Source organism: Vipera berus (genome assembly GCF_964194415.1).
Source record: "Vipera berus genome assembly, chromosome: 10".
Lineage (NCBI taxonomy): Eukaryota > Metazoa > Chordata > Lepidosauria > Squamata > Viperidae > Vipera > Vipera berus.
In genome coordinates, this window is record NC_138213.1 from 16,378,696 (window position 1) to 16,498,547 (window position 119,852).

General features: G+C 43.6%; 3 protein-coding genes across 4 annotated transcripts; 1 reads left to right on the forward strand and 2 right to left on the reverse strand.

The window, feature by feature from the left end:
* Positions 1-11,411: 11,411 nt before the first annotated feature.
* Positions 11,412-48,063, reverse strand: PRMT7 (protein arginine methyltransferase 7). 2 transcript variants are annotated; one of them, XM_081336035.1, is made up of 18 exons: positions 48,008-48,063; positions 45,694-45,867; positions 44,311-44,347; positions 43,615-43,764; positions 37,376-37,484; positions 33,402-33,514; positions 32,360-32,601; positions 31,604-31,784; positions 30,312-30,439; positions 29,487-29,625; positions 27,559-27,642; positions 26,584-26,631; positions 24,539-24,628; positions 24,109-24,270; positions 23,125-23,199; positions 18,757-18,917; positions 13,839-13,935; positions 11,412-11,646 (listed from the first exon to the last, which is right to left on the reverse strand). In XM_081336035.1, exons 2-18 carry the CDS (start codon positions 45,855-45,857, stop codon positions 11,485-11,487), a joined length of 2,142 nt encoding a protein of 713 aa, XP_081192161.1. In that variant the 5' UTR covers positions 45,858-45,867; positions 48,008-48,063; the 3' UTR covers positions 11,412-11,484. The 2 variants fall into 2 exon arrangements, with proteins under 2 accessions (XP_081192161.1, XP_081192162.1); XM_081336036.1 differs by lacking the exon at positions 48,008-48,063 and adding an exon at positions 45,979-46,013.
* A 1,094-nt stretch (positions 48,064-49,157) lies between these two features.
* Positions 49,158-56,819, forward strand: SLC7A6OS (solute carrier family 7 member 6 opposite strand). The gene is made up of 5 exons (XM_081336038.1): positions 49,158-49,412; positions 51,575-51,928; positions 54,245-54,445; positions 55,455-55,569; positions 56,179-56,819. Exons 1-5 carry the CDS (start codon positions 49,224-49,226, stop codon positions 56,307-56,309), a joined length of 990 nt encoding a protein of 329 aa, XP_081192164.1. The 5' UTR covers positions 49,158-49,223; the 3' UTR covers positions 56,310-56,819.
* A 3,166-nt stretch (positions 56,820-59,985) lies between these two features.
* Positions 59,986-101,553, reverse strand: SLC7A6 (solute carrier family 7 member 6). Its single transcript, XM_081335713.1, has 10 exons — positions 101,379-101,553; positions 87,439-88,009; positions 81,507-81,632; positions 76,574-76,718; positions 75,107-75,230; positions 67,733-67,836; positions 66,486-66,582; positions 63,737-63,886; positions 62,252-62,435; positions 59,986-61,154 (listed from the first exon to the last, which is right to left on the reverse strand). Exons 2-10 carry the CDS (start codon positions 87,965-87,967, stop codon positions 61,063-61,065), a joined length of 1,551 nt encoding a protein of 516 aa, XP_081191839.1. The 5' UTR covers positions 87,968-88,009; positions 101,379-101,553; the 3' UTR covers positions 59,986-61,062.
* Positions 101,554-119,852: the final 18,299 nt, after the last annotated feature.

Below are 119,852 nucleotides of genomic sequence, written 5' to 3' on the forward strand. Positions count from 1 at the left end.
CAACTTATGACCACAATCGAGGCCAAATTTTCTGTTGCTAAGTAAGACGGTTGTTAAGTGAGTTTTGTCCCATTTTATGACCTTTCTTGCCACAGTTGCTAAGTGAATCACTGCAGTTGTTAAGTTAGTAACCCGGTTGTTAAAACAAATATAGCTTATCCATTAATTTTGCTTGTCGGAAGGTTGCAAAAGGTGATTTACATAACCCTGGGACACTGCAGCCGTCATAAATATGAGTCAGTTACCAAGCGTCTGAATTTTGCTTATGTGATCAGTCAGCAATCTAAGATAGGTCCTTCACTAACCCAATTGTCAGTTTCAACTACTAGGCAAAGTTTATCCAAAGCCTATAGTCTTTCCATAAGTATAGGTATGTCTAACCTAACAAAAGGGAGACATGATAGCAGTCTTCTAATACGTGAGGGGCTGCCAGAAAGAAGAGGGGGTCAACCTATTCTCCACAGCACCTGAGGGCAGGAGAAGAAACAATGGATGGAAACTAACTGAGGAGAGAAGCAACCTAGAACTGAGGAGAAACTTCCTGACAGTGGGGACAATTAAGCAGAGGAACAACTTGTGGATGCTCCATCACAGGAGGCTTTGAAGAAGAGACTGGACAGCCATTTGTCTGAAATGGCATAGGGTCTCCTGCTTGAGCAGAGGGTTGGATTAGAAGACCTCTAAGGTCCCTTCCAACTCTGTAGTGGAACGAGTTGCCTTCAGAAGTTGTGGGTGCTCCAACACTGGAGCTTATTAAGACATTGCACAGCCATTTGTCTGGATATTAAGCAATATTTTCATTTGTCTCATAGACCAATATAGAATAGAATAGACTAGAATAGACTAGACTAGACTAGACTAGACTAGACTAGAATAGAATAGAATAGAATAGAATAGAATAGAATAGAATAGAATAGAATAGAATAGAATAGAATAGAATAGAATAGAATAGAATAGAATAGAATAGAATAGAATAGAATAGAATAGAATAGAGCAGAGCTGGAAGGGACCTTGGAGGTCTTCTAGTCCAGCCCCCTGGTCAAGTAGGAGAACCTATACCATCTCAGACAAGTGAATGTCTAGCCTCTTCTTAAAAATCTCCAGTGAAGGGTTGCCCACGATTTCTGGAGGCAACTTCTGTTCCACTGGTTAATTGTCCTCACTGTCAGGAAGTTTCTCCTTAATTCCAGGTTGCTTCTCTCTTTGATCAGTTTCCAACCATTGTTTCTCGTCCTTCCCTCTGCTGCTTTGGTGAATAACGTGAAACCTCTCTTCTTTGTGGCAGCCCCTCAAATACTGGAATACATAGCTATGATAGTTTTTAAAAACCAAAAAGCTTACTCCCACTTCAAATCTATAATACATCAGCTTGAGAAGGCCATCCTAGATTTACAAGCTGGTATTTCAAGGAGAAATGTTCTGACTGTGAGAATAATTAATCGGTGGAACGGCTTGCTTCTGCCGGTTGTGGGTGCTCCCTCACTGGAGGTTTTTAAGAAAAGATATGACTGGAATAGTATAGGGAAGGGGTAGGCAACCTTGGCTCTTTTATGACTCATGGACTTCAACTCCCAGAATGCCTGAGCCAGAATGGGTGGTTCAGGAATTCTGGGAGTTGAAGTCCATGAGTCATAAAAGAGCCAAGGTTGCCTACCCCTGGTATAGGGCCTCCTTCTTGAGCAGGGGGTTGGACTAGAAGACCTCCAAGATCCCTTCCAACCCTATCATTCTATATTCTCGATAGGCCAACATGGTTAGCTCAGGAATTCTGGGACGTGAAGTCCACAGGTGTAAGGTTGTCATAGTTGCCCACTCCTGCTCTTCAGGCCAGCACTGATGACTCAAAGGTTCAGGTCAATGAAATAACAGGCAGAGGAATGATTTAATGACCCTCTTTTTGAGATGCATCCCATTGAGGTGGATTTATCTAACTTATGCTGGCATGAATTTAGGATCAATCGCACAGCCAGCGTCAGAAGTCCACCGGGACCTTCTAAGACAGGTACTTCACCCCTCTTTTGAGGCTAATTGTTGCAGCAAAATCTCATCAAGATGACATTTCTTTCTTTATAGATGAAAGTCTGGCTGCTCTGAGGTTTAGAGACCAATCCTTGAACAAGTTAGTATAGATTCAGAAGAGCTACAAGCGACCGAGACAGCTGAGATTAATTGAATCTCCCGCAAGCTGGCAGGCAGACCATTTTGATCAATAGGAGAACGGCCACCCAAACCAACGACCCTATTTGCAATTCTCTCCCTATTCCTGTATTTTTCACAGGCTGCGGATACAAAGGCCTGGAATTAGGTTGACCCTCAACCCCAATTTTTTTTAAAATGAGGAAGAAATCAATACAACTCTGGCTAATTGAACCAAGAATTTTTTTAAAAAAAAAATCTACTCTACTTTTAATGAGCTGACACAGGGCACCAGTCTCTTAAAAGTTTCTTTCAGTTATATTTACAATTACGGTTCTTGCGTAATTGTAAATGCTGGGCAGGAAATATTACTGTGCATTCCTGATGGGGTGCAAGCAGGGACACACATATAAAATCACAAAGCTGGGATGGAAGCCCTTTTAAAACGGATTGCATGCACGAATCGAATTCAGTTCCATCTTTTATTATGGTCACAGACCAGAATAAAAATTTAAACATTCAACTAAAACAGAGAGGGGAACAATTAATAATAGTGTCTGGTAAGGAATGTTGGAATTCCTTAGAGAAATGGGGCATCATCCTTTTTGTATGTTCCGATGAAGTTGTCTGCTATACACAAAAGTCAAGGCTCTAGTTTGAACCACATCAGTGACACACACACACAGAGAGAGAGAGAGAGAGAGAGAGAGAGAGAGAGAGAGAGAGAGAGAGAGAGAGAGAGAGAGAGAGAGAGAGAGAGAGAGAGAGAGAGAGAGAGAGAGAGATGCTATTGAGTATACACTATAGATTGGCTCCAAATGAGTGCCCAGGGCGATATTAAAAGGGAGCAGGAAGAGGGTGTATGCTGTAATTAGAAAGAAATAGAACTTTTTTATGTTTATTTTTAATCCTATTTATATCCCGCCCTTCTCCGAAGACTCAGGGAGGCTTACAATTTAAAGCACAAATCAATGTGCTTAGCAATAGCCTTCATTCTATGTATATGCCTGCTTATTAGGCCGTTCGCCCCCGCCCAAGTGGCATTATTACAAAATCAGCTTATTGCCCCCAACAATCTGGCTCCTCATTTTACCTACCTCGGAAGGATGGAAGGCTGAGTCAACCTTGAGCCTGGTGGGACTCGAACCTGCACTAATTGCAGGCAGCTGGTGTTACTTAAGGAGGCATTACCCCACTGCTCCACCAAGGCTCTTGAAATGGAATGAGCTAAATAATTCGTCCGAGAACTTCAATTCTTCCCAAAATAAATCAACAGTAAGAGAAACAAGGGAACTGGCAAACAGATGCAACAAAGAAGAATTTTATATATTGGCCATTATCTCGTTTGAGTTCCCTGTTGAATCTCTGCAAAACCCTGAGCTGCCAGAATATCACAGCCTTTAGATCAGAGATCCCCAACCCCCCGGTCCGTGGACTGGTACCGAGCCGTGGCATGCCAGCAACCGGTCCACACAAACAAGCAAAGCCTCATCCACGGGATGCAGGCAGCACACAAAACCACGCACCCTCCAGTCCGCAGAGAAACCTCTCTCCTGGTGCCCAAAAGGTTGGAGACCTCTGCTTTAGATTAAAGCCACCAATCTGGATCGGAATGGGACCATTCGCTGCAGCCAACTTACCATGGTCAACTCAACGTGGCCAACTCACTACAGGACAACCTGCTGTGGGACAATTCAAAATTCAATGTAATCATTTAAAATCATTAAAAAATTATTTTAATTTTGGTTATTCGCATTTCATTTTGTCCCTCCTTGGGCATCCTTCCTTTAATGATTCTATTCAACTATTTCTTCCGATATTAGTGTAGCTCTTGTCCCGCACTGAGTTGGCCATGGTGAATTGTCCCATGGGGAGTTGGCCATGGAGAGTTGGCCATGCTGAGTTGACCATGGCGAGTTGGCTGAAACAAGTTGTCCCTTTCCGATCCAGATTGGTGGCTTGAATTGGTGGCTTTAATATGTGATATTCAGCTCAGGGTTTAGCAGAGATTCAACAGGGAACTCATAGGAGATATGGCTAATATACTAAATTCTTCTTTGTTGCATCTGTTTGCCAGTCCCCTCGTTTGGATTGCCAAATGGACTGTGAAGTTCTGCAAACCTTAATGATGTGATTTTGAACACATTGATATGCTTTTTATCCACATTTTCATATTGCTTTCTTCTCAGACGGTGTACAGATTTAGCATTCTTGTACTATAACAAATGCATCTGTTGAAACAAATCAAAGAACAGACAAAAAGAAGCCAAATTCAAAAGTTAAAGCAACAAACGCTGTGCAGGAAACAAGAGAGAACGATTGTCAAGGGTCACACAACTGAAAACCAAAGGAGGAAAAAAGTATTAAAAATATTTAAAAAACATAACACCTACCTGTGTATTGTTTCAGAAAGGGCTCTGCAGAACAGGAGATGCCGAGAAGATCCTGCGATTAAAGTCTACCATCTTTACAGATCTTAGGAATGAGCCAACAAGTAGCCTCTCAAGATGAACATAATATTTGGGCAGTTTCACTAAACTTAGGTGGTCCTTAAAATAAGATGGCTGGTTGGGGAATTCTGGGACTTGAAGTCCATATATCTTAAAAGTGGCCAAGGTTGAGAAACACTGGTTTAAAGTTTCAAAGGTCAGAATGAAAATGTTGAAATGGATAAGGAAAGAAACCAGTATCCAAGCCACCCAGTGAAGACTCAAGCAACCTTCATTCATTAGTAGAATGTCCTAATGCAGGGGATCTTCAAACTTGGCCCTTTTATGATTTGTGGACTTCAACTCCCAGAATTCCTCAGCCAGCATGTCTGGCTGAGGAATTCTGGGAGTTGAAGTCCACAAGTCATAAAAAGGCTAAGTTTGAAGACCCCTGTCTTAATGGTTTTAGAAGAGAAGGTCATGTAGAGCGTATTACTACTTTGGATGAAATAGAGTAGGATCATGCAAAGCTTCATTTACTATCTTTGGGCTAGGACAAGGGTAGGCAACCTTGGCTCTTTTATGACTCGTGGACTTCAACTCCCAGAATTCCTGAGCCAGCCATGCTGAGGGGAAAGGGAGAGGTTTCCATACTGAGCCATGCTGGCTCAGGAATTCTGGGAGTTGACGTCCACGAGTCATAAAAGAGCCAAGGTTGCCTACCCCTGGCCTAGGCCACTTTATGACTCGTGGACTTCAACTCCCAGAATTCCTGAGCCAGCCATGCTGAGGGGAAAGGGAGAGGTTTCCATACTGAGCCATGCTGGCTCAGGAATTCTGGGAGTTGAAGTCCACGAGTCATAAAAGAGCCAAGGTTGCCTACCCCTGTCCTAGGCCACTTTATGACTCGTGGACTTCAACTCCCAGAATTCCTGAGCCAGCCATGCTGAGGGGAAAGGGAGAGGTTTCCATACTGAGCCATGCTGGCTCAGGAATTCTGGGAGTTGAAGTCCACAAGTCATACAAGAGCCAAGGTTGCGTAGCCCTGGTCTAGGAGGTTAAGTAAGTTCTGTTGTTTGTTGATGTGCTTTCTTCTGACGGATTTTCTGCTTTAATGTTGGGTCTCATAGGTTGCATGTTATGGTTTTCGCTTTAATCACTGTAATGCCACCAAGAACCACTTTTGTGAGAAAGGCAGCCATTATCAATTAGAACAGATAATTTAAATAAATGGTGATTGAACCTGAATCAGATCTCCAGTAGAATTTGAGGATTTTCAAATTAACCATTTAAACCATACAGGCTTTGAGAATCTGAGCTGCAAATTCAGACTTGGAACTGAGCCATGAATTTTTATTTGATATTGATCGATGCATACACATCCTAGTGTAGGTAGCCGGCCACTCACGACCACAGTTGAGCCCCAAATGTCTGTTGTTAAGTGAGACGTCTCTCGCTGTTTCAAAACAATGGGAAAAGACAACGGCGCAATTCTGAACAGTTCTGTTCCATTCTACCTAGTGCTCGTGACTCATGGGAACATTGGCCTGGAAACTGCTTAGCAAGGCAGCACGAGAAGCTTACCAATTTCTTGGAAACACATTTTATTTCAAAGTATTGGTTTTGATGTATGGAGCCCGACATGCAATCTTAGCTATCTTTGCTCTGTATTATCCTAAGGAGTTGGACACGGTGTACTCTTTAAAGTGAGTTTCGAATTGTAGCCTTCCGAAGTCTCATCCCATTTGTTTTGTCAGTCAGGAACAAGCTGTTTTTAAACAGTCACTCCTGTAGGCTAAAAAGGGACGCGGTGGCTCAGTGGGTTGGGACGCTGAGCTTGTCGATCAGAAGGTCGGCAGTTTGGCGGGTCGAATCCCGAGTGCCGCGTAACAGAGTGAGTGCATGTTACTCGTCCCAGCTTCTGCCAACCTAGCAGTTCGAAAGCACGTAAAAATGCAAGTAGAAAAATAGGGACCACCACGGTGGGAAGGTAACAGCGTTCCGTGCGCCTTTGGCGTCTAGTCATGCCGGCCACATGACCACGGAGACGTCCTCGGACAAGCGCTGGCTCTTCGGCTTTGAAACGGAGATGAGCACCGGCCCCTAGAGTCGGAAACGACTAGCACGCGTGTGCGGGGGAACCTTTACCTTTTTACTGTACGCTAAACCCGAATTACAGAATAACAGAGTTGGAAGGGACCTTGGAGGTCTTCTAGTCCAACCCCCCCCTTGCTCTAGCAGGAGATCCTATTGCCATTTCAGACAAATGACTCTCCAATCTCTTCTTAAAAACCTCCAGTGATGGAAGCCCCCATAATTTCTGTAGACAAGCCTGATTGATTGTTCTCACTCTCAGGGAATTTCTCCTTGTTTCTCGGTTGGTTCTCTCCTTGATTAGTTTCCATTCCTTCTTGTCCTGCCTTCAGGTGCTTTGCCCCCCCACCTTTCTTTGTGGCAGCCCCTTAGACATTAGAACACTGCTATCATGTCACACACACACCCGGTCCTTCTTTTAATTAAGCTAGACATACCCTCATGTGCTTTGGAGAATAGGTCAATCCCCTCTTCCCGGCGACGGCCCCTCAAGAATTGGAAGACTGCTACCGTATCTCTAGTTCAGGAAGACGTTACTCAGGAATAGATGGGCTTCTTAAATGAAAAAGAAGACCACCATTTCTACGAGGGTCACCTTTTTGAAGGTTTCCATTTGGTCTTCTGCTTCCCAGGACTCCGGGCTACACCTGAACCCCAGTTGTTGAAAAAACATACTCTAAGTCAGGGGTCCTCAGCCGTGGCAACTTTAAGACTTGTGGACTTCAACTCCCAGAATTCCTCAGCCAGCTTTGCTGGCTGAGGAATTCTGGGAGTTGAAGTCCACAAGTCTTAAAAGTTGCCAAGTTTGAGGTCCCCTGCTCTAAGTGGAAGGGTAGCAGATCTACTGTTTCAAAACTTGATAGTGCCAATGTTAGCCCTGGAGGGAAGAATAATTACCACAGGAGTCACAGGTAAGTCTTTGACTTACAACCGTTCGAAATTACGACGGCACTGAAAAAAATGACTTATGATCCTTTTTTACCCTTATGACTGTGGCGGCATTGGTCAAGTAATTTACATTCAGATGCTTGACAACCGTCTCACATTTATGACGATTGAAGTGTCCCGGGGTCACGTGATCCCCTTTTGCGACCTTCTGACAACCAAAGTCAACGGGGAAGCCAGACTCACGCACACAACCGTGTTCCTAATTTAACACCTGCAGTGATTCCCTTAACCACTGAGGCAAGGAAGGTCACAAGGCGGGGCAAGATTCACCTAACCGACGTCTCACTTAGCAACAAAAAATCGGGGTTCAATTATGGTTGCATGTTGAGGACTACCCCTCTCTGGTCACTGTCCAAACCTATCCCCAAACTCCTAAGGATCTGACCTGCTGGGAAGACTATTCCCCCAAACAGTCTGGAAGTAAAGACAGGACCAGCTGTCTAGTTTTGAGGCACTGAAGATTTCCACCTCCTCCTTCGGACGGAGACTAAAAACGTGATGCCTTCAAGATGTACCTAGGTGATTATGTGGAATTTTCATTTTGCGCTTGATTTTGTCAGGTCATTTCACCAGGCGTCTCTGCTAGGGAATAACTGGCTTCCATCTCCCTCCAATGAATGTTCCCCAGCTGCAAGAATACTAGCTTGCCAGCAGCAAATCCAGTCTCCCTCAAACAATGGCCCAAAGTGTTTCATTCAGTGAAAGCTCAAGCAGAAATGCGCTGGGGATTTTGACACTTGCAGTGGGAATATATTGAACTGACCAAGGCGTTAGCACCGTCTCTTTTGGAAGCAATGATCAACGCGGGCAGCTGCACTTTGCAAAAGTCTGCCTGTTCAGCCTTCATCAATTGGCAAGCTATTTTTTTTTTGTTTCAAGATGGGACCTGCAACGAGTAAAATGTCTAAGAATCATTGAAGAATTGTTCGGCTTTCCTCAGCTGTAGGCGTTGGAAACATGTAATCCTCGACTTAGAAGTTTTCTTTCGTGACCAGTTACAGCAGCACTGGAAAAAGTGACTTAGGACCACATTTCACACTTAGGACCATGCTCACGGCATCCCCAGGGTCACATGCACAAAATTCGGACCCTTGGCAACCGACTCATCTTTATGACGGTCACAGTGTCATGTGAATCCCCTTTTGCAACCTTCTGGCAAGCTAAGTCAATGGGGAAGCCAGATTCACTTAACAACTGTGTCACTAATTTAAACAACTAAAGCGATTCGCTTAACGACTGTGGCAAGGAAGGACCGAAAATGGGGCTAAATTCACTTAGCAAACACCTCACTTAGCAGCGGAAAGTTTGAGCTCAATTGTGGTCGTAAGCCAAGGACTACCTGCATGCTTAAACCAATGACCACTTCCTAAAGGAAACTGTTACTTCTGCAAAATCTGCTGAGCCTGTTAATTCTGCAATGCACATTGAGGGGTGCAGAAAGATGTTCCAAAAGTGCATTCATTATTGGCACACAGGGCAAAACCATGGGCTTACTGCTAAGTTTGTAAGCCGCCCTGAGTCTTCGGAGAAGGGCGGGATATAAATGGAATTAAAATAAAAAAAATAAATAAAAAATTATTCTATGCAGCAAGTTGCCCCAAACTGGACATTCCCCTTTCTTTTATTCCCTTTGGATCATCAGCCATCGCAGTATTGCTCAAATGCCAAGGAAATAAAACACTTCAATACCCCCTTGTGGATTTTTGAGCTCGACACTCGGGGTCTTTTAGCCGCTGTCGTGCATGGTTCCAGTCCCGGCTGAGTTGGCACTACAGACGTCTCAGATGCTTGGGAGAAGCAGAAAGAAGGGAACGATTTTGGGAAAATAACCTGTCGTCCTATATCGCCTCTTTCCGCAACATGCAGCTCCAAGGAAGCTTTGCGTACCTTGGTTTCCTTCCTGCATTTCAACTACCCCAACAGCTGTCTGCTTGCAGTGAGTCTTCTTCTCCTTGTTACATTCGTACGTCGCGACTGAACATGCTAGGGATTGAGCTTAAGGCTCTGCGAACGCAAAGGCAGAATGTTGGCAGGATGCCATAGTTGTCATCTGCTTTGTCAACCAATCCTAGACGGAAAGAAGTTTCTCCCTTTATATGTATCATGGAGAGGCAAACCTTTTTAGTATCGGAAGCACCCTGGAATATTGGCAGCAGGTGATGGTTGCTATCACAAAAAGGGTCCCGAGTCTGGGAGGACTTGGAATGGAACAGATATGAACCTGAGTATTTGACCAGTTGGATTTTTTTCTTTTCTATTTTTTGCTAGCTACTCTCGCTGGACCAGGTTTCATCCCCTTCGGGTTTCGAAGAGTTACTCCTGTCCGATGGGCTGAAAAGACCCACGGAAAGATAAGAGCCCTCAACCCCTTTATGTAATTTCTTTCTGCTAAGCTGGAAAATTAAAAAGGTCACTGCGCTGGTGGTGCGGTGATTGGAATGCAGCAGTGCAGGCTAAGTCTGCCCACAGTCTGGAGTTCGATCCTGGTGGGCCCAAGATTGACTCAGCCTCCCATCCTTCTGAAAGCAGTTGAGGATCCAGATTGTGTGTGTGTGTGTGTGTGTGTGTGTGTGTGTGTGTGTGTCGGGGGGGGGGAGACAATATGCTGACGTTGCCCCCAAGACATTGTGCTGACAGCCCAGAGCACTGTAAAGCCCTATGGAATGGTATATAAATCTAAGTGCTATTGCCAATAAACAAAGATGATGAACAATATCCCAACTTTGCCTTCTGATAAATGGGTTTTTTGTGCTGAGAGGCAACCTTCCACTCCAGCTTTCCACTCCTGGCTACCAAAGGGGGGGGGGGGCTTCTGAAGAGTTTTCTCCCTCAGGAGCTACATGGAGTGGGGAGCAGAGAATAAACCTTCTTTGCAAGACCCTGCCTTGGGAGACCCACTCAACCCCAACCTTCCTTGTGTTCTGCAAGCAACAAAATGGCATGATTCCAGCAGGACTTTGGCTCTGGTTGATGGATGCTGAGTGACCATCACAGGAATTTTGAAATAGCTCCATGAGCTATTTGCATTTCGCCACCCGGCATCTGTCAAGCTTGGGGCAAATTTAAATTTTGTTAAATCCTTGTCTTCTCCAGGTTGTGCTTCAAATGTGTTGGATTTTTCCCCCCACATCAATCCAGCAGTCTGGACTATGTCTATCTTTTCTCTCTGGCCCTGAAAGTGCGTAGCTTAGCTGTCCTGCTCTCTCACACACTGACACGCAACAGAGCCCAGTCAGATAATTTGAAAGAAGATTGGTTGTCCCGAAGGTGGGCTTCCCAAAAGCGAATGGGCTTTCTTGGCGTTTTTTCTTTGAAAACATTTTGCTTCTCATCCAAGAAGCTTCTTCAGTTCTCTTCTTGGATGAGAAGCAAAACTCTGTCAAAGAAAAGAAAAAAAAAACCCAAAGAAGTCCACTTTGGAAAAGCACCTTTGAGACAATCGTGATCTGGATTATTGAGAATCTCCATAGACCAGGGGTAGGCAACCTCAGCTCTTTTATGACTCATGGACTTCAACTCCCAGAATTCCTGAGTCAGCTTCTGGGAGTTGAAGTCCATGAGTCATAGAAGAGCCGAGGTTGCCTACCCCTGCCATAGACAAATACGACCGACGTGTCATATACCTTAAATCAAATCACTGCCCTTTAACTGTGGATTTAATCCAACCGGCGTGGCTGATGGGCAAGGGAGTTGGGAAGTTGCAATCCAAAGCTCTGAAGGGGATCGAGTCACCTAACTCAACCGTTTTTAAGATCAATAACACCCCTGGAGCCCACCCTTTCAAAAATGCAGACTTATTACAACTGTCTGTGGATGTATTTATTGATCAAGCTAAAAAGGGAAAGAAATGTTTTTGACATCACAACAAGAGGCTCTGTTAAATTAAGGGCTTAAAGTCCATGTTAACCTCTCCTGTCGCTGGATTGAAACTTACAGCATATGCAACCGCTGAGGGACCACTGGCAGGAGAACTTGGTTCAAGAGCTGAACTGAAGAAATAGACAGCCTGCTTGCAGTGAGGAGTCCACTGACAATAGTCCTACGTAGAAAACAACCAGGGACAATCAGATGGGAAAATAAGTGAAGGCGTTTTAACATCCTTAGCTACCATTTTCCTTCTGTAGGTCAACATGTCTTGCTTGGACAAACGAGATGAGTAGTTATTTCGTTTGAATTCTAAGCATTCACGAATGAAAGCAAATACACGAGTCTCAGGATAAGGTTGCAGGATCCAATCTGGGTTGGTCATCAGGACTAGTGGGTTTAGTCTTCCAAGCTTTCTGTCTCGTGCTAGAATCCATCCTTAGGGAACTTGGCTCTTTATCAGAAAGTCTAGACCAGGGGTACGCCACCTTGGCTCTTTTATGACTCGTGGACTTCAACTCCCAGAATTCCTGAGCCAGCTTGGAAACCTCTCCCTTTTCCCTCAGCATGGCTGGCTCAGGAATTCTGGGAGTTGAAGTCCACGAGTCATAAAAGAGCCAAGGTTGCTTTAGCCCTGGTATAGACAATTTCCCTGAGGACGGGCTCCAGCATATGAAGCTCAGAATATTAAACTCCTGGTCCCGGTGACCGATCCCAGTGGATCCTCTAACCATTCAGAACATTTTACCTTGGATCCGCAGCACTGTCCTTAGAAATTCTAAAGTGGGATTCTCCATTATGTGATTATCTACAAGACTTCTAAGGATGCCATTCTCAATTATGAAACAGCCAAGCCAGCACATGCTTATTAACCAGGAGAAATGTATGTCTGAGGACCCGGGACCGAATCCCAACTTACCGTGTTTCCCAGAAAATAAGACCAGGTCTCATTTATTTATTTTTGTGGCCTCCAAGAGGCACCAAGTCTTATTTCCAGGGTGTGGAATTAAAATAAAAATAAATAAAATAAAAACTCTGGCATCGACAGCCCCGCCCAGCTGACTCACTTCTTCTGCAGGCAAAAGAGCAGCTTCATTCTGCAGCTAAGAGTGGAGATCCAGCCTGCATTTTGCAGTCAAAGGCCTTTCTGGAAGGCCTGTGCAGCTAAGAACTGAGCTGTGGATTCAATCCATAGCTCGGTTCTCGGCTGCAGGGGCCTTCCGGAAAGGCCTGTGACTGTGAAAGGCAAGCCTGGGGATGCCGCAGAAGAAGTGGGCCAGCGAGGAGAACCCTGGCTGCAAGGTAAGTGGGCGCAGGGTGTGTGGAGCGCGCGCGCACACACACACACACACGCTTGATTTTCTAGGTGTGTGCCTCACCCCAAAAGTAGGGCTTATGTTAGGCCCACCCGCAAAAAATTCAGCTAGGGCTTATTTCCGGGGTCTTACTTTTGAGAAAACAGGGTACGCAAAAATGTTGCCATTTCTCTACCTCTAGCATGGATTTGGCTTGTTGGAAGCCAGCTGGGAAGAGGAGTAAACGGCAGGCCCCGAGATGCTGCAATTGTTGTAACTACACGCCCAGTTGCCAAGTGCCCAAATTTTGATCATGTGACTGCGGGGGGGATGCTGCATTGGCCACAAACATTGAGGAGCAGTCATAAGTCAAGTTTGTTCAGTGCTATCATGAAAGATCACTGAACGAATAGTTGTCGGTTGAAGATGTGGCCGATTGACTTGGGACTGCAACGACTTCCAACCAAAATCCCAGCTTCAATTGTGTTTGTAATTAAAAAGTCTCCTCGTATTGTCATTTTTTGTCTACTATAGTGTTAAGAATTTTTTGCTTTCCCCTTTTTTCGCATTATATTTTAAATGCCATGATTCTACGGCAACTTACTGTGTTATATGCATAGTATGATGGTTCACTTTAAACCCCAAAACTGCTTGTGAGGCCTCCAAGCAAGTCAATCTAAGTGAGCACCTTCAACTTTACACTCAATCAACTCCAATCTACAACTGTAGTAAATCCTCTTGTAGTTTGCAGCTAAATCTCTGTTGTAGGTTCTTGGCGAGCCTGCCCACCCTAACCACACTGCGTAATACGCTCTGTAGGACCTTCCCATCGCATGCATTCCACTTAATTGGAACGGCAGATTCACCACCATTCATTATTAAATCTTTCTCCTGCGTTATTTTCAGCAACCGCTTACAACTGAATTCCTTCCAAATATGCTCAAAATTAGGCATTGGAACTGAGTAGAATTGATGGGTCTTTTTTTTTTTTGCCTACAGTGCAATTCAATACGACAGCTGTCCCACCTCGCCAACTCCTTGTGCAGCAGAGCTGAAACAGAACATAACCAACCTTTTCATTTGAATCCTGCACAAGTCCTGTGCTAATGGAAATGTTAGGTGCCAGATGGTATTCCATCCACAGAACAGCTCCGTGACTCTTTGCACACCTGCAATATATATATATCCTTAAATATAGATTTCCTGCAAACCCTGAAGAATACCGATAGAACAACACATGCATTATGTAGTGTGCAAAACTCCTTTTGAAATACGAACAGTATTTTCCTTTATCAGAAGTCTACGTAAAAGGGCAGGAAAGAGTCTGCTTCAAAGGTAAGCACATGCTGAAATAACCCTTTAAAATGACTTTTGGTTTACCTTCCCAGTACGTTAAATACCAAGTCTTAAGATCTAGCACTGTAGGCAGCACTCTGCCAGAAAAACAAAATGTCTAGTTTTCAGAGTTGAAGAAAAAGTTCCAGAGAAATCTTGATAAAGGGGGAAAAAAAGAATTTAAAATAATCAGGTTGCAAAAACAGCATGGAAAGGAACAAGGCGAGGAAATTCAACTGAAGGTTATACAGATAATTAACGTTGGAAAGTTCTGTTCCCTAGGATGGATAGTAATATAGTTCTCAAAACAATGCTCTTTCTGCTTAACACGTCAGGACATTCAGATCTACATAATAGCTCTTGGGAAGAGCTGTCTTCCTGTATTGCTGGAAGATAACAGTTCAGGACCAAAGAACAGAAAATAATCTATTAGTCAGCCACAGAAACTAATAATTTTTTTTCTTCTTTGTTACTTTTCTTAAAAATAGCAAAGGTACCAGAGCTTTCATTGTGTTCCTTTGATGTTTTCAGAATGTATATTAGAAGAGAGAGAGAGAGAGAGAGAGAGGGACAGAAATCAAACTACTGTATTCCATCAAAATTTGAATTCACAATGCCTTCAGGAGATGCTACCAAGAAGATTGATTGCAAGTCCATGCTCTCCTTGATTAAAAGCAGGTTTTCTACCAGTTCTCGGAACACAACGTTTTCAAGACATCTTGTGTGTGTGTGTGTGTGTGTGTGTATCCATCTCGGTCTTCGAAGATTTTATACTTTAAATATATATATACACATATATACATATATACATACATACATACATACGTGTGTGTGTGTGTGTGTGTAGGTCTTGGCGTATTTGGGTCTTTTCCTGTGTAGGATTGAGGGTGTCTTGGCGATGTTTCGATGAGGTCCCACTCGTCATCTTCAGGCTGGTGTCTTCAGCTTCGTGCTTGAGCGAAACCGAAGACATCAGCCTGAAGATGACGAGTGGGATCTCGTCGAAACGTCGCCAAGACACCCTCAATCCTACACGGGAAAAGACCCAAATACGCCAAGACCTACATACCTATACCCGTGAAAATCTACGAAAACAAATACACACACACACATACACACACACACACACACACACACACACAGACAGACAGACACACATTTTACATTGCAGACTCTTCAGGAGCAAAAACTATCAAATTCTCAGACTTAGCAAAGTGATACTTGTCCGTAGCAGGGCCCCCACTGCATCCTAAAATAGTGTCTAAAGGCCTGAAAGATATTACAATCGTACTACAATGTGATGATTTATTTTATTTTTTTAAAAAAGCATGGATACCATCCAGGGCCTGAAAAGTTCAAGGATCACTATTAGGATGCAAAATAACTAGGAATAAGGCATTTCAGCAGGCTAGGAGTCAAGGAATCTGAGGATGAGATCCAAGGGGGGGGGGGGGAAAACCAGGATCTTTGCACTGGCAATGTTCAAATTATAAGTTTGCTACTTGGCACATTCCCTCCCAAAAGATGAGGACTGGAATAATGTTCAAAAGGAAGTGGTAGTTCCTCCTTCTTCCTTTTGGTTTTGGGAAAGAAATCAAAACCCTGCTGGGCACTTTCCCAAAGGTGTTCCCCCCCCCAAGAGACAACTGGACTTTGAATTTCCTTGAAGACGTTTCACTTCTCATCCAAGAAGCTTCTTCAGTTTTGACTGAACAGTTCATTGAGTCAGAACTGAAGAAGCTTCTTGGATGAGGAGCAAAATGTCTTCAAGGAAAAACAAAGAAACTCCAGCTGCCTCTTGAAAAAAGGTGCTCTTCCAAAAAAAAGGCAATGGACTTTCTTTCTTGGTTTTTTTTATTTTATTTTAATCCCATTTATATCCTGCCCTTCTCCAAAGACTCAGGGCGGCTTACAATCTAAAGCACAAACCAATGTGCTTAGCAATAGCCTTCATTCTATGTATATGCCTGCTTATTAGGGCTTTCACACACACACACACACACACACCCCAAGCGGCATTATTACAAAGTCAGCTTAATTGCCCCCAACAATCTGGGTCCTCATTTTACCTACCTGGGAAGGATGGAAGGCTGAGTCAACCTTGAGCCTGGTGGGATGCGAACCTGCACTAATTGCAGGCAGCTGGTGTTACTTAAGGAGGCATTAGCCCACTGCTCCACCAAGGTTTTTCCTTTGAAAACATTTTTGCTTCTCATCCAGTAAGCTTCTTCAGTTCTCTTCTTGGATGAGAAGCAAAACTCTTTCAAAGAAAAAAAACAAAACCAAGGAGGTCCACTTGCCTTTTGGAAAAAAGCACCTTTGGGACAACCATGACCTGGATGACTGAGAATCTCCACAGACATCTGCACCCCTTCTACTTCGCATTAAATGCTTGGTTATTTCCAGATAAAGTGCTTTTGATTCACCAAAAGGGAATTTCTTCATTTGATTTTCAGAAAAAAGAGTCTCAAAAAGGAATCTCAGACGCCCAACTTTTTGCCACGGTGAACTACAGGATAATTTTCCTCAAAAAATTACATTTGGTGTTTAAATAAGGATCACTCTGCAGACAAACATTGATTTTTACGGCACATTCCAACATTTTACTGCTGGCACGGCAATGACACCATAATTGGGTGCAACGATAACCCCACAGACTCTGTCTATGTTCAGAAAGAAATGTTCAGCCAGGCAACAGATGGCTGTGTTTGGAAAGGAGAAATAAACATCATTATAAATCAAATCATTCATATGGTACCAGATAATTTATACATTATTCATTCAGAACAATATGTTACTTCGTAGGTGAGAGATTGTTTTAATTAGGCTATGACACTGCAAAACTAGCCTATTTTTTAAAAGGAAGAGTTCCTTTAAAGGTTCAAAGTCTCTTTTATTTCAGTGCCCAAACACTGTGTCCTCTGCCTAGTAGATACTTAGCAGGATACAGAATGAGATGATTCAAGGTAGTTTTTCAATTTACCACCACAACTGAGCCCCAAATTTCTGTTATTAAGTGAGAGAATCGTTAAGTGAGTTCTGCCCCATTTTACGACCTTTCTTACCACGGTTGTTAAGTGAACCACTGCAGTTGTTAAGTTAGTAACCTGGTTGTTAAGTGAATCTGGCTTCCCCATTGACTTTGCCTGTCAGGAGGTCGCAAAAAGGGGATCACATGACCCTGGGACACTGCACAACCGTCATAAATACGAGTCGGTTGCCAAGTGCCTGAATTCGAGTCACGTGAACCCTGGGGATGCTGCGACGGGCATTAAGTGTGACCAAGGGTCATAGGTCACTTTTTCCCCAGCGCTGTTGTTAACTTCAGTCTCTAAATGAGCTGTTGTTAAGACGAGGATTGCTTGTAGCTCAAATGTACACAAAAATCTGGTTTGAGACCAAGAGCAAGCAAGGAAAGGGTGCAATCTTTTTAAAGAAATTGTTAAGACACCCTGAGCATATTAAAACTAAAGTACCTAGCAGAAGGAAGGAGGAACTACGACACACACACACCCCTTTGAAGATTATTCGAGGACCAGATTGCTGCCACTGAAATGGTCTCCCTCACATGTCCTTTACTCGAGGTTCAGCGAGGACATCTAGCGGGGCCTCTGATGAGGTTTTACTAAGCATGGAAGGAAACCATATTTAGGTTACGCTGCCCCAAACAAGGCAGTTCTCTGAGGTGTGCTGGGAAAGTCTGAAACATCCCACGAGAATCCTTGGATTGATGATATCAAAACTCATTGAGACGACAAGCTAGTTATCCTTGCCTACCCTTTCCTAGCATCTTCTAACCTGGTTAGTCCCAAGGCAGGTTTTCATTCCAAATCGCTCCGAGAGGACCAAACGGGACAGATGCTGATTTGTTGTTGTTTTCTTACAGTTAGCGTGTTATTTTATCAATATCGCTTCATATTCGGTATCACTACAAAAACCCCTAGTAGCCCTCAACCTTAAAAGAATCCCATCTCAATCAAGACTTGATGCACTGGAGGCTAAACTGTACAATGAATGGTCAAAGGAACTAGGTATGTCTAGAGCCCATTGAAGTGACGGATTAGGGGTGACATGATAGCTGTCTTCCAGGATTTGAGGGGCTGTCGCAGAGAAGAGGGGGGGGTCAACCTATTCTCCAAAGCACCTGAGGGCAGGACGAGAAGTATCGGGTGGAAGATTATTAAAGAGACCCAACCCAGAATTAAGGAGAAACTTCCTGACAGCGAGAACAATTAACCAGCGGAACAGCTTGCCTCCAGAGGCGGTGGGCACTCCATCAGCGGAGGTTTTTAAGAACAGAATGGGCAACCATTGGTCTGGAATAGTATACGGTTGAGCAGTGGGGTGGACTAGAAGATCTCCCAGGTCAGTTATTCTATGTTATGTTCAAGGTTACTATACTCAATGGCAGATGCAAGCGACGAACTGCTAATAAAAGACAAACCTATAGCTTGGAATACGGTTTCCCAACCTGTGAATGTCCCAGCTGGCTTAACTTTAACTCCCAGAATTCTCAGCAAAGGCCACCCTGAGTGAGAAACTCTAGGAGTTGAAGTCCACGTCAGTGGAAGTCATCCCGCCTTGGAAACAGTGTTTTGGAGCGTCCTGTAAAACGTTCAATATTGCAGTTTAGTTCCCCCCCCTAGAATACTGACCGTGACAGGTTTATGATGCCTTCTTTCACAAGAGGATGTTCTGGTACAGCTTGCTGGAAGTCAAACGTCAGAACTGTCAGGGGATCAGAGGTGGATCTGCATGGGTATTCCCAGAGTGGATGGGGCTCGGCTTCCCTCGATTCTCGGAAGTCTAAGGAGTTCTAAAGGACGCGTCAAGAAAAATTGGGTCAGCGCTGCAGAGTTTAGGAAGAAGCACTTCTCCGAAATTCCAAAGCATTGAAGGAGTAGACAATTAAGTGGTTTCTAATATGAACAATTAACAATGCAAGACTGTGAAACTTTTTTTCATAAAACAGGAAGAGTAATGAAACTAGTTTTAATGCAGGAGCATTTTTTGGGGGGTTCAGATTCTAAATTTATGGATATGTTACTGTAAATCCCAATTCGCTCTTAAGGAGCCACTAAGGTAGGGGGTCTTCAAAGTTGGCCCTTTTTTGACTTGTGGACTTCAACTCCCAGAATTCCTCAGCCAGACACACTGGCTGAAGAATTCTGGGAGTTGAAGTCCACAAAAGTCATAAAAGGGCCGAGTTTGAACACCCCTGCACTAAGGGAACCATTCCAGATACTTTTAGATCCAGTTTGGACAATATGAGACTTCAGATGACCTGCACCGCCACTGTTGAAGATTTGGCTAGTTTGCAACCATTTTGAGATGACAGCACATAAAACAACAGATACATACTACTTAAAAGGTAGGCCTAGCAATAAAAAATGGTCCTTCCCAACCTATAAAAATATCTGCAAAATATCAGCTCTATTCAAAAGCATAAAGAGTCCTCTCTACTTTGTCTTTATTTAAGACCACAGTGTTATCCAGTGACTTATAAGTTTAGTTTCCATCTCTCCTGCATCAGCCCTGAGCCAGGATCAGGATTTCTTAACTGTGGCAACTTCAAGACCCGTGGATTTCAACTCCCAGAATCCCCCAACCCCAGCCACGCTGGGTTGAGGAACCCAGTACTAGAGTCTCTTCCTGGATTGGTGTAAAAAAGCTAAGCAGTTTTTACTGGTTACTACATGGATAGGAGACCAGTAAGAGATCCCACAGCTCTAGGCTACACAGGAAAGTCAAACAACATGCCAGAAAATGGATATGGCAAAGACGTTTTTCACTATTGCCAAAAAAAAGTGCACTGGCACGCTCATGAAGTCAGGGGCATTTGACCTTAATTCAAATGAGACTCGTCTTTTTACTACGGTTGTTTCCTAATGATTGGCAGTCGAACTACCTGCTCTTCCTTTAAAGCCAGGAGGACAAAAATATCACGGCTGCATCAGAACTCTGGGACTCATGTGGTTTGTTTCGTTTTGGTTGAAGGCAACTTCAACAAAACGTACAACCCACTTTTGACCTAAAGTGCAACCCAGTGAACTCGTGGCATATGCACAGAGGGATTCACCAGAACACAGCAAGAATTTGTCTTAATTAATTGATTGGGGTGGGGCGGGGGGGGCCCTCCATGTTTGTGCCCTTTTCACAGCAGATTTTGCTACAGGCTCCCAGCTGCTAATGTGACTCATTAAACCCATCATCCCAGACATTTCTAAGTAGTACTTTCCAATAACTACACATTTTTGCAATTAAGTTAATTGGGCCCTATGCTCTCCAACAATGAGGGCTGAGAACTTACAAACCCCTTATTATCACAAAAAGGAGGTGGCACAAAGGTCTTTGTGGGAGTGCACGGTATTTTAAGTAACATCGCTGAACCTTCGTTTCTCAGCTTAATTTTGGCTGTAGCAAAAGATTCTGCTCGGGATCGTTATACAATTGCCCCACTGAAAAGTTTCGTAAATTTTTTTTAATAGATTAGTACTATTTTTAAAGGCACAGAAGTGTCAGTGTTCTTATTAGTAGACTTTTTAGACTAATAATTTATTAGACTAGACATTATTAGATTTGTGTGTGTGTGTGTTTAACTATAGGCCAAAGCCAGATCTGATACTGATGGGGTCCTTGGTACTCTCTGACACTGACGGATTTCTTACAGACATTTCATTACCATACTAGGTAATATCATCTGACATCTCACAAGATATGAACATATAAACCAACTAAGCCATCTCCCCCTCCTGATGTGTTGGGATTACTCAACTTTGCTCCCAGTTGGCCCTGTAGTTTGAAAGTTGTGTGAATGGGATGGCCTGGTTCACCTAATATCTGCAGTGATTCATGTTAACAACCTGTGCCCCAAAAGTCGTAAGATTGGGCACAACTCATTTCACAACTGCTTTACTTAGCAATCCTAAGTCACAATTATGGCCGTAAGTTGAGGAATATCTGTATATACATACTACCCTTTTGCAACAGCTGACCAACAGCCAAGGCAAGATGCTCTACTGTCAGAGCATGCACAGTCTTATTGCGTGAGACAACCCAGGAGTAAATACAGTAAACAGTGGTCTATATTAAATGGTGGTTTATCTTACACTGTCTACAATATACACCAGGAACAAAATACCTACACGTGCTAATACAGCAAGATCCAACACACAGCAGTTACAGCAGGAAACAGGAGAGAGAGAACACAGCAGCAGAGCCATCCTTTTATACAAAGGCTCTTAAAGGGATATAGACCCTGCTAAGTCATTCCCAACATTACATCATACATCCTACATTACACAAGCTGGTTAGCTTCTAAAACCTATAAGGAACGTTTGCTGGAGCTGGGTATGTCTACTCTAATGATGAGAAGGACGAAGGGTGACATGACAGCAGTGTTCCAATATCTCAGGGGCTGCCCCAAAGGAGTCAAGCTATTCTCCAAAGCACCTGAAGGCAGGACAAGAAGCGATGGATGGAAACTAATCAAGGAGAGAAGCAACCTAGAACTAAGGAGAAATTTCCTGACAATTAGAACAATTAACCAGTGGAACAACCTGCCTCCGGAAGCTGTGAATGCTCCAGCGCTGTATATTGGTATTATGTCATAAACTGCTGGACAGCCATTTGTCTGAAATGGTATAGGGTTTCGTGCCTGAGAAGGGGGTTGGACTAGATGACCTCCAAGGTCCCTTCCAACTTATTTTATTATTGTTGTTACCATTATTAATCATTACCTTGACAGAGACCTTCCCAAACCTGGTACTTCTATGTTAGTCCAACCTCTTAAGCCCACATCACCCAAGTCCTCAGTATGAATTTTCTCTTTCAATTAATAGCCACCCTACGAACAGCATCAGTCACAACGGGGAAGCCAGATTCACGTAATCTTGTTCCTAACTTAAAAACCGCAGTGATTCACTTAACAACTGTGGCAAGAAAGGTTGTAAAAACAGGGCAAAATGCACCTAAAAAATGTCTCGCTTAGCCAAGGAAACGTTCAGCTCAGCTGTGGCGTTAAGTCAATGCGCATGTAACATCTTTTGGGCATAATCTATGCATCACCTACTTCTATGGATAGATTATGCCCAAAAGATGTTACAGGGGCATTGACATGTCCACAGTTGGGGTCAAAATTTCTGTTGTTAAGCGAGACATTTGTTAAGTGAAATTTGCCCCATTTTATGACCTCTCTTGCCACAATTGTTAAGGGAATTGCACGGTTATTAAGTGAATCTGGCTTGACCCCCTTGACTCTTTGCTTTTCAGAAGGTTGCAACGGGGGGGGGGGAATCACAGGACCCTGAAACTATCATAAATATGAATCAGTTGCCAAGCATCCAAATTTGTGCTGCTGTAACTTTGAGCGGTCAGTACTGAAGAAATGACAGATGTGGAAAAACTTTTATCTGACAAGATAGAAGTGGTTTAGGATTGACTTGGGAGAAAAATGTCTCACTGGATATGCCAGAGAAAATGGGAAATACAAACGACAAACCATGAAAGCATAATAATTCTTTCTTGCTGGATTTTTTAAAATAGGCTTGTTAAAGGCCTAAAGAAGAGAATGGGACCAAGAAGAGAGGAAGATAAATCAAATTCGATGACAATCCTTGAATGAACTAAAAGATTAAAATGGTTAAAAAGTGAAAAGAAATGATATTAAGTTGGTTTATCTGATGACTTTTTTTGCAAGATTTATGGACACACTGCTACTATACTTGTTTATACTTGTTAGGATGAAGATTGGAAGTCATTTTACACATTTCTCTTTCTATAATGATTTCTTATTTTTCTAATTTTTTTTCCTTTTTCCTTGCACTTTTTAATCTCTTCTCTTTTTAAAGTTTATATTAGATTTCATTATTACAATTGAAATTCTTCCTAAAAGTTTTGTATCGTGGATTTTATTTTAAAAAAACATGTACTCAATGCTTCATGCACATTCTAGGTACTACCATGTAAAAGACTAATCTCACCACATGATGATTCATTGGACTTTTCTCCAGGTGACAACTCACCTTTATCATGTCATCCATAAGGCGCATATCAAAACTTTCACAGGTACCACACGGGCTTCGGATTCGCCACAAATCCTAGTGGAGGAAGAAACAAGTAGCCTTTCTCAGCAGTGTAAATTCTAGTAAAATACAGGAATTGGCTCACAGTGTTAGAAGGGTCAAATCACGTACTAGAAACTTTATATTTGGCAGAAGTTCTTGGCCATAGTGTGGTTAGTTATACAGCTGAGGAGAAGAACAGGTTTGCATAAATACACTCAAAGATCTCTACAATTACACGGTGCGTGCAAATAGAGTGAAAAAGACTCTGATGAAATGAAAAGTGGAAACTTCTGGTAAGCTGGAGACGGAAGGAAGGAAGGAAGGAAGGAAGGAAGGAAGGAAGGAAGGAAGGAAGGAAGGAAGGAAGAAAGAAAGAAAGAAAGAAAGAAAGAAAGAAAGGGAGAGAGAGAGAGAGAGAGAACATCATTTGGACAAAATACAAAAGTGAAGTGTATGAAATAATGCAGATCTGGCCTGCATTATTGGGGAAGGGATGACTCAACTGTTAAGGGAGGAGTTTCAAAAAAAATATATCATTCATCCCTCCTTAGCCACAGAAAAGTTGGAGTCAATTGTAGTCATAAGTCAAGAACTACCTGTAACTTCATAGAGAGAGAGAAACAGAGACAAAGAGACAGAAAGACAGAGACACAGAGAAACAGAGACACAGAGAGACAGAAAGAGAGAGACAGCAACAGAGAGAGACAAAGAGAGAGAGAGAGAGAGACAGAGACAGAGAGACAGAGAGAGAGAGAGAGAATGTTCATAGATATTAATTTGACCAACAACCCACTGCTTTCCCACCGTACAGGATAAGCAAGGAGCTCAGCAAAATGTTCAGCTGGACTTATATAATGCATTCCTCCGAGAAAAGAAGTGTGAAACTCAAACGTATTTATGACTGGAAACAAACAAAAAACAACAACCCCAACTCATCCTTACCTTGAATTCCACAGTCATCAGGTGGAGAGAAGCTGATTGGGGAAGGATAGTCACATCACTTGAAAGATGGCTTTCCAAAGCTGTCCGAGCGAACCAGAAATATAAATTATGCCACGGCAGCAGGCTCGTGGAGAAGAAAGGCTCGCCGATTAAGAGGGAGATCTTTTAAGGGAAAGGGAAACGAAAGGACATGAAAAACTGAGCCAGCCCTGTGTGCTCAGAAAGACGCAGAGAAACTCAATTTTCATCATCAACACCAGGGGTCTTCAAACTTGGCCCTTGGATGACTGGTGGACTTCAACTCCCAGAATTCCTCAGCCAGGCACGCGCCAGTCATCAAAGGGCCAAGTTTGAAGACCCCTGCTTTAGGTGGAGAGAAAGCACGTCAGCAGCACCTCCATTCCCCAACAGAACTGCTCAGAGGTCTTACCTTTCTGCCTTCAAAATCGGAGGGCATTAAGAATTCAGGGTGCTTTCCTAGAATTGTAATTTTATCTTCCAAACGGTTGGCCGTAAAAATCTTTACGGGAAGGAGAAGAAACGAGAAAGAAAAACTGTTAATGCTCCTGTGAATAATTTTTCTTTTTTTTAAAAAAAAATGGTTGGGTCAGGAAAAGAAAAGCATCCCCAATACTATTGACATTTATCAAATTTTGATCCTGCCCATCTCACTCTCAGATGCTGTTATTTTTTTTTTATAAAACATACACGTCAAGGTAATGATTTAGATTAGAAGCTAACCAGCTTGTATAATGTGTGAGATGGATGCAGTGTTTGGAATGACTCAGCAAGGGACTGTATCCCTTTAAGAGCCCGAGTATAAAAGGGAAGGCCTTGCTGGAGTTCTCTCTCTCTCTTGTCCATTTCCTGCCGTAATTGCTGTGTACTGGAGTTTGCTGACTGACCACGTGTATGTATTTTGTTTCTAGTGTGTATTTATAGATAGTGTGTGATAAACCACCATTTAATACAGACCACTGTTTACTGTATTTACTCCTGGGTTACCTCAGTGCAATAAGACTGTGCATGCTGTGACAATATAGGAGAATTAAACATCCTTCGCTCTTGCAAATAAGCAGGAGCAACAATGATTCCCAGGGAAGTGGGAGACTCTGTTGCCTGGAATGCAATTTCCAATGAAAATTGTTGCCATTTTCAAGTGAGGCCCGGTGATTTTATTCTGAGAATATCACAGGTAGTCCTCGACTCATACAGCCATTTCTTTAGCAATTATTTGAAGTTACCCCAAAGGGGCATTTTCATGAAGCAACTGGAATTTCTTTTTTTTCCCCTCTGAAGACGTTTTGCTTCTCATCCAAGAAGCTTTTTCAGCTCTGACTGGATGGTGGGGAATGGAAAGATTTATACTCCTTGCGGACAGCTGGTCATTTGCCTTCTTTTAGAGAGTCGTTGAGGCCACTTGGGGTTTATCTGTGTTTTCAGGGTCACCTGAGTGGTGCAAACGGGTGTCCTGCTGAAAGGACTGCGTTGTAGACTGGAGATAGAGGATGTCGTATCCCTCCCCCTCTGTTGATTGAGGGCTGTTCAATTTTGAAACAGATGGCTTCTTTGACCCCTCTTTCAAATCAGTGGTCCTCTCTGTCCAAAATGTGGACTTTAAATCCTTCCCTTCTCCACCATCCAGTCAGAGCTGAAGAAGCTTCTTGGATGAGAAGCGAAATATCTTCAAAGAAAAACAAGGAAGTCCAGTTGCCTCCTGAAAAAGCACCTTCGGGACAACAATGACCTGGAGGGCTGAGAATCTATCTCCATACACATTTGAAGTTATGAAGGCACCGGAAAAGCAACTCACAATCGGTTCGCAAATGTACAGCCGCCATAGCACTAAAATCACACGATGAAAATCCAGGAGCACTGCGATGTCCTGGGGGTCAAGTGGTCACCCTTTGTGACCTCCCTAACTGGCTTCTGACAGGCAAAGTCAACAAGGGAAGGCAGATTCGCAACAGTGCGATCCGTTTGGCTGCTGCAGAGATTTGCTTAACAATTATGTCCAAAAAGGCAGTAAAACCAGGTGTAACTCACTGAAGAACAGCTTTGCCTGGCCATGGAAATTCCGGTCTCAGCCGAGATCAAAAGTCAAGGACTCCCTGTGTTGACTGTTTTTGGATCGGAGTAGTAAGAACAGCAAGACCTTAAGTCCAGCACGTAAGGTAAGTGTAGGCTGTTAATGTTTCGTGACCAAGCCATGGTGGGAAAATGAGTCAATGGGAGTTCACCCAGGACAGGGGTGGGCCACCTTGGCTCTTTTAATGACTCGTGGACTTCAACTCCCAGAATTCCTGAGCCAGCATGCCTGGCTCAGGAATTAGGGGAGTTGAAGTCCACGAATCATAAAAGAGCCAAGGTTGCCTACCCCTGACCCGGGAGGAAACACTATGCTGAAGACACAGTGACTTTGAGAAACGTCGCTCTATCTTTGCAAAATATTGACCAAAAAACCTTATTACTTACTCTTTGCATGAGTGAGCGAGAAAGCGAAGAACACTCCAGCGTAAACACCTAAAAGGAGAAGATTGTTAGGCTGGTTTCTTTATTCCAAACCAGTTCAGAAGACCTGGGATGGGATTACAGCAGTGTGTTTGCCCAGCGTGCCGGCTGGGAAATTTGGGGAGTTGCCGTCCACACGTCTTTAAAATTGCCAAGTTTGAAAAACACAGGGCGACATCGAACAGAACAGAACCCATTTATTCCCTTCGACCATCACGGTGGAGCCATTCTGATATTCCAGCTGGCTGTGGATATGACAGGATCCCGAAGTGTTGTCAGGTTGGGAACCAACCCCGACACAAAGTCATGGCTCTCCAGAGAACCTCTTTCAGAACGTTCTGAGTCTTCCGTCTAGCAAATGGCTGCTTGTGGGCTGGGACACGTTTTCCAAGATTGCCGTGTCCGCTGAGAAACCTCACAAAGAAACAGCAGCTGTGAGCTCAGCCTGTTTAGGCACAAGGGGTTGATTAATTAAACCAATAAATTTGTGTCCCTGCGTTCAAACCGAGGATGTGCTGAAAGGGGGCTCTCTGGATAGCTGTGACTTTGCGTCATGGTTGGCACACACACATATGTAAACAATACGAAAGTATGTGTGTGTGTGTGTGTGTGTGTCTATATACATATATGTATGTGTGTGTATTCCTCAACTTACCACAGTTCATTTAGAGACTGTTTGTGAAGTTGCGACCCTGAAAAAAAAACTGACTTAGGACCGTTGCAACATCCCCATGATCAAAATTCAGACGCTTGGCAACCGACTCACACGATCATTTGGGGGGGGGGGGCTGCAAAGGTCGTAAATGTGCAAAATGGACATAAGTCACTGTTTTCAGTGCCGTTGTAACTTCAGTCACTAAATGAACTGTTGTAAGTCGAGGACTGCCTGTATGCTAGAATGATCCTGTAGAAAAAAAATCAAAATCAAAAGCTTTGTACCTTTTGTGTTCCGAGGTCATGAGCCAAGACCGGGAGAAGGCTACCGTCACTGATGCTCAGGCAGACGCTGTTCGGCTTAACAACCTTCCGAGAAAAACAGGATCATCTCAGTGGCGTCACGATCCAACACAAGGAAAAGGGTTTGTAAGGCTATAGGTGTCTCTTAGGCTGAAACTCTGATCAATCAAGCAGCACTTAGGATGTTTCAAGGAAACAAAGAGATGCACAATTTACAGTAAGCAGGCAAGAGAAATCCATACACGGCATCTTGGGAGCCGTTTTCAGAATTATTTTTTTCTTTTGGCTTGAGGATTTGACCCATTGGCTTTTTGCAAGAACAAGATTGATTTAACAATATGCCCGTGATTAACAATATGCCCGTGATGTGATATTTATGCGTTTGGAGTTTATCTATATGAGTTAAAGTGCGATAGTTTTAATAGTCTAGGATTGTTTGCATAAGGTAGATTATGATTGTTTGTATTTTTATACCCTGTATTCAGTTCTGGGAAGTCGGGGAGGGGGGAGGGGAAAGGGAGGGAGGGGCTGGGGAGGGTTGGGGAGTGGGAAGGGGGTGGGAGGGGAGGGGGTTGGGAGGGGTTTTGTTTTGATAAAATGTATTGTAAAACTTTTCAATTAAAAAAAAAAACAATATGCCCGTTCATTCAAAGAACTGGGCCTCCCAAGTAAACAAAGCAGGTAGATTTCTTGGAAGTATAGAGTCAGCTTGGCATCAAGCTAGAAACTGGGAGACGGTGAGTTCTAGTCCTGCCTTAGGCACAAAGCCAACTGGGTGACCTTGCACCAGTCCTTCTCTCTAGGACAGGGATAGGCAACCTCGGCTCTTTTATGACTCATGGACTTCAACTCCCAGAATTCCTGAGTCAGACTCAGGAATTCTGGGACATGAACTCCATGAGTCATAAAAGAGCCGAGGTTGCCTACCCCTGCTCTAGGAAGCTGGCAATGGTAAACCACTTCCAAAATCTTGTCCAGAAAATTTCAAGGACTCCTTCAAGCAGTTGCCAGAGTCAACCCCAATTCAAAGGGACAAAGACTAAAAGATTTCTAAAAAAAACCCATCTAGTTTTCTTCTATTTCTTGGGGAATCCTACCACGATACCCTAACAAGGAAAAATGTATCCAGTAAGCCCTTATATCATTGAACATGTTTTTGTTCAATTGATGCTTGACAAATTAGGATCATTTTTCCCCGATTATACTTTCAAACCTTTGCCTCCGCTTCTGATATGTCATACAAGAAACATTTTGTCATAAAAATATGAGATCTGCTATTTTTTTTATACTTGTGTGAATAATAGCTTATGGTCCTAGCAAGGTAATATGCAAAATCACAATAAATATGATTGAGTAGCAGGACTATGAAGCTGCATTAATGAGTTACCATATTTCAGAAGTAATGCAGCCTCAGAAATATCTGAGGAAGCTTTATTTAAATCTCAGAGGTTAAGGAGTACAGATCTAAAGAGAAGGCAAATCTGCTTACAATTCCTTAGGAAAAGATGTTCCACAGAATTAATGTTAAAGAATTTAATCAGAGAATTTAACCTAGCTCTGGCAGCATTACTGTTTGGGTTCAGACTAAACTCAATCATCGTATTTTAAATGTCTGTTAAATAAGGTTGGTGGTTTGCAAAATTCCAATTCTCGCGATAAGCTTGATTTCTTAATTTTTATTTTACTGCACATCAAAGGCTTTAGCATCCGTCGTTATCAGCCCAGGAGCCTGAAGTCTGGAATCTTAACGCAGTTGAAAGATGCCAGCTTGGGAAACGCTTTGCAAGATAGATTACTGGCACTGTTCGCAAAGGGAGACTAAACAGTTACCCAGGGATAATTTCCTTAGTGAACAGAGCAACACGGGCATCAAGGCAAGAGGGGATCACCGGTGATTCTGTAAATCTTACTTTCTTCAGAGCCTGAAAATAGCAAGACGTGCGATCCCAGTCATTGAGTTCGCCAAACCGTGGCCGTGTCCATAACAGGTGGGCCTGACACACACACACTGGCCTCTTGGGGTGCTCAGAAGTCTTCGGTTCTTCATTTCTAAAACCGCAGGATTGAATATTATCAGCAAAATGGCCCCTAAATCACCAATCGGCTCTCACTTGAGCCAAAATGATGGAACCTTAAAGGGATGTTTATGGGATGCTGAGAATTTCTGGACCGTTGTCCAATGTTCCCTAACAATCCCCCAGCTTTCAGAGTTCAAGAAAGTAGCAATAGTAATAGCACTTAGACTTATATACCGCTTCACAGTGTTTTATAGCCCAGAGTCAGCATATTCGCCCCCAACAATCTGGGTCCTCATTTCACCGACCTCAGAAGGATGAAAGGCTGAGTCAACCTTGAGCCGGTCAGGAATGAACTCCAGGCAGTGGGCAGAATTAGCCCACAATACTGCATTCTAACCATTGTGCATCATGGACGGACGGATGGATGAAGGGCAATAGCAACAGCACTTAGACTTATATATCATAGCGCATTATAGCTCTAAGTGGTTCACAGAGTCAGAATATTTGCCCCCAACAATCTGACTCCTCATTTTACCGACCTTGGAAAGATGGAATGCTGAGTCAACCTTGAGCCTATCAGGATCGAACTGCTGGCAGCTGGCAGTCAGCAGAATTAGCCAGCAGTACTGCATGGCTCTGCAATGTGTGTTAGCCTTCCCAGCCTCACACACTTAATTTGATCGACCGCTCCTCTTCCCGTTTCCCATCTTGAGTTACCTGCTTTTCTGAAGCTTATACCACACAGAGTAATCATCGTGAAAAGCCGTCAAGTCCACGCTCTGGCCTTGGGACAAAGGTTCCTCGTTTGGAAGGAAATAGACACACTGCATCCAATGGTCTCTCCACTGAAAACAAGGGCATAAAAGAGCAATTTGAAAAGCGGAGCAAATTAATTGCTAATTATTTCAAGCAATGTCGCAGAAGGCTTTTGCTGGGGGATTGAGCAAAAAAAAAAACCAACAACCCCAAAACCATGGACTCCAGCAGCAGGCACCAAGATTATCTTTCAATAACCTGTCGCTGGCAAGGCCACTGCTTAGCGTCCATTTTCCAGTTGCCGTTCTCCATTTGCTACAGAGGTGTCATTGTGGCAGGCACCACCCATAAGCACACAGTGTGTGTGTTAGAAGAGATATAAGGCCCTGGGAAATGTTTGTTTCTTGTCCCTGGGTGAAGAGACAGGTTTTGCAGGGCGTTTGGAAACACCAGCCTCATTCCAGAGCTCAGGTGCTGCTACAGAGGTGCGTTCCCAGGACCCTGATAATGGCATTGTTTAACTGCAGCAATCCAGAGCATGCCAGCCTTGGCCAGGCAGATACTATGGGAGACAGGTGATCCTGTAAGGAACTGGGCCCTAAGTCACGTAGGGGTTCATAGACGGCAACCAGCCCTTGGAATTGTGCCCAGAAGCAAACTGGCAAGCAGCGCAAAGCAGAGCTGCCAGGTGGCCATACTGAGGCATGCCCATCACTGTCCACCTGACTGAATTCTGCACCAGTTGAAGCTTCTGGGTGTTTTTCCAAGGCAGCTCCACGTAGAGGGCAATAGACAAGCTGCGAGAGGACCAGGGCATGAATTACCTTTTGAAGGCCTCCCATTCCAGAAAACTGGCACATCAGGTAAAGCCGTGCAAAGGTCTTCCTAACCATAGCTGCCAGTTGCTCATCAAGCAGGAGCTGGGAGATCCCCAAAGTGCAACCTCATCTAAGGTCAAAGATAGAGTATCTCCAGATCCGGGCAGTTCAAACAGGCAGAGCCGCTCGGTGTTGGTAGGACTGAGTCAAGAGTTGCTCGTTCCCCATCCAAATCCGCCCAACCTCCAGGCACTGGGACAGACGCTCAACGGCCTCACCTGGTCGGTCCAGAGTCGAAGGACGTAACTGGGTTCCATCAGCATGCTGATAATGCTGTCGACCCAAACTGGCAGATGACCCCACTCACTGGTTTCACGTATCGTATCTTTATACCATGAAATTCTTGGGAAGACAACGAAGTGTTGCAAAGCTTACCGGGATCTCTTCCAAAGTGCTTCGTACCCAATAGGGGGCCAAGGAGCATTTTATGGAGCCGGCAGGGTCCATGTCAATCTCCCACCAGGAAAGGACCACTTGGGCTTTGCCAGACTTGAGGGGTTCCAGCTTCACGGTGTAGGAGGCAGAAGTGCTGCTGACCGGTTTACTGAAATCTATACTGTGGGAAACAGTGAACTTGAAATCAGCTCCTTTTAAATGGCGGCTTTTCACCTGGGCGATCAAAGGTTCAGCGGCATTTGTTCATTACGCTAGCAGAGGCACAGAATCAACTGGCAAGATATTCAAGAGGTTGCACATCCCCTATTTGCAACAGTTCATTTAGTAACTGCTCAAAGTTACAACAGCACTTATGACCCTTTGTCACGCCTGCGACCCTTGCGGCATCCCCCGCGGTCATGTGATTTACATCTGGATGCTTCACAACTGGTCCACGTTTATGACGGTCGCAGTGCCCTGAGATCGCGTGATCTCTTTTTGCAACCTGCTGACAAGCCAAGTCAACGGGGAAGCCAAGAGTCACTTAAACAACCGCGTTATTAGTTTAACAACTGCAGCGGATTCACTTAACGAACATGGCAAGGAAAAGTCGTTAAAATGGGGGAAATCTCGCTTAATGAATTTCTCAGGGAGCAACGTAAACTTTGGGTTCAATCGCGGTCGTAACCCGAGGACTACCTGTATAAGGAAAAATACACACGTCCCTAAAAACAGCCCCCACAGGGCAGCACTCACCTGAACATAGTGACGACTTCACTGAGTGGCATGAAGTCCCGCAAGGGCACCTGATTCAGCTGGATGTCACAGACCGATGGTGCACCGGGGCAAACGTCCATTTCTGGTGGGAAGACAATGGTCTTCCGGCCACTTTCCGCTTGGATATGAATGGGAGACAGCTTGTTCCACGACCACATGCGCTTCGACTCCACCAACTGGGCGTAGACTGTGGCTCTGTGGGGCACTGCCTCACATCCCTCCTTTAAGGATGAATAGGGAAGAAATCAAACGCGGTTCATACGCTTTGAGAGAAAAGGTAACAGTGACACAAATGGCAACCCTAACAATAACAGCTAGGCAGAAAACTTACTTTCAGGGATTTGAGAATCAGGTGTAGGACAACTCGCCGCGGCTACCTTGCCGCAACCATCTTGCCAGGGCCATCTTGCCATGGCCAACTCGCCGCAGGACAATCCATATGGGATAACTCAAGGTGATAAATGTTATCCGCCACCGTTTCTTCTACATTATTTCCATTTTTGTCAGTGGAAATAATGTCAAAAGAAACAGGGGTCGGTAATATTGATTGCACTGAGTTATCCCGTGTGAAATTGTCCCGGGGCGAGACGGCCGCGCTGGACTGGGCACGGCAAGATGGCCACAGGTTGTCCCCCTTCCATTCCAAAGCTTCTACCATCTCAAACATTCCTCACAGACCTCTTGGGAATTGTTAAGTACCTTGACCCCATGAAACATTTGCTGAGTTCCCAGAAAATGTCTCCGGGTATCTTTTCTATATATTCATCGTAGTCCTGTGCTGGTCTGTAAAAGCGTGAGCATTTTCTCAAAAGCTCATTAAATTTAAGGCACAGAACACATTAATGAGACAGGCCAAATATCAGTTTTGTCATTTTTGAGAATTAGAAGTGAATGGACAAAACAGATCAGCTAGGAATTGGGAAATGAAAATTTCATCGTGAGAAATGTGGAGGTTGACTGTCTTTCTACCCACCACAGAACACAGGTGAATTTATCTTCTCTGGTCTGGTTCATTCCTTACCTGTACAAGATGCTCGTGAGCGTGCTCGTAAGATGGCAAGGCCCCTTCCCCAATTAGTTCAGTGTCAAACAGCTCTGTTATCAGGATGTTTGCACGAGATTCCATGTCTCCATCTGGAAAACATAATACAAAACCGACATTCAACAAGGGACTCTGGAATTTTGCTTGGAAGGTTCCCAAATAAACTTGTTTTTAGGCTTTTCTACTAAATTTTGTTTGATCTCAAGGCATACAGGTAGTCCTCGACTTACAGTCTATTAGCAACCAGTCAAGAGTTACAACAGACCCTGAAAATGGGACTTTTTAAGTACAAGATTTGAATTTTTTAAATCTGTCTCTCCCTCCGCCCCATACTCACGTGACCACATTTTGGGCACTCGGAACCTAGCCCACATTTACAACTGTTGGTAGCGCTCCACAGTCATGCAATTGCAATTTTACTTCTAGTTTCTGGCAAAAATCACCCCAGAGCAAACCATGTGCTTGCTTAATGACCACAGCAAATAAGGTTGCAAAATCTGGCACAGTTAATGCTGACCCGTTTTATGACTGACACGACTTACAACGGAAATTGTGGGCTCAATTATGGTCATTTAAGTTGAGGACGCATAGTGCGTATAGTCAAGGCTATGGTCTTCCCAGTTGCAATGTATGGCTGTGAAAGTTGTAACATAAGAAAGGCTGAGCGCCAAAGAATTGAAGCGTTTGAACTATGGTGCTGGAGAAGACTCCTGCGAGTCCCTTGGACTGCAAGGTCATCAAACCGGTCAGTCCTGGAGGAGATCAACCCTGACTGCTCTTTAGAAGGCCAGATCCTGAAGCTGAAACTCAAATACTTTGGCCACCTGACGAGAAGGAAGAACTCACTGGAGAAGAGCCTAAGGCTGGGAAAGGTGGAGGACAAGAGAAGAAGGGGACGACAGAATGAGGTGGCTGGATGGAGTCACTGAAGCAGTAGGCGTGAGCTTAAAGGGACTCCAGAAATGGTAGAGGACAGGAGGGCCTGGAGGAATGTTGTCCATGGGGTCGCAATGGGTCGGACACAGTCAGACACGACTTCGCAACTAACAACAATAAGTTGAGGACTATATATACAGGCAGCATATTCTTTTTTAAGGGCACAGTGGCTACAATTCAGTACTCTAGGCTAATTCTGCTGACTGCCAGCAGTTCAATTCTCACCAGTTCAAAGTTGACTCAGCCTTCCCTCTTTCCAAGAATGGACCTGGATTGTTGGGGGGGGGGCAATATGCTGACTCTATAAATTGCTTAGAGAAGGCTGTGAAGCACTGTGTGGCAGTATATAAGCCCATGTTCTATTGCTAAGTGCTATATTAAGAGATATAGCCAACAGTCCCCTGACACTGAATAATAAGAAATAGAGTTAGAAGATGCAATAAGAACTATTTTATATTTCATAAAACTGTCTCCTATTTCTTTCCCGTTCCCCTCCTCTAGCAGACCATTTAACCGTGGCCAGTAGCTCCTGTGAAGTTCAGAGGGAAGAACAAATGGCTGCAGGAAATTGGGTAAGTCCAGCCTAGCGAAAAGAAAGATTAGGGGTGACATGATAGCAGTGTTCCAATATTTGAGGGGCTGCCACAAAGACGAGGGGGGGGAGGTGTGTCGAACTATTTTCCAAAGCCTCAAAAGGCAAGAGGAGAAACAATGGATGGAAGCTAAACAAGGAGAGAAGCAACCTAGAACTAAGCAGACATTTCCTAACGGTGAGAGCAATCAACCAATGAAAGGGCTTGCCTTCATCCGTTGTGGGTGCTCCATCACCGGAGGATTTCAAAAAGCCATTTGTCTGGAATGGTTTAAGCCAGTCTCCTGCTCAAGCAGGGGATTGAGGAAGATGTCCTCCAAGATCCCTTCCAACTCTTGTTATTCTATGGCTAAGCCACAAGGCTCTCGCGGTGTTCTCATTGCATAAACGACACACCACAAAGACTCAACGTTGGATTTGGGAGAAGGAAAAAATCTAGTCCTTCCAGCATATTTTTTTTATTCCATTTATATCCTGCCCTTCTCCGAAGACTCAGGGCGGCTTACAAGCTTAGCAGTAGCCTTCATTCTATGTATATGTCTGCTTATTAGGGCTTTCCCCCCCCCCAGCGGCATTATTACAAAGTCAGCTTAATTGCCCCCAACAATCTGGGTCCTCATTTTACCTACCTCGGAAGGATGGAAGGCTGAGTCAACCTTGAGCCTGGTGGGACTCGAACCTGCACTAATTGCAGGCACCTGGTGTTACTTAAGGAGGCATTTAGCCCACTGCTCCACCAAGGCTCTTTTATTGCACAGTCTCTCCAAAGAGTAAGCAGAGGTTGAACCTGAACAAGGTATTAAACTGTCATGGGGTTAACTTGGATTTTGCTTAGCCACACTGACTGAATCTAGCCAATTTTGGCACCTTCAAGAAATCATAATTTATTTATTTATTTTAATTCCATTTATATCCCGCCCTTCTCCGAAGACTCATAATGAAACAAGCCACGCTATATGAGCCTAGCCTAAATGTTACAACACAGAGCAAGCGTAACATAAGCATGGCGGCAATTCTCCTGGTTGGTATAGAGGGGCCGTAGCATAATTTTATCCAATGAGCCTATTTGCTTTTCACAGAATTTGCAATTTTACCAGTCGTTGTCTTCCTGCTCCCGGTTGTTATCAGGCCAGCTCAGGGGAGAAGAACAGACTGGTGGAGGGAAATGATATACCTATTCCCCAAAATATGCTAGGTTATATTTCAAAACGGAAAATGTTGTTCTGATTATATCACTAAATGCCAGTTTTCAGCATGCCTTAAGAGAATACTCGTGCAGAGCTAAAAAAAAAAAAAAAGCAGCTAAATTTTTTTGCGAAGGAGCAAGAACTGCGAAGCAGACCTGTGAATATTCTATCCACCCGTATAAAAATTCCATATTCCAAGTAAACCGTTTTTTTCCTGCTATACTAAAATTGCTATTGGACGGGATGCTTGAAAACTTCTGCACCGAAGCTTTTTCAAAATACACAAACCGAGACACACACAAAATGCACACAGGTTTTGGAGCACACAGCAGTGAAAAAAACTGCAACTTAAATTTGTTGAGAAGCTCCCTAAGCAGAAAATGCTTTCCTTGGAAAAAGGCTATGAAATGCTAAATTAAAATCCTATAGCTTCCTCTTCTTAATCTCCTTCGGGCAAATCTAAAAACTTTCCTTCACAGCTATCAGACTGGCAAGCTAAAATGCAGGTTCAACATAACGTTGCGCATTTTTGCAGCAGAAGGCCCAGGAGAAAAAAAAGATGCAATTCTAGCAATTAGCAACTGGCAATCAGAGAGAGAAAAATAAAATACTTCTTAGGTATGGCATTCCATTGAGGTGCACAGTGCCAACACAGCAATCTTATTAGTGCTAGGATGATATACATATATTTTCTCTCTGGACGTTTCATTTAAGTAGTCCTCTAATTTAATTGCCTTTTTAAAAAAATGTTTTCTTGGATTGTAGTTTGTCTTTTTATAATTACATTCTGCTTTGTACACATCCTCTCTTTTTAGAAAGAGAACAAGTAGTCCTTCGCTTACAACTGTCGATTTAGTGACCATTCAAAGTTACAACAGAAAAAAAAGTGACTTAGGACCATTTTTCACTCTTATGACCCTTGCAGCATCCCCATGGTGACATGATCAAACTTCAGATGCTTGACAACTGATTCGTACATATGACGGTCGCAGTGTCCAGGGGTCAAGTGATCCCCTTTTGCGACCTTCTGACAAGCAAGCCAATGGGGAAGCCAGACTCACTTAACTGCAGTGGAGAGAAAGGTGGTAAAATGGGTGCAAAAACTCACTTATCAACTGCCTTGCTTAGCAATGAAAATGTTGGGCTCCGTTGTGGTTGTGAGTGGAGGAATATCAATATACAAAAAAAAATATGCTGCTCTCTGTAAAATCAAGGCATGGAGTCCCCAGTAGCCTTACCTGATCCCACGGTGACTTCGGTAGAATGCTTGTTAATTATCTTTATTTTGTCCCCAAAGCCGTTCTTTTCCACTATCTTCATAGCTGTATTGGCCATCGGTTTAAAGACCTGCAATACAATAATCCTTGGTATTTTATACAATGTATTAACACGGTTCAAGACACTATTGGTTTAAATCTGTCAAGGCCGCCCACTCCAATACTCTGGGCATCCCTAATGCATTTCAATATGCCATTTATATGACCTGATTAATTTTTAAAAGCTTTCCAGTGTAGAGCTGTCATTTGGAGTTGAATGTCTGTGAATAAAAAAGTTTTGAGACAATGGTGGGATTTTTGCCGCTTGTCCTCCTGTGAATTTTAAAAGTCCATCACTCTAATGCAAGGCTCTCCAAACTTGGCCACTTTAAGACCAGCAGAGCAGAACTGGCGAGGGATTTCTGGGAGTTGAAGTCCACAAGCCTTAAAGTCGCCAAGTTTGGAGACCCCTGCTCTAATGCACTTGTTTTTTTTTTATTTCTAGCTTCTGAGCTTCGTTTCAGCCTTCTTCATTCCTGGCTCAGACTAAAAACTCCCAGATTTTCCCCAGACCACTAAAGACCAAGCTAGATGAGGATTGGAGAGCTGTGTAGAGGTCCAATGTATCAGGAGGGCATCCAGTTGGAAAAGGCTGAGTTGGATGAACAGGAAGTGGCTGATCTGGCCCCAAAACCAAGATGTCTTACAGCATTTTTACTTATTCTTGTGGAATGGAAAGAGGAAGGAGATCCTGGGGAAACTCCATTTGAATGGTTGATCCTAAAGAAATTCTGTAATCTTTTATATTCCTTATTACAGAGAAACCTTCATTGAGCAGAACAGTATCTAGGCGGGTTTCTGGTTTTAAGAACATCTTAAAAAATGACAATAAAGATTATCTTATTTATTATTTATTATTTATTTATTTATTTAATTTATATACCGCCCTTCTCTCAAGAGACTCAGGGCGGTTAACAGGGCAATACGTAAAAGACAGATACAAAAGTTAAAATTATTAAAACATGATTAAACAATGCCCATAGTACAAATTTAAAATTAAAGTCATAATAACAAACCCACCCCATCCCATCAGGCCAGGCCCGCTTCCTTAAAGAGATGGGTTTTAAGGTCGCGCCGGAAGGAGCGGAGGTCGGGCGCCATCCGGAGCTCTACCGGAAGATGGTTCCATAAGTCCGGTGCACCCACAGAGAACGCTCTCCCCCTGGGGGCCACCAGTCGGCATTCTTTGACCGGCGGCACCCTGAGGAGGCCCTCTCTGTGGGAGCGTACTGGGCGGAGGGAAGTTGACGCCGGCTGCAGGTGCTCCCCAAGGTATTCTGGACCCATGCCATGGAGGGCTTTGTAGGTCATTACCAACACCTTGAACCTCACCCGGAAGACAACTGGCAACCAATGCAGCTCGCGGAGCAAAGGTGTAACACGGGAGTATCGGGAGACCCCCGACACAACTCTCGCGGCTGCATTCTGTGCCAGCTGGAGCCTCCGAGTGGTCTTCAAGGGTAGCCCCATGTAGAGAGCGTTGCAGTAATCAAGACGAGAGGTCACGAGCGCATGAGTGACCGTGCGCAAGGCATCCCGGTCTAGATAGGGCCGCAACTGGCGCACCAGGCGAACCTGGGCGAACGCCCCCCTAGTTACAGCTACAATATGGTCTTCTAAAGAGAGCTGTGAATCTAGGAGGACTCCCAAGTTGCGAGCCCTATCTACAGGAGGTAATGACTCACCCCCCATAATGAGGGGTGGGATATCCTGAATATCCCGGGATGCCGGTACGCACAGCCACTCCGTCTTGTCGGGGTTGAGACGAAGCCTGTTCCTCCCCATCCAGACCCGGACCGCCTCCAGGCACCGGGACATCACGTCGAGGGCATCACTGGGGTGGTTTGGGGTCGAAATGAAAAGTTGGGTATCATCAGCATACTGATGATACCCAACTCCAAAACCACGAATGATCTCACCCAGCGGTTTCATGTAGATGTTGAACAGAAGGGGCGAGAGGACCGACCCCTGAGGGACTCCACAAGCGAGAGGCCTCGCGGTCGACCTCTGCCCCCCCGTCAACACCGACTGCGAACGTCCCAGGAGATAAGAGGAGAACCACTGAAGAACCGTGCCTCCCACTCCCAATCCCCTGAGACGCCGCAGCAAGATACCATGGTCGATGGTATCGAAAGCCGCTGAGAGGTCTAATAGGACTAGAACAGAGGAGTATCCTCTGTCCCGAGCCCTCCAGAGATCATTCACCAGTGCGACCAATGCCGTCTCCGTGCTGTACCCAGGCCTGAAGCCCGATTGGTACGGGTCTAGATAATCCGCTTCATCCAGGACCAGAGGGAGCTGATGCGCCACCACACTCTCAACAACCTTCGCAAGGAAGCAAAGGTTGGAGACCGGACGAAAGTTATTCAAAACAGCCGGATCCAAGGTAGGCTTCTTGAGGAGAGGTCTCACCACCGCCTCCTTCAAGGCGGCGGGAAAACTGCCCTCACTCAAAGAAGCAGCAATAACCGCCTGGAACCAGCTTCGTGTCCCCTCCCGGGCTGCATAATCACTCGTGTCCTGATCGTCCGATACTGCCCAGTCGGAGTCCAAACCGGTCCGAATCCGAGCGATTTTGTCCGACAGATGTTGACTAAATTCCTCGGCACGCCCCTGCAAGGGATCCTCACTGACCTCCTGGTTGAGGAGGGAGCGGGTCACCCTAAACAGGGCGGCCGGGCGATTATCTGCGGACGCGATGAGGGCAGCGAAATAGTTAGATCTCGCTACCCTCATCGCAGCGAGATAAGACCTAATATGGGTTCTTAGTCGCAATCGGTCGGATTCAGATCGGGTGGACCTCCAGACGCTCTCTAGGCCCCGTCTCCTTATCTTACAAATTTATCTTACAAATTCACTGCTCAGACTGGAACCAGAATCTTCTTTGATACAGTTCTCATTATATACCCACATCATTACACTAGGGCTGTTGTGGCGAACCTATGGCACGGGTGCCACAAGTGGCACGCAGAGCCCTCTCTGTGGGCACGCGCGCCGTCGCCCCAGTCCTAGGCCTTCAGCTGGGTTTTATAAAACCTTTTCGCTTTAGGCCTCTGCTGCCATGTGCAAAAAAAAAGGTTCAATCAATCAATCAATTTCAACTTCTCGCGGGGAAAAAACTCGCAAAGTTGGAATTGATTGATTGAACTTTTTAGTCCCACCCAGTCTACTGTTACCACCGCAGCCACGCCCACCCAATTGGCCACACCCACCCGACAATACATAAGTGGGTTTTGGATTGCAGTTTGGGCACTCGGTCTCTAAAAGGTTCGCCATCACTGCACTAGGGTGTCTGCAAACTTAGCAACTTTTAAGACTGGTAAGATTTCAATTCCCAGAATTCCACAGCCAGACATCCTAACTGGGGAATTCTGGGAGTTGAAGTCCATAAGTCTTACAGTTGCCAAGTTTGGAGACCCCTGCACTATACCAAACTCTCCCTGAAAAAAGAAGCCAATAAGACCTACATTCTGGGTTCAAAATACTATCAGAAAATTCTTCCAGCCAGTTTTGAACAACAGTTATTGCAAAGCAACCTAGTTAAGCGCAAACAGTATAGCTGCTTCCTCTCTCAACTGTACAACTTCCAGTAAGCACTCAGTATGTTTCAGAGCAGCTTGATGCCACATTTACAACAAATCATTCTACTTCTTCTTCTTTTACATTGGAAAAGGTTGGCCACTTACTCCTCTTTGTCAACTTGCAAAAGCTGGATTAGTTTTTTGCATTGACCTGGGCAGTCAAAACAAGGCAAATTACAACAACTTAGCGAAGTGTTTTGACTTTGTATTCTCAAGGCCACAAAGCTTCCGTTCATATTGAAGCACGCATCTAATTAATGAATGACCAAATAAAATGCCTGTCACATTCCCAAGCTGTCAAAAATGCTTTCTTTCCTGCCAAAATGAAAATGTGAAACTCAAAAAGTCGAGGAAAATTACAGATGGCGTACAGATCACTGCTGGCCAAAAAGTCTTTCATTAGTCAATGGCTTAATGAAAAAACTAGCCCAACCTGACTTTGTCCCTATCTCCTCAAAATGCAAAATTTCCTACCTATAATCAGAGCCTTCTTATTATTTCACAGTCATCGAAGCACAGAGATTTTCTTGCAAGCCACCCAAGCAGAAACTAAGTGTATGCATGCTAATAAGCAGACTCTAAAGTGGAAAAACAAATTGCAGTGTTTCAGGCATCTGTGGACGAATCCACTTTTTGAAGCCCTAGGTGTTTGTTTTTTTACACAAAGGAGGAAGAAGTTGGTGTTTCACAACTATCGTAACGTTTACAACCCATTCTGTTGGATGCAAATACAGTTTTCTTTTTTTTTTTTATTGAAAAGTTTTAAAATACAATTTTCCTTTAAGAGGGAGGGGGAAGGGGGGATTCTTACAGTTTTCTTATATGTAGAAATGCGTCTTTGTTAACTACAAGACAAAGCAATTGCTGCATAGGAGATTCAACTAAATACATGGAATTATCAGCTGTAAAAACAGAGGGTCTTTAAGATATTGAAGTTCACAGACAAGAAGTCTTATTTAGATATTCCTTTACCCTATTTGTGTAAAATTCAGTACAAAAAACTTTGGCAGGGATTTTGTAGGGAAAAAAAGTGTGTACACCTTTGGATAAAGATTGCTCGAGAAAATACTGGTAGAGGAGATATAAAGTGCTCTCTATTTTAACCCCTCTATTTCCTTAGTAAAAGGAGTTAATCTCCTGATTAAAATGGACCTTTGTGTGATGTCTGCCCTCTGGACAATGATAAGGAATGCAAGTTAGATGAAGTGCTTAAATCAACTCTTCAAATCAAAAACAGAATCACGGAAGCTATTTTAAAATAGGAACAGTAAGCAAAACAGAATGAGGTCTCCGAAAGCCTGGGGCTTAGCCATCCAATGGAACCATCAGATCATTATTTTTTTAAGAAGAGTTATTATTGTACAACTAGAAAATTTGAACATTTAAATTGTAACCCAATAAAAACAAGTTGAATTTTTATCCTGGTCCCACTCGCTACTTTTCAACATAATCCCCAGCCTAATGTTTAATTGTGGCCTTGGACCCAGGGGAAAAAAACTGTGCATCCATGTATTAAAATATCAGTTGGGTGTACTGGATGAGAAAGACTGCAGTGACAGAATACCAAGGAAACTAGAATCTATAGCAGCTTTCACTATCCCACATATTTTTTTTAATATCCTGATTAGCCAGACTCCTGAACTGTGGTTACACTAGGTCTTTGTCATTTATTACAAAATCTTTCCAACGTTTTCTTCTCTTTGTTGTTTGCAAGAGTCACATATTTGATGAATCACATTTTTCAGACCGGTATGTGATTATCTTTCTTCAAAGGTTGGTATACAGGTACAGCAGAACAGTATGCCTTTCAAATTTGAAAATCAATTCACATCCAAAGTGAGAGTGCTCTAGTCAAGAAAATCAGTTAAAACGCTGGGATTCGCAAAGAATGCTCTGGAAAACAGAGCATTCACGAAGCATTGTCAGGACCTTGGAGAGCTCACTAGAGGAAGTTACAGATTGGGTAGTCTCCCAATAAAAAAAGGCTGTTCAGCATTTTGGGGATCAACGTTTTTTTTTTAGAAGGCTGGCAGGAACAGTAGATGCTTTTAGCTTAGTTCTTTCCTGCTACGTTATCTATTTATTCATATATTCATGCATACACAGGTACTAAAGTTGGACCAGAAAAATGTCATTAAATCGAGGAGTACCTGTATAGGAGGGTCATCTTCTGAATAGTTCAAGTCCTCGATTGATGACTATCAATTAACAGGAAGGCTATAATCTGAGGCTTGAATGGCAAAAAAAAAGAGGATGCTGATGGCCTCTTTTGAACGAGTGTTTAATTCTGAGTTCAGCACATTCAGAATCTGCAGGGTTTTACTCAACACGTATCCCTAGAAACATGGCAAAGGACTCTCAAGCACTATGCTAGCAACAAGAAAGCAAGGATGTAAACCCTGTTAACAGTCATACTACAAGAGGCGCTCAAGAATATATGTGATGACCAGAGAACAGAGCTTAGCTTAATATAGAACATGGAAGAACAAACGACTTCTGTTTCATTTACATAGTCGAGAACTGACCCCTGCTCAATTGATCCGCATGAGTTACTCACAGACAAGGGAGAAAGATGCTCACCTCAATCCCATAGCAGAAGTCAGCCCCTGCTGTCACTGCCATCATGGACAAGAGGCCCGTGCCGGTCCCAATGTCCAAGACAATGGCTTTTTCCCCTCTCTCTTTCACTCTGTTAACTGCAGCACGAATACCTTGAAAATACTTGACATTCTGTTAAAAGGAAGAAGGATCCATTATTCCAGTGTGTTCCTATTTCTTGTTGTTGTTAGTTGCGAAGTCGTGTCCGACCCATCCGGATGCCATGGACAACGTTCCTCCAGGCTTTCCTATCCTCTACCATCTTCTGGAGTCCATTTAAGCTCCTATTTCTTAGGCCTGGGCAAATGCAACCTACCACAATGGTTCTGGGATCTGTGAGCATTTGCCAAACAATGGATTAAAAGGTAAACTTTCTGAAAGATGCTCGTTATGATTCCAGATGTGGCTATATCAGGCCTACAGAACAAAAATTAGCTCAAAAATAAAAATCTGAAATTCAAAGTCTCCAATAATTGTACACAGACACCTGAAAATGAGAAGTCAATCCACCCACTCACCCAAAAACCTAATACTTTTTTCATTAGAAATTACCAATGTAATTTAGACAATTTGTTTTTTGCCTCACAATTTAAGGCAATGCAGAGTGGAAGTTCATGGAACCGCATAAGAAATTTCAACATTTTTTAAAAAGATAGCTAAAACAAATAAATAACTTACTCGGTCCTTGTCATTCAACATGTCTGCATAGCAGGACCTGTAAATAAAATTCAGTTTTCAGCTGAAACACGGTACAAATTAAGAGAGCTATCAAGGAGCGCCAAAATTATCAGAAAAGAGCTAAATAAATTACCAAATGAACAATTTCTGTTATGGCATATTACCAAATATGCAGGCACAATGACTGCAGTACTATTTATAAAATGACAGGGGGAAATGTCCAATTTATGCACAGACCCCTCTGAAATAATGCATAGGAAATGGGACCCATGCACAAAAATGGATTGGATCAAAATCAAGAGTGGGAGAGGATGCATGCTTAACCTGACTCAGAGCTCTATGAGGCCTCAACCAGCACCCTGAATTGCACCTAGAAGTAGTGACTCATACATTCTCAAAACAGGGGGTCAGCCACTATTATCCAGATGTACATCATTGTCTAGACCCATGGTGGCGAACCTATGGCACGCGTGCCACAGGTGGCACGCAGAGCCCTCTCTGTGGGCACGCGCGCCGTCACCCCAGTCCTAGGCCTTCAGCTAGGTTTTATAAAACCTTTTCGATTTAGGCCTCCACTTCCATACACACACAAAAAAGTTCAATCAATTTCAACTTCTCGCGGGGAAAAAAAGATCTTGCAAAGTTGGAATTGATTGAACATTTTAGTCCCAACCAGTCTGCCGTTATCACCGCAGCCACACCCACCCAATGGGCCATGCCCACCCGGCACCCGACGATACATAAGTGGGTTTTGGGTTGCAGTTTGGGCACTCAGTCTCTATAAGGTTCGCCATCACTGGTCTAGATCACCCCCGTTTGCATGAACTGTAATTTCTGAATGCTTTTCAAGAGCAGTGCATGTAGACCAGGGGTCTTCAAACTTGGCAACTTTAAGACTTGTGGACTTCAACTCCCAGAATTCTTCAGCCAGCACTGATGTAGACTGTATTGCAAAAGTCCAGCTGAGAGATAAGTCCTCATTGACCATGAGTAAGGTCTGTTTATTCAGGAATGGTTGCAATTTGTGGAAAAATTTTGGCAACCTGAAGACTTGTGGACTTCAAACTCCCAGAATTCTCCAGCCAGATATACTGGCTAGGGAATTCTGGCAGTTGAAGACCACAAGTCTTCAAGTTGCCAAGGCTGGACACCCCTGATCTAGAAGAATACCATGGATGAGGGAACCAAAATTTGCTGAGAAATCAAGGAGGCCCATTAGGATTGTGTGCTGTCAGATCTGTCTCTCCAAAAGCTGTCAAGAAGTTCAAACAAAAAGCTTCTATGCTGTATCCTGGCCTGAAACACAGCTGCCACTGTGCCATGTTGAATTATATACTAACATTATGTGTAAATATATATATATAAATATATACCCCAACAGACCTTGCTATTTCCTGGTGGTAATCATAATTCTCGTCTTCCTCTAACCACTCCATGGCTCCAGTAGTCGGATTGGCTCTTCCACAGAAAACCTTCATGACTCTGTGTTTTATTTTGTTATTTGTGAGTAAAGTTCTTTTTAACCCAGTTCCTATCTTTGGATACATACACTAAAACCTATTGCAACAAAAAAGAAATTGCAGCTTAGAAAATGATGTGTATAACCTGTCGGAATCCATTTATATCCCATTCATAAAACTCTATCTGTATGTTTCTAAAATATTATACCTCCCCCTGGATTCTGCCATTCCTCCAAGGAGGTGAAGAGTGTATTCAGCCTGCCGGGGAGGCTGTCTTCAAAGACCAGGGGAAGAACCTTTGAACTGAGAACAACAAAGGAAGCGGGGGGGGGGGGGGAGAGATCTGGTTTGTATCTCCAATTAGAATCTCTAAAGGAAGGGAGCAATTGTCATGGAGACATGAGAGTTCAGGATTTGACACCTGAATTTTAATTGATCCAGGACAAACCAGATGGCTTGCACGGGAGGGGGGAAAGACCGGGGGGACTCTTTTAAAAAGTACCAAACTGTAACACAGTTCAGATCCTGTCTAGTATTCCCATTACCAATCATGTTTCAGTAAAAGCTCCTTTTGGACAATTTCTGTTTCAAGAGTTTGTTCTTTCCTGGGATGTGGATTGGGGTGGGTCCTGACATAACCAAAATGTGCCATTATCACGTCAAAACAATGCTCTGTGGTCTTCTGGGATGGGATTTACCCCAAGAACTGAAAAGAATGACCTAGCAGCTACATTTATACGTATATATAGTGGGACTGCCCTTTACAGGTAGTCCTTGACTTACAACCATTTGTTTAGTGACCGTTTGAAGTTACGACGATGCTGGAAAAAGTGACTTGTGACCGTTTTTCCACATCTATGGCCATTGCGCCATCCCCACGGTCACGTGATCAAAACTGGACACTTGCAGTGACGGTCATGGTGTCCTGGGGTCATAGCGATCCCTTTTGCTACCTTTTGACTAGCAAAGTCAACGGGGAAGCCAGATTCACTTAACAAATGTTACTAAGTGAATAAATGCAATGATTCATTTAACAAGCGTGGCAAGAAAGGTCGCAAGATGGGGCAAAACTCCTCTAACACCCGTCTCGCTTCGCAACAGAAATTTTGAGTTCAGTTGTGGTCAGTCAAGGACTACCTGTACGAATGATGCGTCTTAAACCTATGAAATGGGCGGCTACGTCCACTTCATAAATGGACCAAAGAGAAAACAAAATCCATTTGATTACCCGACAGAAATCCCCTCCCCTGAAATATTTGTTTATTGAATAGTCTTGTTAAATAGGAATGGGAAAGCTTATAACTATTGGAAGACCCACCATGTGGGAGCACCAGTCCTATGCAATCAGCTCCCCCCTGAGCTTAGGATGGCCCAAGATCTCCGGTCCTTTCGCCGCGGCCTCAAAACACTCCTTTTCCACCTGGCTGACCTGGACTGACAGGCATTTTAATTATGTTTACAATTTTTAATTTATTTTTAATTTTTAATTTTAATTTATTGCACAGATGACCTTAATTTTAATTTTATCTTAATTTCTGTTATATGCTATTGTTGTTAGCCGCCCTGAGTCCTTCGGGAGATAGGGTGGGATATAAGTCCCATTAATTAATTAATAAATAAATAAATAAATAAATAAATAAATAAATAAATAAATAAATAAATAAATAAATAAATAAATAAATAAATAAATAAATAAATAAATAAATGTGAAGGGGAGAATTTATCGTTTTGTGTTGTTTATATAGATATAGATTCTATATGTTTAATGTTGGGTCATTTTTTTTTCTTTTCCGTACACCAATCTTTTTTTTCCCTTTTTTTCGTTGTTAGTGCTGGATGTCTTGTTTTGTTTTCGGTTTTGTATTTTATTTTTGTTGATAAAACAAAATAAATATTCAAAAGGAAAAAAAAAAGAAAACCAAACTTTACAGATTCAGCAGTTTTCATTTAAGCTTGTTTCGAGGGTGAGGAATTCCGCCCATGCCCATATGCCCGGCTTTTCTGGACGACTATTTTCCTCTTGGGTCAGGGAACGAACTCCACACATGCTCAGAGGCACGGGGGGGGGGTAGCAAAATGGGGAAGGCGAACCGAGCTGCCTTCTCATCCCCTGGTGAGCCAAAGTGCTTAACTACCCTGCCCGGGGCGTGGGTGGGGTGGGGGGTGGACACATTTCCCACGGAAGCCCCCCACCCACCCGACCGACCCACGAGCTCAACCGGCCGCGTTACACTCACCGGGCGCCGCCATCTTCCCACCATGCAACGCGCGGAGCCTGCCGCCTGGCTGGGAAACAAGCCGGACATTGGTGGGACCAAAGAGGTATAACAACACACCGTCGTCACACTTCCGGTTAGAGGTGGACATCCGTCCAGGCTGGGCAAGAGGGGCGGAAATCGTGGCACATTCGTCTTCCTGTTGCTCATGTTCTGGGAGGGAGGATGATTGGTGCAAAGAATAGCAGGGACCTTGGAGGTCATCTAGTCCAACCCCCTGCTCTAAACTAGTATTTTTCAACCTTGGCAACTTTAAGATGGGTGGACTTCAGTTCCCAAAATTTCCCACCCAGCCTGCTGCAGTTGAAATACAGCTCCAAGGTGAATAGAATAGAATAGAATAGAATAGAATAGAATAGAATAGAATAGAATAGAATAGAATAGAATAGAATAGAATAGAATAGAATAGAATAGAATAACAGAGTTGGAAGGAACCTTGGAGGTCTTCTGGTTCAACCCCTTGCTTAGGAAGGAAACCCTATACCATTTCAGACAAATGATTGTCCAATCTCTTCTTTAAAGCTTCCAGTGTTGGAGCATTCACAGCTTCTGGAGGCAGGTTGTTCCACTGGTTAGTTGTTCTAACTGTCAGGAAGTTTCTCCTTAGTTCCAGGTTGCTTCTCTTCATGATTAGTTTCCATCCGTTGCTTCTTGTCCTGCCTTCAGGCGCTTTGGAGAATAGCTCGACCCCCCTCTTCTTTGTGGCAGCCCCTAAGAGTTCTCATTGCCGCCTTCTGGCACGCTTTTCGGCTTTTCCTTTTAGTCTTTAGCACTGTAATTTTCTGGCGATCTCTCTTCTACTAACTGAGACTGACCCTGCTTGGCTTCCAAGTGAAGACCAACTCTTGTTTTTGTTTCTTAGTAAGTGACCGATGGCCTTATTCTTTTTTTTATTGTCTTGCTAGGAACTGCACCGAGGTTCTTCAGAAAGAAGGGCAAAGCCGCACCATTCAAATTAATAATACACCAAACTATTGGTGTAGAACCGGACATCGAGGTAGGGAATCATTTAGACCTCAGTCCCTCGAGGTAGCGGCGATGGCGTCATCGGAGGGGGCGGTGATTTACGTCATTCGGAGTCAGCCGCAGATCTGCGGAGGGGCTTGGCCGGCACGGCAGGCGGAGCGGGGAAAGTTCCCATAGTCCTTTGCGCGTCGAACGGCCTGGTCTGGTTGCCATGGAAACCGGCGCCGTGCTGCGCGTGAAGAGAAAGCGCGGAGGCCCTTTGCCGGCCGAAGCGCTGGTCCTTGCCTGCAAACGCTTCCGAGTTGAGGCTGGGGCCGCCGCCGAGGCCTCCTCCTCTTCGCCCGGAGAAGGTGAAGTGGAGAAGACGCTCTTCAAGTTGGTAGCCACCGTAAACTCGGAGGTGAGGCCTCGCCTGTTTTGGCTGAGAACGTTAACGAAGAGATTAAACGTCTATTTAATTATCGCTAATTAATATGTAAGGTGTTTTAAGCGCAGCTGAGTGGGGCATTCTGGGAGTTGGAAGTCCACCAGCCTTAAAGTGGTCGTGCTGGCTGGGGAATTCTGGGAGTTGAAGTCCACAGGTCTTCAGAGGTTGAAGAAACGCTGATCTAAATAAAGGTAGTTCTCGACTTACAGCAGTTCATTTAGTGACCATTTGAAGTTACAACGGCAGTGAAAAAGAGTGACTTATGACCATTTTTCACTCTTATGACCGTTGCAGCATCCCCACAGTCACCTGATTTACATTCAGATGTTTGACAACTGGTTCATATTTATGATGGTTGCAGTGTCTCCCGGGGTCACGTGATCCCCTTTTGCAACCGTCTGACAAGCAAAGTCAATGGGGAAGCCGGATTCACTTAATAACGGTGTTACTAATGTAACAACGGCGGTGATTCACTTAGCAAATGTGGCAAGAAAAGCCATAAAATGGGGCAAAACTCATTTAACCAATGTCTCACTTAGCAACATGAATGTGGCATTCAGTTGTGGTCATAAGTCGAGGACTACCTTCATTAGTAAATTTTTTATTCTTGTAACCTTTCACTGAGTAAAATGGTGCATCCTAGGGCAACAGTTTTTGAATCTAGGGACCTCAAATGGATTAACTTACAGAATGTGTCCAAAATGTGGGACCTATGACTCCAGTGGAATTGACTTTTGCAAACTGTATAAACATTTTATGATATAAACATTACCAGAAAGCAGTTTATGACATAATGCCAAATGTCATTATAAAAGATCTCCTGTGCAATATACGGTTCAAGATGGGCTACTTCCAGGGCAGATACATCTCTGAATATATCTCAACTTTTCCAACGAAGGAAGTACATACATCAGAAGCTCTGTCATTGTGGAAATATTGCAGAATACATTTCTTCACCTGAGGGCAGGATAAGAAGTAACGGGCGGAAGATTATCCAAAAGAGATCCCACCTAGACCTAAGGAGAAATTTCCTGGCAGTAAGAAGAATTAACCCAGTGGAATGGCTTGCCTTCAAAAATTGTGGGTGCTCCATCGCTGGAGGTTGTCAGTGTGAGATTTAGAATAACAGAGTTGGAAGGGACCTTGGAGGTCTTCTAGTCCAACCCTGCTCAGGCAGGAAACCCTATATACCATTTGAGACACTTTGGAACAGCTTACCGGTTGAGCTCCGGACGGCCCCCGACCTTCGCTCCTTCCGGCGCGATCTCAAAACTTTCTTTTTCGAACAAGCTGGCCTGGTCTGACGGGATGGGGTTGGGTTTTTATAAATAGTTTTAATTGTAATATGTATTAATTTTAAGGGCATAATGTTTAATGGCTTTTTAATTTTTGTATAATATTTTTATTGTGTATTGCCCTGTTCACCGCCCTGAGTCCTTCGGGAGAAGGGCGGTATAGAAATCAAATTATTAAATTAAATTAAATTAAATTAAATGGTTGTCCAATCTCTTCTTTAAAACTTCCAGCATTGGTGCATTCACAACTTCTGGAGGCAAGTTGTTCCACTGGTTAACTGTCAAGAAAGGATTGGACAGCCGTTTGTCGAGAATGGTATAGGGTCTCCTGGGATTGGAGTAGAAGACCTCCAAGGTCCTTTTTAACCCTATTATTCTACATTCTATGCTGTTTTTGCACAAGGCTGTGCAAAATTGGCCTGTGTTCTGCCACATTGGGGTGGGCGGCGGGAGGGTCATTACAGTATCTTGGACTCCATTTAAACATCCTGCTTTGTTTTGTTGTAGGGCAGAAGTGGAAAATAGGTTGGGTGCACCAAATAATATATTGTAGAACATTCAGCTCCAGAATGTTCTCAGCAACCCACAGGGATCTTTCCTTGGGACACCTGCCCGGTTCCGAATACACCCATTTTTCACACTCCGGAATTATGAGTCAAGATTTAATATTTTTATCTTGAATAGATGTCCTTTTTCTATTGAAAAACCCTAAAGGGGTGAGAGATTATGCCGAGAGGGCAATTTTGGGAGTTGGAAGTCCATGCACCTAATAAATTGCCAAGGTTGAGAGACGCTCCTCTAATCCTAGGCGCTAACTGAACTTCTTTAAAATGTCTTTAGGCTGAACCTGTCGACAAATACATACAGGAAGCTTTTACCCAACAAAAAGGAGGCCAGATCCTGCGACCTGCTCTAGGGAGTGCTAAAAGAATAATTCAGGATCTTCGTTCGTCAAAGCAAGCCAAAAGGCAGGAAAGCCGATACCGCCTAGTCACTAGTCTCCGTCCAAATCTCACTGATGGGGAAAATGCTGTTCTGGGGGCAAATGAGAAAGAATCCGATGAAAAGGAACAATCTTCCATGTCTGAGAAAGACCAAAATGACGGCAGCTCACGCTGCTGTAGAGACTTCCAGTTCTTTGATATTATACAGGAGGAGGATGTGGAAAATGATACACCTGCTTCTCATTTACAGGTTAGTACAAGTCCTGGACCAGCAGAAGTCTGCATTAAAGTGAGATAAGCTATTGATGCAAAGGCAGTGACGAGATCCCAGTTACAAGCTGACCCACAATGGATCTTAGGTTTAGAATAATGTTTTTTTTTCAACAGGATCTCCCACTCTTGTACAGTCTGTCTCATAATCTTAGATTGTTCGTGGAGTTCATTTGTGAGTCCTGCTGTAAATGCATTGGACATTATTATGTGGTCACACCTGTTTTTAACTGCAGGATTCATATCCTGGAATATTTGCCCTAATAATTGAAGCCAATTTCCTCAGTATGGTCCAGGATGGGACTCAAAACATACTTCTTCATAACCGTCTTTTTAATGGTTTTCATTGCATCCACATTTTAAATAAAAATAAAAATGATTTAAACAGAAACGAAGAATAATTGCAGAAATTTAAAATACGCTGTGAAATATTTCAGCAGCAATTAACAGTTGGGGAAAAAAGGAAGGAAAAGGAGGATATTTGATTTTTTTTCCTTACAATTTTTGTTTTATTTTGCCTTTTCTATCACTAAATCAAATCTCATCTTTAACATTTTTTTTACTTTTGTGATAGCGATATTAATTATAAATAAAAACGTGTTAAGGATTCCATTGTTTTGCATGTATATATGTATGCATGTATTTATGTATTCTATTCCTTTTTATTCCTTTAATGAAAAATATGTTTAATGTATTAATAATATTTTAAGTGTTGCTTTGTGTTCTGTTGTTTTAGCTGCATTTTTATAAGCTGTCCTGAGCTGCTAAGGGACTGGCTATTATACAAATATTATTAGTGAATAACATGGTTTGTTTGGCTTAGGCTCCCAGCTATTACAAAACTCGCAGATAATATTTCCGGTAATTGATCAATGAAAGAAGTTGCCATAAGTTGCCCACATTTCCAGGCATGCCAGGGTCAAACTTTATGGCTTCGAAGCAAGTTCTAAGAATAGCAAGAGTGACCCAGAACAAAGTGCAGTGTGTGAACCAGGCATTGATTGTGTTGCAACAGTCTACTGCACTTTGAGTTCAGATAGCTGTGGGCTAAAATAACTTTTGACGTTATACCCGCTTTATGGTGTGCAGCATTCCTCCAGCCACAACAGTCTCTTCAGCCATTTGGAAAGCAAACAAGGGGACAGTTCCACATTATCTAGAGAACATCAACAGGGGAAACCCGGCTAAAATTTTGCAGTGTGTCTGGACTCATTTCTCTTGGTGCAATGTCCTCAAGCTGTTATAATTGTGACATTAATGCAGATGTCGTCCACGAACCCTGGTGTTTGAACTTTCTAAACCATTGTTGGACCCTAATAGGTCTGGTAATTTGGACAAGATATGGCAACTTTTCATTGACCAGTTACTCAAAATATTATCTCTCTGTTCTGTTTTTTTTAAAAGTACATTTTATCGAGCTTCTGGTGTTATTAAAAGATCAAATACTGTAGTGAGTGGACACCTGATAGTTGGTCCTTAAAAATATATATTTCTAGCCTCACATACCACTAAACAATAGCACTCAGAGTGCAGAAGTTTTATAAAAAGGCTGCTTCTTGGCAAGTTCATATTTGGACATAACAAAAATATAATAAATGTGAGACCAAAAGATCAAGTAATACAAAGATTGCAGTTTTTGGCACCACAGGTTTTTTTCCTCCCAATTCTTGTGAATTACAAACTGTACCTACATTGGCATTAAAACTAACATTAAAATGAAAGATTGTGTTCTCTTGGGTCCTTTCATCAAAGTTGGCTTCACTTAACACAAAATGGTAAAAAGGCTTGTAACGTTTTGTTAAAGAGATTCAATAACAAGAAAAGAAACTGTGTTTCCCAATTACACTAACTGCTCCATTAAATATTTGCTCAGCAAAGGGAAAGAAATTGTTTATTTTTAATGTTGCCTTTTTTCCAACTTAGTTTTAAGTCAAAGAATATAGTGTGCTTTAAACATTAAATGAACATATTTTTTTCTACAATTAAGCATGAAAAGGCTAATTTGGAGGAAAGGATTTAATAATCTAGAAACCTGATATTAACAGGGTTGATGTATGTATGATTCCATATACTGTGTGTGTGTGTGTGTGTGTGTGTGTGTGTGTAAGTAGGTAGATAGATGATGGATGGATGGAAGGATGGAGAGATGGAGAGAGAGTTAACAGGATGAGATATTAGATAAGGTATGCATGCGGTTGTGGGTTGACCAAAAAATAAAGAACTTCTAATAAGTTCTCTCTTTTTTTCCAAAAAAAAAAAAGTTCTCTATTGACTAAAAAAATGTACATCTTAACAGAAATCACATCCGGACGTGATTCTTTGCAATGCTGTGGAGATGATTCGTGAACGTCTAACAGTATCTGACAACAGTAAAGAGGCAGAAGGTTGCTTAAATCAAGAAGAGTATGTCTATGATATCTACTGTACAGAAACAGCTGCTCCAGGGTGGATCGAGAACATTCTCTCTGTACAACCTTACACTCAAGAGTTTGACTTGGTAAGTAAATCAAAAATAGCATCTCCTAAGGCAGACATGCCAAACTCACGACATCACATGACGTCGCGCGACGTATTGGAGCTTTTTCCTCATTGCTGGCAATGGGGTGGGTGCAGTTTCTTCGTGACGTGTCCGGCCTGCGGGCTGACAGTTTGACACCCCTGTCCTATGGGATGTAAAATTTAATGAGGCTTGTTTCTTTCCTCCTTGTAAAACATGCTGTATTTCATAATTTAGAAGTGATTCAACCTATAAAATACAAGCAGCTCCTGTATCTCGTTGCCTTGTAAGCTTAAATTGCAGGTTCTTCTCATTCAAATGCCTCTGCCTTCAAAATTATGGATGCTGATTGCATTCTGCTCATATATCTTGTTTTGTTCTGTCCCAGCCCACGTGAGTCCTTGTTCTGCTCACAAGGAGAAACCCCTCTTCCAAGAAACAGGCAGGAACCACAAGAGAAAAAACAACCCCTTTTATTCTCACAGACCTGAGTCAATGTCCAAGGCAAACAAACACCGCCCACAGAAACTTGATCCTCAACACGAACGGTTGCCGTTAGCAACCAGCACCTCCCACACCTCCCCTTTTCTAATTCAGCCCAGGTGTGGCTTCCTAATGCCTTTTCCTTTGCCTTTGGAGCCGCCCCTTTGCATTCCTCTGTCCTACTTGCTTCTCTTGTCGGCATTTTCGTGCATCCTGAATATTTCCCAGCTGTGCTTCATCACTGTCCAGCTCAGGCTCCCAGCACAGCTGTGTCTCAGCCTGAGCGAGAGTAGAGGGGCCGGGCTCCTCGTCCGACTGCAAGTCTTGGAGCTCCTCAGAGCCTTCCTCTGACTCTAATGTCACTCCAGACCCTTCCTCCTCCTCATCTGATTCCTCAGACTCAGCTGCCGGATCCACCGGCTGGCGAGGAATCACAACATGCTTTTCCTTCGGTGAGGCTGATCCATGGTAGGTACTTGTCATGCATTGTTTCTCAGTGACAGTGATACTGTGTGTTGAAATGCAGGGGGATGAAGAGCAATTCCCTGAGGAAATCTATGAAGATGAAGATGATGAGAATAATGAGAACAACTGGCGTAATGACTACCCGGATGAAAATGAATTTCTTGATGAAGATGAAGGTGGTATTTGATTGATAATCCGTTATTTGTATCCAGGCAGTCCTTGACTTAATACCATTTCTTTAGTGACAATGGGAAGTTACAACTGCACTGGGAATAATCTCCTCGCTCTTAAAACCACTGCAGCATCTCCAGTCATGTTATCAAAATTTGGGCGCTTGCCAACCGGCATGTGTTTAGAAAGGTAGCAGCATCCTAGTCACGTGATCACCATTTGCAACCTTCCCAGCCAGCTTCCGGCAAGGAAAGTGAATGGGGGAAGCTCCTTCATCACATGCCAGAAGTGGGAATGTATGGCCTAGTTTTCTCTCAGTGGTGTTTAAGGGACAGTCAGCAGGAAAACACTTGGGATAGATAGATCTAATAAAATGTGCTAAGGGCACAGGGTATTTGTCCTTTCTGCCATTAGTCTCTCATTCTGTGGAAAAGGGAAAACGATCCTTAAAAATGAATGAGACAGTTGATAAACTCAATGTTTGTTTTGGAGCAAGTGTAAGAAAGGAGTTGAGATCCTGTATTAAAAAGAGGGCAATAAATACCCCCCCCCCAAAAAAAGACTTCCAAAATCATTCCAGCCCAACATCAATTTGCTTTTCTGTTTTCTTCTAGAATCAGAAAAAATCAGCGGGGACACCAGTGATGACGATTGTGGATATGTCAGGCGCTCATGGGAGAAGTACGAATCCAAAGTCCTCCAGGAGTTTGAATATGATGGAATAAAGGAACTGGATTCGGAGTAGCTTGCGGGATCTTTCATGTTCATGAGACCCCATGTGTGTGATGCGGCCTCAACAAATTGTGGCGCCACAACCCTCACTTGTGCTGTTTTGGCCAGAGCGTCTTCAAATCAAGGGAAAGCGGATTGCCTTGGCATATACAGTCTTTGAAAATGAAGTGATGCAGGTGATATTTGCAGGTTTTGGATCTCAGCCATGGCATTGTATAAGAAAAGCCTGGAATTCAAAGACAGATTTGCCATTTTGGGATGCCTGACAACTCCTTTTGACATTGAAGGCAGAGGTTTCCAGAAAAAAAAAGTCTCCTAAAAAGATCATCCTTACTACAAGACTGGAAATGTTGCTACCTTATTGAAGCAAATAGTTTGTTTTGCAAGCATTGTTGGATCACTGCCTGTAGATAGATCTATACTTGAAAATAATTGTTCAGATTGGAAATCTCTGCACCTTAATATTCCTAGTTGCCACGTATAAATCGTTGATAAACTCTACATATAAAAACACTTAATTTATCCTTTTGTTGTTGTAGACTTTTATTAAGATATCAGCCTTGACATGTCCCTTTACTTTTGGATCCATGTTAGTGATATTTGATCATTCTCACTTCTCTTTGCATCGTTTACAAATATAGTAGTTAAAATATGCAGAATTTGAAGTTTACCTGACCTTGTTTTCTCTGTGGAAATTCTGTGAAGGAAAATATTTTTAACCAGCTATTATTATTTAGCTGATGCTTTCCTGCATTCTTTGGATGTTTACTGTGGTGCCCCATCACTGGAGGTTTTCAAGAAGACCGGACAACCATTTGTTTGGAATGGTATAGGGCAGGGGTAGGCAACCTCGGCTCTTTTATAACTCATGGACTTCAGTTCCCAGAAACCCTGGTGTAGGGTTTCCTGCTTGAGCAATCTGTTGGACTAGAAGACCTGTCAAGGTCCCATCCAACCCTATTATTCTATGAGTTTTATCAAATTAGCCAATTAGTTTTGAGTGAATTGCTTACAGTTCATACGTAGCCCATCCCCTTGTACTGGTCCTATGATAGATGGGGAGGAAATGAAAGAACAGCATTTGCCAACCAGAAAGTACCTTCAATTACATAAGGATTTTTTTAAAAAATAAAATAAAAATCAAGCATAGTGTATTGGCTATCTCCCTCCTTTCAACCTAATTGTGGCATCTTTGGTATTCTCTAAGCTTGGTTTGCTTTCTTGCAGACCTTTCGTTACCCAACTGCAATTAGTGCAGGTTCGCATCCCACCAGGCTCAAGGTTGACTCAGACTTCCATCCTTCCGAGGTAGGTAAAATGAGGACCCAGATTGTTGGGGGCAATTAAGCTGACTTTGTAATAATGCCGCTTGGGGTGGTGGTGAAAGCCCTAATAAGCAGGCATATACATAGAATGAAGGCTACTGCTAAGCTTGTAAGCCGCCCTGAGTCTTCGGAGAAGGGCGGGATATAAATGGAATTAAAATAAATAAAAATAAATAAAATAAAACTAGGTAACATCAGTGCTAGCAGGGAGTGGGGTTTGCTCTCATTTTATATACTAGTGCGGGGGTAGGCAACCTCGGCTCTTTTATGACTTATGGACTTCAACTCCCAAAATTCCTCAGTCAGCTGACTGAGGAATTCTGGGAGTTGAAGTCCATGAGTCATAAAAGAGCCGAGGTAGCCTACCCCTGTACTAGTGGCTTGTCCTGTCAGTGTTGGGGGGAGCGATCCATTGGGTGGTTGTTTATCTAATTCTAATGATCTAGACCTAGGGCCTGCTCCGTTCCCCTGTGGCACCCTTATGCTCCTTACTTGGGACTGCCACCACTTCTCACTTAACACACACATCTTGGAGTCACAACCGGGACTGCTGGGATTGTTGTCGCTAAGCTATGCAGTCATGTGACCTTGTAACCCAAGAACTAGCTATAACTATCATCTTTGCTTCAACAATGTGACTGCCATTTAGGCAGAAGCAAGGGACAGAAGCTGACCTGTACCAGCCCCTAGTTGGAAACTAAAAATGATGACTTTAGCATTATAGAATTATGAGTCCAAACTTTACAATATCTGTCTGTACCTAATAGAATGGTACATGAACTCTTTGCAATTATTGGCTGCAGGTAAAGCAGTAGAGAAACTCTACTATCTTTCAATTTGAGTTTGCCTTGGGTAACTTGGATACATCTATGCAATTTTCTTACAGGACTGCTTAAATTAGCTTCCAAATAAGGTCAGGGTCTCACATAGAAAATTGTTAGTATTAATGAAACACAAGTTTCCCTTCACAAACTGATTCATATTCTCATTCTTTTATTTCCACATGGTGGAACTTTAATTTTTTTCCCTTTCAAAGTTCTTGTACATAAAAGGAACTACAGAATTTGCTGTTGTGACAATTAATTGACCTGGTCAGAAGATAAAACAGTTCAGTTCTCCTATAAAATAAAATGCATTTTAACAGCAGAATGGAGTATAAAAACAATTCAGGGTATAGTTTAAAATTTAATGCCACACTGTTAAACTAAATAAAACATGCTTTAAGGGTTTATTGGCCACAATTCTATTGCACTATGAAACCGAAACCTAATTAAAAAGCACCAAGATATATGGATGTAGTACATTTTCAAGACATTTTTGATCTAATGCAGTCGATTCAAATCATTTGATTTTCATAAAGACTTGAGAAACAAAGCTTCAAAATGTTGCGTTTTGGGTTCTTCACCAATACAATAAATACCCCACCTCTTTCTAAACAGGTGGTCAGAGTTGATTATAATTGGATTCAAATCTGAAAGCAAATCCAATTCTTGATTGAATAAAAAAGGAATAATTACATGAGTAGATCTATGTATTTCTTTGAACTAACTACCTTCCATTTATAATATTATGGACTTAAGAACACAGTACCAATGATTTTGACAATTAAGCTCTGGAAACTTAACACATACACATAAAGTAGGTATTTAAAAGTGAGCAAAACTCACAACTGATAAAGGAGCCTCTTCTAAACTGAAATCCACCGTGTGAGTACTTAACATTTTTAATTCTTTTAGCACCCATCACTTTAGCAGATTGCATACAAAAGAGAAGCAAAGGGGCAAAGGGACTTTTCTACTATTTTGCTCTTTGCAAAGTCTGTGCCTCTGGAAAACAACAAAAAGCCATAGACGCAACATGACATACTTTTGAAGAGAGTGTCTGTTTGGGAGGTAAACAAGATGCATGTTCTGAATTTTCCAAACAGGGCACAAGCAACCTTTTCTAACGCAAATTCATTTATCAATATTGGTTTGCAGCTAATAAAGTGGAAATGTGGTCCCAGAGTGAGAAGATGTAAATGGACAATCACGATATTGATAAGTAGACTGTTGGACTACATTGGGCCTGAATTGCTGTTCTTAATCTTTGCCTTGTTTATACTAAAAACCAGTACAACAAACTAAGAAACTCTACTTGCCACAGAAAACAGCTTAACAGTTTTCTCCTTATACCACTTTACAGGAACTTTTTTTCCTACTTGCATTAAAGAAAGTGCCTTTAAAAAAATATGCATTTTTAACCCTATGAAATCAGTAACAGAAGACCTAAACCAGGGGTGTCCAAACGTGGCCCTTTTATGACTTGTGGACTTCAACTCCCAGAATTTCTGGGAGTTGAAGTATACAAATCATAAAAGGGCCAGATTTGAAGACCCCTGACCTAAAAGAAAGTTTTGACAGCTCCTCAGGCTAAGTCCAACTATTGTACTACAAAATGGTTCTGTATAAAATCCTTAAAATATCAAGAGAGCTGAAGCAGCATGAATTTGACTTGTCCAATGCCCAAAGTTGAGAGAAAGCCAAATGAGCAATTGCAGTGCTTATTATGCTCAACTGGTTAAAAATGTTGGCTTTTGAAGTCCTAGATTTAATACCCTACTGTGTTGATTCCACTCAAAATACACTTCCATCTAAACCTCTACTTTGATCACAGCAATTGAAGTCAAGAAGAGATGACCGCCAGCTTGAGGATATGTGCGTGAACGAAGGGTAGAGTTAAACTACTTCTAAAGATCAGAAGGCAGATAACCTGTCAAGATTTAATGATTTGATAGCTAAACAGCTTATGTAAAGATGTAATATAAGGTGGTTGATTCAATGAAAGGATGATGCAATGATGGGAATGACTCAGCAGAATCTGTGTCTGTGTCCCTTTAAGAGTAAGCAGGGACTGTATCCCTTTAAGAGCCTGAGTATAAAAGGGAATTTTTTTGCTGGAGTTTCTCTCATCCGTTTGATTGCTGTAATTGTTGTTTTTGGGAGTTTGCTGAATTATCACCACATGTATGTATCTTATTTCTAGTGTTATACCTGTAGATAGTATAATATAAACCACCATTTATACAAACCACTGTTTACTCTATTTACTCCTGGGTTACCTCAGCGCAATAAAACTGCATGCTCTGAGCCGATGAAGCTTTCTAATTGTAAGTTGGACAAGATATTTTTTGTCATACTAATTGTCTAATGTCCATACAGTCTCATCTTTGGGCCCTTTGATTAAAGACCTTTGATTTTGCTGCTTAAAAACATTGAATTACAAACTGTGAATTTATGCCTGAGAATCCTGGTGAGTTTTCTCGTTTTTACAAAACTAACAAGCAAAAGGCAACCATGTCAACCAGATAGAATCTCCAAATCCAGATAGAAAATTTGGACTGCGCTGACATATCCAGACTCTCATCCGGGGCAGCTGGTTGACCGAGTCCTTTTCCCCTCTTTAATTAGATTTGCTTTCTCCTTTTTCTTCAACAGCATCCATTTCCGTCAGAACACAGTAGCAAAGTAACTGAGTGGATCGAGTGACAGCACCTGGAGGAGGAGATTTGAGAGTGAATCATCTAATTATAAAAGATTACTTCAAAATCGAGTGGCTTGCTAAACCAAAATTGACCTTGGAACCTCTTAGAACACAGGATGGTTCTGTTTTGTATGCATCTGCGGCAAATCCAATCATCCAGTTTAATCTTTCCATAAGTTGTGGATGCTGTATTTTTTTCCCTTTAGTGACAATGTCTGCTTATCTGTTGAGCAGATATTACAATAGCCAAACATTTAACTGCTTGCAAAAAGGACAGAATTTCTCTATAATCTACCACCGACACAAGTTCCCCGGGAGATGAACATTTTTGCTTCCTCTGCTGACAGACACTAAATTTAACAGTGGACGTGATCTTTCCATCTGCACAAAATTCTATGGACCCAACCGTACTGTTTCTTGCTTTCTTCTCTTTGTCAAAATGCAGGGGAAGTCTGCTGAAAGTCAAGGTCTAAACCTCCAACTTAACATCTCCAGGACAATTTAAAATGCAGAGCATCTCATTTTAGTCAGATGAAGATTTGGGAAACGGCCAGTTATGCTGGAAGGAGAGGTGTAGCTAGTTCCAGGAACTAGCTTGGAATTGTTACACAGCTGCAGGTGTAATAAGCTTGACCTCCCCCAAGTTCCATGAAGGGATCTGGTCATTCCCAGTGGTAGGTAAGAAGTCTGAGGAGATTCTTGTAATATAGGTGGAAAGCAATAAAGTAGATTACAGAGCTGTTCCCGATTGGCTCTGACTGCTTGCACTTGACATAAATGGCAAATTTAAGCTGAAGACCTTTACTAATAAGTGTTAATTTTCTTAAACCCAACCCATAACTACTCTTCTCCAAAGTTTTTCTATTGTTATAGTTGCCTAGAAGAAAGGAAGAAGCTAAAACATCCTTATTCACATTTACTACTAAAACAATAGTGAACAGCGGTAAGGCATGGAATGATATGGGAAGGATGGCATATGGAATATCCCACCATTCAGCGCAGTTCACTAAGACCTTAATAAAAGCTAATTAGCAGGGGGTTGAAATGGAAGACCTCCAAGGTTCCTTCCACAGCCAATTATTCTAACCTCTATGGAACCGATCCTTACCTAAGATTTTGCTGACCAACGGTGGCCTTTTGGAAACAGGCAAGTAGACCCCCATGAAGTAGACTGGAATTCCAGAGAGTGCAATTCCAATGCCAATGAGAGAATTAACGGTGTCACTATAGAGTGGCACAACCACTAAAAAAATTGAGCACATACAGAAGACGATTGGGAAAAACAGGCTCAGCTGGAAAACAAAAACACAGCACTGAATAAGGAGGAGGAAATGTAAGAAGTCATGCTCCAATTTACAATTTTTCCCACAGTCATTAGAGGAAGTTCTCAACTTACCACCATCTGTTTAGCAACCACTTGGAGTTACACGTCTGATCGCCATTTTGAAGCTTCCCAACCAGCTTCCAACAAGAAAGTCAATAGGTAGGGAAAGCCAGATTGGTTTAACGACTGCATGACTCACTTAATGACTGCAGTGATTCACTTAACTGTGGCAAAAAGGTAATAAAATCAGGCCTGGTTCACTTAACAACCACCTTGCTTAGGAATGGAAATTCTGGTCCCAGTTGTGGTTGTGAGTTGAGGACTAGCTGTTCTGTCTCCAGAAATGACCTTTCACCCATCCAGTAATTGCTAATCCACAAAAAACACCAGGATCATCCATAATACACTAAAGTACAGTGGTACCTTGGTACTCGACTACATTGATACTACATTTGATACTCGACTGCTTTGAAAGTCATTGAATTTGATACTCAACTACATTGAAAATCATTGAATTTGGTACTCGAGTGCTTTGAAAGTCATTGAATTCAGTACTTGAACTACACTGAGTCATTGAATTTGATAGTCGACCGCATTGAAAGTCATTGAATTCGGTACTCAACAACATTGAAAATCATTGAATTTGGTACTCGAGTGCTTTGAAAGTCATTGAATTCAGTACTTGACTACATTGAAAGTCATTGAATTTGATACTCGACTACATTGAAAGTCATTGAATTTGGTACTCGAGTGCTTTGAAAGTCATTGAATTCAGTACTCGACGCATTCTAATAGTAATAGCAATAGCACTTAGACTTATATACCACTTCATAGTGCTACACAGCCCTCTCGAAGCGGTTTACAGAGTCAGTATTTTGCCCCCAACAATCTGCCTCCTTGTGAGACCGACCTCGGAAGGATGGAAGGCTGAGTCAATCCTGAGCCGGTGAGAATCGAACTGCCAAACTGCTGGCAGCCGGCAGTCAGCAGAAGTAGCCTGCAGTACTGCATTCTAACCACTGCGCCACCATGGATCATAATGTGAAAATTTTGTCCCGGTACTCATTGTGTATTTGGTATTCAATGCACAAACTAGAACTTGTCAGAATCACTACCCTTTCCAGTTTGGTTGGTACTCATCGTTTTGGGTTCTCCCAGAACCAATTAATGACGAGTACCGTGGTACCCCCTCTAGTCTTAATCTCTTTGCAAAAAAAATCAGTGATTGCTTTTACATAAATGATGGGTTTAATCTTGTGTCATTCCTACCTTGAGTGGTCGATGCCGATCCGGTTGCTTCCAGCGAAGGTAGAGCTGTCCAGCGATGGACAAGCCGACAAAGAACCAATAGCTGAAACTGAAGTAGTTAATCAGCAAAAAGACATCTTCTACGGTCAAGTAGATGAGGGTCATAGTACACTGTTAGAATAGATAAGAGAAAGCCATGAAAAATCCCAAGCACAACGTTTTCTGAATTCTATACAGCAGCAGCACTTCGGCTGACTTACTCTTTTGGCAGTCAGGTCACTTTGGGGCTAAAACGTAATTCATGCAGGTGGTCCTCGACTTAGGACCTCAATGGAGCCCCAAACCTCCATTGTTAAGTGAGCTTTGCCCCCATTTTACGACCCGTCTTGCCACAACTGTTAAGTGAATCATTGCCGTTGATAAGTTAGTAACAGGGTTGTTAAGTCAATCTGGCTTCCTCCCTTGACTTTGCTTGTCAGAAGGTTGCAAAAGGGAGATCCCATGACCTTAGGACACAGTAACGGTCATAAGTATGAATTAACTGCCAAGCATCTGAGTTTTGACCAGACGATTACAGGGATGCTACCAAGGTGGTAAGTGTGAAAAATGGTCCTTAGGTCACTTTTTTCAGCACCCTTGTAACTTTGAACGGTCACTAAATCAACTACTGCAAGTCGAAGACTATCTGTACTATGTTTTATTGATACAGGTAGTTCTCAACCTACAACCGCTCATTTAGTGACTGTTTGAAGTTACAACGGCCCTGAAAACAGTGACTTAGGACCCTTTTTCATACCTACGACTGTTGCAGCATCCCTGGGGGTCACGTGATTTACATTTGGATGTTTGGCAACTGGATCGTATTTATGACAGTTGTAGTGTCCGGGGGTGGGGGGGTGGGGCAGGCATGGGATCCCCTTTTTGGGACCTTCTGACAAGCCAAGTCAATGGGGAAGCCAGATTCCCTTCACAACTGCAGCGATTTGCTTAACAGCCAGGGCAAAAAAAAGTCATAAAATAGGGCACAGCTCACTTAGCAAATGCCTTGCCCAACAACGGAAATGTAGGGCTCCACTGAGGACTCTCTGCACATCCGCTAAGCCTGGCTCCCATTGAAAACGATATTGCAGCACACAGTGAAATCAGTAAGGTTGGGCCTCCTCTCCAGGACCACAGCGTGAGATTCTGTGGGATTTCAGAGACCGAATCCAGTCCTTTCTTTGGAGCGTCCATTGCATGCAAGTGTCTTGCTGGCAACGGAATAAGGGAGAAAATAAGAGCAGCAGGCAGGAGCAGATTTAGATTCGTTGATTTCCAGGGTTCTAAAGATCTTCAGTGTTTTGAGGCAAGGCAGAAAGCCAGGGTTAGAATGCAGTCTCATCTTGTCTTCCCCATTCCTCACCGTCATTATCCCCTGTAGAAGACTTTTAAGTGACAGGGTTTGATCCCAGAAAACCACCAAAACTTGTTTTTTCTGCAGTCATAATACCTCTTTAATGTGGATAATGGACAGAGATAATAGAATAGAATAGAATAGAATAGAATAGAATAGAATAGAATAGAATAGAATAGAATAGAATAGAATAGAATAGAATAGAATAGAATAGAATAGAATAGAATATGGGATAGAATAGAATAGAATAGAATTATGGAATAGAATGGAATGGGATGGGATGGGATGGAATGGAATGGAATGGAATGGAATGGAATGGAATAGAATAGAATAGAATAGAATAGAATAGAATAGAATAGAATGGAATGGAATGGAATGGAATGGAATGGAATGGAATGGAATAAATAGAATAGAATATAGAGTAGAGAACAGAACAGAACAGGACAGAATAGAGAATATAGAATAGAATATAGAATAGAACAGAACAGAGCTAAAAGGGAGCTCGGAGGTCTTCTAGTCCAGCCCCCCACTCAAGCAGGAGGACCTATATACCATCTCAGACAGGTGAATGTCTAGCCTCTTCTTAAAAATCTCCAGTGATGGAGTGCTCACAATTTCTGGGGGTAAGCTGTTCCACTGGTTGATTGTGCTCACTGTCAGAAAATTTCTCCTTAATTCTAGGTTGCTTCTCTGGAATTAAGTCGATAAGGATTTTCTAAACCTCGGGAGAGTTTTTGCATCCTAACCCGTCTGAAACATGATCGGGAGATCAGACATTGGATTCCAATTGCCACTGCATATTTTTGCTGCATTTTTCCCCAAGATTTCTCACCCTTTTTCCACTACCACCACCCTACTCCAAAAAGACTTAAAGGCCAGTGGAAAAACCCCTGTCAACTCTGTCCATTATCCACATTAAAGAGGTATTATGACTGCAGACAAAACAAGCTTTGGCAGTTTTCTGGGATCAAACCCTTTCACTTAAACGTCTTCTACAGTAGATAGTTCTGCAGTGTGGAATGAGTATAAGGGACTGAATTATTATTTCTTTTAATGACCCTGTAATCCAGGGGTCTTCAAACTTGGCTCCTTTAAGACTTGTGGACTTCAACTCCCAGAATTCCTCAGCCAGCCATGTCCACAAGTCTTAACGGAGCCAAGTCTGGAGACCCCTGCTGTAATCCCTTGCATTAGGATGGAGTCGGGGTGACTGAACAGAGCTTGAGCGTTTACTGGCCGGATGCCCTTCCTGAGGCCTACGTGGAGTTCGCGTTGCGCCCAGAGAGAGAAATATCTGCCACTGCCTGGGATCGAATCCACAGCCTCCTGGTTGTGAAGCGAGAGCTCCACCTGAATAATCACAGTAAATTGGCTTACATTGAAGAAAAGAGCTGGGACGGGTGTAAACCTTCCAATATGGATCATGGATAGGAGGTCAGGCAGATGGCCTTCACGGGATCCGACGAAGAAGAGCCTGAATAAAAGAGACAGCACGCTTAATATCCTGTGTGGTAGAAAACTAAGAACAGTCCGCAAATTCTCTCTCCATGCTTTGTAGTAAACAAAGTGAGAATTATCTGTCTCAACAGTCAGAAAATTCCATTTAGAGCACTGTTTCTCAACCTTGGCAGCTGAAAGATGGGTAGACTTCAACTCCCAGAATTCCCCAGCTAACCTTATTTAAAACAGCACATTTATGCTGGGTGGTGGCGAGGAGGGGAGGGAACTGACATTGAGAATAGGGAATAGATACAAAGCACAGGTTGTGCCCCAAAACACCTTTGTGGTTTTCACCACAAGAGGCATTTTCTAGAGAGAAACAATAGACAACCACAAATGGCTACTCCAGCAGGCCTTAGGGATGGGTATGGTTTCAATTGTCTCCTTCTGCAGTGGGATTAAGTAGACAATCCCAGGGCAGCAGGAGATAATTAAAGTATTTTGTTTGTCTCTCCGCTTGTTTTACTGCTGATTCTTATGGTTTTGATCCTGGGTACACACGACTGATATAGCAGATATTTAGAATCAGCATTAATGAGAATGGGATATAAGCTGAAGTAGATAAACAAATTGCAAATGATATGACGCATTTCCTGTTTCAGATAAACAGAAACTGTGCTTGGAAAGCCTTAAAAAAATCAAATCTGAAACTAAATGACATGTAGTCCTCAATGTGCGTCCACAATGCAGCCCAAAATTTCTGTTGCTAAGCGAACAGAGATTAAATGAATTTTGCCCCATTTTACGACTTTTCTTGCCACAGTCGTTAAGTGAATATGGTTGTTAAGTGAATCTGGCTTCCCCAATGACTTTGTTTGTCAGAAGGTTGCAAAAGGGGATCACGTGACCCCGGGATGCTGCAACCGTCATAAATATGAGCCAGTTGCTTATGGTCTGAATTTTGATCACGTGACCCTGGGGATGCTGCAAAGGTCATAAGTGTGAAAAATGGGCATAAGTAAGTTTTTCAATGCAGTTGTAACTTTGAAATGGTCACTAAATGATCTGTTGTAAGTCGAGGACTACTTGTATATCTTCAATAAGCTTCGACATAGGACATTCTTGTGGTTAGGGGTATACAGCTTTAAGTACGCGGAAGCAAAATTAAATTGTTGTTCTTTTACCTGGATGAGGCTAAAATAGAGGCATTCAGTCCCCCAAAACAGGACAAGGCAACAGCTATCGGAATGGTCCAGCTGAAAATCCCAAATACTTGGTCAGCAAAGGTCTAACAAGATAGAAGAGAAAAGGGAGGAAAAATTAGAATGCATTTAACACTCACTGGAGCAGAGATTTCAAAATGTTAAAAGTTCAGGAAGTTCGCAGCCAGTCTCTGTTTGTGTCTGTCTGGCACTGAAGTTCAGCTGCAGTCAAACAATTTCAGAAACAAATTTCAGTCTGAATTTATTGTTGGGAACGCCCGATGCATAGAAATCATTGCACACATTCTGTGCAGATTAGATTGCTATACTATTCATCTTCTCTTTGCTCATAAGCAATATTCCAAATTACCCATTTGGCCCCAAACACCACTAAATTAAATAATATGTGAGAATAATTTTCTGATACCTTGCTTAGAGAGAAAGAAAACAGTTAAATCTTTTTCTAAGAGATATACTCGATATAAAACTCCCTTTTTACCACCCTGTAATCCTTTAATTCAGGGTAGAGTTGGGGCAACTGGATGGAGCTGAATCTTTACTGGCTGGCTGCCCTTCCTGACACCTATGCAGAGTCCACAGCAGATATTTTTTTTTATTTTTGCCCTAGGAGAGAAATATCTGCTGCTACCTAGGATTGAACTCTCAACTTATCAAGTGGGAGGAGAGCATCTCCACCACTAGACCATCATGTCGGTTAGATATATGCTGTATAATATATAGATATAATGGTGTGTGTGTGTGTGTGTGTGTGTGTTTGTGTGTGTTTGTGTGTGTTTATATGCTTTCCTAATCCACTTTCTTATTTTGTTCTACCTCTCTTAGCCCTACTCAAGACATATCTTGAACGTTTTTCCCCTCGTGATCAGCTGAAAAGTAAACTATTCCCAGTCTCTAACAAATGCGTGTATTTACCACAGTAGCAGCATTTGGTATCTACGTCTGCAGATCTGGGTTTTTTCATCTCACCCCTGGACCTAACGGACTTTAAATCCCAATTTACGCCAATATATTGTCATTCTGTGACTGCCATTCAACGTCTACACCTTATCCATAACCCAATGACTGGCAAACTACCACAAACAATTTTCTCACCATCAGTAGTACCCAATAACTGTTTTTTTCCCCTGCAATCTCTGGAACATCCCAGAATGAGAACAAACAAGTTTTTTCACTTAGGAATTTTGTGATTTTAAGTATTTGAGAGCAGGGTTGGGGCAAAACACGTATGTCGAAAAAGAACGCTAAAGGGTTCATGTCCCTGAAATCAATGTTGCACGGATAAAAAAAAATGTGGCCTCTGGAACTTGGAAAAAAAGAAGTTCAACCCTTCCAGAGTGATTAATTTCACTTAATTCAGCTGGCACCCAAGGTGCAGTTATGAGGGATGGGGGAGGCTGCAGAAGTTGAGATAGGGAGGATTGCCAAAGTTAATTGCCGTCCTTTGTTTAAACCTGCTCACTCTTTAAAACAGAATAGAGCACAAATGAGAACTGGGACCAACTGTAACTTTAGTATGTCAACAAACCTGGCAAAGTACAATGGCGAATAAACCTGCTTTTCACAGCAGGAGGTAAGGACTCAGCAGAATAGAACAGAATATTCTTTATTGGCCAAGTGTGACTGGACACACAGTTTATTCACTGGTGCATACGTTCTCAGTCTACATACAGACAACAAAGTAATATAGTCATAAGATACCAACAGGAGAAGGCAGTAGGAAAACAAAATAAAAGAATAACAGGGTTGGAAGGGACCTTGGAGGTCTTCTAGTCCAACCTCCTGCTCAGGCAGGACACCCCATAATGTATCCTATATAGTTTCAGACAAAGGGCTATCCAATCTCTTCTCAAAAGCCTCCAGTGTTGGAGCACCCACAACTTCTGGAGGCAAGCCGTTCCCCTGATTAATTGTTCATAATGATAGGAAATTTCTCCTGAGTTCTAGCTCTAGGAAAGAAGAGGGGGATAGTTGGAATTCAGTCCTACTACCTGGGTAAATCTCCTTAGACATAAGACAGCGCCGTTGGAATCGGGTGTTAGGCATAGTGATAGAATAAGGGAAAAAGCTCTCTCTGTGTCCAGTTGTTTTGCCATGCAGTCTAAGTCTTTTAGTGTCTGTTTTCCCAAAAAGAGTTACATATCTGGATTCATTTGATAGGGGGGAAAGCCACTTTGAGCTTCTGTATTCCATATTTTTAGAGATGTGCAATAAAAATAAATAAATCCTTATTTGGGTCCATTTTCACAAGATTGCAAGCACCAACTATAAAGCTTAACCTTAATCCTCCACAAACGGAACAATACATCAGAAAGAATGCGTCTGGAGATCTCAACATGATAATCTCAATGTAAAAGGTATAGTTGTGTCAGTTGTGTCCAATTTTACGATGCTCATCTCAAGTTTCTTGGCCCAGGGAGACAGCGTTGTCCAAAGACAATTTCCCTGGTCACGTGGCCAGCATGTCTATACACCCAAGGCGCAAGGAACTCTGTTACCTTCCGACCAAAGTGGTACCTATTTATCTACTCGCATTTGCCTGCTTTCAAATGGCTAGGTAGGCAGGAGCTGGGGCAAGGAACAGGAGCTCACCCCATCGCGTGGTGCTCAGGTCTCAAACCCCTGCTGGCAGCTCTCCAGCTGACAACCTCAGCATCTTCAACCACTGAGCCACTGGGTTCCCCCCTCCCATCTCAAAGTATGAATGGACAAATATGTACATACCGGAGCTCACGAAACAAGAGGTATTCAGTGAAACACATGGCTCTTGCTAAATTAAATGGAATCACAGAAAATACTGTCCCAGGACAGCAACGTATATAGAGAAAACTGCAGCCAGTCCGGGCAGTCCTTGACTTACAACTGGTTGCTTAGCAACTGTTTGAAGTTATGATGGATCTCCTCAAAAGAAACTTATAAGCTGGTTTCGAAATTCCCGGTATCACCCTCCAACTATCAGGTGACCGTTTGCAGCTGTTTGCAGCACTTTGTGGTTATTTGGCCACAATTTAGGATGTTTTGCCAGAAATTCGGCCTTTCTTTTGAGTTTCTGTCAAAATCCAGCCCATAGCAAACAGTGGGCTCACTTAACAACTATGGGGTTCGCTTTAACTGCAGCGTCCACTTAATGACTGCTGCAAAAAAACCATCATAAGGTCGGGTCTAGTCACATAGGGACCCATTTTAAAATTTTCACAGCTTACAACTGTAATTGCTAGGCTCAATTCTGGTCACAAGTCATTACATTCGCTGAACAAAGTTCAGAATTAGGAGCAGCAACAGGGTGGAGGTAAATGCTATTATCATCAGTGATCTAAACATGTCTGAGCTCATGATAAGCACCTGGCCATCTCTTCCACAGATGTTCCACCCACTCAGTCTTTATTTATTTTTCCTGCAGATAGATGAATCATTGATAACCGATGAAGAATTCCTAGGTGCAGTAAATAAGAAGTTGGTGCTGATCACAGGCCTGTCCGTTGGCAGTCTGACAGATGGGTCTCCCTATCTGTAGGATCTGTACTCAACGGTTCACATTTTCGCGGTGGTGACTGGAAGCTAAACCGTTCGATGAACTGGGAACATCTAAGCTAATGAAGAGGAAGACTTAGGAGTCACATGATAGCAATCTTCCAGTACTTGAGACACTGCCATAGTAAACATCAAGCAGTCCCTGTGGATTTTATTCCACTAGTCATTGCCGACTACACGGGGTGATGCTCATCTCCGTTTCAAGGCCATTGAGCCAAACACTGTCCAAAGACATTTCCACGGTCATGTGACCAGCATGACATTATGGAGCGCTGTTACCTGATCACCGAAGTGGTACCTATGCATCTACTCGCCTCTGCATGCTTTTGAATTACTAGTTTGGCAGGAGCTGGGATGAGGACAGGCGCTCATCCCCTCACATGGCGCTCAGGTCTCGAACCGGGCTGCCGGCTTTCCAGCCAATAAGCCCAGCATCTTAACCTCTGAGCCACCAAGCTGTCCTATCATAGAAAAGAGGTGGTAGATTTGATCTCCAAAGCACCTGAGGGCAGGGTAAGTATAATGGGTAGAAAAACATCAGAGAGAGAGATGCAACCTGAAAATAAGGAGGACAGTGAGAATAATTAATCAGCGGAATAGCTTGCCTCCTGGAGTTGTGGGTGCTCCATTGCTGGGAGTTTTAAGAAAAGTTTGGACAGCCATTTAACTGGGATGGAATAAGTTCTCCTGCCTTGAGCAGGGGGTTGGACTAGAAGACCTCCAAGAAGAAGACCTCCAAGGTCCCTTCCAGCCCTATGATTCTACATGCTACTTCCAACTTGGCTAACACAAATGCAGAAATACTCCTCAAGAATTTCCTGAGAGTGACAACAATCAACCAGCGGAACGTCTTGCCACCAGAAGTTGTGGGTGCTCCATCACTGAAGGTTTTTAAAGAGGAGACAGGATAGCCATTTATCTGGAATGTTAGAGGGTCTTCTGCTTGAGCAGGGGATTGGCTAAAAGACCTCCAAGCTGCCTTTCTCTTATTCTGTATTTATCATACTAAAAAAATTAGCTGCTGTTGCCTGCATTCACTCTGAGGCCGGGTGGCTTTTAGCCTCTTATCTTTTTCAGGAAACTTTTGTTCATCCAATGCATTTGAGCAGTCAAGTTGACTGAGTTTATTCTGCCTGAGAAGCATTTCCTATCGAAATATAAATTTTTGAGTTTTGAGGGTTACCAAAGCAACTCTGCTCTTGTCCAGAAGAAAAATGGGACTCTTGAAACAGAAACGAACACTTCTTAATGCATTAATACCTCAACTAGAATTTAAAGGTGTAGCTTAAAGGAAGTCACAACATTAAGGTACAGATTAAATAGAACTGTTATTGCAGAACCATAAATGTATCATCAATATATCACAACTACAGGCTTGCTCAGTGAAGCAAACATACATGATTAAGCACAGCAATTACTTGTTTATCAGATTGTAACTGATACACTGAAATTGTTTGGCTTAATTTGTTTCTGCTCTAGGCCTGGGCAAGGTTTCTCAGCCAAATAAACACAACATAAGCAAGTGGAATCTTGCTCAAAACTCATCTCATCTTTCCATTGGTTCCTTTTGTAATTTAACAGGGCCAGAAAAATCTTTATTTACATGCTTTTGAACAGAGAAACAAGCCAGCCTCTAAGGGTTTTATCCTTAAAAACGGAAGAAATTCAGAGGTTAAAACAAGACCAAGAAAATAAGTCTATGGGTAGAAAGTATGGATGTGCAAAAAAGTAAAATAAAAATGGAATCAAAATAGAAAATGGCACATACTTTCTTCTAAAGATCCTCACTAAACTTCACTTAAACTGTCATTACTTTTAACAAATGTGTGCCACTGAATGGAGAAGTACGCTTGTTTCATAGGTAGTCCTTGATTCACAACAGTAAGCTTGGAATTGTGCTTGTAAAAAATTTCGGCCGTTCAGTGGCTCTAAAGGTGGCCCGGTTGCCAAGCGCCCCGAATGCAATCCACAGGTCTGTGGTGTGTGCATGCGTGTGCACACGTTCAGCCATCAGCATTTAAAAATGGGGGTCATACCCGCTTTTGGCAGTCCATATCACCTTAAACTGTTGCTAAGCAACCAGTTAAGTGAAGACTACCTGCTAATTGTTCAGTGTGTGTGTGTGTGTGTGTGTGTGTGTACTGCCTTACTTTGTGCTCAAGCAGGGGGCTGGGCTAGAAGACTTCCAGGGTCCCTTCTAGCCCTATGAGTCTATGATTCTCAGGTGAAAAATGTTCATTTTTGAGGGTGAAGGTTTGTTCTCCCAGCTTGGAGAATGAGCCTTCACTCTCATCCTCCACCCAAACTACAGATATTCGCCACTATGGCAAATGTTCATTTATAATTAATAATAATAATAATAATAATAATAATAATAATAATAATAATAATAATAATAATAATAATAATAATAATAATAATAATAATATAATAAATAATAACAAGAAGAAGAAGAAGAAGAAGAAGAAGAAGAAGAAGAAGAAGAAGAAGAAGAAGAAGTAGTAGTAGTAGTAGTAGTAGTAGTAGTAGTAGTAGTTGGAAGGGACCTTGGAGGTCATCTAGTCCAACCCCCCTGCTCAGGCAGGAAACCCTATACCATTTCAGACAAATGGCTGTCCAGTCTCTTCTTAAAAACTTCCAGTGTTGGAGCATTCACCACTTCTGGGGGCAGGTTGTTCCACTGGTTAATTGTTCTAACTGTCAGGAAGTTTCTCCTTAGTTTCAGGTTGCTTCTCTCCTTGACTAGTTTCCATCCGTTGCGTCTTGTCCTGCTTTCAGGTGCTTTGGAGAATAGCTTGACTCCCTCTTCTTTGTGGCAGCCCCTGATATACTGGAACACTGCTATCATGTCACCCCTCACCCTTCTCTTCATTAAACTACACATACCCAATTCCAGCAACCGTTCCCTATATGTTTTAGCCTCCAGTCCCCCAATCATCTTTGTTGCTCTTCTCTGTACTCTTTCTAGAGTCTCGACATCTTTTTTACATCGTAGTGACCAAAACTGGATGCAGTATTCCAGGTGTGGCCTTACCAAGGCATTGTAAAGTGGTATTAGTACTTCACGTGATCTTGATTCTATCCCTCTGTTAATGCAGCCTAGCACTGTGTTGGCTTTTTTGGCAGCTGCAGCACACTGCTGGCTCATATTTAAGTGATTGTTCTGTACAAGGTCTCATCAGCAACGAACCCACAGATATCACTTTCAACCTGCTAAAAGCAGAAATGTTCCTCGTTTCACTGCAATTTTAGTAAAGTGTTTAGGTCCGTGGGTCTCTTAAGCTACCCTGAGGTGTTAGGAAACTAGGCCCAATTTGCCAGCCTCTCCATCAGAATCACCCACAGGGAGGGACAGAACACAAATGACATTAATTGCCTTTTCCTCCTTTTAAAATCAAAAGGGTTTTACCTTAAAATCACAGCTGAGGGTAACTGATGGTTTAATCCAATAAATCTTCACTTAGTTTAGTACACATTTCACCTCAGCCTCCTGATTAAACATCAAAATCAGAGGAAATGCAATTTCCCCGATTAGTCACCAGGTATATCAAGCTCCAACAATATTTCTAAACCGAAATGAGTGCCAAATCACTCCAGGATAAAAGGTATTAACTCGGTTTTCTCTTTTCTTTCAAGCGGAAAAGTTAAACAGTTATCAAGCTATTAACAACTGGGGGGGGGGGATAGAAATGAGGTCATTGCAATGACAGGAGAGCCACAATAGCCCAATATAAAAAAAAAATTTCAGGCAGATGCACAGACTCAAAAGCCAAATCCTAACAATTTATATAATAAGGACAGACTTACCACCGCGACTGCATCGCTAGAAAGTATAGCATTAATATCCAGCACTGTATAGTAAGCTATATTGGTCAAGATGTAGATAATTGTCACAATTGGCATAGAAATAGCAATAGCTAGAGGCAGATTCCTGGACAAATAAAACAAAAAAGAAAATACTTCAGCATTAGTCACTAGGCACCCAACAAACAACTGCTTGAAGCCTGGAATATCGTCTGCTCATATTTACAGTGATTACAGAACCATGTGAAAGTTTAAGAAATGCATTAAAGCACATTAGGTTTTTCAAGAAGTGCTTTATTTACATTATTCTGGGACCCATCTGTTCCAGAGGCTGTAAATGTGTACTGATTATAGCACACCAGAGGCTCACATGATGTGAGGATCACATCAGAAACCCACATTCTATATTCCTTCCCAGTCACTGTATACGAAAAGTCAACATATTGAAAAAGGAGAATATTTCACAGGGTTGAAATGTGGGGTCCTTGGTACTTTCTGAGCTTAGTGATCTTCTTGCAGATGTTTCATTGCCCAAGTAGTTAACACCATCAGTGCTAGAAAGAAGAAGGAGGAGGAGGAGGAGGAGGAGGAGGAGGAGGAGGAGGAGGAAGAGAAGGAGGAAGACTGTGGATCCTTGGGGCTCTCATCTCTTCTCCCTGTTTTTGTTCCATAAAATTTCTTTCAGACCACAGCTCTTGGTATTGCCAGTCCAAATGCACGGTATAACTATTTTATCCTTCTTTGCTTAATGTTATTGGATTTAAAAAAGTGGAAAAGCAGGTAGTAATTTACAAGAAAGTGATAATTTGGGAACAATAATTGCATAACCTAATACTAGAGGTAAGACTGATTAACTAGGAATCTATCTGTTTGGAATATTTTGTCAGGCATGAAAGAGCGGGTCCACACCTGAGGTGTAGTTAAACCGATTTATTGCTACTCATGCCGATGCACAGGAATATTCTGAATAAAAGTTAGGAGCCAGTTGGAATTAGATAAAGGTCAATGGAATTCAAGGGAGGTTGGATTTAATTCACTTGTGACTATGAAGGGATTCTAGGCTGATCCCTCTTTTAACTCTGTCCCCAGATTCTGCCACTCCTTCTCCTACATACCTACAGTATAACATATATACAGTACTTACCACTGTTATCACACCTTGCAATTTTTAAATCAAACTGTACAAAACATTTACAGTTCAACTCTACAACATTATAGAAATTTAAGCCATAAAAAGTGGGTATGCTCAAAGCAATGTTCTATGTTGCCTAACTTTGTTTTAATGAATCTCTTCAACTTCATAATTCAGTCCTTTCCCCCTTGTATTTGCAGGATTCAGAGATACTGATATTGATGCAAACTGTTTCATTTCTGGGATCAAACTCCTTGTCAGCTGAAAACTTGGTGAAGGTCTTTCAAGTTTGTGAGGGTTTTACTTGTTAAAAATTAAACGTTCCAAGAAGCTCTTACCTTTCCGGATTTTTTATTTCTTCAGTTACAAAATTCAGTGTGTCCCAACCTGAGTATGAGAACAAGGCAGAATAAAGTGCAAGAGAAATCCCTCCGAGGTCCCAAGATGATCCCTCAAAAGAGTCCTGAAAATGTTCTGAGTATCCTGGATATAAAAGAAAAACAGACAAATAAATGGAACATACAAAACAAAGTGGTTGGCTTAGGACAACATGACAAGAAAAACGACAGCTCTGCAGAACCCCTGATACCTATAATAGGACATAAGACAATGCCTAATATGATCTCACAAGATTGTTGAATCTGACAAACATTCGGTAATCCTACCAGAAATTTAGCAAGATCCCATACTAAATAACGAATCACAATCAGTAGAACTGATCAATCTGATTGCTGCAGAACGGGATTCCATAAAACCTCAACTCAAAGACATCCATGCTCTCAGCAGTTGCAGGAAATTCAAAATGCCCACTCTTTAAGCAGCCATTTTAAAAAAGGGAGAAAGTCATCTCTCTTTTTTTGGAAATGCAAAAAATAAATAAATAAAATAATATCCCTCTTTGCTTTAATCTAGAGCAGGGGTGTGTGAAGTCAATGTCTTAATTTCGGGTTCATGTCTTAAATGTTCCCATCAGTGCTAGGATTGTAGATGCCTTCTCGTCCAGCTGCTAACTCCCTTATTTGGGATCCATACTTTTTAGACCAAGCACATATTAAACCACCCAACAGACACCATTTAGGGAAGAAATGGTTTCAAAGGTACATGTAACCATCAAGGTTTACTCTTATTTCCTTATTCGGTCTCAGCCCCTGGGAAACAGTTTTGAAACTACTCCAATAAGAAAGACGGAGGTGTCCATTACTAGAGCAACTAACTATTACTGTTTTTGCCTTACTAGATGGTGATGAATGGTAAAAATTCCAAATTCAGTCAGGCAATACATTTAGAACAAAGGTTTACAACCTTGGCAACTTTAAGACTTGTGGACTTCAACTCCCAGAATTCCTCAGCCAGCAAAGTTGAACTCCACAAGTCTTAAAGTTGCCAAGGTTGAGGACCCCTGATTTAAAACACAGAATACAAACTAATAGGGTTGGAAGTGATCTTGGAAGTCTTCTAGTCCATTTCTCTGCTTGGAGACCCTACACCATTTCTAGACAAATGGCTGTCCAATCTCTTCTCAAAAACCTCCGGTGGTGGAGCACCTACAACTTCTGGAGGCAGGTTGTTCCACTGGTTAATTGTTCCCACTCTCAGGAAATTTCTCACTGTTCTAATTGGATCTCTCTTTCATCACCTTTTACCCATTACTTCTTTCCTCACCTTCAGGTGCTTTTTAGAATAGCTCGGCCTCTGTGGCAGCCCCTTAACTATTAGAAGACTGCTATCATATCACCCCTGGTCCTTTTCTTTGCTTGACCAGACATTCTTAGTTCCCTGAATCGTTCATCAAAACACTTCACAATAGCGATTTAAAATCTCTCTTGAAGCTTCATCCAACTGGATGTTGAACAAAAAAGGGGATGCTGGCTTGGTGTTAAAGGTATAAATCCACCTTTAATCTCAGGTATACTAAAAGGAGAGTCATTTTACTAAGCCACGTCCATTCTTCATTTTTCACTACACAAACTATTTTTTCCCCCAAGTTGTGTGTTTTTTGAACAGTGGATATTTTTAAAAAAAAAAATTAAAACCAGCAGTTGTTTTTATTCAGTGTCACTTAGAAAACAAACTGTGAAGTTGCTTCACAGGAGTTTATCTACAATTCTTTGCAATATTTAAAGTGATGACTACAAAACGATGCAAATCGCCTTAATCAATTTCCACATCTTGCCTTCTTAGGAAGAAAGCATGGTGGCTAGTTGCAACAGAGATGGCTATGTTGCAAGGATGGCAAAAGCTAACATAATATGTGCCTTTATTATGATAATGCATTATTCTTCATAGGCCACACTGATGAATAAACAACGTACTGAAGGTATAAACGCATTTTCAGCATAATGGAAATACAGACTTCCTGTTTGCTTGTCCCAGTGTGTGACTGAGATTTCCAAACCAAACAGGAATAAAGAAGTGGGTTTTTTAAACTGAGTATTGTGATAAACCTACAACAGCTCAGATACTGTAGCTCAAAAGAAAAACAGATTAGCAAGGCCAGGTGGCCGAAACTGAACAATAGACAAATAACAAAGGAAAAACACAAGTATGACTAAAGGATTCACAGATCTTGGCTTCAAAATACAAGCAACCTTGTCAGCAATATGCATACAAGGGTCATCAAAACAGCTTTTTAAGGTCATTCCCATTATTGCTTTATAGGCCAAAGTTTGTTCAAACAGTAATATAATTTAAGTACCCTACACATTTCTGGATCAAACTAAATGTGGTATTAACTGGATGAGTTAATAACTGGCTCTCACCCACGCTGAACACCCAGTGCAGAGAACTTCAAACAAGACACAATCTATATATTAAAACAAATCCGTAAATGATTCTACGAGATTTGAAAAGCCGTGTAGAATCAACGGCTTTATTATAAAGTTCCAAAAAGTTGAAGGAAACTGATTGGTCGATCCAGATAACAACGTGAAGCCTTCATTTAGACTCTGAGAAATGTAATAATCACTCACAGCTGCTTCATAGTGAGATGGGAAGGAAGGAAAGAAGGAAGGAAGGAAGGAAGGAAGGAAGGAAGGAAGGAAGGAAGGAAGGAAGGAAGGAAGGAAGGAAGGAAGGAAGGAAGGAAGGAAGGAAGGAAGGAAGGAAGGGACTGGCTTATAGACCTCTAATAAAATGCAGTATAAAACAATAAAGGTCTTAAAAGTTCAATTAAAATTAAACTAAGCAGGATCAAGAGGGAGGGAGGAGGTGGGGTGTTTTCTACCCCATCAGCCACTTCCAATGTGCCACATCCCCACTGGGAACTCAGGCTAGTTTGTACAGCCATGTCTTCAAGGCCTTTGGGGAGCAGATCTCAACTTGAGGGGTAGGGGCTGGGCAAGGTGTTCCAGAGGGCAGGAGCTACAGCAGAAAAGACTCTTCTCCTTCTCCTCCCCAGTCAAAATTCCTTGGCTGACGGGGTCCACCGTAGGCTCTTCTGCCACGTGGGTGGGGTGGGCTAATTTCTTAGAGAGCCTCATTTCCCCCCTTTCGCCCTGAAAATCTCAGCTCAGATTACCATTTTCACAGGGATTTGTTTAAATATGTGCATCAAGAAGTTAGTGACCACATAATAGCTTCTTCCCAGATTCAAGTCAGGTTGCACACATATTCCAAAGGACTGGTCACTTATACCTCCTGCAGGAAAACAAAGTTGTGCAGGTTGCTCTTTAATGGATGGCTGGTTGCTTAGCAACCATCCAAAGTTGTGATGGGCCTCCCAAAAAACAACCCGGATTCAAATTTCTATCAGTTATCCCCTCTGGTCACAAGATGGCATTTGGGGCGCTTGGCAAAGGACCGGCTTTACAGCTGTTTGCAGCATCCTGTGGTCACATGGCTATGATTAATGATGGGCTGGGTTTTTGTTTTGGGGTGTTTTTTTTTGCTAGAGACCAGCATTCCTGGCCAAAAAAAAATGCTCATTACGGACTAGGGGTTTGCTTAACGAGTGCAGCATATGTTTTATGATCCCCAGAAAAAAAAATGTCATAAAATTGGATCTGTAACATGGGTGCATTGACTTACAACCAACATGACATACAACAGCAATTCCAGGCCCCATTACGGTCATAAGGCGAGGACTAAAGGTAACCAACTTGCTATAGAATACTGTCAAGCTTTTGTGGATTAAGTTCCTTTTACCAGATGTAGGGAGTATTTTCTCAAAAGAACAGTACACACACCACCACAAAAAATGTTTAAAAGGAGGAGAAGAGGAAAATGAATTATGGAAGAGCTTGGCAGTGCCAAGTACAAATAAATAATGAATGTCTCTTAAAATATTTGTTGGGTATAGCATAAATCCATGCATTGCTAAACGGATTAAGGCTGTAGCTCAGCCAGATTCTTTTTCTCTGTTAAATCCATTGAAAATATTGCTAAACCTTTAGCTCCAGCTCAGCTTATATATCACAATTTCTCATTCACACCTACCCAGAAATTCATTTAGATGAAAGATCTATTTTTTCATAAAGAGGAATTGTTCACATTAAGGAACTCTTTAACAAAGGGGGGGCCCAACCTCTGAGCCGCAGCCTAATCATAACTGGGCCGCGTGAGAATCGGGCCAGTGCACACACTCGTATGCACGCAGCTCAACTCATGCGAGCATTGGCTGGCATGAGTTGCGCACGCAGCTCAACCTGTGTAAGCTGAGCTGCACACGTGTGTGCGCCAGCCTAATGCTCATGCGGCCCGCTTCCCCTCTCCTCAGCTTAGCTACCGAGGGGACCAACCAGTGTTATACCTTCTGATGAAAAATAACCCAAATGGGTGCTTCCTCAAAGTACGGTTTTGCGGCTCAATTTTTCTCTTTCTCTTTATCGTTTTGTGCTTCATGCTGTGTTGACTCCTGGTGTTTCTCTAGACTAGTCCCTGCAGTTTTCTTGGCAAAGATTTTCAGAATACTTTGCCATTGTCTACTTCTTAGGGCTGAGAGAGGAGGGACTAGCCAAAGGTCACCCAGCTGGCTATGCACCTAAGGCAGAACTAGAATTCCCACTACATTAAACTAATTCTCTTATTTCAGTTAGTCTTGACTCCTGACTGACTACATGGATAAGTTTCTGCAAAGTTTGGAAGTGGGTGGCTCCCAGGGCTGAGAAAGAAGTACGGATCCAAGGTCACCTGACTGGCTTCATACCCAGGACAGGACTAGAATTCCCATTCTCCCAGTTTCTAACCTGGTGTCTTTGACCATTTGCGCCCAACTCAATCTCAGTGCAAAACAATCAATACAAACCTCTGTATATATTCAGCTATAAATCTTACCCTGGCATAGTTTAACAATTCCTGTCACGATGATGACAATTAGAGCAATGACTTTGGCACAGGTGAATGCATCCTGCACCCTTGTTCCCCACTTAACATAGGCACAATTTATAAATGTTAGAAGACCTACAAGACAAAAAAAAGGGAAGCAAGGAAGGCATTAGAAATTGATGGTGAAGCTGGTTGTTTTAAAGCAAACCCTGCCATGAAATTCTCTTCCATGTCAGAGTTAACAGTCACAATGCCATATTATTAAACAGGTTTAGCAGGTTGTGTTAAGGTGGTTTAAAAAAGGGCACTCGGCCAATTTGCTGTTTGACACTTCCAGTGGCAAAACAGGAAAGGTCTCACAAGGCGAACATTACGGCAAGTGTACTGAAAACTTGAAAATATTGTTGGTTTTCACACTCTCGTTTGCGATCCACGCCTTTTAAATGAATACCAACGCTTCTTTTTAACGGACACGTTTTTTGTTGAAATAGCAAATGCCACCTCAAATCTGTCATTTGGCAACAAAAACCCTTGGAGGGTTTTAATTTTTAAAGAAAAGTTATGGTATCTGAAGGACCAGAAAAAATAGAATTAGTTCCAATCTATTTCTGCATCGTTTTAACAGGAACTATTCCTTTCTGAGGGACGCAGTGGCTCAGTGGGTTAGGATGCTGAGCTTGTAAATCAGATGGTCGGCAGTTTGGCGGGTCAAATCCCGAGTGCCGCGTAACAGAGCGCCTGTTACTCATCCCAGCTTCTGCCAACCTAGCAGTTCGAAAGCACGTAAAAGGCAAGTAGAATAATAGGGACCACTACGGTGGGAAGGTAACAGCGTTCCGTGCGCCTTTGGCGTCTAGTCATGCCGGCCACATGACCACGGAGACGTCCTCGGACAAGCGCTGGCTCTTCGGCTTTGAAACAGAGATGAGCACCGGCCCCTAGAGTTGGAAACGACTAGCACGCATGTGCGGGGGAACCTTTACCTTTATTCCTTTCTGAGATGTTTCCTCAACTGCATGACTGTTTTTGAAAGTACAGATACAATTAGATGCATGGCTCACATCAAAAAATATACAGTAGCAATATATTTTTTTAAAAAAAAAGTTGGTTTCACCATTAATGAAACCTCCTACTTAAAGGTATCCTTTATGTGAAACCAATTCTACAGAAATAACGCTTAATTACAGAGTGATATTCTAAATTTTACTCAAGAACTTTAAAAGGTGCTCAGCTCTACTATCTGTTAGACCAAAAGGTATTATTTTTCCTCTCTAAAGAGTTTCTTATAAAAATCTATAGTGGTTAAGTCAGTAAGTAGATTGGATTTATATATTAAGCTGTAAGTTGCTACGTAGTCATTAGTCGTCTGTTTCATATCTAAATGCAATAAGCCATGATTCAGAGATAACAGTGAGTAGATTCAAATATCACGCTAGGCCAAAATTAAACAAAGCGTGATCTTCTTTGGTGTCTGGGCCTGAATGCATAGTACAGGTAATAGTACAGGTAAGTCAATAGTACATGTAAGTCCTTGACTTATGACCACAATTGAGCCCAAAATTTACGTTGTGACATCTAAGTGACTTTTGCGCCATTTTACGAGTTTTTTTGCTTCAGTTGTTGAGTGAATCCCTGCAGTCGTTAAGTTAGTAACCTGGTTGTTAAGTGAATCTGGCTTCCCCCATTGACTTTGCTGGTCAGAAGGTTGCAAAGGGGGATCACGTGACCCCGGGGACACAGCAACAATCATAAATATGAACCAGTTGCCAAGCGTCTGAATTTTGATCACAGGACCGTGGGGATGCTTCAAAGGTCATAACTGTGAAAAACAGTCATAAGTCCCTTTTTCAGCGCACTAAATGCACTGTTGTTAAGTCGAGGACAGCCTGTATAGAAAAATAACTATTTCTGGCATTATAGAAGGACAGCCGTGTTAAAGCCCAAAATCAGAAGGAATCTGGGAGCATCTTTTCTAACCAACAGACTGATGCATTTGATGAAATCCCTTTTTATAAAATTTATTAGTTAGGAAATATGCTCCTGGGCTCCTTCTTAATATCTCTAGTTTTAATCATCATCATCATCATCATCATCAGCAGCAGCAGCAGCAGCAGCAGCAGCCCTCCCAGATTTTTTTTAAGGCTCCAATTTAGCGCTTCTGAACCTCAGTAACTTTAAGATACACTAGAACAGGGGTGTCAAACTCGCAACGTCACGTGATGTGTCGCGACTTTTTTTCCATTGCCGGCAATGGGGTGAGTGCAGTTTCGGCATGACGCATCTGACCCCCGGGGTGGCAGTTTGACACCCCTACACTATAACATAGAACATAGAATGACAGAGTTGGAAGGGATCCTGAAGATCATCTAGTCCAACCCCCAGTTCAAGCAAGAGAGTCTGTATCGTTTCAGATAAATGGCTGTCCAGTTCCTTCTTGAAAGCCTCCAGTGATGGAGCACCCACAACTTCTGGAGGCAAGCAGTTCCACTGGTTGACTGTTCTCACTGTCAGGAAATTTCTCCTTGTTTTTAGTACTAGTAACTAGACAACCCACGTCCTTTCGAAAGATATTTCTTTACCACATTCCTCAAGGCCTTCAAGAAGGCCAGAGCTTCTGATGTTCTACCTTCACTTGAAAAGTTGGGATACATGCAGAGATGTCTCTGCCTTTAAAAGAGCCCATACTGAACTATAGCACAGTCAAACAACAGCACAGGAGATGTTTTATGAGACATTTTGTATTGTGTCATAAAGTACTGTTTGTTTGTATTGTGTCACATATGTTTATGTCATAAAATGTTTTATTGAAACTTGCCAAATGTCAATCCCACGGAATCGCGGGACCTGGATTTTCGACCCATTTTGTAAGTTAGTCCATTTGAAACATATTGGTTCAAAAAAATTGTTGTCCTGTGATGCACGGTTTTGCTCAGTTATTATGGTTATGTGAATAAGACTTAGTACTTTATTGTCAGACTTGAAGAATGAAGACACATTAAGTTCCAGTTAAGAAGATCTATTTCTCAATCATTTGCACAAAAATCTAATCAACTAATGGTCAGCACTAAATTGGCACTAGGTAAAACTTAATGGAATTCGGGGGGGGCTGGGTTTGGATCACTTGTGGGAACGTAACGACTCCAGACTTAATTCCTCTCTTGACTCCGCACCCAGGCTCTGCCTCCTCTTCTCCTACATGTATAGATGGACTTTAACTCCCAGAATTCCCTAGCCAACATGCTTTTCAGTTTGCTTTTCAGCAGCTGGACTGTTATCAATTTCAAAGGGCATCCCAACTTAGTAAACTTTTCAAAAGTTACTTAACTACTACCCTTCCATAATGCAGAAGTTGGCTTCTCTTCACTCATGGCAACTCAATCCACCAAACTCAACTCTGTATCTTGTCAGAAGCCAAATAACTTTTGAAACTGCTCAGTAAACACAGATGTGATGAAATCCTTTCTCCTCAATAGATTCACAGGGTATATGTCTGGTTGCCATTATGCAAGTTTACATCTATTGCAGCTGTAACCCAAGCTTCTGAGATCACTTATTACCCTGAAAGAAAAGATCTTTACACACCCAAGGATGATTAATACTCTGGCATATATCTATGAGCAGTGGAACTCTTGACTCAACATAGTAATAAACAAGCTTTGCCTTCTCTCTAGAATGTCCCAATAAATTTTTAAGTTTCCAATTAGTAGGTTTGTTTTTATTTGGTTCCTATTGAGAAGCACCAGCTTAACTGATACATTGCCGTATGATTCTCATAAAGTTGAATTGTGAAGTGTTTAATAAAAACAAGAGATAAATTTTAGTTAGAATATGATTATTATATCTATAACCCTGTATTCAGCTCTGGGAAGTGGGGGGGAGGGGGGTGGTTTGGGGTGGGCGGGTTTTGGGGATATGTATTGTAAAAAAAATTTTAAAACTCTTTAATAAAAAATAAAAATAAAAAATAAAAAAATAAAAACAAGAGATATTATAATGCAATTGTGGAAACAATAAATCAAAACAATGTAAAAACACGTTCTTGGTTTAGGGGAGAGAGATGAAAAACTCACCAAACATTGAGCATTTTTATAGGGAAGATCTGGACTAGAAAAAATATTTGTTAACAGATGCCTACCAGATTTGAAGCACTTCGGATTCCTGGGGGTGACCACTGTAGCATGGAGGAAATCCATAGACCGGCCTTTCTCAACCTTAACCACTTTAAGATGTGTAGATTTCACCTTCCAGAATTCCCCAGCCAACATGCTAGCTGGGGAATTCTGGGAGTTGAAGTACACACATCTTAAAAAGTTGCTAAAGTTGAGAAACGCTGCCACAGAGAACGGCCTCCATTTGATAACCACCAGATAAATCTTATCAATCTCGATATGGACCCTAGGACTACTTCCATCCTACAGTCAGTCAAGTTTGTAAGAAAAGGAGATGGGCTGCCAGCTACACCTTCGTGGTGCCTTCTATTTAATCTTGAAAAGGAGTGTGTGCAATTCCATGTCTGCAACACCAACCTGCAACTCCGTAAGCTGCCTGCCTCTTTTCCCAAGAATGGATGGAAAGTGGAAAGAACATCAAGGCGTTTTCAAACAAAACATCCAGAGTCTCAATTTATCTTCTGTGCTTCAAAATACTCTTTTAAGACATAAATTTTTACAGGTAGTCCTTGATTTACAATCTTCCTTTAGTGACTGTTCGAAGTTACAACAGCACTGATTATTTTTTTCACCCTTATGACCACTGCAGCATACCCATGGTCACATCCTATGCTCAAAGTTCAGTGACTTGGAAACTGGTCCATATTTATGACGGTCGCAGAGTCCTGGGGTCACGTGATCCCCTTTTGCAACCGTCTGACAAGCAAAGTCAATGGGGAAGTTGGATTCACTTAACAACCATGTCACTATCTTCACAACTGCAGTGATTCACTGAACAACTGTGGCCAGACAGGTCGTAAAAGGAGGCAAAATTCACTTAACAAATGTCTCGTTTAGCAAAAGAAATGTTGGGCTCAATTGCAGTCATAAGTCGGGGGCTACTTGTATATTTACACTGTGTAGAAAGCTATTTGTGTGCATGCTTCTCTCCAGGAAAAAAAAACAACATGTAAGAATAAATTTAAAAACGTCTTTTCAAGCCATAACAGATGAATCTTGGAGAGGGAAAGTTGTGTAGTGGTCCAAGTCATTGGACAAACACTTAGGAGACCATAATCAATCATGGAGCTCTCTCTGGTTCAGGGGTCCCCAACCTATGTTCCGCAGCCCCAGCCCGGGCCGCGGGCTCTTGGCCAGTGGGCCGTGGAAACGGCTGGCTGGTGCATGCATGCGTGGGCACGCATTCCTCCCCCACTTGCACTAGCACCTGCAGCTCCGTTTGCGTATGCACGCAGGCACGAACAGGGATGCTAGCGCAGGGAGGGTGTCCGCAGCCCGTTTGCAAATGTGCTGCTAGTGCAGGTGGTTTGCATAGCCCGTTTGCACATGCACAAATGGGCCGCTAGCCACCATGGGGGGGGTTGGTCCTTCGCGCATGTGCACGGCACCAGTGCATGCCGCATGCACGAACGGGACTGGTAGTGCCGCGCCAGTGTATGTGGCCCCGTGTGCACATGCGCGCATCCGCACACCAATTTTGAAGCTGCTCTCCTTCCCTCCGGTCCTCTGGCTTGAGCTTACTCCAGAAGATCGAGGATCACCGTAGATGCCCCTTGAGCTTCTGAAGAATAGATCTGCCCCTCGATTCAGCAGAACCATAGTGCACACTAGCTTTTCACCCTTTTCTGTGCAAAAACAAGGATTGTCTTGTTTCTCTAGGGCATGGCGGACCAACAGCACAGGAGATCCACTTCTGATTCTCCTTCCCTCCCCCCCTTCCCCAGCTCTGATGGAAGCAAAGTCAGGCCTGAGGACCTGTGTAGAATACTCACATACACAAGCAGCGGCAATAAGACGACAAGCAACGTACGGAGGCTGGCAAGAAGGGAAGACTGGCTGCACAATATAGTTGGCAAAGGTTATCGCGATGATAGCCTGGCTGGTTGGTTCAATGATCAAAAGCGACGTCCACAGACGTATAAAGGCAATGAAGCCTCCAAAGGCCTCTAATATATATGCATAACTGGCTCCTGACTTGGTGATGGTGGTGCCCAGTTCAGCGTAGCAGAGGGCTCCGATCACGGAAAATATCCCCCCCAGGGCCCAGATGACAAGGGATAATCCATAGGACAAACTGTAGTTAAGCACTCCTTTGGGAGAAACAAATATCCCGGACCCAATCATATTTCCTACTATAAGGCAGATGCCGTTAAGGAGAGAGATTTCTTTTCTCAGCTGCATAGTTCTTTGGTTTCCACCATTCTTTTGGGCGTTGCCGCTCTGATCACTTTTATCAGCTGTCCGGATTGGCTGGTACTCGTTCAGGGAATTAAGAGGTGGAAAGTTCTCCCTCTTCTCCATGATGACATCCACAAGGTGTCCACTGCTAACACCGATGCCAAACTAAAAGAAAAAGCAGGATTAAAATCTGATGTTTTAGACATATGGTATCGGGCCAAGAAACTAGAGCCACTCATGAATAGCTTGAGTCAGCAACTTTATTGACTTCTTCCTATATTACAAGAATCTTCCCAGTCTGTTTTTTTTCTCCAGGCAGCAAGCAGATAAAGCTTCATGCATCTGGCCGGGGGAGGGGGGGCTTATGTCTCTCATGGCTGTGCAAGGACTCAAGGCTAATTCCCTGCTTGACACCCCCCCACACACTCTTTGCAGCATGTCTGACATTTTCTCACCATATAGGTTCCTCATGTGAAAGGTGAAATTCAACTGTCATGTGACTAAAACACTGGGCAAGTGTTCCAATGAAGTATTGATTACAGCTGTGTTTCTCAACCTTAGCAACTTTTAAGACATGTGGACTTCAGCTCCCAGAATTCTCCAGCAGGCTTAGCATAACTCATTCAGGGAGTTGAAGTCCACACATTTGAAAGCTGCCAAAGTTGACAAACGTTGAATTAGACTTAATTAGAAAAATGAGACTAATTTTCCTGTGATGTTGTAAATGTAAGAAATGGAACAAAATGGCATATACATATTATTGTGTGCATTAACTCTTAATTCAGGAAATCTTTGCACCAAAGCTTCCATCAATTTTCAAGATGTCTAGCAGCTATACAAATGCTAAGAGAGCCTTAGAACGGTACAGTTTTTATGAAGGTGGTACTTAAGATTTCTCTCCTGGGAACAAACCATTTTGATAGATTTATGGCTGGAACAAAGTTAATAATACATGAGTGGGATCTGGCTACTGAGCTATGATTTAAATATATGTTAAATAACCATTCCTTTGATTTCCCACTTACAGTACAGAACATTCTGATAATCTGGTTGGCCTGAAGGCATCCACAGTTAAAATGGACACAGCAAGCTTACTTCAATGCATGTAGAATAGGTTGTCCTATCACACTGACCTGATCATAATCTTCATTTGATTGTACACCTGATCACAGGGGTGATCATGTGTAATGAAGAGGGAAAGAGCAATTGACTGAATGGATCTTAAGAGTGTGTGCTTTTTCTTTGGAACGTATGTTGATAAGCGGATGGATTTGGGAATATTTCCAATTGGTATAAGAAAATCTTTAAGCATCATTCAGGGTCTGACCCTTACATTCATGGTGTATTACTGTCTTTGTGGGCTTTTATGTTTTGGAAAAATAAGTACAATTCTGTGTTAGAAAAATAATACAACTACAACAAGTTACAGTAAATCTTAGTAGAAGAGCCAGTTTTCGAGCGAAGCTGAAGACATCTAACTAGAACAAACGAAGAAAGGCTGGGTCTAGCTAGTCTAAAGAAAAGAAGAAATAGGGGAGACTTGATAGCAGTGTTCCAGTATCTGAGGGGCTGCCACAAGGCAGAAGGAGCCAGGTTGTTCACCAGAGCATCAGAGGGAAGGACGAGAAACAATGGTTAGAAACTGATCAAAGAGAGAAGCAACCTGGAATTAAGGAGAAACTTCCTAACAGTGAGGACAATCAACCAGTGGAACAGCTTGCCTCCAGAAATCGTGGGCACTCCATCACTGGAGATTTTCAAGAAGAGACTGGACAATCACCTACCTGAGATGGCATAGGTTCTCCTGCTTGAGCAGGGGGCTGGACTAGAAGACCTCCAAGGTCCCTTCAAGCTTTCTATTCTATTCTATTCTATTCTATTCTATTCTATTCTATTCTATTCTACTCTACTCTACTCTACTCTACTCTACTCTACTCTACTCTACTCTACTCTACTCTACTCTACTCCCACCAAGGGTGAACTTGGACCAGACACTTTCTCTCAGCCTTAGGAGGGAGGCAGTGGCCAACCACCTGAAAAACCTTGTCAAGAAAACTGCAGGGATTTTCCCACACTCTCTCTGAGAATTGGACATGATTGAACTGAATAAATTGTTTTAGTAGACTAACTTCTATGTTAAACAAAAGCTTGCTTCAAGGTAAGACCTGGCCAAGACCACAGCTGATAGTTAGTTAGTTAGTTAGTTGGAAAGCTGCTATTTGGAATTCAATTCCTGTACTAGTTTCAGTCAAAGATGTTTTGATAAAGAATCCCAAGAATTCTAAAGCAGGGACTTGGAAACTCATTGCTAATCAAAATAGACACTAATGGGGCATAAAGAACTTACGAACACTATTTCACACAGTAGCATCTCGAGCAGCCATGAATTACATAACTCTTTCTGACATAGTCATCTCAGGGGGAAAAATGTCATTGCCAATACATCCTGGTTAGAAAAACATTTACTTAATCATAGTAGCATGCATGCACAGAACTATAGGAGAGGAATTAACTTATCTAGTCATATCTGCACAGTTGCTATGTTCTAGGAGTAGCAAAAGGAATAAAAAAAAGCATAACAAATCACCAGTTTAATTACGTATATTTCACAGATTTTAAAAAAGTTCCTTTGCAGTTTGACAGCACCGACTGCCGCTTACAGCTCTTTTGCAATCTCCATTCATTTCAGACTACATTAATTTAAAACTGTTTGCTGGGTGCAGCAATCATATGACTACTTTTTTTTTTTTTGCTGGAAAACGGCGTTTTCTTCCAGTTTCTGGTAGAAACACCCATTAAGGGTTCACTGGACAATATGGTCATTTACTTAAGAGTCGCCGCGAAAAATATTGTAAAATTGGGTCAATCAGAGGACAATCGGTTTAACAAACAGCACACCCTAAACTGTAATTCTGGGCTCAGTTATGGTCATAGGTTGAGAACTACCTATAAATAAACAGGCAGCAATGTCTGCAAGCAAACAACAAGAGCCTTGGTGGAGCAGTGGGCTAATGCCTCCTTAAGTAACACCGGCTGCCTGCAATTAGTGCAAGGTTCGAGTCCCACCAGGCTCAAGGTTGACTCAGCCTTCCATCCTTCCAAGGTAGGTAAAATGAGGACCCAGATTGTTGGGGGCAATTAAGCTGACTTTGTAATAATGCCGCTTGGGGTGTGTGTGTGAAAGCCCTAACAAGCAGGCATATACATAGAATGAAGGCTACTGCTAAGCTTGTAAGCCGCCCTGAGTCTTCGGAGAAGGGCGGGATATAAATGGAATTAAAATAAATAAATAAAAATAAAACAAAGCTCAGAGAGCATCAAGGACTCTGCAGGTCATGAATAGCCCGCCTTGGGTTGTTTTTTGCTGCATTCCTGGGAACCAAGACACAGCTGACTACAAATACAATACATTCTACAGATTAATAAGCTGTCCTGGGGGGTGGGGGTGGTCGCGAATATTTCTATTTATTGCAACAAAACAAGTTCACTAGAGCAAGCAGTCTACCTAGGTCTCAACAGGTAACAATACCTGGCTGAGTTTAGTTGGGTTGCAAAGCTAACCAGGCCCAGGTTTGAGCAGGAGCAGGTAAGCTCAGAGCTAAAGAAGTAAACAAGGAAATCAAAATTAAAAACAGTAGGTCATCCCTCCTGTATGGCCAAGGCAATTGCATAGATCCAGGCGTGCAATCACAAGCTGACTCAAAGAGGTGTTTGTTTCTTTTACCTTTAGCCCAGTTGGCACTTCAAACTTTTTCACTATTTACATTTTAAGTAACCGAAACAGATGAATACGAGTTACATATAACATGTTAATGATATCAGTAAAAAATGCTTATTTTATTAAGGACACAGTGAATGTATGTGCAACGCAATGAAATAAAACCAGAGGCCATGGGCTTCTTCACTGTCAATCGTACTAAACCTATCAACCTCTTCACCACCTCAATAGCAAGCACTACGGCAGACATGTCAAACACAAGGCCCGGGGGCCGGATCCGGCCCGCGAAGTACTTTCATGTGGCCCACGAAGCCATCCTGGAAAGAGTGAGAGAACGGCCCCCACGGCCTTGGCCCTGGCCCAGAGACCCTCCTTCTGCCAGAGACCCCCAGATCTATCCCACTCCTGCCCAGGCCCCCATAGGCACCCTTGATGCGAACGATGTAGAGCTGGCCACGCCCACCCAGGCCATACGCACTCTAGCCACGCCCACCCAGTAGGCCACGCCCACCCTGGCCATACCCACCCGGCCCTAAGAGCAACCGCAATGCTGATGGGGCCCCGTTTCCTAGCCTGGTTTTAGTGACCAGAAAAAAACATTCTCCTCCTGTAGATTGTTGCCATTTTCTATTTAAAAAAACTTAAAAAACTAGCTAGGCTGCACTAACGAAGGGATAGAATCGAGATCGTGTAAAGTGTAGTACTGCTTTAGAAGCCTTTGGTAAGACCAACTTGGAATACTGCATCTGGTTTTGATCACCAGAATTTTTAAAAAAGATGTTGAGACTCTGGAAAGAATGCAGAGAAGGGCAACTAAGAAGATTAGGAAGCTGGAGAATAAAAAAATGTGAAGAACGGTTGCAAGGATTGGCTTTGTCTACTCTAGTGAAAAGGACTCGGGGTGACACGATATCAACATTCCAATGTTTGGGGGCTGCCTCAACCTATTCTCCAAAGCACCAGAAGGCAAGACAAGAAGCAGTGGATGGAAACTCAATAAGGAAAGAAGCAACCTAGAACTAAGGAAGAATTTCCTGACCGTGAGAACAATTAACCGGAAGAGCGATTTGCCTTCAGAAGTTGTGGGTGCTCCAACACCAGAGGTTTTTAAGACGGGACTGGACAGCCATTTGTCTGGAATAGGGTCTCCTGTTTGAGCAGGGGGTTGGACTAGAAGACCTCCAAGGTCCCTTGCAACTCTGTTAATCTGTTATTAAATAGCAAAAACTTCTTCACTAGGAACAACCTGATTTAATTAAGCTTGTTCAAAGTATAGCAGTAATAACAGTGGTTAAACCCCCTGCTAAATATAAATGAATAACTCCCTCCCTCAATACTAAGTAATACCCGGTTATAAGTTCATCTGTTTCTTGTCACAGTTTATTTTATTTCTGGTTTCCTCCTCTTTTTCAGACTTTAGCCATGAGATATTTTAATGGCTGTAGGAGTATACCTATATTAACCTGCAAATCTGAGTTTCAGAAACTGGGGGAAGAAAGACAAATATCTATATTAAAATCGGTGTTTCATTTGTGAATCAAACAATCATACTTGTTATTAGAAATAGAGAAGAAGAAAGAAGTATCGTCAAATAACACTCGCTGCTTTTTATCCTGAATGATTACTCAGCAAATCTAAAAAAATTATGTTGGTTATGTTTTTCCAAGGATTTTCATTGTTTTATAGCCAAGTATTTTGTTGTTTACAAAAAATTCAATCCTAAGCCAAGAAGATTTTTCAGTGCTCAAACCATGTGTTTCTTTATAGGAATATTTTAAGGCAAATTTCTCAGAACACTTGGGACTCAGTTCCCGGAAGTACCCACTAACTCAGAAGGAACTTCATGTACATCAGTTATTTAAAACCAGCCTCTTTCTTGGGAATTCTTTCACTGTGTGTGCACCTTGCAAGGAAACTGATTAGATGATTTTGAACAAGCAGTTCAACCTACACAGTGTCATAAGTAAAACTATAAGAAAAATACAATATTCCATTTATAGCATCTTGAGTTTCTTGGAAATGGGTCAGACTTCAACTTGACTTTTTTAAAAAGAAAGAAAGAAAGAAAGAAAGAAAGAAAGAAAGAAAGAAAGAAAGAAAGAAAGAAAGAAAGAAAGAAAGAAAGAAAGAAAGGAAGGAAGGAAGGAAGGAAGGAAGGAAGGAAGGAAGGAAGGAAGGAAGGAAGGAAGGAAGGAAGGAAGGAAGGAAGGAATCCTGAATTTAAGCTACATAACATTTTGACTGAAGTTAATACATGAGATAAATCACAAACTATGCTCCGGCTTTTATGTATTACATAAATACTGTATCTTGTAAAAATAGTTTAATGTGTGCAAATGCAGTCAAGTATAATTTAGCCCTCAAGCATGATTTGACAAAAACACAGAGGAAATTCTGTTAGGTTCAAAGATCCCAACAGACAGAGTAACTCATATTCGGCAAATGCTGTAGATCAGTGATGGCGAACCTTTTAGAGACCAAGTTCCCAAACTGCAACCCAAAACCCACTTATGTATCGTCGGGTGCCAGGTGGGTGTGGCTCATTGTGTGGGTGTGGCCCATTGGGTGGGCATGGCTCATTGGGTGGGCATGGCCACAGTGGTAACAGCAGACTGGGTGGGACTAAAAAGTTCTATCAATCAATTCCAACTTTGCGAGATCTTTTTTTTCCCCACGAGAAGTTGAAATTGATTGAACCTTTTTTTTTGCACATGGTTTTGTTGTTGTTAGCTGCAAAGTCGTGTCCGACCCATCACACACGGTGGTGGAGGCCTAAAGTGAAAAGGTTTCATAAAACCCAGCTGATGGCCTAGGACTGGGGCAACGGCACATGTGCCCACAGAGAGGGCTCTGCGTGCCACCTGTGGCACGCATGCCATAGATTCACCACCATGGCTGTAGATGGATACGTAAAGAGAAAACAGTGATTTTAATGCAAGCAAATTCTGCAGTGTTTATTGTATAGTAAAGGCTATCACTGCCTGTTCTGATCTGGGGATGTTTTGGTATGAAAGATTGGTATCCAAACTTGGCAACTTCAAGACTTGTGGAAATTAACTCCCAGAATTCCTCAGCCAGCTGAATTTCACCAGTCTTAAAGTGGCCAAGTCTGGAGACCCTGGTGTAAAACTTCCACTGGGCAAAGAGCTTAGGAAGAATGACAATGTTGTAATCCAACAGATCCGGAGATCACCAGGCTGGGGAAAATTATGCACTAAAGTGCCAACACAAGTTGCAGCAACAGAAGTACTCCCACCATTTTTTATAGTAAAGGAACTGGGCAGCTATTGGTTGGGATCCAATTGCTGTCTGGCCCTTTTCTTAAGCAGTAGGAAATAATCAACTTTCAGTTACCGTAATCTCCAGGGAAGCAACTGCTTGGCAAAATATCATGCTAAGCTGGGATTTGCTTAATCATGATTTCCGAATACTGCTGGCTAAGTCCACTGCATGAATCATAACTGCTGAGGTGCAAACCACACTGACAAGGTTGGTACCGCCATATCAAGACAAATTCCCATCATGGATGGATCAGGCAACGTTTGTGAGTGCCGAGGAACCATGTGTGTGAAGAGCTAGATTGAATAGGACAGGACACCTGTGGCTTGTGCAACATACACACAAATCTTCTCCCCGATAGGAGAACTTTGCAAAACCTAGCAATAGTTCTACTTAAGTAGGAAGGCCTAGAGAAGAGGAAATTACGGAAAAGAAAATTATTGGGAAATACAAGAATAGAACAGCTCATTTCTTGTACGTGATGCAATGTTTCATGATATGATAGGATAGCCTTATTCCAGTATTTGAGGGGCTGCGACCAAGAACAGGGGGTCAACCTATTTTGCAAAGCACCAGAAGGCAGGACAAGCAGCAACGGACAGAAACTAATCAAGGAAAGAACCAGCCTAGAACGGAGGAGAAATTTCCTAACAGGTGAGAACAATTAATCAGTGGAATGGTTTGCCTTCAGAGGTTGTGGGTGCTCCATCACTGGAGGCTTTTAAGAAGAGACTAAAAAGGTAAAGGTAAAGGTTCCCCCGCACATGGGTGCTAGTCGTTTCCACCTCTAGGGGCTGGTGCTCATCTCTGTTTCAAAGCCGAAGAGCCAGCGCTTGTCCAAGGACGTCTCCGTGGTCATGTGACCGGCATGACTAGATGCCAAAGGCACACGGAACGCTGTTACCTTCCCACCGGAGTGGTCCCTATTTTTCTACTTGCATTTTTACGTGCTTTCGAACTGCTAGGTTGGCAGAAGCTGGGATGAGTAACAGGCGCTCACTCTGCTACGCAGCACTCGGGATTCGACAGCTTGGGACTAGACAGCTACCTATCTGAAAGGGTATAGGATCTCCTGTTTGAGCAGGGGGTTGGACTAGAAGACCTCCAAGGTCCCTTCCACCTCTGTTCTGATTGAAATTTAGGACTCATCTTTAATCAATATTCATAAAATCCTGGAACACCTGGAATACTCCATGGCACAATTCCACTCCAACCATATTCCATTTGTATCCCTCATTTTAAAAACTGGTGCTGTTGTTAGGAAGCAGGGGGATAACCAATTTTACAGGAAATCCTCGACTTACAACCACAATTGACCCCAGAGTCATGGCTGTAAGTCGTGGTCATTAAACGGGTCGCCATGTGACTGCACCCAATTTTACAACTTCTTTTGCGGTAGCTGTTAACCGACCAGGGCAATTATTAAGTGTCCATGGTGGTTGTTAAAGGAATCCATTGTAACCAATGAGCATTTTTGGGTGGATGCTGGAAATAAAGGTCAGAAAGCGGCAAAAAACCCACTTAAAATTGGGGTCACATGACCATGGGATGCTAAAAACAGCCAGGAATGTGAGCTGGTTTCCAAGCATCCCGAAATGTGATCACACAACCAGAAGAAGAGGTGCCTGTGAGAACTTCAAAAAGTGGTTATAAGTAGTTCTGGGAGGCCTGTTGTATCTCTGAATGGTCATTAATTGACTGGTTGTTACACAAGGGCTACGAGCAGTATCTCAGGTGGCCAATTAAAGTGAGATGCTTCAAGAGGCAAACCAGTTCTTGCCCTAAGGGGAAAAAATCTGGTTTTAAGCCATGCTGAAGTCATTTGCTAGTTCATTGCTTATCTTTCCTTTATTACAACCAGGGATGGTAATGTCTTTAATTTTAAGTGCATTCTATAAACTTTAGTTATCCAGTGTCCCTGAAATTTTGCAAATAAGAATTTGGAAACAACTTGAGGAGCTTTTTCTGGGCCTAGCCTAACAAAAATTGTTTTTGACTGCTTGTTAAAAAAAATGGCTTTGTTAACAATAACAAACAGCAGTTCCAGACTAATAAGTTAATACATTGTTGTTTTTTAAAAAAACCCCAGTCATGCAAAAGGAAATGCTGGAGGGTAAGAAAGCGTTTGCTTTTTAAGTAACGAGAAGGGAGCCCATTTTTACCCCCTCACCGTCTGTTGGTCAATATAACTTTTCTCCAGAATTACAAGAATTCCCATATTCCTTTTGATTTAAAAAGAAAAATAGGCCACAAGAGAGTTAAGAGATAGCAGGAACTAAAATCTGGGGAAAAAATGATCCTAGGAGAGCTTTAAAGAAACAGGCCCACTTCATACTGAATATACTAAGAGTAGGTTGTGAAGTTATACACACTTTCCTCTTCCACAAACTCAACACACTTCCCATCTGATCCAAATCATGTGCTTCCTCAGCGGAATTGGTAGATCTGTTCTAGAGCTTGGTTACAAAGAGACTGTAGGTAAGCACTTGTAACTTGGTTACAAAGAAACTGTAGGTAAGATTACAGCCAATAGAGACCAATTTTAACCTTGGCGGCTTTAAGGCGTGAGGACTTCAACTCCCAGAATTCCCCTGACAAACTCATGCAGCTGAGCTGGAAAAACACCTATTGGCACTCAGCACTGCAACACTTGACTTGAAAAAGGGTAGATTGGGAATCATCAGTGTTTCTCAAACTTGGCAACATTTAACGAATGTGGGGACTTCAAGTCCCAAAATTCCCTTAATGTTGGTTGGTTGGTTGGTTGGTTTGAGAGGAATGCGAAAAATGTTCATTTTACCATTAAAATGAATATATTCCTATATACATTAAAATAAACATAAATTGCTGATTAGTGCACATTTAAAGTGACAATAAGGCTCAGTGGGTTAGGATGCTGAGCTTGTCGATCAGAAGGTCGGCAGTTTGGCGGGTCGAATCCCGAGTGCCGCGTAGCAGAGTGAGCGCCTGTTACTCATCCCAGCTTCTGCCAACCTAGCAGTTTGAAAGTACGTAAAACGCAAGTAGAAAAATAGGGACCACTCCAGTGGGAAGGTAACAGCGTTCCGTGCGCCTTTGGCGTCTAGTCATGCCGGCCACATGACCACGGAGACATCCTCGGACAAGCGCTGGCTGTTTGGCTTTGAAACGGAGATGAGCACCGGCCCCTAGAGTTGGAAACGACTAGCATGCATGTGCGGGGGAACCTTTACCTTTACCTTTTTAAGGTTTTTATTCTATTCTAATTATTGCAAAAGGTAGCTTTATTCCGAATAGCTTACAGCTTGTGTGGATACCTCCAACACCAGGAAACATCAACATCTGCCTATCCCAGGCCCTTGGGAAGAACTTGTGAGGTGGATAAAAAGGTTACATCCAGTCTGAACATCTGGCTGACTGTGCAATGAACATTTAACAAGGGAATTGTTAGCAATGCTTAACAGGATATTTATTAATTGAAAGTCACCCAGAAACACCCAGAGTGAGTGAGCAGCCATATAAATTTTTCATAAAATAAAATAAATTGGGAGCAAGGTTTGTTTTAATAGGTTATGTGAACCCAACCAGATGGGTTTTAGTTTAACAACTTTAGTTAAGCAAACCATGACATAGACTGGTGTTTCTTAACCTTGATTACTTTAAGATGCATAGACTTCAACCCCCAGAACTCCCGGTGCTGGAAGGGGAATTCTGGGAGTTGCGGTCCTCACATCTTAAAAGCTGCCAAGGTATATAGAACACCAAAACACCCGTCTAGACATTTTGCAAATGAAGGGTACCAGGATCTTTAAATAGCTGAGGGGAAAAAAAATCTCTTGTCCGTCATTCAGTACAGCATGACACATTCAATCAAGAGAGATTTAAATGTTGATTTAACAAAAGGCAACTTTTTACTGGCTTTGAGTCATCGCTGATTCCTGGCAACTGCCTGTTCTTGGCGAGAGTTCAGAAAAGCTTTGCCATTACCATCTTCCTAGGGCTGAGAGAATGACTAGCCCAAGATCACCCAGTTGGCTTTGTGCCTAAAGCAGGACCAGAAAATAGAATAATAGGGTTGGAAGGGACCTTGGAGATCTTCTAGTCCAACCCCCTACTCAAGCAGGAGATCCTATACTATTGGAGGCAAATGGTTTTCTTGTGAGTGGGTGATGGAGCACCCACAACGTTTGAAGGCAAGCTGTTCCCCCATCTGTCTGTCAGGAAATTTCTCCTCATTTCTAGGATGGTTCTCTCATTAATGAACTTCCACCCGTTGTTTCTTGTCCTGTCTTCAGGTGCCTTGGAGCAGGGGTCCCCAACCCCCGGTCTGTGGACCGTTACCGGCCTCAGCATGCCAGCAACCGGTCCACACAAACAAGCAAAGTCCCATCTGCGAGATGCAGGCAGGACACAAAACCACACACCCTCCAGTCTGCAGAAAAACCTCTCTCCATAGAACCGGTCCCTGGTGCCCAAAAGATTGGGGACCTCTGCCATAGAGTATAAATCAATCCCCTCTTCTCTGAAATAGCTCCTCAAGTACTGAAAGACAATTACGTCCCTCCTAATCCTTCTCTTTGATGGGCTAATATATCTAGCTCCCTCAACCATTCATCCTATGGTTTAGCCTCCAGACTGCTCATGGTCTTTGCTCCTCTTCTCTGCTCTCAGCTTCTTTTTTGTAATCGTGGTGACCAGAACTGGACACGCAATATTCCAAGTGTGGCCTCGCTAGTGCCCGAAAGGTTGGGGACTTCTGCCTTGGAGAATAAGCTCATCCCTTCCTCTCTCTGGAGCAGTCCGTCAAATACTGGAAGACTAGAACTCACAACATCCTGGTTTCTGCCTTAGCCACTAGACTAGACCAACCTGTTCCTAAGACAATTGATTTCCATCCCATTCAAAAGACTTTTCCCCTATCCATCTCCATTAAAGGTATAATGCGAGTCCTTAGTTGCAAACAAAGCCGCTAAAATCTAAGGCTCCCAATTCCATAACTGTCTAATCTCCTCTCACAGAGCAAAAATGAAGCCCTTTTACTTATTACTAATATTTCCTACTGACTTCCTACCGAAAGGTGACCAAGGCAATGCATGCACACACACACACACACACACACACACACACACACACACACACAAAACCACAGACATAAGCCAGCCATAAAACCACCTTTAAAAAGTTTAAGAGTCATAGTAATCAAACACAGAGATGATTTCAAAGGGCAGGCTGGGGAAAAATCCTCAAGCATTTTTCCCCCCCTCACAAACAACATGGAATGCCATTCAGTAAACAAGGGTGACCTCTTCAAAGCTCTCAGCCTTCCCCAAAGCCGGGAATCTTGGTCGGGGCCAGCAGAGGAGGATGGGCGTTGGGGTGCAAAGGCACCACATCAGAACAGGAAAAGAAGGGGGGAGGAAATCTGCCTCCCTACGGAAAAAAATATCAGGGCAGTCCTTAACTGCTCCCCCTTCGCAAAGCCGATGCTCTGGATTTTAACTGCTGGAACCCCCAAGTCAGGCACGGCTCGCCTGCTCCCCAACTCTGATTTCCCAACTCAGAGATTTGGGGGTGCAAGACCAAGGCTCTGTGTGTGTGTGTGTGTGTGTGTGTGTGCTTAGTCCTCTGATTTCCCAACTCACAGAGATTTGGGGGTGCAAGACCAAGGCTGTGTGTGTGTGTGTGTGTGTGTGTGTGTGCGTGTGCTTAGTCCTCTGATTTCCCAACTCACAGAGATTTGGGGGTGCAAGACCAAGGCGGTGTGTGTGTGTGTGTGTGTGTGTGTACTTAGTCCTTTGATTTCCCAACTCACAGAGATTTGGGGGTGCAAGACCAAGGTGGTGTGTGTGTGTGTGTGCTTAGTCCTCTGATTTCCCAACTCACAGAGATTTGGGGGTGCAAGACCAAGGGTGTGTGTGTGTGTGTGTGTGTGTGTGTGTGGTTAGTCCTCTGATTTCCCAACTCACAGAGATTTGGGGGTGCAAGACCAAGGATGTGTGTGTGTGTGTGTGTGTGTGTGTGTGTGTCTGTCTGTCTGTCTGTGTGTCTGTGTCTGTGTCTGTGTGTTTGTGCGCGCGCGTGCTTAGTCCGAAGTACCCAAAGGGGAGAAGCTGGAAGCCGCTCCAGGCCCGGGCGAGCCCCGGAGGCTCCGCCTAGCATCGAGACAACAGCCACCCGTCCCGCCCACCGCCCGCCGCTTGCCGCGGGGACCCGCAAATCAGCCGCCCGCCCCCCCCCCTCCGTTCTGCCCAAGGCTGCCCTCCGCTCCCCCGGCGCCACGGACGAAGCCCTCGCCCGCTTGGAGCGAGGCGGGCGAGCTGCGAAGGGGGCCGGGAAGGAAGAGAGGTCATTTGCGGTTTGTCTCCTTGCAAACCGCAGGTTCAAGCCTGAAGCCAGCCAGCCAGCCAGCCTGCGGCAGAAACCACCATTCGGGGCTTAAGGGAGCAGCCAGGTTGATTGGCCAAAGCAGCCCGAGGTGCCTTAGCCCGGAATCCAGGTTCCCAGCCCCGCCAGCCAGCCACCCGTCCGCCCAGCCCCGCACCTGGCCGGAGCTCTCACCTCCCCGCTCCCGAGGGATGCGGCGTCTGCGGCGGCTGCGCCTTCCTTCCTTCCTCCCGCCAGCCAGCCAGCCAGCCAGCCGCCCTCCAGGACGGCCGGCCGGCCAACCACCTTCGAGCTGCCGCCACCGACGCCGGGCGGCAAAGCGGCGAGGGCGCCCCTGCCCGCCTGGCTTCTTTTCCCCGCAGCCGGACAGCCGCCGGGCCCGCCCCGGGGAGTGGCCCCGCCGGACCGCCCCCGCCCCTTCTTGCAGCGGGGAAGCGCTTTGTCTCCGCCGGCGTCTGCCGCGGGCTCGTCTGGCGGCGGATTAGCGAACCGGCGACGGCGGGCTGAGCCCGCGAACGGCTTGGAATTGTCCGCCGGGCTTCAGGTCGCGCGGCAGGCGGAGGTGGGGCGGTGGGCAGCCTGGATTCCGGGCGAGAAGAGAAGGGAAGGGAAGGGAATAGAGAATAGAATAGGAATAGGAATAGGAATGGAATAATGCAATGGAATAGAATGGAGAATGGAATGGAATGGAATGGAATGGAATGGAATGGAATGGAATAGAATAGAATAGAATAGAATAGAATAGAATAGAATAGAATAGAATAGAATAGAATAGAATAGAATAGAATAGAATAGAATAGAATAGAATAGAATAATGGAATGGAATGGAATAGAATAGAATAGAATAATGGAATGGAATGGAATGGAATGAATAGAATAGAATAGAATAGAATAGAATAGAATAATGGAATGGAATAGAATAGAATAGAATAATGGAATGGAATGGAATGGAATGGAATGGAATGGAATGGAATGGAATGGAATGGAATGGAATGGAATAGGGTGGGGTGGGGCAGGTGGGGTAGAATAGAATAGAATAGAATAGAATAGAATAGAATAGAATAGAATAGAATAGAATAGAATAGAATAGAATAGAATAGAATAGAATAGAATAGAATAGAATAGTTGGAAGGGACCTTGTAAGTCATCTAGTCCAAACACCCCCGCCCAAGCAGGAGACCCTACAGCATCTCTGACAAGATAGCAGTCCAGTCTCTTCTTGAAAGCCTCCAGTGATGAAGCTCCCACAACTTCTGAAGGCAACTTCTGTTCCATTGGTTGATTGGTCTCACCGTCAGGAAATTTCTCATTTCCACGTTGAATCTCTCCTTGATTCATTTCCAGCCGTTATTCCTTGTCTGGCCTTCAGGTGCTTTGGAGAATAGGTGGAAACCCCCCCACACACACTCCTCTCTGTGGCAGCCCCTCAAATACTGAAACCCTGCTATCATGTCTCCCCTGGTCCTCCTCTTCACTAGACTAGCCATGCCCAGTTCCTGCAACCGTTCTTCATATGTCTTAGCCTCCAGTCCCATCATCTTTGTTGCTCTTTTCTGCACTTTTTCTAGACTCTCAACCTCTTGTTTATAGTGCAGAGATTTGCTTAATCATGACAATATAGGTCATAAAATCAGTCACAACTCACTGAAGAACTGACTTGCCTAACAATGGAAATTTTCGACCCAATTCTGGACATATATTGAGGACTACCTCAATCAGTTTATTATTTATTAATTGCAATACATTGCTATGCCTTGTTGTGTTTGTTTCTGTTTAGTTCTGTTTTATCTGAAGGTTTAATTTTATGTGTTGACCTATGGCTGAAATAATAAACTGATTGATTTGAGGGCTACCTTTAATGGTCACCTCCCCTCTGTTTTTCCTTAAAGGCCTTGGAAGAAAACCTTCAGTGATAATGTCACAGGCCACATGGACTGTTACGATTAATCCTTTGCCTTCTGCTCAGAAAAGACTTGGACTAAAGTCTCCCAAATGTTACCTTCCTGGAAGGAATCAACCTGTTGTAATAGCTACTGGAATTAACTGACATTTTCAAGCGGTCATTGAAAGGAGCAGACCACGAGTAATTGTGCTCGTCAACTCCAGCCATTTTCTATTAACGTTAACTCAAGTTGGTGAATGATTCCTCTTTGCTACGTAAAATTGCCCGGCACATTTTGTAGTGTGGCTTTTCTCCTCTTTTTTTTATGTCTGTTCTTGGAGATTAGCCCTCTGTGTTTGCTTTCTGCCTTAGATGCTAGACACCTTCAAAGGAGCATCTCTTTCTAAAGCGGTGTAGTTACTCATTGACAAAGCATACCAAACCTGCAGGGGTGAGTCAACTAACTTCAGAGATCTTCCGTGGCATTTGTCAGCGGGGAGGAAACCAGACGGAACTGCAAGGCTGGATAGCAGTAAATGCGGCCAATGGGACTGATTCGGGGCTAGGACGGTTTAAAGCAGGGAGTCTTCAAACTTGGCCCTTTTATGACTTGTGGACTTCAACACCCAGAATTCCTCAGCCAGCCAAATGACTTCTGAGCCACAATTAACAAAGTTTTCCCCCTGTAGTTTCTAGATTCGCTCTTCCAACTTTTCCTGTGGTGAAGCAAAAATAAGGGAATTCTTATTGCCTGGCAAATAAGCTGTCTTCATCCCCACATTAATCAAGCCACAGAAACTCTGCATAAGCAAACCACATCCCTACTACAATATTTCTCTCATTACACCATCCACATGTGCAGCTCACTATTTCCCAGCATTCTCAAAGTATTTTTTTTTAAAAAAAAATCCTATTCATCATGACTTTGGAAAGAGTGCAGAGAAAAGCGACTACGATGATTAAAGCGCTGGAGACTAAAACGTATGAAGAACGGTTGCAGGAATTGGGTATGGCTAGTCTAAGGAGCCTTGGTGGAGCAGTGGGCTAATGCCTCCTTAAGTAACACCAGCTGCCTGCCATTAGTGCAGGTTCGAGTCCCACCAGGCTCAAGGTTGACTCAGCCTTCCATCCTTCCGAGGTAGGTAAAACGAGGACCCAGATTGTTGGGGGCAATTAAGCTGACTTTGTAATAATGCTGCTTGGGGGTGTGTGTGAAAGCCCTAATAAGCAGGCATATACATAGAATGAAGGCCACTGCTAAGCACATTGGTTTGTGCTTCTTAGATTGTAAGCCGCCCTGAGTCTTCGGAGAAGGGCGGGATATAAATGGGAGTAAATAAATAAAAATAAATAAATAAATAGAGAAAAGAAAGACCAGGGGTGACATGATAGCGGTATTCCAGTATTTGAGGGGCTGCCACAAAGAAGAGGGGGGGGTCAACCTATTTTCCAGCGTGCTAGAAGGCAATGGATGGAAACTGAACAGAGAAAACCAACCTAGAACTAAGCAGAAATTTACTGACAGTTGGAACAATCAACCAGTGGAACAACTTGCCTTCAGAAGTTGTGGGTGCTACAACTGGAGGCTTTTAAGAAGGGATTGAACAACCATTTATCAAAAGTGGTACAGGCAGTGGTGGGATTTAGCCAGTTTGCACCACTTCAGCAGAACCGGTAGCTAATTTTTTTGTTTCCCAGGCCCAGAATGGACTTCTGGAAGCAGCATCCACACCGAGAACCGGTTATTCGCATATTTGAATCCCACCACTGGGTATAGGGTGTTCTGCTTCAGCGAGGGGTTGGAGTAGGAGATCTCCAGGGTCTCTTCCACCTCTGTTGTTCTGAGACATGATAGCAATATTACAGTGTCCGAGGGGCTGCCACAAGGCAGAGGGGGGGTGTCACGTTATTCTCCAAAGCACCAGAGGGCAGAAAAGAAACAATGATTGGAAACTGATCAAAGAGAGAAGCAACCCAGAATTAAGGGGAAACTTCCTGACAGGGAGGACAATTAACCAGTGGAACAGCTTGCCTCCAGAAATCGTGGGTGCTCCATCACTGGAGATTTTTAAGAAGAGGCTAGACATTCACTTGTCTGAGATGGTATAGGGTCTCCTACTTGACCAGGGGGCTGGACTAGAAGACCTCCAAGGTCCCTTCCAGCTCTATTCTATTCTATTCTATTCTATTCTATTCTATTCTATACTATACTATACTATACTATACTATACTATACTATACTATACTATACTATACTATCTTTCCAGATTCTATTCTGTTCTGTTCTGTTCTGTTCTGTTCTGTTCTATTCTATTCTCCAGATTCTATTCTATTCTATTCTATTCTATTCTATTCTATTCTATTCTATTCTATTCTATTCTATTCTATTCTATTCTATTCTATTCTATTCTATATAGCATTCCTTTGAATACCTCTCTTCCGTATATTTTTGGGAGCAATTAATAGCCCCGAGTGCTGCAGCAATATTGGGAGATTAGCTTTTGACCCCCGTCAGCCCTTCATTTCCTAGCTCTAGCTTGGCATTCACATTATCGCTGTTTTCCTTTGTTGTTTTAATTTTTGCTCCCAGACGGCTGCTAAATTTATGTGCTGTGGTCTTTGTTTTGCTGAATTGCCCAGTAAGCCTGTGCATTAAATCATTCTCAGTCAGTGCCCTGCTCTGAATTCCTGAATTCTTAGAGAAAGGAAACATTGCACACTGGGACAAAAACAGCCATCCTCACCCTAGGAGGACATTCTTTGCTGCAGATGGGATTGCCTCCAGCTCAGCTATTCTATAACAGAACAGAAAAACAGGGTTGGAAGGGACCTTGGAGATCTTCTAGTCCAGGGGTGTCAAACTCAATTTCATTGAGGGCCGCATCAGCATTGCGGTCGCCCTCAGGGGGGCAGGGTGGGCGTGGCCTACTGGGTGGGCGTGGCTAGAGTGCGTATGGCCTACTGGGTGGGCGTGGCCAGCTCTACATCGTTCACATCAAGGGTGACTATGGGGGCCTGGGCAGGAGTGGGACAGATCTGAGGGTCTCTGGCAGAAGGAGGGTCTCTGGGCCAGGGCCAAGGCAGTCGGGGCCGTTCCCTCACTCTTTCCAGGATGGCTTCGCAGGCCGCATGAAACCACTTCGCGGGCCGGATCCGGCCCCCAGGCCTTGTGTTTGACATGTCTGTTCTAGTCCAACCCCCTGCAGAAGCAGGAGACCCATACCTTTCTATCCAGTCTCTTCTTGAAACCCTCCAATGATGGAACAACTTTTGAAGGCAAGCCGTTCTACTGATTAACTATTCTAACTGTTAGGAAATTTCTCCTTATTTCTCAGTTGGTTCTCTCATTGAGCAGTTTCCATCCATTGGTTCTTGCCCTGCCTTCTGGTACTTTGGAGAATAGCTTGACCCCCTCCCCCCCACAGTTCTCTGTGGCAGTCCCTCAAATATTGGAAGACTGCTATCATGTCACCCCTAATCCTTCTTTTCACTAGACAAGACATACCCAATTCCTGCAACTCTTCTTCATACATTTTAGCCTACAGACCCCCCCTAATAATCTTTTTGCTCTTCTCTGCTCTCTTTCCAGAGTTTCAGCATCTTTTTTATAATGTGGTAATCAAAACTGGATACAGTATACCAGGTGTGGTTGTAATATATTGGGCTTGCTTTGTTAAGAGAACACCAGGTGGTAATTGCTGGAAGGCTGTTTGAGCAGGGAAGCTAGCTAACGGCTCCCATCTCCTCAGACAACCCATCTCCAGTGCTGCTATTGGCTGCCCCTAGGGCAGCAATAGGTTGCTTCAAACCTATTGGCCGCCACCTAGGGGCCTGGGTATAAATTGCTGCATCTGCAGCCCTGTTCTCCAGTTCAGATCCTGCAAGCAATAAACCATGATCTTTGCTGAACTCACTCGCCTCGTCTTCATTCCTGCACAACGAACCCAGTACACAACACTGGCGACGAAGGTGGGATCCTGCTTCTCCGTCGAAGCTGAAAGTCACTAGGTGTTGTGACTCAGGGCCAGCCTGTGGGTCCGACAGCCGGCTCCGATGTATCGGATGACTCAGATGAGGGGGAGGAGGGAGACGAACCGGCTGATGATGGTTTGGAGGCTTTGCAGAGCCCTCAGCCGGGGACCTCTTCTCAGCTGCGTGAGCCCGATAGTGCGGAGGATGATGACCCACAGCTGGCCCTGTTCAAGGACGCCCGACGCAGGAGGCAGTCGAGCAGGAACAAACAAAGAAAGGCTGTGGGACTCCTCGGGAGGAGGCACAGGGAGACCACGCCCTGAGCTCTCAATAAAAGGAGTGTTTGGGGAGGGGCTGGTTGCTGAAAGCAACCCTTCCGCTTGAGGATTCAAGTTCCTGTGTTTTTGTTTCTTGTTTTGTTAATTGACTAATAAATCTTGGCAGACGCTTTTCAGCCTTGGACGCTCTCCAGTCTCTTCTGTTAGAATAGGGGTTTGCCTTACTACAAGGCCGGAAGAGGGCTGGTTCAGAACAGTTTGCTTTCAGCCACCCACCCCTTACTACTACGATGGAGCAGCTTCTTGCCGAGAATGCTCAGCTCACCCAGCAACTCACTTTGCTGGCAGCTCAGGTGGCTCAACTGCAAGCTCAGGTACATGCTGCACCCCCACCCAGGAGAAAATGTCAGATAGCTATGCCGGATAAATTTGCTGGCAATCCAGAACTGTTTCCTGCCTTCCTGGGACAATGCCAGCTTTTTATCAGCGTGAGAGCAGCTGATTTCCCCACTGACCGAGATAAGGTGGGATTCGTGTTGAGCCTTCTGTCGGGGGATGCAGCTCGTTGGGGCACGCCTCTGCTGGCACAGCCTAGCCCTTTGTTGGATAACTTTGGGGGGTTTTGTGACCATATGCGCCTCATGTACGAGGACCCGATTAAGGCGCAGACTGCCACCCGACGTCTGAAAGCTTTGAGGCAGGGTCAGCGCCCCCTACAGGCCTATATCAGCGATTTCCGGCTGCTTAGCCAGGATTCCGCCTGGAATGAGGCTGCGCTCGTGGATGCCTTCCAGGATGGCTTGTCAGAGGAGGTGTTGGATGAGCTGGCCCGCGTGGACATTTCCTCAGACCTGAATGGGCTGATCCATCTTTGTCTGCGGATCGATGCCTGGCTGCAGCAGCGAAAGAGTCGCCGTGCCACCCCACAGACCCCTGCCGCCCCTGTTGTGCGTGAGCCCCCAGTCCAGAGGGAGGAGCCAATGGAGCTGGGTGCCGCCAGGTCCCGTCTCTCGGTGACGGAAATGGACAGACGACGATCGGGGGGGTTGTGTTTTTACTGTGGGGACCCTGGACATTTGGCTGCTTCTTGCCCGAAGAAGCGTCAGCGGGCGTCAGTGACCAAGCCTGCCCCGAGAAAGTCCCCTGCTTTGCTATCGGGAAACGGCCCGAGCCCGATCTAGACGGTGTGATAGATCGGGCGACTCACAACGACCACGTCGAGCGACGCCATTCCGACGGTGCCTGTGAACCTCCACGGCATTTGATCTTGGAGGCACGACTGATCCTTCCTGGCAAGCCAGAGGGGATTCCGGTCCATGCCTTAATTGACTCTGGGGCTACCACTAACTTTATGGACTCGGCCTTCGTGGCCAAATGGGCTGTTCCCCAGTGTCCGGTGGATCCGCCCATGCTAGTGGAGACTATTGATGGTCGAGTGCTCCTGTCCGGGCCTATTACGGCCGCCACGCAACCAGTGAGTATGGCCATCAGTTCCCATGTGGAGGCCATTCAGTTCTACATCACTTCGGATCTGCACTTCCCCGTGGTCTTGGGACTGGCGTGGCTCCGGGCGCATGATCCACAGATCTATTGGTCTCAGAACTTGGTCACCTTCCCAAGTTTGCAGTGCGTGGACCACACCCGCCATATCTGTGCCGGCCAGGTGGAGGGTTCCTCAGGGGTTTCCTTGCCTCCCGAACTGTCCGACTTTGCTGATGTGTTCAGCGAGTCAGAGGCGGACCAATTACCCCCGCACAGGCCCTATGACTGTTCCATTGATCTAGTCCCTGATGCGCCTCTCCCAGTGGGGCATTTGTACTCCATGTCGGAGCCCGAGTTGGCTGCATTGCGGGACTTCCTGACAAAGAATTTGGCTCGTGGTTTCATCCGGCCCTCGTCCTCGCCAGTGTCTGCGCCCGTGCTCTTCGTCAAAAAGAAGTCGGGCGAGTTACGGCTCTGCTGTGACTACCGGAAACTCAACGCCATCACGGTGCGTAACCGCTACCCGCTGCCCCTCATCCCCGAGCTCTTGGACCGACTCCGGGAGGCTAAGATCTTCACGAAACTGGACCTGCGTGGAGCTTACAACCTCGTCAGGGTTCGGCCGGGTGGTGAGTGGAAGACGGCGTTTGGTACTCGCTATGGACATTTCGAGTACACGGTGATGCCGTTTGGCCTGACCAACGCCCCCGCTGTGTTTCAGCATTTTATGAACGACATCTTTCGAGATCTGTTGGACCAGTTTGTCGTGATTTACCTGGACGACATCCTGATTTACTCCCCGTCGCGTGAAGCGCATCATCAGCATCTCCGTCAGGTCCTGCAGCGCCTCCGGAAACATCGGCTGTTTGCCAAGTTGGAGAAGTGCCATTTCTACCAGGTGACCATCGATTTCTTGGGTCACCGCATTTCTCCTGAGGGCATCGCCATGGAACCGAGTAAAGTTGAGTCGTTACAGAGTTGGCAACCCCCGCGTCGCGTGAAGGATGTTCAGCGACTTCTTGGATTTGCCAACTACTATCGAACATTCATCCCTGGCTTTGCTGCCTTGACAGCCCCCCTCACCCGGCTCCTGCAGAAGAAGACTCGGTTCCAGTGGAACGCCCCCGAACAACAGGCGTTCCAAGCTTTGAAGGACGCCTTCATGAAGGAGCCCATCTTGAAGCATCCTGACCCGCAACGGCCGTTTGTCGTGGAGGCGGACGCCTCCGACATTGCCATTGGGGCCGTGTTACTCCAGGCAGCGACGCCCAACGGTACCCTTTTCCCTTGCGCGTTTCACTCTCGGAAATTGAATCCCTCGGAGCGCAACTATACCATCTGGGAGAAGGAGCTGCTGGCCATCAAGGCGGCGTTCGAGGCTTGGAGGCATCATCTGGAGGGGGCGCGGCATCAAATCGAGGTCCGGACGGACCACAAGAATCTGGAAAGCCTGCAGACCGCTCGGAATTTGAACCAACGCCAGATCCGGTGGTCCCTCTTCTTTGCGAGGTTTGACTTCCGGGTGCGGTACATACCAAGCGGGCACAACCAGAGAGCGGATGCTCTGTCCAGGAAGCCCGAGTACACCCGAGTGGAAGACAAGCTTCCGCCCAGGACAGTGATCCCCGTCGAGTCTTTTGCTGCGGTGCGGGAGCCGGTGGATATACGGGCTCGGATCCGGGAGGCGCAGCAGCAGGAGGCGTGGGTGGCTCAGCGGAAGGAAGAGGTGGGGCCAGATTCGCCTTGGTCGGTCACGGATGGACTCCTGTATTATCGTGACCGGCTCTATGTTCCAGGAGGGCCACTCAGGGGACTCGTCCTCAGCCAGTGTCATGATAACCCGGCTGCGGGGCATTTTGGCCTGTTCAAGACTCTGAACCTGGTCTCCCGTACCTTCTGGTGGCCCCGAGTCCGACACGATGTCCAGTCTTATGTCACCTCCTGCGTCCCATGCAGGCAGGCCAAGTCAGCGACAGGGGCCCCGCCTGGTTTACTGCAGCCTTTGCCAACGCCCAAGAGACCCTGGGGGGCTGTGTCCATGGACTTTCTGACGGATCTACCCCCATCCTCCGGCTTCACGACAGTGTTTGTGGTGGTGGACATGTTGACCAAGATGGCGCACTTCATCCCCTGTCGCGGCTTACCGTCAGCTCGCGCCACTAGTCGCATGTTCATCCAACAGGTGTTCCGGCTGCACGGCCTTCCCGATAGGGTCGTCTCCGATAGGGGGGCCCAGTTTACAGCCCGCTTCTGGCAGGAGTTGATGCGGGCGTTGGACATCAAGGTTTGCCTCTCGTCCGCGCATCATCCTCAGACCGACGGGGGTACCGAGAAGGTCATCGGCATCTTAGAGCAGTATCTGCGCTGCTACGTTAACCTGCAGCAGGACAATTGGGTGGACTATTTGGCCATAGCCGAGTTTGCCTTTAACAACTCGCAGCACACCTCCACGCAGATGACACCGTTCTTGGCCAACGTGGGTTATCACCCCAGGTTTTTCCCCCTTTCGCCCGTGGACTCACCGGAGCCGGCAGCGAACGAATTCATGGCGGAATTACAGGCGATCCATCGGTTGGTGCGACGGCAGCTGGAGAAGGCCAAGGCCGACTACAAGAGGTTCGCCGATCGGTCGAGAAGGGATACGCCTCCATTATCGGTGGGGGATCGGGTCTGGCTGTCCACCAGGAACCTACCATCCACTCGGCCGGCGAGGAAGCTGGACCACCGTTACCTTGGACCGTTCCCAGTCGAGGCCGTCATCAACCCGGTCGCCTATCGTTTAACTCTGCCACGTTCCCTGCGCGTGCACCCCGTCTTCCATCGGTCCTTGTTGGTCCCCGAACAACCGGCTTGTCCACTTCGCCAAGCGGAACCTCCCCCATCAGGACCTCGTGATGGCGACAGCACCCCCGAGTACGAGGTCGCCAGCATCAGGGATTCCCGCTGGCTGAAAGGTCGCTTCCAGTACCTGATCGAGTGGAAAGGGTACGGGCCGGAGGACTTCACATGGGAAGACGCGACCGCCGTTCATGCCCCTGCGTTGGTGACTGCTTTTCACGAACAGTTCCCATCCCGACCGCATCCGGATCGGCAAACCCGGGGGAAGGGCCCTGCGGTGCGGGATAGTGTTGTGACTCAGGGCCAGCCTGTGGGTCCGACAGCCGGCTCCGATGTATCGGATGACTCAGATGAGGGGGAGGAGGGAGACGAACCGGCTGATGATGGTTTGGAGGCTTTGCAGAGCCCTCAGCCGGGGACCTCTTCTCAGCTGCGTGAGCCCGATAGTGCGGAGGATGATGACCCACAGCTGGCCCTGTTCAAGGACGCCCGACGCAGGAGGCAGTCGAGCAGGAACAAACAAAGAAAGGCTGTGGGACTCCTCGGGAGGAGGCACAGGGAGACCACGCCCTGAGCTCTCAATAAAAGGAGTGTTTGGGGAGGGGCTGGTTGCTGAAAGCAACCCTTCCGCTTGAGGATTCAAGTTCCTGTGTTTTTGTTTCTTGTTTTGTTAATTGACTAATAAATCTTGGCAGACGCTTTTCAGCCTTGGACGCTCTCCAGTCTCTTCTGTTAGAATAGGGGTTTGCCTTACTACAAGGCCGGAAGAGGGCTGGTTCAGAACACTAGGGGAGAGGCAGCGCACACCTGGCAGGAAAGCAATTCCCCTTCCCTACAGTCGGCTAGCTAAGCCACGCTAGCGACCACGTGCTCAGAGGACCAGTCCCTGGGCAACGGAGAGGCAGGATTTGAAGACGCTGAGATACAGCTGCGAAGACCAGCAGAATGCCCAATGTCGGAAGGCTGCGAGAATTTAACATCAAGCAACCAGAAGAATGGCCCTTGTACCTGTCCCAGGTCAAGAACTACCTTCAGGTGAACCAGGTTGCAGAGGACGGACTGAAGGCCGCCACGCTACTCTGTGTGTGCAACCCAGCGACGTTCGATCTAGCACAGTACCTGTTCGTACCAACACCGTTGGAGTCCGTCTCCTACACAGAATTGAAGAAGAAGCTCAGAGAACATTTCCAACCAAAGATGTCAGTGATTGCATGGCGCTACACCTTCGAGCAAAGAATACAGCAACCGGGAGAGACCGCATCCGAGTACATCGCGACCTTGAGGCAGGCCACACGCCTGTGCCGATTCTCAGACGTCGAAGAGAGACTTCGAGACCAGCTCGTCTGTGGCCTCCGCAACCGAGAGCTACAGCAGAAACTATTTGCCAGGGAGGTCCTATCATTTTCGGACACCCAGAAGGAAGTCATGGCGGACGAAGCCGCCGGAGGAGCCGTCCGAGCTATCCGGCCTGCCAAAACAATGCAATGCGAAGAAGCCGTCCACCACGAGGACGCAGAACTCACAGAAGGCCCCGAAGTCGACAAGTTGCACAGACAACCCGACCAACAGCACCGCAGCAGCAAGCAACAAGAAACTACTTACAAGGCAGATTCCTTTGCGTAGATGTCCAGGTTGTGGCGGCCGCCACCAATGCTTGGACTGCAGGTTCTGGACAGCCACGTGCCAGGCCTGCAGAAGGACTGGCCACATCGCATCCATCTGCAGAGGTTGCCAGAGGGACCGGCCAGCGAATCGCCAGTCGGAAGATCCGACCAGGAGAGGTACTGGGACACCCCGGGGCCGTACAGCGTGGGGTTTTGCTCAAGCCGCAGAAGTGTCTGCCATACCGGGGCCCGCCGCCCCATTAAGCCCAAGTATAGACTGCAGGTGGAGTTGCAAGGGGTCCCCTGTAAGATGGAGCTGGACACAGGCTCCGCAGTCTCCATTATTTCCCTGGAAACATTTAATTTCGTTTGTGGTCGCAGTAAGACAGGGGTCTTCAAACTTGGCCTTTTTATGACTTGTGGACTTCAACTCCCAGAATTCCTCAGCCAGCGTGCCTGGCTGAAGAATTCTGGGAGTTGAAGTCCAGAAGTCATAAAAGGGCCAAGTTTGAAGACCCCTGCAGTAAGAGATGGGCTAAGCTGAGGCCCTCTGACATAATTCTAACAGATTTTCAGAACACCAGAGTCGTAGTCATAAAATCACTCTTTTCAGTGCCAGTGAAACTTCAAATGGTTGCTAAAAGAGAGATTGTAACTCAACTATCATCTTTCCCTGAAAGTAAGACCGGGTCTTATGTTAATTTTTCCTTCAAAAGACACATTAGGGCTTATTTTCCGGCTTGGTCTTATTTTCGGGCAAATACAGTACTAAATGCTGGTGATCTTAACTGGGGCTTATTTTGGGGGCAGGGCTTATATTACGAACATCCTGAAAAATCATGCCAGGGCTTATTTCTCACTTAGGGCTTATTTCTGGGGAAACGCAGTACCGGCATGTGGATGACGGTCTCAGCCAAACTTAAGAGGATGTTTATGAAGCAGAAAAGGATTTTTGAAACAAGGAGGACATTTTTCATATGAGTTTGTTTTCCTCTGCAGATCAGTGTGGTTTGGCAAGTTTGCTGACTTGTGTAGCCTTATTGGAATAAGCATCGGTGTTATTATTCTGACCAGTTCACGTATTTAACAACCATCACAGTATTCCCATGCTCACATGGTCAAAATTTGGGCACTTGGCAACCATCATGTATTTATAACAGTCACAGCATCCCAGGCTCATGGGGTCAACATTTGCGACTAACCATCAAGCAAAGTCAATAGAGAAGCTGGGTTCTCTTAAAGGACCATACGATTGACTAAATGGCAGGGATTTGCTTTACAAACCATGGCTAAAAAGGTCATAAAATTGGGTGCAATTCACTGAATAATTTGGCAACACAAAGTTTGGTTCAAATTGTGATTATAAGTCAAGGACTATCTGTACTTGCACCAATGCTTATTGTTCCCACTGTGTTCGTTATGTGATCATCAATATTGGCATTTTCTTCCAAAATATTGACTCTTGTAACGAGGGAATTTGTCTGAAATTTGGGCCTTGCTCTACATCACCACTGATGATCAGATCGAGATCAAAGGTTTAATCGGCTATGTTTGCCCCACATTTTAAAGCAAAATGACCATCTAATGATCTAGCCAGGTACAAACTCAGGCTCTGCACTCTGTAAACCCTAGTTAGTACCTTAGCACAGTGTGTAAAACCAAGCATTTGTGACTTATCTACAAACTGTGTTTAAAATTGGCTTGGCAAGCAGCAGGAAGTGACTACGAATGAATCTACTGAGGGATCAAAGAGAAGACAACACAAAATACCGCCCTTGCCTAGCGCCCAATGAAGGCATACGTTGAAATGAATAAGAAAGGTCACCGATCAGATGCCATCTAGAACGTTAGGCCCAGCTTTGGATATTTAAGAAGGCCAAGATACAAAGGGTCAGGGTCAAAGAAAAGAAGCAACAACACTCCCGGGCACAGAAAACAACCTCTAGAATGGCTTAAACTTGGAGAAAGGAATGAACCTGGCAAATATTTGTCATGTGGAAGAGAGCAAAGCAAAGAAAGACAAGCACAAGAGCAATCTAGACCTAACAGGTTTTAGTTCCTAAACATATTTGAACACAGGGAAACAATGCTTAAAAGACGTGATTCATGCTGACTCCACATTCACCTGTACAGGCAACCCTTGACTTATGACAACACTTGGGCCCAGAATTCCTGTCGCTAAGAAAGGCAGTCATTCAGTGAGTCATGCCCGATTTTACAAACTTTTTGGCCGTGGTCATTCTGTTTGTCAGAAGCTGGGTGGGAAGATCATAAATTGCCATGACATCCGCGTGGGATGTTGCAACCATCATAAATAATGTCAGTTGCCAAGCATTTTGTTTAAGTGACCATGGGGATGCTGCAATGGTCATAAGCATGAGGACTCATTGTAAGTCACTATTTTTTAGCACTGTTGTAACTTTGGTTGTTAAACGAATGGTTATAAGTTGAGGACTATCTGTATTTTCATTCCAGGGTTATTTTAACAAAGCTATTTAGTTGTGTTGGCTTCTCCTAGTCTACTAACCTGCTACATGATTTATTGTTGGTTTAGTATTAATGTAATGCTGTATTGGTTTAATGCATTTTTCTTAAAAATAAAAAAAATCACTCAGGACCGTTTCCTGTTTTAAAAAATAGGAAATAGGTTTTGTTTGTATATCAACATTTAACATATTAAAAATTAAAATCGGCACATTTTCTGTCTTATCTCATGTTTGTTTGATGGGATTTTTAATCTTGTATTATTAATAGGCTGGAAATCATTTTGATTTCACAGACCTCTGAGATGGTGTCTCGGCACCCCCAGAGATTCTTGGACCATATTTTAAGAAACAGTGGCTTAATGTATTCCGTGCACTCAATCATTACAGTTTACTAACTACAGTGCCTAAATACATCTGATTGGTTTCTTCCATACAGAATGAGAACAAACATTATGGCTTAGCAAAAAGTGTGAATCCAAGCAGAATGCATGTGCAAATATTTATATGTGCTTGGAGACAGCAGGGACAATTTTTTTTAATAAAGAAAAAAAACCCTTGTCCATCCAACAAAATCTGAATCTCAGAAAAGATCCTCCTAAATTAAGAAAAACATTGAATCTTAGCGTAATAAAAGAAGCAAACCTTTGAGATATGCACGGCACAAATCTGCCCTGAATGTATAATTAACTGGCCTTAATAATCTTGTGAAATGGATGGACAGAATTTGCACATGGTACGTTGAATTGCCTAAGGGGAACCAGCATCTAATAGCAACTAGCTGTTGGTTTTATATATCACCCAAAACTAAGAAAGTTCAGATCATGACAGTGACAGAGAAATTTTTAAAAAAATTTAGAATGGATTGAATATTTTTTTTCCGCAAAACCAAATAACAGAATTACAGTGTTGGATGGGACCTTGGAGGCCTTCTAGTCCAACCCCCTGCTCAGACAGGAGACTGTGTACCATTTCAGACAAATGGTTGTCCAGTCTCTTCTTAAAAACCTCTAGTGTTGGAGCACCTATAATTGTATTTCAAAAGGTCAAAAGAACTTCAAATGAGGTCTTCTGACAAACATTCTTATCTTTCTCAAGATATAAATGCAAATTGGCAAGGCTATTCTTTGCAAGAAAAAAAAAGAAGCCTCTTCACTTAAGTAAGAAATGCAATTTTTGGGGGGGGGAAACAACTGTATCCTAATATGAACTTTGTATTATGATGCACCAACTTCAGAGGAGGGGAAAGGAAATGGAGAAATGTAAAAATATGTTTACTTTGGACTGAAGTGGAGATAACGTTATTTATGTCTTCTTAACCATGCCCAACAGTGGTTTTAAAAGTGTACCCCTGACCTTTTAAATAAATCAGTTTTCTTATGCCATCCCACAGAACATAAATTACCACAGAGTAGCTTTGATTTAAGTTCCTGAGAAAACCATACCCATCAAAAGTCCTACAGATTTCAGATATGGGAAGATTCTATATTTCGGGTTTTATAAAGATCCAATTCTTCTGAAATTCTTTTCCTTATATATTACTCCTTTCCTCCCTTGTGCACCTGGTCAACAAACTACTGACCAGCTGGGGTGTGGGTGTGTGTCAAAATCCTCAAGATGATGGGTTTGGTGTTGCAACCGAAGACCTATCCTTTTGCATATTGAAATCTTTGCTTGCAGCGGCCTAGGAAATTCCATCTTGACAGGAACAAGGTGGTTTAAGGAAATTGGGCATGACCTTGCCAATGATAACCTGCCCTTGCATGAAAACAAGAATTACGCATCTGCACTCTGCCCGCCGTAATATTGAGTAATCTCTTTGCTGGCCTCCTCAGCCTGATCTCCTGTAAGTATCTTTGCAGAGTTCAGTTCTACCTACAGGCAGAAAGGTGGGAATTGGAAATTCCACATCTGGAGGGCACCAGATGTGGCACAGCTGTCTTAGAAACACTATTTAACCAACTTGGATGCTCTGCTTGTGCAAACATGGTTCCTCCTGTGCCAGCAACGTGTTTCCCCCCCCCCCGCCAGCTATTTTTTACTTCCAGACATCTGCCGATTTTATTCTGGAATTCAGTTAGTGAGAAAAATATATATATATTGCTGGGGTTTGATATTCTCATTGTTAATGATGTGAATAATGAGCAGTGTGGTGGCCTAGTGGTGAAGACGCTTGCCTCCCACCCGGTGGGTTGAGAGTTCGATCCTAGGTGGTGGCAGATGCTTCTCTCCTAGGGCATAAAAAAAAATCTGCGAACTCCGCATAGGTGTCAGGAAGGGCATCCAGCCAGTAAACGCTCAGCTCCATTCTGTCACCCTGACTCTACCCCCAAATTAAGGGTTTACTGGTCATAAAAAGGGGGGGGAAAGTTAAATACATGAATCCCACCAATGAGAGAGAATTAAATGCAAAACCACAGCCTTTGTTAGTGCCCATTAATATAATACAAACCAGTTCTGCGATGAACCGCATCAGACAGTCTTCATTTATAAAAATAAACACAGGCTTAGAAACCAAGATATGATATTGGCATTATTCAGAGCCATTAAAAGGTTTTAAAAGCAGTTTATTATTTGCTAATAGATTAGATTTTTGACTGAAAGGTTAAGAGGCAGTCATACTGAAATTGTTTGCATTTGTCTTGATGAAGGAGGAAGCAATATATATATATATATATGGGACGCAGTGGCTCAGTGGGTTAGGACGCTGAACTTGTCAATCAGAAGGTCGGCAGTTTGGCGGGTCGAATCCCAAGTGCCGCGTAACAGAGTTACTCATCCCAGCTTCTGCCAACCTAGCAGTTCGAAAGCACATAAAAATGCAAGTAGAAAAATAGGGACCACTACGGTGGGAAGGTAACAGCGTTCTGTGCACCTTTGGCGTCTAGTCATGACCACGGAGACGTCCTTGGACAAGCGCTGGCTCTTCGGCTTTGAAACGTAGATGAGCCCCTATTTTTCCCTCATACTTTTATTTTTTAAAAAATTTTGTTAGGGTTTTTACCTTTGTATTTTCAAATTGTAATAAAAGTTATTAAAAAAGACTTTGAAAGGGGAGGGCTTCCATCATTCCTTTTGCAAATTGTTGGAATTTTATTTTTCTCACTTTGTGAGGTAAAGCATTACTGTTCTGTGTCCTGTGATAATGCATACTCTCTTCAGTTCACCATTCCTCTCAGCATTTTTGACATGATTTGCTGACTTATTAAATTTGTATCCTTCTTTCTTCTGGGATCTCAGGGTGGTGGTGATGTTCTTGTGAGAGAGGACCAGGCTGAGGCTGAAGGTAGAATCAAATAGGTCATCAGTTTGAAGTCACTACAATCCCACAAGTGACCTCAGTCCAGCCCCCCCTGAAGTCCACTGACTCTTATTGGGTTCTCCTTGACTGTTAGATGATCAGATTCCTGTGTATGAGTAGCATGAAATAAACTTGTAGTACTTTTGAATTCTATCCCAGCTCCTGCTTTCTTGCGCCCGACAGTTGTTCCTTCTTTCTTACATAGAATCACAAATATTTGTCCAATCTTTCTGGAAAACCTCCCAATGATGAAGGGCTTTGTTTATTAATGCATATTAATGAACAATTTCTAAACAAGATTTCTGGACTATTGGAGGATCCACCATGCTTAATATTCTTATCGATCATGGAGTTCTTGGTCTGATGTTTTCCTGAGGTGAAGATCCGTTATGTCCACACCATTCCCACAGTTTAAGAAAGTTAAAATGAAAGAAATTAAGCTAAGAAGATTTGTTCCATATAATTAGATACCAAGCTAGCTTTGATGGTAGGAACATCATTGGAAGGATTCCCTTCTTTCTCAGGATCCTTTTTTTCTATGTTTCTTCTTTCTTTTCTTCTTTCATCTTTTATCCATTGGATTCCATGACATTGTGGGGATTTTCCTCAGTAGAGCTGATTGGCTGTTGGGCTGAGAAAGGGAGGGGCTGGCCCAAAGTTGGCCAATAAGCTGTTGTGATTAAAATGAGACTAGAACCTCGGAGTCTTCATTCTTAGCCCTTTCCCAAAACACTGCAGTGGCTCTCAAGCTATCCTGGCAGCTTACCAGGATACTTCCAGACAAATTATTGTGCAATTATAAGCACCT

Bases quoted from the DNA above. Each gene is read 5' to 3' on its own strand.
- PRMT7 (XM_081336035.1), bottom strand. From the start codon at position 45,857: ATGTATCCAAAGATAGGAACTGGGTTAAAAAGAACTTTACTCACAAAT. The intron at 27,643-29,486 runs GTAAGATTTACA...TTTTCTCGGAAG, and splicing joins ATTTTCAGGCTCTGAAGAAA to GTTGTTAAGCCGAACAGCGT. The intron at 11,647-13,838 runs GTTGGTTATGTT...TTTTCTACGTAG, and splicing joins TGCAGGATTCAAATGAAAAG to GACTATTGTCAGTGGACTCC.
- SLC7A6OS (XM_081336038.1), top strand. From the start codon at position 49,224: ATGGAAACCGGCGCCGTGCTGCGCGTGAAGAGAAAGCGCGGAGGCCCT. The intron at 54,446-55,454 runs GTAAGTAAATCA...GTTGAAATGCAG, and splicing joins ACACTCAAGAGTTTGACTTG to GGGGATGAAGAGCAATTCCC. The intron at 55,570-56,178 runs GTGGTATTTGAT...GTTTTCTTCTAG, and splicing joins ATTTCTTGATGAAGATGAAG to AATCAGAAAAAATCAGCGGG.
- SLC7A6 (XM_081335713.1), bottom strand. From the start codon at position 87,967: ATGGAGAAGAGGGAGAACTTTCCACCTCTTAATTCCCTGAACGAGTAC. The intron at 66,583-67,732 runs GTAAAAGAACAA...TCTTTTATTCAG, and splicing joins TCTATTTTAGCCTCATCCAG to GCTCTTCTTCGTCGGATCCC. The intron at 63,887-66,485 runs GTAAGCCAATTT...CTATTCTAACAG, and splicing joins TCCCAGCTCTTTTCTTCAAT to TGTACTATGACCCTCATCTA.